Source organism: Acanthopagrus latus, chromosome 22 (assembly GCF_904848185.1).
Source record: "Acanthopagrus latus isolate v.2019 chromosome 22, fAcaLat1.1, whole genome shotgun sequence".
NCBI lineage: Eukaryota > Metazoa > Chordata > Actinopteri > Spariformes > Sparidae > Acanthopagrus > Acanthopagrus latus.
This window is the reverse complement of record NC_051060.1, coordinates 6876220-7005394: the sequence shown is the minus strand read 5'-3', so window position 1 is coordinate 7005394 and position 129175 is coordinate 6876220. Positions and strand designations below refer to the sequence as shown.

The 129175-nt window shown below is 40.2% G+C and overlaps 6 protein-coding genes across 22 annotated transcripts; 3 read left to right on the top strand and 3 right to left on the bottom strand.

Annotated features, from left to right (window-relative positions):
• Positions 1–350: 350 nt before the first annotated feature.
• Positions 351–23951, bottom strand: si:ch211-243j20.2 (uridine-cytidine kinase-like 1). 3 transcript variants are annotated; one of them, XM_037086482.1, is made up of 16 exons: positions 23797–23946; positions 21613–21712; positions 20902–21110; positions 17827–17933; positions 16846–17016; positions 14336–14407; positions 10439–10628; positions 9996–10057; positions 7698–7714; positions 5892–5990; positions 5605–5698; positions 5332–5394; positions 5083–5205; positions 4087–4194; positions 3642–3798; positions 351–3172 (listed from the first exon to the last, which is right to left on the bottom strand). In XM_037086482.1, the coding sequence occupies exons 1-16, from the start codon at positions 23837–23839 to the stop codon at positions 3096–3098; spliced, it is 1692 nt and encodes a 563-aa protein (XP_036942377.1). In that variant the 5' UTR covers positions 23840–23946; the 3' UTR covers positions 351–3095. The 3 variants fall into 3 exon arrangements, with proteins under 3 accessions (XP_036942377.1, XP_036942378.1, XP_036942379.1); XM_037086483.1 differs by lacking the exon at positions 21613–21712 and having other exon boundaries at positions 3034–3172; positions 23797–23951; XM_037086484.1 differs by lacking the exon at positions 351–3172 and having other exon boundaries at positions 3656–3798; positions 5340–5394.
• Positions 23952–25499: 1548 nt separating this feature from the next.
• On the top strand, positions 25500–46977 carry slc30a2 (solute carrier family 30 member 2). The gene is made up of 8 exons (XM_037087549.1): positions 25500–25988; positions 36094–36299; positions 37594–37740; positions 38855–39008; positions 39188–39407; positions 39862–39967; positions 41668–41802; positions 41944–46977. Exons 1-8 carry the CDS (start codon positions 25906–25908, stop codon positions 42087–42089), a joined length of 1197 nt encoding a protein of 398 aa, XP_036943444.1. The 5' UTR covers positions 25500–25905; the 3' UTR covers positions 42090–46977.
• Positions 46978–48004: 1027 nt separating this feature from the next.
• gtf3c2 (general transcription factor IIIC, polypeptide 2, beta) lies at positions 48005–75727 on the bottom strand. Of its 6 annotated transcripts, none has more exons than XM_037086989.1 (20): positions 75420–75727; positions 74543–74653; positions 73029–73620; positions 72782–72927; positions 71664–71872; positions 71437–71522; positions 70986–71063; positions 70458–70559; positions 69867–70094; positions 69470–69581; positions 69218–69335; positions 61070–61095; positions 60715–60844; positions 60307–60451; positions 54634–54795; positions 53870–53948; positions 52553–52681; positions 52055–52333; positions 51025–51132; positions 48005–50275 (listed from the first exon to the last, which is right to left on the bottom strand). In XM_037086989.1, exons 2-20 carry the CDS (start codon positions 74565–74567, stop codon positions 50075–50077), a joined length of 2955 nt encoding a protein of 984 aa, XP_036942884.1. In that variant the 5' UTR covers positions 74568–74653; positions 75420–75727; the 3' UTR covers positions 48005–50074. The 6 variants fall into 6 exon arrangements, with proteins under 6 accessions (XP_036942884.1, XP_036942889.1, XP_036942885.1 ...); XM_037086994.1 differs by having other exon boundaries at positions 75655–75676; XM_037086990.1 differs by lacking the exon at positions 75420–75727 and adding an exon at positions 75354–75373.
• A 9416-nt stretch (positions 75728–85143) lies between these two features.
• On the bottom strand, positions 85144–100560 carry znf512 (zinc finger protein 512). 2 transcript variants are annotated; one of them, XM_037086115.1, is made up of 16 exons: positions 97753–100560; positions 96315–96432; positions 96151–96206; positions 95892–95950; positions 94463–95022; positions 94032–94121; positions 93438–93542; positions 93230–93354; positions 92522–92608; positions 92290–92388; positions 92042–92209; positions 91702–91899; positions 91403–91504; positions 90731–90793; positions 90361–90459; positions 85144–90209 (listed from the first exon to the last, which is right to left on the bottom strand). In XM_037086115.1, exons 2-16 carry the CDS (start codon positions 96412–96414, stop codon positions 89388–89390), a joined length of 2733 nt encoding a protein of 910 aa, XP_036942010.1. In that variant the 5' UTR covers positions 96415–96432; positions 97753–100560; the 3' UTR covers positions 85144–89387. The 2 variants fall into 2 exon arrangements, with proteins under 2 accessions (XP_036942010.1, XP_036942009.1); XM_037086114.1 differs by having other exon boundaries at positions 96315–96447; positions 97753–100555.
• A 194-nt stretch (positions 100561–100754) lies between these two features.
• Positions 100755–107463, top strand: LOC119012379. Of its 5 annotated transcripts, none has more exons than XR_005072459.1 (5): positions 100755–103536; positions 103798–103817; positions 105084–105275; positions 105777–107000; positions 107133–107463. XR_005072459.1 is itself a non-coding variant. In XM_037086119.1 (5 exons), exons 1-5 carry the CDS (start codon positions 103508–103510, stop codon positions 106180–106182), a joined length of 495 nt encoding a protein of 164 aa, XP_036942014.1. In that variant the 5' UTR covers positions 100758–103507; the 3' UTR covers positions 106183–107463. The 5 variants fall into 5 exon arrangements, 4 of the variants coding, with proteins under 4 accessions (XP_036942012.1, XP_036942014.1, XP_036942013.1 ...); XM_037086119.1 differs by having other exon boundaries at positions 100758–103536; positions 105777–105991; positions 106144–107463; XM_037086118.1 differs by having other exon boundaries at positions 100784–103536; positions 105777–105991; positions 106633–107463.
• A 563-nt stretch (positions 107464–108026) lies between these two features.
• On the top strand, positions 108027–111501 carry LOC119012380. Of its 5 annotated transcripts, none has more exons than XR_005072460.1 (5): positions 108027–108312; positions 108564–108583; positions 109267–109458; positions 109860–110221; positions 110570–111501. XR_005072460.1 is itself a non-coding variant. In XM_037086121.1 (5 exons), exons 1-5 carry the CDS (start codon positions 108170–108172, stop codon positions 110665–110667), a joined length of 651 nt encoding a protein of 216 aa, XP_036942016.1. In that variant the 5' UTR covers positions 108027–108169; the 3' UTR covers positions 110668–111501. The 5 variants fall into 5 exon arrangements, 1 of the variants encoding a protein (XP_036942016.1); XM_037086121.1 differs by having other exon boundaries at positions 109860–110074; positions 110587–111501; XR_005072462.1 differs by having other exon boundaries at positions 108564–108597; positions 109860–111501.
• Positions 111502–129175: the final 17674 nt, after the last annotated feature.

The window sequence follows — 129175 nt, the reverse complement described above, 5'->3', positions numbered from 1 at the left end:
AATTACAAGTTGGTATTTATCACTAAAATGCAATTTGTCCCTGAATTCAAATTCTCGTCCCATATTCATTAAGCCCTTTCAGTTAAGCTACATGCATGATGTACACTGTATGCAATCCTTTTATTAATCAAAAGTGACAACTCGCACTTGTCCTGACGTCTTTCCTGACTTGAAAATTACGTTACACAAGTAGAAGTGAGAAGTTCCTACAGCCCCGGAAGGCAGCATTACAACTTGAGTGTCCGTCACTTCCGCTGTAAACAAGAAGTTGTGAAGTCTGGCGCCCCCCGCGGGTAATCCGGATGCAGAACAAAATGACAATGAAAAAAAAAACAACACACACACAGGAGTTATTTTAAGTTACAATGTTTATTCTGTACAAGTGAAGCGGAATTTACATAAACAAAATGGAGGGAAAACAACATACGCTGACTGGCCAATGCAAGAGTAACTACTTACATTGAGTGAAGTACAGATAAATGGTGACAGCAGCTGACTTTGTTTCAAGTTCGTGTTCGTGTTCTGAGATACATATGTGACTTGTGTTGGCTGGACAGCTGGATGACAGTAAAATCAATGCAGTTGTGTGGACATTTGACCAGAGCACAGGTGTAATTGATAACTTCATCTGATGAGCACCTGAAAGGAACACAGCCATTATTTGCACAAATTCTACACATTAAAGTGTGTTTACAGGTCTTGGGGAGTACAACTGCATACATGGAAATAGTAGTATACAGCCTTTTGTGGCTTTTGTTTTGGTTGTGAAAAGAAAGAACGTGTGAACTGAAAAGGAAATCTCTAGCTCTGCTGTATTGAGTCCAACAGTGTTACAGGAGTGCAATGATGAACCAGAGGACAGCTTTTCAAAACCTGCTGCTTACATTACCCACAATTCATCTTCGCCACTCCACAACAACACCCGAGGCAATTTATAAGATTACATGCAGCTTCCTCTGGAGCCACAAAAGGCTTTATACTACTTTTTCCACATATGTAGTAATATACTTTAAAAACACTTGAATATGTATAATTGGTGGAGTTGCCCAATAGTGGTAGTTTAACTGTCCAGTGAATAAGACCTAGGCTGCTGTCGAGTAGTCCTTGACAGAAAAAGTTATGAGGTCAAGAAAAGATATGAAGCAGAATTCATAAGGACTTGTGAAAAGACAGCCAGCTCAAATACACAAGGTATAGTGGGATGGCATTATCATATTTCCTTCTGTAAACAAAAGGTCCAATGTATCCTATTCTTAAGGAGATGAGAAAGAAATATCAAAGCACCTTTCGTTAGCATTTAAAGAGCAAAAAAAGACTATTTAATCACAGCCAGTGTTAAAATGACCTTGTGTTTGACTGCAGTCTGCCGACCTTCAGAGTAAAAACACTAAAACAACAATATGTTCGTTATGCAACTTGGATAAACAGCTTTAATGTAATGCAAAACTGGTATTGTGACGATGTGGAATTGCTGCTCATGATAAAATAAATAAATAACATTAAAAAAGGCAACAAGCAGCAGAGAACGTTACCACGACAAGCAAGCATCGCATTTCAATCAGTTTCTCCATTATATCCCCCAAAAATATATGGTCAAAATATGACCAGTTCAAGCATGTAATGTTTCCAACTATAAGCCTCACAAAGTATATCTGAACATCTGATGCTAGCACAAGTGCTGTAGTTTTGTTTTAAATCAGGACATTTGACCACAACAAGAACACCTGGTGTTGTTTGGCCTCCTGGTTTTTACGATTATCATCAGCGAGTGACAAAGCTCACATGTGGATAGTGCTACTAACAAGTGATTAAAAGCCACACAGAGCGTTACACCAGCAGCTTCTGACAGACAACGCAATACAAAACATTCGCTAGCTGTACATGGACTTAATTACCAGCAAAAGCTAAATGAAATACTGGTCTGTAATGTAGTGATGATGTTCAATAACAAGTTTAAAGAACATGGCTCTTTGTTATTGCTGTTGTAACATACTGGTGTTAAATCAAATTAATGAGATAAAAAAATTACATAAAACAAATATGACCAACAATATCTGACCGTTTCCCTTAATCATCAGTCAGCCCTCTTTTGTTCAAGTATGAATCCTTGTTTTTTCAGTCAAAGTTGCCCGAGTTATAATTATTTTACAGTACAGCAGTACAGATAGCTAGAGCTTCATTAGCAGAGTAAAGCTGTGATATGTGAATAATTCTTTTGGGGGGGGGTACTTGCTAGACAACTCATGTTTTTTATTATTATTACTATGACTTTTATGATGTGACTAGAACCTTATTTGATTCAATTTATCTCACTAATTTCACTTAATGATTCTATTATTACATTTTATTTGTCATGTTTGCATCCTGCTCTGTGCTGCAAAATGATCAAACAAGTAAATAATTGCTCATAAAATAAAATACAAAAATGGGCATAGTGGCACATATCTCATATCAGACTTTTTGTCCCCAAAAGTCAAGTGTTGGTTGGGCTCTACTTTTTTTTTCTTTTAACTGCTAAGGATTAAACCGAGCATAGCTCTAGCCAAATCTTCCCTGCAACTCCCCAATGATTTATTTACAACATCTGGTATATGAAGGCAAAAGGACTTACTGTGCAAAATCCTGTAAGAAACTCAACGATTTCAAGGCTCTCCCAGTAAATTCACAGCACGTGAATATTAACATTTTCAAAGCATCACAGCCTGCCGCAAAATAAACACTTTACTGGCAACATTATTTACATCATAATCAAGCGTTTTGTCTCAAAGCTGGCAGTAAATGCAGCTCAGTCTGTTGAGATTTGCAGTGGCACCGAGTTAAAACAGGCAACACTTGGACCCCTTTAAAAAGTCGCTGGAAACTTGAATGGAGAATGGTCGGAATCCTGCCCGGCACAAATCTATTACTCAGCAACTGCACTGACCCGACAGTGAACTCTGTGTACTCATCTGAACAGGGAATGGTTTATACAGTGTCCCCTCCCTGTCAGGACGATGAGCAGGTGAGAGCAGTGAGGGATGATGGACGCTCTTTTCTCTGTTTCATGGTTTAAGTGCTTCTGTAACAACCCTCCACAACCCTGGTCGATTCTCTCCTCAGTAGTCCATCCCTTCATCACTTTCACACCAGTCTGATGGAGCGTCAGTGCCAAAGTAACGGTCTCCAAAATTACCTTTGGGAAGAAAAAAGCAAAGTAACACAAGGCTATGCATGTCTAAGTAATTAGCAGGTTGCTTCTGGACATCCTCAGTTCAATTCTGAATTTCGATTTTAAGGTAACGATTGAAGTTACAGTTACATTTATTATATCAGATGCTATATGTGTGGCTATATTTTCAACACTAAAGTCAGAGCAGGGTTTTTGTGAGGCTGTCAGAGTATTGACTATGACATCTTCAGATTCTGGTCAGAAGTACAGCAGTAGTTTTCCATCATTCTTTCCTGTCAGATTCAGTGTGGATTTACCATTTGATACCTCCAGCTCACAAATTCTTGTTTATCACCACCTGCCAATAAAGATCTATGATTTTTTTTCTCCTGCAGCTTATATTCAAAGCAGTACTTCAACAATTCTCCCACTTGATAAATCAGGGAAAAACTGACTTCCATGTATCTTGTTCACTACAAATCCCAGTCCTCACCAATGCCTGGTATGATGTGGAACTGGTCGTTGACCTCCTTGTCCACAGCGGTGGTGATGATGCGGACTTTGGGGAAGGCATAGGCCACTGAGTGGACACCCATCTCTGCCATTAGCAGGGACAACAGGAAGATCTTATCTTCAGCTACATCATGGTCCTTCAGAGGAGAATGGGGAGAGAGACAGAGCATGTTCACTAAAGACCTCATGGACTGGTTTCCATCAAGGCTGACTGAAAATATTTACAATTTTACAGCAATACCAGCTTCCCTCCAATTATCTTAATATGGATTAGATAGCTTATTCTATTTTATATCATATTTCTCAATAGCAATGTGAGTTTTTTCAGCAAACCACTGAGGAAACATTGTGACTAATGAAATCAACATTTATAAGCTGATGTTCATCAGTTGGTCAGTATTTTTTGATGACAGCTATAGACTCACTAGCAGGACTCTGACGGCCATGAGAGCAGCAGCTCCGGTGGACACGGTGCTATCCATCAGGATGACATAGTCTTCTGTGATGTCTTTGGGCAGACGAAGGTAGTGGAGCTAAAGGAAAGACATGAGACAGTACATCACATTAGAAATGTGCAGATATTCTTATATTCAGTATCTGTTACCAGCTTTATTTTACAGCTCTACAAAATATTTTGAATCTGATCCGTTATATTGACAATCAAATAAAATGAAAAAAAAAACATCATCCAAAGCTTTAGTGCAACTCTACTGAAATCATTAAATCACTGCAAGAAAAGTCAAAATATGTCAGATACAAATGATTATCATCAATTATTTCAACATAAAGCTGTTGACAAGCTGGTACAATAGTCTATTAATTATCATGCTGGGATTTAAGTGATAGGATAAGGCTCACAGCAGCTGTAGCGATAAATCCCTTTTTTACTTTGTTTTTTACTTTATCTAAATGTAAAATATAATTGAACATCAGGGTGTCTCTTCTAATAACATTTTGAAATTTTTAACATGCTATTTTTGCTTTGTGCCCTAACCCTGACCCACAATCCAAATAAAACATGCCAAAGATCATGAAGACAGAAGACAAACAGAATGCTGAGGTTGTACAAGCAATAACAAAGAAGAAGCAATCAGTAAGAACAGAAAACCCTCCTGACAGAAAATCCAGGATTATACTGTTTTGGATGAGCAACTCCTTTCTGATGAGTTCTGATGTTTAACTGGTGCTGTGAAATTTCATTTCATTTTTGATAAGGCTCTCCAAACAAAATGAAACATGCCAACAACTGCCAACATGTGACTAATCTCCAAATCCAGGACGGAATTGTCAGTGATGTAAGCTTGTGGAACTTTTAAAGCCATTGGCACACTTATTACACTCCTGTTAAAACATATTTATTCCTGATACTTTTGTACATGATGCTGTATTTGTACAGGTTGTAATGTTTCAGACTCACATACCTCTGGTTCCCCTGTGTCGTGGTTGGTCTGGATGAGGATCTTTCCCAGTCTGATGTCTTTGCACACAGCCATCAGAGCCTGCTCCATCGTCTCTCCTGCTCTCAGGATGGAAACACCTGTGATCTGCAGAAAAACACGATACATTCAGGAAATATTTACTGGAATCTTGATGTTAACTGGATCTGAGGGCAATAAAAGGTGATAAAAGTGATGATCCAGGTTAACAGAAGCATAAAAAAAAAGACTTACTCTTTTACCATTCAGTCTTTTCCCTTCATAGACGCCACCTTGAGGTGTCTCAACAGACACCGGCTGAAGAGGAAGAAAAAGACAAAGTGGAAAAATGTTTTGACAACTTGCTGCTTTAACAATTATAGCAGCCAACTGGATGTTTAGAGCAGAACACTAAATCATGGAGAATACATAAAATGCTTGTTATTCTAACAAGATTCAACCTTCAAAAAAGGACGCAGCAGGTCAGTTAGTGATCTCCACTTTAATAACAGAAACACCAGAACTCACCTTGAGAGGCAGGAAGGAGAGGGCGTGTTCTATCAGGAGCCTCATTAATCTCTTGGAGTAGAAGATAAACTCATCCCTGTTCGTCTCCTTGTTCCTACACAAACACACAGAGGTCAGGAGCAGAGAGGAGGGAAAACATTAAGGCTCTGGTAAGAAAACTGTTGGAGCTTGACATACACCAGGGAATAAAAGTCAGAATCCCGCTTTGTTTTTCAGTGTCAAACAACAAGTTATTCTTTGTCAACAAGATGTGCTGGTGAAATGTGTGTCTGAGTGTGCATTCTGACCTGATGATTGTGTGCATGCCGCGGACCTGCGGTGTGCTCTCCATCACACTGAGGGTTTTGGGTAAAGGCTGCCCCTGGTGAGCTGAGGCCAGAGCCGATCTGTGAAAATCAAACGTGTACAAACACACAGAGTGACTCACATGTAGAAGAGATCAAGAATCACTGAGTAACATACTGTAGAAGCAGACTAGGGTTTCTCTCCAACTTGTTTTTGAGTTATAAAAAGATACAAATAATTGTTTCCTAGTAATATGTAAAGTGATGCCATTTTAATCGTTTTAAGTGTATTTTGATGATTATGCTAGTCAACATAATTGCAATTCAAAATTATATCATGATACTCGTGACTCAAAATGTTCATATTGTCCCTTTTTTGGTCACCTGAACTGTTAGGAATCAGGTCAGCTATGACAAGTAAATAGATTCTACTGTGAAAAATGATCAGATAAAATTGCAGACCGAGAAAGAAGGCAGCTCGTCTCCCAAAAATCCACCTGGTTAATTTTCCAAATCAATTGCAAATGTTCAAATTATTAGTACCCACTACATACAGTATGTTGCTTCCAGCACACATGCTAGCTACTTGTGATATGAGGCAGATGTTTACAACATGCTGTTTGACTGAACAGGGGCTGGTTTCAGACTCTTGACCATCTTAAATCAGAACTAACTGCTGTGATTTAAAAGCAAAATGAATAAAAAAGAAAATGGGATTGTTTTCAGATAAGAAAAACGTCCAAAACAGGCAATCCATGGTGAGTTCTGTGTTGTTCTCGACACAAAGACTGACACAGTGTGTGCCATCACCTGAAGCCAACAAGATGCAAAACAAGAAATGAAGTCCTGAAAATTAGCACATGTTGCAGCAAACACACTTTCAAACACATGCTTACATTGTTAGAGAGCAAAGAAATGATGTGTTTGCTGCATGCCCGGCTCTAAAGGAACTAAAGCATGCTTTGGCTGCAAATGAGTTTAATGCTTTTATTGCCAAAACAACTTCAGTGTTTCATCATCAGATGTTGATCATCATAGACAACAATCAAGCATGTTGGCTGTAGTCATTCACTTAAATATACACAGCCTGTTTGAACAATAATAAAGAAAAATTACAAAACTGCTTTTTAAAGTACGACACTAAAAGAGGATGCACGAGGGGAGCCTCACATATCCCAGCGGAGCTTCCTCTGAAGAAGTGGACAGATATTCATTTGTTGAGATTAAGTGATAAAAAAGTGAGAAGAAAGAGAAAGAGGAAAAGAGAAGAAAGAAGAGTATTAGAGCAGTGAAACGGCTCCACTACATCACTGCTGTGCAACACTGAACATACATTTCAAGTTCAGGGCCGCAGTGAAGCTAGATCAATTCAATTTGTCTTGAAGTGTGTTTGTTTTAGGGTGACTCATAGGTCTTTCCTGCACAGGTAGGTACACTACAGGAGGCTTAATAACAGGTGAGTGCAGTCGCATTCAACCATATTTAACAAACTGACAAGAGCATCAACCTTTATGTAAACTTAAATTTAAACCCTAACTGTTTATGCGTCTGCTGGCCTGTTTCCTGTGGGCTGCAGAGGGATAATTTTCTGTCTGTTTGTTGGTTGGTTTGTCAGCAGTGTTGCACAAAAACTACCAAATAGACCCCATTAAGGTTGGGCACAGAGCTATTTAAAGGGACAAATACAAAGACAAATATTCATTTTGTCTTTGTTTTGAAATGAGGTCTGGTTGACAACAAGAGGGGAATAAAAAAAAAGGTGGAGGGCAAAGACGTAGTAAGCTAATAAAAAAAAAGCAACAATCATACCTCACAGTGATCTCACGCTGGAATGGTTACACAGCATTCAGCCAGGCAAGGGGAGGGGGGGTCGTGCACGCACAAGGAGACACACACACACGCGCGCATGTGGGTTTGTGTGTGAACAGTGAAACACATGAGGAAAGGGGAAAAAAAAAAAAAAAACATGAGATAAGCCAACATCAAACCTCTGAAACAAGCCAAACATTTAAAGTTTAATAAATGTTTGTTAAAATGTAGTATCAATGACATCACAACATTGTAATATGAATGTAGGCTCAAACAATGTTGACATATAGATTTGATGGTATCGACGGTACTTTAAGTTAAATGTTAACATCAGCATGATCACATTTATAACATTAGTATACTTGTGTTTCATGGCTATAAGGTTTACAATGTTCTTAGGCTACAACTACTGATTAATTTCAGTACTGATAAATCTGCCATTTTTTTCCTTTAATTGATTAATAGCTTGTGAAATGTCCAAAGTATAAAAAGACTTCAAGTGCACAAAATGGTATCGTAAAAATAGCTTTCTTTGTCCAAACAACTGTCCAAAAAACCCCAAAGATTCTTCATTTTCTGCCATAAATGACAATGAAAAGTAACAAACCCTCACATTTTGGCAGCTGGAACCAGCAAACGTTTGGCATGTTTGCTCAAGAAAGTTTCTTGAATCAACTGTTTAACTGTAGAGATGAAAAAAATTACATAAGAAAATCAACTGCTAACTTTTTTAAATTATCATCTCAGTTTTCTGTTTATGGCCGTTTTGCTGGAATTTGGTTAAGTACTGAAATGAACAAAACATTTGACCTGATGATGGCGCTAGATGAAGTTAAGGAGTCATCAGGGTAACAACAGTTCATCCTGAAGGTAACACGAATGTTTGTATGAAATTTAATGTGAATCCAACAGGGAAATGCTGGCATGCTTCACTAGATTAGCGGACACTTTGACCCATTGGTGATGCTGAGGTAGGAGTCAGGAGATCACTGCTTCAACGGTGCAAAAATTGGACTATATTATGCTAACCATGCCCCATAGTGCAGGTGTAGAGAATGGGAAAGATATTCTGTGAGCTCTACTTGAAGACATGCATGAATACGTTGGAGGCATGTCATAGATCATAGTTTGGTGCAGGTCATTAAGTGGCTGAGGGTACAGTGAGGTGAGGAGAGATGGAGGACACCTGTCCTGACTTTAAGTGGTCATTAACAGCTAAACCTCTGTCTCCTGTTTGGAAGACTATAAAGGGGAAATGAGTGGGATACAGAGAACAGGAATATCTCCTGAATTATGAGTCTACTGTAACACAAAACTAAACAGGTTTCATCCTGTTTTTCACCTGCAGAAAAACAGCAAGAGAGGCTGAGCATCATTTAGCTGTTCAACCAGCAGAGGGAGGAAGAGGCAACATATGGTTTAAAGTGTACCATGGTCACCTTACCCAAGAGCCCATTCATCTCAGGCATTACTAATTCTATCATTTCCAAAGTAATTTCATTAGCCAGAGTTTTAAATAACGCTTACAGAGGTGGGTGATGGCAACATATGTTTTTTTTAATGGAATTTCTGAGGAGGGCTGAAAAAAAAATCAAATGAGATCAAATCCTCCCTTTCTAATTGACCACATTCTTGGAACCTAAACCAGAGATGTGTATGAAAACACAACCCCCTCAAGAGATGAAAGTTGTTTGACACATGTCCCTTTCCCCGATAGCCAATTATATGACAGCTAAATCGGGAAAAATATGAATATATATGAATAATTTATATAACTGCGCACAGTTTCAACCAAGTTAGTGAGGCTGCAGGCGGACTTCTTATAAGCATGGAAGATTACTAAACAGTGATCGCCACTTTTTTGCTTTAAGTTTGGCCAAAAATTCAATTTCAGATTTTAGAAAGCACATTTTTCTGTCGATGGAACGCTGATCATTTAAATCCAAAGAGGCAAGTTAGGATGAAAACAGCTAATTTAAAAACAGTCAAATGTGTTGCAAAAGTTATTATTTTGCTTGTTTTTTAGCCCACTATCATGGAGGTTATGGTTGTTTAAAATAATATTCCAACAGCAGCAACAGCAGATTAAAGAAAATAAATAGTGTCATACTTATCAGTACAACATGCAGTTGAGGTAGCACTTTTATTTTATTTTTTATTTTTTGCAAGAAAGCCCTTACAGAGTGGCCAAAGATTTACAATCAATAAGGAATAAGATAAACAAATGTACAGCTTAGTCAGTAAAATTCTGTTCACCGTCCCACTCTCAGTAACAGAAACAGACTGAGGAGTCCTTACCTTCTCCAGCTGGCTATGAACATGCTGAACAATCAAATCAAGGGCGACAAAGTTTTCTCCACCTGAAAATAAAATGATTTTAAAAACACAAAAGGACAAGTTAGCAATACTGTTCAAATTGAACCTGCCCCACCCAAACAGCACACCATTTATCAAAGCCAGACACTGTAGAAACAGAAATGATAATTAGATTTTCACACTTTAAAAAAGCATCATTTTTTCATTCTTACATTTTTCCACTGGTCGCCTTGGCCTGAAGAGCAGCACTTAAGATGAGCTGCTATTGATGACTGCAAAGAAGCTTCAACAAAGGCACACTGGTGTATATACTTTGGACCAGTAGGAGCCCAGTAGCACCAGTATCAAGTAATACGTAAAGTGTACACATGCTAAAAAGTAGTATTGGTATATATTTCTACACAGTAATCTATATGTCCACTGACCTCTAGGCACCACGATGTCAGCTGCCTGCACCGTAGGCTCGATGTACTGCTCGAACGCCGGCTTTACGAACTTATTGTACTGTTTGATGATGCCACTGATGTCTCGTCCACGCTGTGAAATGTCCCTCTTCAGCCTCCGTATCAAGCGGATGTCAGAATCTGTGTCCACAAACACTTTCATGTCTAGAAGCTGGCAGAAGGAAATGAAAGGAAAGAAGTCAGTCTAGTGTAGGAATAAAAATAAATACCAGTTTAAACGTTGTAGTGCACACTTTTTTCTGACATGTTGATTGAAGCATGTTTTACTGATTACTTTAGACTAGGGATCAGGGTCTGAGTAACTTGATGTGAATCATAAAGAAGCAGAAAACATTCGGTTTGGAGAAGCTCCACTGGAGAATGTGTTAGATTGTGATAATTGTTGGCAACCAATTTTCTATTAATTGACTGTTCCGGCTCTGAGCTTATTTAATATGTGGTGTGCAGAAACAGCATAATTTTACTTATATTAAGGAGAGAGGAACAAATAGCAGACAGAATCAAAGAAAAACCGAAGGATCATCTCTTTCAGCCAAAGACAATGTTGCTTTGCTGCAAACTGAAAGTCAGTAAAAAAAGCACTTTCCTTCTGCTTTTATGATTTGACATTTTTATAGCTTATATGTGGCATTGGGGTCAGGACACGTTAAACAGTCAAACATATAAACTGAGAAGACATCAGTTATTCCTGTCACTTTAAAAAGGGATAGTCAGCCGTTGATCTGTCCAGTAAGCTCCATTAAACTGAACCTCAACTCAGCAAAACCAAGAAAATCAATGAGCTGCTATCACAACAGAGGTGGAACAACAAAGAGGCAACAGCCTCGCTCACCAACACAACTATTGATGACTATTGAAATAAAAAAGAAGTTTGTGAGTGATTTAGATGAGGAGGGGTTCAGGTTCAGGTATAACTCAGTTGCACAACAAGCTGTCCAGTTGTGACTGCTGTAAATCTGACGAGCTGACCAACTGAAGGACAGCATGTTGCTTGATAAGAACTGCTGTCAGGCTATAGCACGAGGTGAGTGAGAAATAGATTGTTCAGAAACGTTAAAAGAGCAAGGCTGAGGTAACAGATACATTTTCTAAACCACGCCAACAGGAAAACACCTGGGTGTCACTAGAATAGTGAAACATGAAACCGAAAACGTACCCAGTAGTTAAGCTTTTTTTAACAACCCATTATCATCATCTGTCATCAGGTGAATCTGAAGTAATCTACTGGCAACAGAGAAACAGAACACAGTATTTATTTTAACAAAATATCAGGAGGTGTCTGCTAAATGACCTTTAAGGATTCCGAGACTATGGAGAAACCACAAAATGTCTTTTGGTTTTATGGTGACACTTTATTTTAATGTTAATTTATTGGGAAGATCCATAGAGAAAAAAAGATTTGGTGCCAATTATAAGGAAAATGAAGTTAGATGTACCCACAATGTTAAGTTTGTCAACAGACAAATGAGCAATGCAGCAAATTAATCTTAACTTGGTTTTAAAATGGACTCTTTTAAAAGAAGGAGATTCCATTTTAGTTTGGCATCGAACAAAGTTTCTTTACAGAAAACTATTATTGAGAAATTACAGACCAGCCCCCATAAATAAATACATCATGATGATACGCTGACTTGGATTCCGATAGATGGCAGATGAAGAAAAAACTGAATCTCAGGATGCTATACTGAACTCTAGTAATGCATGTAGCTACAAAATGCAGCTTTCCCCTAATATTCCACCTCAATTGCAAAATCAATCTTGGATTCACTTAAACATGTAAATTCACTTCAAATCATGTTAATCATTTATTACCAACATGGACAGTGAGAGAAGAAATTAAAAAACAAATTTACTAATTTCTCATTGTCCAGATCCCTCATATTTTCTCCTTGTGTGAGGAAGATGTAAAATCAGTCACAGACGGTGGCAAAAAGTTTAAACATTTTAACTTTGGATGGAATACCATCTGCTCTTCTCTGCCGGAATCACCTTATTTTACAATCCAGCTCTCATCCACTAAAATTATGTTCAGTTTGCCATCTAGCATCTCTATGAAGTCGTGTATTGTATGATAAAATGCAAAATATTGTGCCTACCTAAAAATATATACAAATCTGTGTACATGTCTTGGTGGTATGCTATTAAACTAAACAAGTAAATACCAAGCCAATGTCACTTATGTATGCGTCATAGACAGACCAGATGCCCTCTTTTTGGCAATTCCAGTGAATTAAAGTGGAATTCTGCAGACTTCAAAAATATAGGTCAGTTAACCAGTCACATGGAGTTATACAGCCTGCGAAAACAGTTGCACAATGTCGTCTGTGGCTCTAGAGTGAGCTCTCCAAAGTTTGAGATAACAACCTTGAGGTCATCAGGGTTCATATCGACTTGGAGATAGATTTGTGTGTTGTGTGTGTGTGTTGTCTGCTCAAAGGAAATGTAGGATCTAGTGGAGCTTGACAAATATGAGGGTCTAAAAGTCAGGATCTCTCTGCATCTGCTGCTTTGAGTTTATGTCTTGAGAGTGTCCCACAGGAGTGGAGTTGCAATACTAAACCCTGGAGTCAGACTTTAAATGCTGAAATAAATCAAGCTGAAATCCAGTAAATCCAATTATTCCATGATGAAGTACTACTTACATGCCACTTTGATATTACCCATGTTAATAAAATAAGTAAAGGATGAACACTATCCAATCTTATATAATTTCTTCCACAGTATATACACCGTCATATCACCCAATCCTAGCATAAAGTTTGTCTTTATTACATTCTCAAACCTGACCTCTCCATTAGCATATCAGATTTGAAGCGATAATTGACTTCAATTACAAGAATGGACACAGAACACAATTAATCACTGTGGACAAAGCCTGTTATTAAGAGAATCAGAGGGTAATCAACTACACAGCCAAGTCCCTGGGGAGGCTGTGTGCCTTATCGCCACGGTCCAGCTCTCTCTCTCGCTCTCACTCTCTCACACACACACTCACACACACACTAAAAGGACAGAGAGTCACGGCAGCTGTAGGACCACTCTGCTATAAAGGACGCCCTTTTAATTCATATGGATTTCCTCAGTGTGCGGGATCACATTTCTCCCCATGAAATAGGTCATTTATACACAAGCACACAAAGATCCTTTTTTCAATATCTTATTTATTTATGCATACATTTTTTTTCAAATCTTTTTTTATGTACAGAAAATGTAAAAATATAGGTGCTTCTTTAGAACTGTTTTGACTGCTGACAGTACTTCCTATAATATGTAGTTACTTATCTAATACTAAGGGGAGCTCCTAGTAATAGATGGGAAATTTGTTTTAATAAAAATAAAATAAATAATTGTTCAATTAAAAAAGAAATACGGATAAAGATGATCAAAACATTGGTCGTCATCATGATCCATGAGGAAAACTCACTGACTGACATTTATAAAAGGCATTAATCAGCACCAGTTCCTTCTGTCCCCCATGTGAAACAATTCATCACACAGATAAATTAGCAGTTAGCAGATTTAATATCCCTGCTCAGAATCAGGGAATTTAGTTCATTATCAATCAGTCTGTTGGTTGTCTCTGGGCTGACTGGGCTATTAATCAGGTCTGGCTCAGAAAAGAGAGCATTATGAAAACTTTGCTGATGCAATAAATGTCTGAAGTTATTTAAAGAAATGTAAACCAGTTGCCAATCAGAGCTGCATTCACTGTCTTCATTCCTGTATGAAGTTATTCATTACGCACTTGATGTGTGAAACTGTTCAGGCATGTATGGGTTAAAAAAAACAACAAAACAATGTGAAAGGTCAAACAAAATAGTGAAAACTTAGTAGAGTGGAGAAATAGAGTTTTCTTACCTTCAGCAGTTCCTTGTTGGCGAACGCCAAGATGCCCTCAAAGATGACAACATTGGCCCCGTACACCGTTTTCTGTTGAGATGAACAAATTATGGAGGACAGATTTAATATTTTTAAGTCTAGCTTAATGCTCACAGGCCCATAGATATGTGTTGAAGGTGTTTACAGATGCCAATTTCCACATGTTCACACTGGCCATGAGGAGGTTTCCTCCATGTCACAGTTATCAGTTCAAAGATGGTTGAATACAGCCCTAGTTCCAATTGAAAGTGCGTCCTCAAGTTAAACCAAAGCTAATGAGACTTCTGATGTCTCATATGTTGACATATGAAAAGTCTTCCAAAGTTGCAGACAAAGTGAGTCATAAGATGTTATAAAGCTATCCTGGAAAATCAGACGAATCTCTGAGCTCAGGTTTTATTTGTTCTGGCAGAAATGTCAGGTATGTCTCCCGTTCAGACAGATTTCCACGTCAGGCCAATTATGTCTAATATGTGACTGGTCTTACAAGAAACAACCAAGATGACATCAGAGAGACCACAGAGAAATATGCCGTGGGTAGGCCAGAATTTTTACACATCTGACTCTGTAATTAAAGGGTTTATTTCAACCAAACCTGAGTTGGTGATTGTTGGAACATTGAGAAGACAAACCATGACTGGAGCCCAACCAATATATTAATATGTTGATTGATATTATTGGCAGAATTTAGCCTATTACAGATATATCTGTATCTGCCTAATCGTTGCACAATAAGTGCCACTACATATAGAGGGTTATACGTTATAATACAGAATATAATACATGGGTTAGTTTAAACTTTTATGGGGATTTAATTAATTATAGACTTCCAGTGCATCCATCTTAATATCAATGTCAGACCCAAAAATCAAGTATTGCTAAAGGCCCCAGCCAAGATGGTTTAGTTGAGAGTTATCACATTTCTGTTGAGGAGTTTGTTTTATGATGATCTTCAAGGTAAAATTAGCATTTTTGTTAATGGAGTCTAGCGGCTTTGAAAAGAGCAACATAGCTGCTGTTTCTGGTTAAACAAAACGTTTTTTCTATGTTATACTTCTAGCAAAAAGATCTGTCTCTGTAGGGATCATTTTCATAATCCTGTCAGACACTCAAAGTAACAATCTCAGTGGGTCAGTGGCAAACACAAAAGCTTTTCGTGGACTTATGATAGTCGGAGGTTGTTACATTGCAGCCTGTTTTCATACATGCCGATTGAGGCAATCAGCTGAACTAATTCTGAAACTTCTTACATTTAGATGTATGCATTTATTCACATATTATAGATGATTAAATGATTAATGAAAAATGGCAGAATAATTGTTAGTTGCAGCACTATTGATCAGTTGAACATGACTGCAGGATTTCATAGCCCCACAAACACAACCTCAGCACACAACCATGTTCTTCACTGTTATCTGATGAACCTCATTGTGAACCTGCTTTACTACCGTGGAGAGAAAGCGTGTCTGAGAGATTAGAGATTAATCACCATCTCAATCAAAGAGAAAATGGTGCCAAGTAAGTCACAATCCTATTACCTTCCTCTGGCCAGCTTCATGCTAAGGTCAATGGACTGGACACTTGAGTATTGATTGGAGAAAGAGAGAGAACCAGCTGATATACACAAAGCGAGGGGGACAGAGATTGTCCATGCGAGGCTGTGTGTGAAAAGCAGAAAGTGAAGTCTAAAGAAATGGATGAGTGTTTATCGATTTGTTCATTTCCCTGGTATTTGCTGGGAGATGATTTAGTGGCTCTTTAACATGTTTAAGAGAGAAAGACAGAGAGAACGTGACTGTTTTACCAGAGAAGAAGAAGCAACTCTTTTCATCCAGCGAGTACACAGTATATCCAGTCTGAAGCTAGTTGGCCCTTTTCAGTGCTAAACTCCCCTGGGGGCCTGGGGCTTAATTACACTCACCCCAGTACAAAAGGCCCATAAAATGATTTCAGAGTCGTGATAGGCGATTTCCCGTGTGGTGTTGTGCCTTTCAGCCATGAAATTACATTGCAAGGAAATAGAGAGGGGTTGTCAGAGTGCTACACAGCTAGATTGATTCTTCACAATGCTTCTGGGAGCAAATTTGTGCTCTTTGCTTGGGTTAATGTCTTGTACATTAAATCCTTAATAATTAGCAAATTAGCAAGCATCTCAGTTGGCACCAGCCCAGACAACTAATACATCCCTGGAGAGAGTTCAGGGATTTGTCACCACAATGGTAATTTTGTCCTCTAAATTACGAGAAATGAAAGAGAATACAGTTGACTGCTTTTATTTTGGTGAAACGGATTATCTTCTAAAATTTAAGTGAAGTAGTCGATCCCATTGAAGCTTAGGTCCTAATTCTTTAACTACGAAGACAGCTTTAGAGATATTTAAGCCACGCAGATCTGATTATCAATTCTGCTCCAACCAATGATGATTCTTGTCATGCATGTCCAGGTAAGTTTTTTCCCCAGAGTCGATTAAGTTAGTGAGAATGTCTTACCCATTCTTTGCGCCTGCTGTGAGATGTAAAGTCGTAAACTGGGACTTTGATGCTTTTTCCTTTCTTCAGCTTCCTCAGGACGTTGACCAGCAGCTCAAAGTCAAAGGCATCAGGGTGGTCAAAGTTATACTCATTCTTAGCTGCAAGCTCCTGCTCCTCTTTACTCAACACCTAACACACAAACACAGCACAGACGAAAAACAAGATATCAATCTTTTCATTCAGTCTATGTCCTTTGAATCATATGTCAACTGTAATTATTATAATTATTATAATTTAAAAGTTCCCATGGAGGGAACAGTCATCAGCTGGAATTTGGATAAAAGACAATGCTGATGTTTTAATACTGAAACTGGTGTGAAATCGTGAGAAGGTTATGCTTGATGTAGCAAGAGACATTTCATACAGGAATTGTTGAAAGAGAGAGAAAGAAAGAAAAACATCTTAAGTTCCTCATCTGTTAAATTAAATATAAAGCATTAGAGGTCAGTTTTCTATCTCCACTTATTTTACTCATTAGTGTTCAATTGACTACAGGAATACAACAACTAGGTCTCAATCTATAGAGACATGCAGACCTAATGGGCTCAATTCTGTGAGTAAAGCAAACTGAATACACAATCGACCTCTCAGAGGAGAGAATGGAATAAATGGTATGAGCTATTGTCCTCAATCGGTTATCAATAAGCAGCTTTTACTTATTGTGCTGAAATCAGCAATAATGACAAACAAGCATGGAAGGAGCAGCTGTTTGATTTGACATCAGCTTAATATTCAATTTACACTGACTGGGTGTTGTCAATCAAAAGCTAATTAATCATTATGGACCACTGAGTTTAAAATGCTGAGCAAGTAATCTGAACTATGATTGGACTGATTAAACTAATTAGTTTTTACATCTATGCACTGCTAAATGGCATCAATCAAATTATTTACATTTTAAATGACAGTTTATAGAGTGATGTTAACCGGATTGCGTACCTTGTAGAAAGAGTCCATGGAGAGCAGAACCACCCAGGGAACGTCCAGTGCTTCAATGATCTTATTGGCAACTGTGGTTTTACCAGAGGCACTTCCTCCACACAGACCTCCAGGAAGGAAACAGACAGAAACACCAAACTGTTACTGATAAAGAAAAATCGGAAAACATCAAGAAACCAAGCCACATATTTGTCAGACTGAAACAGCAATGACAGATCATGAGAATGATAATAATTACCATCAATTTCCTATGTATCTGGCTGACCTATAGAGCAGTGATTCAAAACATTTTTGAAGCAAAAAAAAAAACAAAACAAACTTCTTCTGCCATATGTGATAGTTACCTGATTCAATTGCAAAAATAAAGTTAGGGTTAGAGTCAATGTATACATCTTTGATTGTATATTTATATTCATCAATATGTAATTCCTGCTGATTTGACGGGGTTGTTTCATTTCAAAAATCAAAAGATGTTGTGTTGATGTGAGTGATTGTGTTAATCAAACACCAGATTGTATTGATAAATCCATCATTTTTCTAAGAATTATATTCGATTTAAAGAATAGTCATACTCTTGAAAAGATTATGGGCAGAATTAAGCATTTTTCAAAAATCTGAGACTTTGTACAAACTCTTAAATTGAAAATATTTGTGATTTGTACTGTGCCAGTCAGCACTTTTTATCTGAAAATCTTTAGTCAACTATGATGGGCATCTGTTTCTAAACTAAGGGGTTAGCTGATTAATTGAGATTAATCAAAGCTGAAAAATAACCGTTGCCTGCAGTCCTATTTATATAGTGTTTATAACAGTGTTTTGCCACCTGTTATCATGCACATCTCTTAAACTTTTGAACCCTTTTCCATTTCAAATACATAGTCTCAAGGTCAATATTACCTTGTCGACATAATTTCAGTCTTCCTTTTAATGTCAGGGAAATTAGTCATTCGGAACATCTGTAGCGTTGACTTAATAGCAAGTGTCATGTTTAGAATAAAATGGCAGTGTGAAAATCTGCTTTGTTGGTGTTTGGTTGTCACCATGTTTTGTGCTGTAAGCAGATGTAAGAAACGGCGGTCTGTAGTTGACCTCCTGGGTTAAAGACCACAACAGTAATCCTTCAGGACAGCAATGCTGGGTAATGGGGCAGAACAACATACTGGCCGACTGGAGAGAAGGTGGAAAAAACAGGATGCTTTTGCTGTGAACGTTTGTGTGTTTGTTGTGCGCACAGTAACAGAAATAGCTTACGGAGCTACTTCAGTGGTATAAACAACTCTGAGTGAAGTGTTGGAGGGGATTTCTTTACTCAGATGAGAACCATCAAGGTCAAAAGTGCTGATTGAGGAAAAAACACTGCAGTGCTGCTCATTTCTCTGTATGATTACAGCTCCAGAGGGGTTGTAGAAATACTGGCTCTGACTTACAATTGATGTATTAAAAAGAATTAAAATGCTATTTACTGTGTTCATATGGATTTAGCATAGGTGACACATTTTTAGTGAAGCCTGGCAACTGAAGCGGCTTGTTAAAGCAGATAAAACTGCCTTTTCTATTAGCAATAAAACCAGACTGAGGAGGTAGAAAACAACCTCTGCTATCTGTGACGCTTCACATCCTGTCCTTACGTCCCCTCTTCATCCCTACTCTTTTTGCTCATCTGTCCATCCATCTTTTTTTCCATCCCCATCTCCCCTTAAGCTTTTCTCTCTCTCAGTTTCTCTATCTATCGCTGACTGTTAATACGTTTTGGTTTATCCTCTCCAGCCATGATGTTCTGTCCAGTTCCCTGCAGTTACACAGTCTGGTCCTTTTTAACCGGAGCCACATCAACCACAGCACAGCAGAGTGTGAAATTGTAACCAGTCACTGCGGCTCATTGACAATAATAGATTGCCTACTAAAGATAATGTCCACCTCTCCCTGCATGTATTCCCAGCCATGCCAATCTGATGTGTTTGAAACCATGTAATATCAGCTCAGTGGAATTCAAACACACACACCACACATACACTTACAGATGTGTACACACAAACACACAGTCTCTCCGTCATGATTCATTTTACTGCTGCACTGTCTGGGGCAGATATTTTACTTTGCTGATCAGCAAGATACTGGCCCGAGCATCATGAACACTTAAGACTGCTGACGTATGCACAACTGTTACCCAAACTGACAGTGTTTTTATATTTGTGATTTGTACTGTGCCAGACAGCACTTTTTATCTGAAAATCTTTAGTGAACTATGATGGGCATCTGTTTCTAAACTAAGGGGTTAGCTGATTAATTGAGATTAATCAAAGCTGAAAAATAACCATTGCTTGCAGTCCTATTTATATAGTGTTTATAACAGTGTTTATAACTGTCTGGGGCAGATATTTTACTTTGCTGTTCAGCAAGATAGTGGCCCGAGCATCATGAACACTTAAGACTGCTGACGTATGCACAACTGTTACCCAAACTGACAGTGTTTTTTGACATATATAACAAATATATATAATACATACAAATATATATGACAAATAGGCCCCCCCCCCCGGCTGACGATAACGAGCATCCGTCTGTCCGTCCGTCCCTGCAATACAATCATGCATTTCATTCTAACGTAAAATCATTTATCCAACTGTTCTATTAGATTTTGTATTATTTGTGCACTTGTGTCTCCAAACATGATGCAACCTAATGGTTTGTTACACAAAACTGTATGGAGAGGCACTGCTAGAAACTGTTTGCAAAATGTCAGGCACAAAGGTGGACAACATGACAGCTCCCCAAAAGTTATGGCCAGTACAAATGATTGACATTATGATTGACAGCTAGGCCTTGCTCACAATTAAGTGGATGGGTTTACCAGCAGGACCTTGACCTCATGGCATCACTGCCTGATCACTCCTGCGCAGCGACTTTCTCCATCACCATCGGCTCAAATGGCAATGCTCGTATTTGGAATATTTTGGCCTAATTTTTGTTCAGTGGGAGGTAGGTGAAGACGCATCATCCATATTTATGATGTGTGTCAAGTAGACATACAGTACAGAAGAACAACAGAAGAGACTGCTTTTTTAAATTTCTTACCAATGACAAATGCCTCTTTGAAAGTGGTCCCAGTGACATTGTACCAGGGAGGTCTGCCGGCGGTGTAGATGGTCCGTTTGTTTGTCCTCAGCAGCGGAGGCTCTGTCTTCGACTGGCTTGTGGTCCGTTTTTGTGGTGATAAAGATGGGGTCAAAGGGCATCGAGGGACATGTTCTGAGAGGCTATCCAAGGAGTCATCCCCACTCCCACTGGCGTTAAAGACAAGAGGACAACCAATGCAAAGATCAGAGAGCAGCACATTGACTATGTTCCACAGGTTCAGCTAACAAGTTTTCTTTTTACTGTTAGAAATAATCATAAAATACATAATTACAAGTGAATGGTATTTGGCTAAATAACAGGAGTAACATGAGTCTTCACAGCTAAATGGATCTGATTTGGCTCTGATATAGTGACTAGTTGCATGCTTGATAACTACTTTAATTTGTGCTGGTTGCCATCAGAGATGCCCTGTTAGCTCATAGTCGGCCCCATGCTGCTGCTCCAATTCAGGCATTTAATTCGGTAGCATCTGCAGTTTCCACAAAACTAATTTTAAGACCGGTTTCACAGTCAAAAGGCTACTTTTGATTGTAAGACCTGCAAAACGACCACAATTGATCCGCTTTCCTTTTTGGCTTTTGTGGACCTGCATATACTCTGCTGTCCTGTAGAGAGATGAGAGGGAGTTTGTGTACTCTTGTATCTCACTCTAAGCTTTTCTCTCCACAGTGAGGTCTCTGCTGTCGGTGTGGTCGAGGGGGAGGAAGGGTGAACTTTCCAACACTCTCCAGGAAATCACATCGCTGCCCTGGAGCAAAGCAAGAGGTGGGGCCAGTATTCACATGAGTAAGGCTGTCATCACTTGGCAGGGACATTTTTTGACTACAATCAAACTATCGTACTTTCATAAAACACTGTCTGAATAAAAAATAGTAATCTAAAGGTGCTTTGTTTATCCAAAAATATGAATATCTTGTATTTACAAATTATAAGGTCTGCTAGTAATCCTTCACTTAATTTAGCCTGTTAAGCTCTGCTCTTTGAATAGGCAGTTTTCCCCACACAAGTACTTTTGGACAACTTTATATAAACAAAGTTAGTATAAATAGAGAAATAAAGAACTACAATAAGTTTTTGCCACTGTTACTGTCAGGCAGGGGTATTTATTTGAGGTCACAAAATGACGTTTTCCCCCAAAGGCCTGGATATTTATTCAGAAAAACAAGTGTTTAGTGTCCATTTTTAGTGATGTTGTTATCTAATTAAAACTTAATCTAAACTTGGACCAAAGCTAACAGGGACAGCGCAAAGTCATTTGTAGGCTTATTTTTGCATTAAGAATTTCAGGCAAGAAAAGTAAAGAAATATTTCAGTATGTTCAAACTACTATAGATCAATGACAGAAGCATTTACAGAGCTTCTGAAAACAAAAATCATTTTGGCCAGACTGTGATAGTCATTTAAGAATAGTTTTACATACTTTTCAAGGTATAACAACTGGTGAGATAAGATCTTTTATGGACAATTTTAAGTACTTCCTTAGCCCTTTCAGTTACTAGTTTTGTAGTGTCTAGCTGTGGGTGTGACTGTGCTGCTGTAGTAACTCAGTTGGCAGTTCAGAGAGGCCAGTATTTATACAGTCTGTAATTGGATCCCAGTCCTCCTGCTTAATTGTCAAAATATATCCTTCAACAACACACTATATTCTATCAAATTGGCTTCTCTGTGTAAGTGGCCATACAGAAGTGCAAAGTAAATGTAAATATATGCTTGTCTACTGCAGACCTGTTCTTGAGGTAATGATAGGATGAGGCTTCTGCGGTCTTAACACAAATGATATCTCTAATGATTAACAGACCCTGTAATAGTAAAATGCTGACTGTAAACCTGTTATTGTAAAAAGTATCTTGAAAAGACAGTGGAGAATGCCTCTGGTAACTTTGTCACGAGTAATCATAATTGGGCAAGCCAAATTAGCTGAAGATCAAGCATTAACAGTCATTTTTAGCCAGTCAAGCACATATTTACCTGACCCATTTGAAATGGGTTCGTGCATGACATAATACAACAGAGCTCAAATAACCACCTGGGTTCCACTTAGTTTGCCCCCATTTCAGAATAATCCTTAAGGGAGATGTCTGACCGTAATAGTCACACACCTACCCCTAACAAAGCTAACAGGACAGGTGTTCAAACACAACAAGGTCCGCATGGCGGCCAGGCAGACACCTGACCCCCCCAGCACATCATCAGCGTTACGTGTTATCAATGAGCGAGTGTTAGCCACGAAGTAGCATTAGCTTGCGTTAAGAAGACAAGACCAAGAGTACACTCCAGTTTCTATCGAAACCATTTACATGTTTCACTTGTTCTTACCTGCCCATACATTCACACAAAGCAGAATAAAGGGAAGTTTCGTCTATGGTTAGTGGTTGATATGCCGAATTTATCAGGCCAGGTTGAAACGCTGTCAAGTAAAGCTACGTCCACTGCAAACGTTTGCGGACACAATAACTCGTATAATTGGTCAAATTCTCACAGAGGTTTGGCATGACGTCCTCAATGAAACAGAATAAACCGTTATGAGCGCCAAGTGGAACCAAGGGAAGAAAGCTAGTGTTAACATAACTGTCGCTGGGTATAACACTGCAGACGAACCTGTTACAAATATTTTATGAATTAGCCACAGCCACCTTATTGTTGTTCAAGTATTATTGGCAATTGTCCGTCTCTTTGTCCTTCGCTTTTGTGTACACGCGCACACAATGCGTAGGTCTGACAGTGGAAGCTAGCCTGCTAGCCACGTTAGCTAGCTAACGAGAGCCAGTTTCACCCCGTTACTCCTTCACAGTGTTCTGACACAGACACAGATATGAATACTTCATGTTTTACCTGTCGGACCTCGACATGGATCTGTCTGTGTCCATTCCTTCATCTGTCTGCTGTTCGTCTGGTTTACTTTCGCTGCTTGTTGTTGCCATGTCTGCTCGGCGGTGCGGCGCGGAAACCAAACACTGGTCACGTCACGACGCTAGGAGACGTATACTGATGCTGGATTTATGGTAATCGGACATTGCGATATTGTAGCATAGAAAATATGTTGATGGTCTCTTATGATTTAAGTAATAAAATGAAATACAGTTTAAATAACTCCAGTGAGTTGAGGGTTAGGTATAGTGTTAATTTGCCCACTTCTGAGTGGTCACAGAACATTTCCTGTCAGGAAATGTGAAACGCTTCTCGGTAGCTCATTCCGCGAGATGATAGTGACCAAATAATCAGTGGACACATTCATCACAAAATAAAGCAGGCAAACATGATTGACATCAATAAGAAGTCCGTATAATAACAGGAGTTTCTTAATGTTATTAAATAGGCTGTCATCCTAAACTTTAAGGTGAGCTATGTCGCAACAACACAATAAATGTACTAGAGTTCTCAACTGTTAGATTGAAATAATATTGTAATTTCGAATTAGAATTGATAAGAAAACGTACTATGTGTTTATATGCTTGTTGTTATAAAAACATTGCTGACAAATGACGAGCAGAAAAACTTAACTTCAGAGCAGCTGATTTAAACCTAACGGATTTACGTTTGTCCCAGCAGTGCTTGAAAGCAGCATTGGCGCGGCGGTCATCAGCGACGAGCAGTGCCGCAAATCCACGTTAAACCCGCATTACATTTAATTCTTGGACGCTATTTCACATGGACTTTACACTATCAGTTAATAATTTACACACTTACATCTTTGTCTTTGGCTGTTAAAAGCCATAATTTTGTATGTTTTATTACGCTGAACGGATTTCTCAGTTATCATTCAAATAGGCCTAAAGCTAAATTCTTAAGCCATGTTTACAAGATTGACACCAATAGATATACATATGTAACAGACATGCACATGCAGTAGTATCTTTATTATACATAATGACTATGCATCTTAAATTGGGATCTTTTAAAACATAAATTTTCTTTTTTTAATTTTCTTTTTGAATGTTGGTTTCAGATGTTGAATCATTTTAGGCCTATTCTTTAACCTGACACATTTGTAGTTATATACATAAACGATAAAACTGCACTAGCACTGATTTATTTCCTTATTCTTGTTTGGGAATATGGTTTTAAACTCTCACCTGTTTGTACATTTTTAGACACAGACACATGCGTTATTTGTTTTCATTTCAAAAATCGTATAATTTATTTTTTTATGACTGGATCTGTGATAAGCGTGGAGCTTTTGATCTGATAAAGCCTGTAAATCAGTCAACATGGCATCTGGATCAAGGATCTGAGTAACCGCAATACATCCTCATATTTCGCGTAAATGTAACTAATTTTTGGGGAAACACGTGAGCCGAACATTGCACAATAATCTAAATTTTAACACGTCATTGTTCTTGCGAGCGAAAAAGCCTAAGCACGCAGCCTAATGCGTGTCTGTGAATGAATTGATTTTCGTTCACACTGATGCCTGTCCCATTATGACTTCGCCCCACCGGAGGTCCTGCTTGCACCATGGGCTGCGCTGAGGCTCCTGTCCTGTCCTGTGCTGTCCACAGACAGCAGCTGCAGTGCTCAGAGCTCTGAGCCTCGTTATCACTGTCGCCGCAGCTCCGTGTTCGAGGCTACAACTCCAGCCCTAATTAAAAACCTCCCCTCAGACGCGGCTCCCTCCACCTCCCGCCTCTCCGCTCCCGCTCCTGCTCCCGCGCCGCAATGAAGGAATTTATCCGTTCGGTCCTGAAGCCTCGCTGCTCACAGGGATGAGGTCTCGGCTGACTTTTCCCCGCGTCGAGTGAAAACATCGAGGGAGAGCGGACCTGTCGATTCTCGGCCACCCGGCAACTCCTTGCAGCATCCTCCGGAGAAAGAACGAAGAAGAAAAAGAAATCACCTGTACTTCTTCTTCTTCTTTTTTGTTTCCTCTCAGACGGGACGCAGACTGACTGCAGGCTGAGTGATAATAATCTCAATAATAATAAGAATAATTGCAGTATTAACATGGATAATAACGCTGCGAATTCGGAGAAATCTCAACTGATACACGAGAAGAACGCCAAAATGTATTCTTTGAAACTGCAAAGGTGAGGACGTGTCATGTGTTGCGTGACTGCGGCTGCATGGAGGTTAAGTTACCTGTGAAATGTGACATTGTGCATGCAGTTTTTAAAAATATTTTTCTTTGACAGGAAATACTCAAGTTTAAAGAAAGTATGACATTTATTTATTTATTTTAATATCACAAAGTGTATTTTCTGCTGATCGGTGCAGATTACATCTCACGCCGTGAGCCGCTCGCGTGTCCCGAGCGCTGGTGTGTGTAACGCGCGGTGCGTTGTTACCGTGGTGCATGTTAAGCAGGGCTGCCGGCTCTCGCGGGCTGTTTTATGTGAATGAGCAAATTCATTTCCATGCTTGGCTTGTTTCTGGACAGCCTGTGACAAATGGCCCCGGGGCCAGCGCCACCGAGCGACGCTAAAAACTCATCATCTGTCATTAGGAAGAGGCACGAGGCAGGTTGTCCCCGCTGCACGTCCGGTCCGCGTGAGGAGGGGGACGGAGAGAGAGGGAGACCGCCGAGACTTGATAACACAGTACAGACATGCAGGTGTTTTTTTTTTTGTTTTTTTTGCCCCCTTATTTATTTATTTATGTATTTATTTAAGGTGCTACAAATACATCCGGAGACATTTATTATCCTTAATGCGTTTATGTGATTATGTTGTTTGGCGTTCAGGAAGGAGTTTAGTTTTAAAAAAATAGAAAATACAAAAAATACAAAAAAAAAAAAAAAAGAAAAAAACTCACTGACCTGTAAAAAGCATAACATTTATTTATAGCAGAGAAACTACCATTTTTATTCTCCTGTAAAAACGACAAAAATCAGCCTTAGTAAATAAAATGTAATATAAGCGGAAAAACAAACGGGCCTATGTGTAGATTTTGTAAATAAATTCGTAAAAAAAATTAAAAAAATAAATAAAAGTTATTAAATAAAATAATGAAAATAAGAAAAATGCCCTGTTTTTTTGTCACTAAAATACCCCCCAAACAAACCAAATAACGCAAACACATGAGATGGACTTTCTGCAACAGATTCCCTTCAGCTGCTGCACAAACACACCTGGCGGGCCTCAGCATCCTGCCTGCAGCCTCCTGTTCATGTTAGAAATATCAGCTCACAAGCGGGAAAATAAAACCAATCGGGGGCGAAAAAAAACATTTCTTTGTCGTCACATCTTTTAAAACGAGGCCTCCTGACGCACCTTCTAATCAATAAGTGTGACAGGCTGGGCTGCGGACTCTGAGGCGGCTGGAGGCGGTCTGGGATCTCACGTCAGCTGCTTCGCACTTTTCAGAGTCGGTCAGTGCCCCGCGTTTTTAACGGATCTGACGGGAATCTGATGTTTGAACGTTTTCTTGGAACTGCCGGGCTGCAGATGTTTTGGCCTCTGAGAGCTCCAAGAATAATTTCTTGCAATAATTCTATCAAGAATGATAGAAATTATGATCAGGGTTCAGAGAGAGAGAGAGAGAGAGAGAGAGAGAGAGAGAGAGAGAGAGAGAGAGAGAGAGAGAGAGAGAGAGAGGTGCATATGGCACCACATTTAGGATTTCATGCACCATTTGCACCGCGCGCGTGTGTGTGTGTGTGTGTGTGTGTGTGTGTGTGTGTGTGTGTGTGTGTGTGTGTGTGTGTTTACTGTGTCATCTTCGGCATTTTTCCAGCTGGCAGTAAAGTGGTTTATGTGGTCACTGCTGGAGGAGGAAGTAATCACATTTTTTACTTAACAACCAGTAGCTACATTAGAATACACTTATTCCATTACAAAGTAAAGTGCATGCACATTTTTACCACAACGTACTTATATTACCAACAGAGATATGTATATTTTATATCACTGGATTACAATTACTGATGCATTCATGTGTAAGCAGTCATGGAAAGGAACTAAGCCTGTTTATTTAAGTTCTGTCCAATTTTGAGGTACTTGTACTTTACTGGAATATGTTTTTTTTTCCCAGCTACTTTATAATTCTGTACTTTTGCTCCAATACGTTTATTTAACAACTTTAGTAACTAGTTAATGAAGATTACAGGCTGTATCAGAGTCAAAGAGCATTCTTCAGTAATCTTTTGATCAGGTGTCATATAAAAAAAACACACCTATTCTAATGATTCTGATCAGAAAAATACTGAATATTGGATATGACAATCTACAAAGACAATAATCGGTCAACTCAAAGTATATGTATATGATATAGATATAAATATATCTATAATTTACTACATTTAATATCAGAAACGTTAAGACTTTTACTCAAGTACTATTAGTGTGTGAGCATCACTGATGTTGCAGCTTGTAAAGATGGATCCGATAGTTGACTTTTATTTTGTGTTGTTCTGATGGGTCTCAAATTGTAGCAGAGTAGAAGTATAAAGTAGTGTTAACTAGAAATACACAAGTTTGCCAAATCTGTACTTAATTACAGTACTTGTGCTTATTTCCATTCCATCGTCGTGTCATCATTCTTGGCCCAAAATGTACATGGAATAATCTATAATATACTATAATATTCATGTTTGAGAAGCTGAGAAGAGTGCGCTCATTGCAGTTTTAAGCATGATTAGTTGATTGATCAATAAACACCATCAATAACCTAGGAACCCCAAGTGGTTCTTATTAATGACTTACACCTGAACTAAAAAACATTATAAATGGTTGACCAACATCAATCAATCCATTTGTACTCATGAAACAATGGTGCCGTTTCGTCAGCGGTGAAAGTATCTCATTTACAGCTGCTCTTTGGAGTACTCATACGTCTATGAGTATTTTTTCAAGTCAATTATTTAACGTGCTTACTGTACAGATTTTCAGTACTCTTTCCACATCTGTTTTTCAAAAGTATATTTAAAAAAAAACAAAAAACAAAACAGCGGAAATACCTCTCTGTCACACACTGACAGCCAGCAGGTGTTTTCATGACGTCCGTATGTAAAGTAACCTTACTGACAACAAACAAGACTTCTGGTGTACAGATGTGGGTCAGTGCCAGCTCTGCCAGATCCCATGGGAAATTCACAAGTACACAAAAACAAATGTTTCGATGCCCCAAAAAAGAGCCGGATCACGTGGACTCAACCAGGACATCAACAAAAACCACGACCAGAGACCTCAACCATTTCTAACCCAGGCACCGACCAGCCAACCAAGCAGCCAGGCTAAACCCTCCAATTAAAGCTGTTTTCTAACAGTTACAAAAAAATATAAATCTGGGGTAATGTTGAAGACAAAATAAAGCTGCTATCAACAGATTCCCTTTCACATCACTCCTTGTAGCTTACCATCGGTCTCAGTGATGTCACCCAGCTGTATTTACCAAAGCCTGTTAGTTGGATCGTTTTTCTCAGTGATAATTGTGATATTTCTAGCAGCATAATTGGCCGAGGGTTAATGCGTGTCTGGCAGGAGATGCTGGATCCCTCACTGCTGCTGCAGCTTCCACAGAATCCCCCAGATAACAAACAACCAGTGGAGCCAGACCTCTCATGGACTGTGGTTACCAGCCCGGTCCAGCTTGTACTCTAGCCAAGATGAGTTCAACTTAATGTCCCTTAAGAGAGTTAAGGGACTCTAATTGCTTTAACTAGATCGTTTTAAAGCAGCTAAGCACATATAATAATTGGCAGTCGCTCACCATCTATAGCCCCTTTCATACTTCATACTTTAAATTTTCCATTTCATGCTGTGACAGTCACAGTTGGAAAAGATGGTGTTTTGGCCTAAAAAACCTGGCTGTGTCGGCACAAAATATGTAAAAATATCCAGCAGTTTCACGCTTACAAATGTTGAAATGTGGTCTCGAACGGTGGTCTCTCACTCAGCAGTTGTCTGGCACAGCTGCTATGTATTGTACATATGTTGAAAATGAAAATTTGAATGTAGTCATGGTTTGCGGAGGTGTAAAATTCCAAATTCTATTTTGGCAACTGGGCTGAAGAAACACAGAGACAGTATGTAAAGACACATACTGACCAAAAAGGACTGAGATCGACTTGGGGAAATAACTCTTAAATCAGCATATTTTTAAGACTAACATCCAAAACCGAACATTGAAACGCTACAAAGTAATGATTATTAGGCCACAAAGACATTTCATAGCAAGTGCTAAAATGACTGTAATGATTACCATCGAGTACCAGCACTTATCTCCCAGCATCCCTCCTCACTGCAGGCATTGTTAAATATACTATGTTGCCGCAGCTGTAATTAAATGCTCGATGGTTAGTTCTGTTTTCAGTGGACAGGTCTTCTGAGGTCTCTTCATATCACATAATTTCACAGATCACTGAATATTCTCTCCGGTCCTGGCACTGCTCCTTACGCCAAGTGTCAGAGAAAAGAGCCAACAGACTCCACACACCTGCCCTGTGGGATATTGACTGACAGATGAACCCGAACATTTAGGAGACACAACATAACCTCAGCCAGAGAAGAAAGTCAGTGCATCAGCTGAAACAAACCTGACTGGATACATTATGTTACTGTAGGCGGGATGATGACCGCAGAAATCATTAAACCGCTAACTGAATGTAACTGTAAAGATCTTTATTACCTCTGGACTGCTTATCAGAAGTGGTTTATTTGGAAGTTAGCACTTAAACAAGAGATAATCAGTGATGACAGACATCAAAGAAGCAGAATCTCCGAAGGGTGTAAAAATCATTAACTGCACAAGTCCGAGTGCATTATCTTACCTACTTAGTGTATATTCAGATAACAGCATTTGCTTATTTTGTTGAACCTTCTGAACATTATAAAGAAAGTGTACATGTGTCCAAACCCCAATCTTAGATGTAACATTCATCAGGCAGACACTATTCTAAAGATTGAAGATACATATATGGTGTATTTATTTCAGATTACACTTATAAGACATATGAGATGTACTTTGTAGCAAATTAAATTATACAAAAACTAGAAACTATATGTTCTTTGATAGACAGTAAACAATCAAAGTAACATCCCAAATACACTAATAAGACGTGAAAAATCAAAAATGTTCTTTATTAGACATAATAGTGTGGAATCAAAGTTCGTTTTTTGTAATTTTAATGATCTAAGAACATATTTAGTGATACCAGTTTTGTGTAATTTGTTTTTACAGCTTATGTTTTATTAGTACGTGCTAAAATTAAGTTAGTCAACATTTATCTGATCATTTTACAAGATGGTTGCATGGCAAGATGAAGCTTCTATTCCCTCAACTCACAAAATAGAGATGAGATGGATTAATAAATGAGTGCAGTATAAGTGGAGTGTGGAGGGTGAGTTATTAAGGAGGCTCACAGCCTGAGAAAAGAAGCTGCTCTGTAGTATGGCGGTACAGCAATGTATACTTTAGTCTTGCTTGGCTTCAAAGTGACCACAATGACCTGGTGGCAAAAATGAGTCCGTTTCTATGGAAGCTTATGAGAAAATGACCCTACTTCTCACTTGATTTATTATCTCAGTAAACCGTTTCCTAATGAGTTCATGGTCTCAGTCTCTAGTTTTCAAGTCTTCTTCACTACAGCATGATATTCATTTTAAATAAAAGATCAAAATAAAAAATAAAGCAGGGTATGATTTCGGGTGTGACTACCTTGGGATTGAAAAGTTGCTACCTTAGCATGTTTTGGGGTTTTCAGTCAGAGCCGATCAATATGCTCCCAAACTGCATCCTCTCATCCAAATGTGGTCACTACTGGCACCAAAAAAACAAGATGACTATGGCCATAATGCCAAACTTCAGGCTTTAAATTGAAGTCCACAAAAAAGGCAACACACCACACCTGGTCAAAACCAGGATCACCTCATATCTTGATCCTCTCATCAGAGACAATATACAGTATCATACCTGCTTTGTTTTGCAATAGAGCAAACTGAGCATTTGTAACGGAGAAAACATCAGTGTGATGCTCTGTTCAATGAAAACTGACTGATTTGAATAGCCATTTAAAAGTGTCCTAACCCTCTTCATTTAAGGTTTAGCAGCCTAACATGACTTTATTTTTCTCCTGACTGGTAATTAGTGAAGATTTAACAGTGCTGCTAGGGTAGCAACTCCAGCAGGTAGACAGCTTTGGCAGGAAAAGTGTGTCCAGTTTGAGTAAGAACTAATTACCTCATCAATCGAAACTCTCACTGCGATACTTGTTACCCCTTCAAACTAATTAGGCTGCAATTAAATAGTGTGCATTACACGTTATACCTGTTTATGATAATGGGTTGAAAAGATGCTACATCCATTTTAAGATGCTAGAGCTCACACTGACATGTTTGTATGTGGGGAATGTCTCTGCAAGCATAAAATGAAAACGGTTATTTGATATTTTTACCTTTCGGATGTTTGATGATATTGAAGATATTTCTCAGGAATGCCTCGGCTTCAAACAAAGGACAGACTCACATTAATCAAACTGAGGTCCCAAATGGTTTTCTATTATTAGAACGTGTAAAAGATAATATGTGCAAACAAGATTAGGCATTGTCCAGCTTGTATGGATTTTGTGATACAAAATATGATCTCAGGACAGGCTCTGTACTCAAACTACAATCAGTTTACTAAAACTTAGATTTTCTTGGCCTCTTTAGCTTTATTGACAGAACAACTTGGAGAAATGACAGGAAACAGGTTGAGAGAGAGGGGGAGTGACACGCAGCTAAGGGCCCCAGGCCGGGACTAAACCCGGGGCCTCTGTGAGGACAAAGCCTCTGTACATGGGACGCTCGCTCTACCCACTGAGCTGAACGGCGGTCCAAACTTTAAAACATTTAAACAAATTTTTAAAAAAAGACATATAAATGAAAACAGTAAACTGAATTAGCAGTCATAGCAATGACAGATTGTTGTTCAGCTGCTAATGGAGTACCACAAAACTCCTGAGCCAAAGAAAACAGCAGCGGCGGCAACACACTCCTTTAGCTGCTACTGTTAGCATAAAGCACACACGCGTTTGGCAGCTTTTTTCATTCTGACGTCCATTTGTGACTGTTCTTTTGCTTGTGTTGACATTATATATTATACATCAATTAGAGTTGTTTGTTTATGTATTTATTAGTCTAAAAAGCTAAGACAGCGCGTAAAATGTAGCAAGCAACTAGCTGTTAATTCCCCAGCTGGCTAGCCAGAGCTACAGCAGTCAGTGTAGGCAGGCAGCACACGCTCATGTGTTTTGTAGGAGGTGGGATTTGTTTGGTTGGATAGACTCAATATTTAGCTTGCTTTTGATAGTTCTTAAGAGTTTTACCAGCCCCAGCTTTAACATCAGAGTGTTAGCATTGTCATTGTGAGTATGTTAGCAGGCCAATTTTGTTAGATTTAACACAACTCACTGCTAAGTGCTACCTTACACACCAGGTAGCATAGAATATAATTTTGCTTTTGCTGTTAGGCAGGTGGATTTTGATTGCATTGCTGTGAAATGTCAGAATAAAAATTGATGAGTTTCAGGCCAAAGATCATGTAGTCATTTGGCTGTTACATGGATAAATTAGTAGAAAAGTGGACATTGCTAAATGTCAACAAAAGGATAATTGTTTAATCTTTGAAACTGTTCATTTATTCTTTAGAAATGAACAGAACATCTCAGAAATATTTAGGCTTTATAGAAAAACTAAAGAAAGAAACACTTTAGCTATGTGAAAACACGGTTAGCTAAGTTAGCTAGTGAGATGCTAACCAGGGAGGTTCTATTTTAAACAGCAAATTCTTCTGCCTTGATAATGTTGTAAATACATTTGTTTTACCACACAATGTCTTTATATTTTGTGCATATTAGGTGTGTGTGTCTTCATTATTGTTTGTGTTGCTGTAGTTGTTCATCAGTGTTTTCATCATCTGCATTTGGTTGAGCATATTTTTGCGCAAATGTTTCAAAGACTATGAGTCTCGTCTGCTTTTTTTTTCCCCCCTCCATAAGAACAAAATACTCACCATTGAACGTAACATTGCCCTCAGGCTTCAGAGCACTCGAGTGTGTATACTATATACGCTGTGTGTATGCAGGCTATGTGTGTGTGTGTGTGTGTGTGAGTGTGTGTTGTGCTTCTGTCCCTGTGTTTGGGGGGGTGTTTGCTCTCACGTCCCAGTGGTATAATTGAACAGAATCTGTTTTCCACTCGGCTGCATCTTTTCGGGTTGGACATCCCGTAAGACTTTAAGTGTGTGTATGTGTGTGTGTGTGAGAGAGAGATAAAGGCTAACAATGAAACACTGGCAATCTCCCATGTGAAGAGAGTGACATTAAGTGTGTGTGTGTGTGTGTGTGTGTGTGTGTGTGTGTGTGTGTGTGTGTGTGTGTGTGTGTTTGTGAGTGTGTGGTTATCTGAAGTGAGCCCAAATTAGTTTTTTTCCACCTCATTACCCACATCATCGCAGCTCTCCCTCACTGCACTTGGCAAGAATAGCAACCTGGGTGTGTGTGTGTGTTTGTGTGTGCATGTGTGTGGAGAATGGAGAATTCAGCATTTTGCTCTGTTCTCATGATTAAAATCCAGCTCATTGTAATGTGTCGTCAGATGTGAAGAAGCCCATATCTGTAAGTGTAATTCCCAGGTTGAAACATTAACGTTCACTCTGAACACGTGGCAACGTCAAAATAATCTCTTTGTCGTCAGATATGCTGTTTGATATAGAACATGTAGAAGAATCGATCAATAATAATATCTGACCTAGCTCTTCAATAAGCGGTTCCGCATACACCACACAGATCGGTTAGTAACAAACCCCTACGACTGGGTGCAGCAAAATGAGATGCTAACTGTGGCACACTAATTCAGTGCAATTAAAATAAATTCAGTTCAATTTGATTCAATTCGATGGGCCTTTATTTGCATAGAAGCTCGAGAACAATATTGCGGAAGTATAAACGTGCAACAGCAATATGAGCATCAAAAAAATTGCCATGAAAGGCAACCATGTATTGTTGTTGGAAATTTGAATTTGCAAATGTAATCATAACCGTAACTGAGACAACAATATTCAGTTTACATGTATTTTAATTATTTTTTGAGCATCAAAACCCCCCAAAAATGATACATTTAATAATCAGAATTTGACACATTCGGTTCAGTAACATTCAGAAAGCACAGAAGAGCGTTAACGTCAAATTGTTATATTGTTATATTCCCCTTGAAGTTGGTGGAGGGCTAAAACAGTGAAAAAAAGTGAATCGCTCGGCCAGCAGAAGTCTTGAGAAAGATCGGGTTATTTAACACTTACAGGAATGGACATTGTTCCACCTCTGTCACTGTTTTCAGATCCATATTGGATCCATGCTCAGATTTGGCAACTACTCAGATCGGGTGATGACAAACCTCCAATTGGGAGCAGATGATGAAAACTCCCACTAACCATCAGTATGTTGTCATTTTAGCATGCTAGCATACTGATATCAGAGTTTAGCACAGAGCATCACTGGGCCTAAGTTCAGCAAGCTGCTTGCATAGCTGCAGAATATCAGCCTTGCTTTAGTTTCCTCGTCAGCCAAGGATAAAGATATCTATAATTCAACGGCAGTCTAGGTCTATATGGCATTTTGCTGTCTGGACTGAGATTGGGCTGAAATTAGTTGAAAAGTGGAAGTAAGTCTGATCTCAGAGTCATGTATAGTTAGGGTCTGCTTGATGCACTAACACATAATTTATTCAATTAAAATAATTTAGGCTAATCATACTATTATAAACAAATATAGCCCAGTATTAACCTAAATGTCTCAATATTTACTGACTTGCAAATCACCAAACCTATGCTTACTGGGTAAAAGCTAAAGGAAAGAGGAGTGTTTTCATTCACACACCCCACCTCACTGTCGGCATCAATCCATTTCACAAGCTTCTTTAGTGGCTGACCGATCTCACCGTTATTCCACTTTACCAAACATTGATTGTAATCCACTTAATCAGAGGAAGATCTGTTTCAGTGTATTGTAGCTTCAAACAACATTATGCTCTGCAGCAACATTTACTCGAAAAATCAATTCACCCAGCGCTCTAATATACTGCAGAATGGAGTCTGTTACTGAGTGACAGTGACAGAAAACTGGCATTACTTCAAACCGAGGCGGCTTTAACGACTGTTCGAATGTTAGGGACGATCCATCTGTGACCTCATGAACACGTCCCTTCTGCATCCCTGCAGCGCCTTCCCAGACTCCAAAGATCCCGACTTCCCTTTCAAAAACGGAGGCATGGCCGGCGCCATCGAGCTGAAGCGACCCGTCGGTGCCCACTGCCACGGCGCCAAAGCCCTGGTGTGTGAGGACAGCGTGGACAAGCTGTTGGCCAAGAAGAAACTCTACATCGCGTCAGCCGTCTGCCTCGTCTTCATGATCGGCGAAGTCATAGGTAAACGTTTATACGCTCAAACCTCAGGGAGGAAAGAGAACAGGGGGGTTGATTCTCAGTGACATTCATTTTCACAATGAGAGGGGGTCAACACAGCTACTCCTATCAATTCTATCACTATTGATGAGCAAATCAACCTTCACTGAAGTTTATCTACTACTGCTACTATGATTTGTGTTCTGCATTTGTCTTTCTTAACAATGTTAATGAAAAATACATTGGCTTTGATCAAGTTTATCCCCAGTTCAAAAATATGGTAAGGCTCTATATCAAGGTCCTTCTAATAAATGTAAGTTAAACTACTGAGTAAGCACTTACTTTTAAGCACTCATCAGCCTTTGAGATTCCAAAAAATCCACGTTTGAGACCAGAGAAAGGACAGAACTGTCAAAGATGTTTCACCCATGTTTGTTTGTCCTATGAAAATGTGCTTATCCAGTCCTGTCTTGGAGCACTCATAGCTGTGTCCCATCTTGTCTCAATTGTTATGTCTGGCATCACTAAATAAAGAAAATGAAAAATAAAGGAGCTCCTGCCATCTGACACACATCAATTTAATCCCACCGCGGTCGCTCGTTGACAGGCTGGCGCAAATTTGACCCTAACAACCAGGTTTTGGTGTGGTGCACTGACGTACGTTGGCCGAACACGGTTAGTGTGTCTTCCCATATTCCACGATTGTGAGGTTTTGACTTTGTGCACAAAACCTGGAGAATTGTCTATTCTCGGGCAGACTCACTGCGCAGTTAAGTTTAAGACACTGCCATTCAAAAGAGAAAACGTTCATACCACACATCCATAACAGAGATTTACCTCTTCTGTTTGAAAAAAAAAAAAAAGAAGAACTTATTCAGGCACTGATAGGACTGTGATGTAAATACTGCTCTGCTGACATGTTGATTAACTGCACGTTTCACCCTAAAACAAAGAAACTACAAAGCTTCAAACTTTTTATACCCAGGAGTGTAAAACAGCTGCCAGTCACTGGCTGATTTCCCGGATGTTTATGACGATGTAAAATAATATTGCATCTCTTTTACCCGAGGCAGTACTCTGTGTCTAAGAATTAATACATTTCCTGTTTTGTAGCTGCATTAATTTACAGATTTAACAAACCTTTAAATGGGCTGAGATGGATGTTATTAAGGGTGGAGGGTGCTTTCACGGATGGTGGCACACTACTCATCAGCAGGATTTCTTTATAACTTGATAAAAGCTGAATACAAAAAAAAAAAAAAAAAAAGAGTCAGCGCGGCTAACTCATATTTCGTGGTTTTGTTCTGGTTTCCCCCAGGAGGCTACCTGGCTCACAGCCTGGCCATCATGACTGACGCAGCCCACCTCCTGACGGACTTTGGCAGCATGATGGTGAGCCTGTTCTCCCTGTGGATCTCCTCCAGACCGCCCACCAAAACCATGAACTTTGGCTGGCACAGATCAGGTCAGGACGACGGATCAGACACCTCTGGGTGGATGTGTGGAGTGAGGCAGGAGGAGAAGAAGATGAATGGAGTGTTCAAAGTGATGGATGATACTGGATGATGAGCAATACAGTACACTTAATTATTGATATTTAAATGTGATAGTCATCGATTAACAGATGGGTGGTGGAAACACTGCGTGGTTAAAATCAGCTCCACCTTCAGACAGGAGTGTCACTGTAATTTTTCCTGAACTTTTTAAGCAGGTGCTGCACAATTTTCAAGCTTATCTGGCTGTAACGTTCTTTAACTGAAAGTGTTGTTGTCAACATGACAACATGACACAATGATACTGTTATTTTTCCTTTCCTGAAAGTGGTGCCTGTTTACAACACAATCGCCACAACAGCTGCTGACAATGTACGTTTTACTTTCTGTTCTGCAAACCACGGATATATTGAAAGTTCATATTCTCTTTATGTTGCAACTTTTATGTTTCTTTAGGTTCAGTTTTTAATTTGATGTTGCGACAACGCTGTGGTCACACTCTAGTTAGGTTTAGGCGCAGGTTAGGGTTAGGTAACGATCATGGTTTGGCTTAAAACACCTGGTTTTGTCGCCACAAACATGGCTGAAATACATCAAATCAGTTTGGGATCCTGGGGCTTCCGGAGGCTTGGATTACGGCAGACAAGCTGTATGTATGGATGTAATAACTGAATTCTATTTTTTTCTTGGGTTAACTTTCCCTTTTATGTGACCCCTGTCTGACTCATCCAGACAGAGAAAGTTGTTGTTCAGCAGGACAGTAATCTCACTGGCATCACTTTACTAAACTCTGGAGTTTCTTTTCCACCAGTTTTAAAGCCCATGGGTAGGGGAATCTATACTTGTAAGATTTGTCAAACCCTTTAAAAAAATAAGCTGCTTTTAAACTACATTCAAAGCTGCGATTGGTAACACACCTTTGCTCCATGTGTCTAACACTTAACTCTAGTTTGATGATCTGCCTCAGAGCGATGCTGTCTGTTATTTAACTTCACGTCCCACTCTGGGTTTTAAGATGGTGTTTTGCGATGAACTGTGCTACTATGTGATTAAGAATCCTCTCCCTCCCTCCTCGTCTCTCCACAGAGATCCTCGGGGCGTTCATCTCAGTCATCTCCATCTGGATCGTCACGGGGGCCCTGGTGTACTTAGCCATCGAGAGGATCGTACGCAACGACTACGAGATCGATGGCCACGTAATGCTGGTCACCTCCGGGTGTGCCGTCATCGTCAACATAGTGTGAGTGGCTCTCGGCATAACGGGTGTTCATATGGTGAATCACGTAGCTACAATAAAGGCAGAAAATCTGCCCACAGGTCCATGAGATATTTTGACTAGAAATTACACAAATATATATACGGGGTAAAATTTTGAGTTTTTGCAGTGACAGGCAAACAATCGTGTCCTCCTCTCTGCAGCATGGCCTACATCCTCCACCACTCCACCACCTTCCACGCCCACGGCAGCGGCTACCACCAGATCGACGAGGACGGCCACAGCCCCGTCTCTCACGGACACTCCCACGCGCTCCTCGGCGGCCACGGCAACACGAGCGTCCGCGCCGCCTTCATCCACGTGGTGGGCGACCTGCTGCAGAGCATCGGCGTGTTGGTGGCGGCGATCATCATCTACTTTCGGGTCAGAATCAGCACGCATTTGTGAATTACCAGTGTGAATTCCTTGTTATTTTTGCCATAATGTTGGATTTTGGCTGAATTTTGACTCGTTTATTGTCTAAAAACAGGTGCAGGAGCTTTTCTATAAAATTCACAGGCAGATTGTGAATAATTTTCAAAATTTCCAGCATTAAAATACTCAAATTGGAACATTTTAACCTGAAAATTCCTATTGTAATATGTCTTGAATTCATCTAATGATACCTAGAAAAGCATCATGGTGTCCTGTAAACATATATTTTATGCATTTAAGCATTATTGTGGATGAAAGGGTGACAGACTTCCATCATCTTACAAGATGTTCCCTTGTTTTCGCCCTGGGCACTTTAATGGCTTGTGACAGTAGGAAAAAAACACCATCTGATGCCTCTTTGCTCTCTGTAAAGTCTCCATAACAGCTTTTATCCCTCTTTCAGCCCGAGTATAAAGTCGCAGATCCCATCTGTACGTTCCTGTTCTCGGTCTTCGTCCTCTGCACCACCATCACCATCCTCAGAGACGTCTTTAGGATACTCTTGGAAGGTACCTGGAGATAAATGAACAGGTTTTTCTTTAAGGATGGGAGAGGGTAATTTGTGAGAAAGTTATCCTCTAGTGTGATTCTAGTGAATAGTGAAAAAATGCATGGTTGCGGCATTCTCCTAAACAACTGAAGGAGCTGGAGATTTATCTTAAAATGTAAAAAAACAACTCCCTAAAAAACATGGTGAAAAATGTTTCCCAAAGATGACATCCTCAAATGTCTTGTTTTGTCCACAACCCAAAGATTTTCATATTGCCGTCATAGAGGAGGAAGGACACCTTAACTTGAAATTAAAAAAAAATAATACTTAAACCGCTCAATGGATTACTTTGAAAGTTAGCCATTGATTGAACAGCTGACAAAAAAAAATGATTAATAGATTACTTGCAGCCCTACATGTAGTTTCTTGTTATTTCTTGTTTTTTCAAGTGCTGTATCATAGTCAACTGGACTTGTTTCAGTTTCTTGAAGACGTTTCATCTCTCATCCAAGAGGTGTCTTCAGTTATAACTAACTGGAGGGGAGTTGCAGGCTTTTAAACTCTGTGTGGGAGTGTCCTGACAGAGTCCTAAAGGACATGTGTGAGCTCTGAGTTTTAGATACATTAGAGCCATTCCTGGGTCGTTGGTCAAAGCAGCCTTCATGTGGCTTTCTAATGCTAGCTGAGCCCAGGTGTGAATGGTTGTTAAGCTGTCTGGGGAGAGAATTCAGTACAGCATTGTAGGTGGGTGATAAGTAATGTCTTAGACCACCTCTTCTGTTCAAAGGTGCTGTTCCGGTTTGACATAGATGGATTCCTTTACTCCTCTTCTCTGACAGGTTTCTTATTTCTTGCCTTGTCTTCCTTACCTACATTTCTTTATTTTTTCACATTTTCAAAATAAAAATCTCGATCTAATCTAACGGCACATGGGTTGCAGTGGATACGACCATCACACATAGCTGGGGTCTGTTTCGCCCCCGCGGCTGCGATCAAGCTGTCGAGTTTTGACCTGACTGACAAGGTCACATGACGCTTCAGGCTCTCACGTTTTGTGAGTCCGCAAGTAGATCTGCAACATATTTTTAATGTACCGAAGGCCGTCACGTGGAGGGTAAATCTCCGCACACATCCGTAGACGGGCAGGGCTCGTGTTAAATTACATAAGCTCTGCGTTGTACATAAACACACAGACTGCGGTCGGCTGTTTCGACTTCAAAGTTTATGCAGAACAAAGAACGAGAGCGCAGATGGTCACGTCCCGGGGATGTCACGTCAAGATTTTTGGGGACGTTTGAAAATTCTCTATGCACATCAATGAACTTCCTTTCAGACGCCCCTCTCAAAAGCAACGCCGGGGGCAAATTATTTAGAACAGTCAGTAACAACGGAAACAGGCCGGTGATGAAGGAATGACGAAGAATCATGTGTTTTATATGACCTCCATGTGTGTTTAGTGAATACATACTTCAGTCACGGCTTTGTCTTTTGGCAGCAGTGGAATCTGTCCTCAGAAATTTTGCCAATTATGAAATGTCAAATTAGACTTGCAGATCAGTAAAATTAAAAAAAGGGTTACTGGGAAGATGAACAGGCTTTTTATCATCCTCAGAAAAAGCCACTGTATGCTCTGTAGCCATACATAGCAGACTGTGTTTAGCATAAAATGACAGATTTCGGGGGCTGCTGTGGATTAATGTGCGTTGTGTTGTCTTTCAGGGTCTCCTAAAGGAATCGAGTTTAACTCTGTGAAGGAGGTGCTGCTGTCTGTGAAGGCTGTGAAGTCCATGCACTGTCTGCACCTCTGGGCTCTGACTCTAGGCCAGGCTCTGGTCTCTGTGCACCTGGCCATAGGTTAGTGAACAGAACAATACATGCCTTACACTAACTAAAAATACAGACAGCCATTCTCAGCAATTCATTTGTATCTCGCTGTCATGTTACAGCCTTGTTAAATTAATCTTCTAAGAGACTCACCATGTTGTTTTTCCGCAGAGGAAGGCGCTGACGCTCAGTCCGTGCTGCAGGAGGCCACCGACCTGCTCCACACCAAGTTTGGTTTCTACAGCATCACCATCCAGGTGGAGCTCTACTCTGAAGACATGAGCCACTGCTCCCACTGCCAGGACCCCAGCGACTGATACCCACGCTGGACGCCACCAGGCCGGACCCAACAGGACACGGAACGGGACTCAGGCACAACATTGTCATTCCCTCTGGGTGAGCTGGACCAGTGAGGGCTGTCTTCACGCCGCAGCCCACTCTTGAAGGACGGGAAGAGTTTTTTTTTGGTTGCGTTCGCCGTCAAGTCACAAGAAATTAGACAACAAAATCATCCATGTGTTGGTGGTCAGAGTGCTGACACTGGAGCTCCATGCTAACACGGAACAGGCCAGCCAAACCTAGCAGCTCCCCTCAGAGTCCCTCTTCAAACAAGGCGCGTGTAGTGTTCAGCTTCTCAAGGTTATATGGAGCTTTTAAGAAATAATGGGACAATTCAACAAAAGAACTGCGGTGAAACGTTACACCAAGGTGTTGGCTCATAAAGAAATCTATCAAAACTAATAGACCCGTGAAGCCTGAAGGAGACCTTTTCCTAAAAAATGCGTTTGTGTCCTCAGAAAATATGCAAAAAAGGCACAAAACTTCGTCCGTCTTACCTCCATCTTGTCATTTGAAATTCTGAATCCTATCACAAAAACTACTAAACGCAAGGTAACATTAGTCCTACATGTGAAATGAGTAGTTATTCAGAGATGACAATATTCTCAGTAAAATGTAAATCTATCTATCTAGAAACTCATCTCACAGATAGCTCACTGCAGCTTGTTTTGTGTTGACAACATAAGTCTTTGGAAACTTAATGACAAAAAACATCGTTAGGGTTAAGAAAATATCTGGTATTCTTGTTTCTGTTGTCCTGATATCTCTACGAATGTACTTGCTTTTGTTGCCACTATCAAAGCTGGAAATTATCCAGAAGTCTCATGAAAAACATCACATTTTGCTGCCAGTAATTTGGCTGAAAAAATGTCATCTTATAAAAAATCTCCAGTTTTGTGGCCCCCTTGTGTGACTGGAAATTGCCCTGACATCCACAAAATACTTCTTTTTGTTGGCACTAATGTGGCTGGAAAACGTCTCGACATTTCAACAAAAATATCTTGTTGAAGCTATAAATGAATACATGAACCAAACTTTTACTTTCAGCCACAAAGCTTCTGCGCATATGATGTCAACAGTCGGTGAGTCACGTACCAACACCGACGCCGACTTGCAGAGTCTCTTATCTGACTTGCGTGGTTGTTCACATGGACTTTCCCAGTTGGTGACTAATTTTTCGGATTATTCCGACATCACATGATGAGAGTAGCTGCTGGTTAAAAACACTGCCTAACTTTTTGTATTTCGTGTAAATTAGGGAAAAACTGCCAAGTATGGAATTGTTCACAACTACTTTACAGCTTTGGGTCTACTACTTATTTTCTACAATAACTATCCTACTAATATGTTAGCATGGAGCATACAATCAGTTGACACTGAATGTGCTGAGCTGTTAGCATGGAGCACCTGATGGGACACACATGGATGACTTTGATGTCTGATGTTCATTCACTGTCATTAAACTGCTGACCGCTAATTATATTTTCGAAGCTTTTTTTTTTTTTTTTTGCTGAAAATGTCTTTGTTGAGATAAAATCATTGCAAACACTGAGGTAAGGTAACATCTACCATACCGATAAAAGTTGTCTTTTAGGGAAGGAAAGCGTGACTGATGCCTCTCTAAAAATCTACATTTTGTACATAGTTGGTTGTTGCCATGGGAAGATCGCAGGCTGAGGGCACGAGGACTTTTAAACCTGCTAATTCATCAGTGTCATGTTAAACAAATGAGAAAGTACGGTGGTGATTAAATGTTTGAAGACACCTTTTAATCCATAAAATCTGCACTATTTGTTGCCAAGTTGACCCCAAAGACAGCAGCTATAAAACTGAACACAAGACTGACAGATACATCAACTGAACAGTCATGATGTCGGTGCAGCTTTTCAGCCAGTTGTTACAGATATAGTCGAGATAGTTCCAATCTTACCCCTTTTCAACCAAAGTGAAGTAAGTGCTGGTTCTGGGCCGGTGCTAGTTTCGGTTCAAAAGTTGCTTCAACCCGTGAACCTTTTAAGAACCAGTTTGTCTTTCCATGGGCATGAGAACCACCGAAGAGTCACATCATTTGGTCACTGTACACATTTTCAAATTTCCCAGCATCTTTAGGAACAGAGATGGCGGGCTAGGCTCGGTGTCACTCTGGAACCAGTTTTCCTGGCCAGGAACCAATTCTTTGGCTCTGAACTAGCACCTCCTTGGTCTAAAAGGGTTGACACTGGTCTTAAAACCTGAGGTACCCTGGCGTAACCTGTCGCAGTACTACCTTTACACATCGCACTGTACTGTGCTCTTCATCATGCTCATCCTCAAGTGTCTGTTCTGTATGTAATAATTCAGTTAAATCTGGACTTGACCAATCTCTCTACTGTACTGTGCTGTTTTATTTGATCACATCATGCCAAAGATAGTCTGTCTTCATGGCGGAGGGGTTTGGATGATCATGAGAGTCAGATGTCGAAGACTTCAGTGGAACAGTGAGGATTGACTTGACTTGAAGTTGATGTGTAAGATACCAGCAGCGTTAAATCCGAACTCATTAAGGGCTATTCTGCTGATAGTAGATCTCCTGACAGTTTTGTTGTGGTACAGGCATTCTTCGGTTTGTCAGGTCACAGAGAACTGCCTTCAGAAGTGTTTCCATAATAGTGGGCAGGGTATCGATTGAGCGGGAGGAAAATGAGTAAGTGTCAGACTGAGAAAGCATGCGGCTGCTCCCACTGTCAACTCCGAGCGGACGCTCAGGTCTGGGGGCAGAAATGATTTAGTCCTGCAGTCGGACGATTAGTTTCAGCTTCTCGCTGTCATCCATCCCGTCTATCTCTCCTTCCTCCTTTAGCTCCGATGTTACTCATCCATCGACTATATGTGTCTGTGTTCCCTGACCTGTCATCCATCCATCCATCCATCCATCCATTGAAAGTCTTTGTAAGTCCTTTGGGATTGGTTGCGTCAACAGAGCTTAAGCCTGAGTGTAAATCTGATGCCTTCTCCATTGCAGGCGTCAAAATCCACGTTGTTCATTGGACTCATTTCTGCAGCTCCTCTGCTGTTGACAATGCAAATAACTCATTGATTTACTCATCTCAATGTCGCCGTGATGTTGCTGTAAATGAGAAATGATATCAATCAGCAAGACAGTGCCGCTTGGGGATAACCAAAGTCGCTATGGCCTTCTAATGGACGTACATCGCTAAACCTGGTGTAGTTAAAACTTGGCTTAAGTTTAGATGGTTCAACCAACGTAAAGTCCATTCTCAAAACTGGTCTTGACAAGCTGTCCTGGCTTAATGAAGACCAGTGGATCTTCCATCCCTTCCCCGTACCTTAACCAGGACTGCAGGAATCATGTGTTGTTGCATTAGGACCGGTGTTTGATCCCAAATAGCCCCAAAACTCCTGAGCAAAAAAAAAAAAAAAAAAGAAAAAAAAAAGATTCCATAAAACGGTGGATAAATTCTGTTGAGCATCACAAACCTGCGACAAAATGAATCGTTTCACTGTCAGAATTTGATCCGTTCAGTTCAATAAAATTTAAATACTAGAAGACCCACACAATTTAACCATTTTATCTCTATTCAAGTTAGCCAGCTCGGTCGGCAGAAGTCTCTAGTGTGTAAACTTTATGGGCCTCACAACAAGGAAGATCCACTTTTTTGGCTTTAAATCGCCGCTGAGCAGCTTTCATAGGAATAAGCAACACCCTTTTAATGTAACGTCCTTGATTCAGCCCCAGCTATACGTGAAACCGTACAGTTCAGCTTCCAGCTCTTCAAACAGTGCAGTTCAGCTCCCGCTTGCCCACCCAGCAATGCAGTTCAGCTCCCAGCTTTTCAACAGCCAGAGATCCCACCGCAGTCCCTTCAGAAATTGCGTTCCCTAGTGGAAAGGTTGCTTGATAAGCAGCAAACCCTTTGGAATTCAATTCAGTTTTGGGTTGATGGTGGTGCTAGAAGGAAAAAGGAGAATTTCTGGGTGCCACAGTTATTCCCAGCATGTTTCAAGGAACCAGCTTTGGCGGTTAAAACTCTGTACTTGGGTAAAGAGAATATTTTTGAGGTCATTTTGCACCCATAAGAAAAGCCAACAAGCCCGTTGACATGCCTGTAATGTTTCACAGCTACTATAAAGTGTTGATGTTGTTAGTTTTTCTCTCCAAGAAGGGACAATTGTACAATGTAAACGCCTAGTTGACATCCATTCTGATCCAAATACTTGCATGGTTGTTCGCTGTTATTCAATATCATGTACAGTAAGACGTTTCTTGTTCAACTGCCAATCAGAATACGTTGATATACCATGCGGAGGATTAATCAAAGGAAAAACGTTGTCTTTAAAATTCTATATTTTCACCAATTTTTAAGGAGATCCTGTATATTTAAGTACGTTTTTCCAAAAATATATGGACCCAACAGCTGGGTCCATATGGAGTTAAAACAAAGTGAATGTAATAAAGACCAATGCATTTTACTGTACTAGTTTTGATATACATGCACACTGAAGTTCTCCTCTCCAGGCTGTGGTGACAAACTTGAGCCAAAGTCTTTCTTTACAGTCGGATCGAGCTCATTTCATTCCAGAATAACAATGTTCCTGTTTGTTCACTACGGAAGTCTAACGTTTGAGAATGCTCTGTATCGTGCTGTCGATGTCGTTGTGTGACTGTCGTTGTAAATATGTCAAATATTGTGTATTTTCCGTGTATGATTTTGGGTACACATGTGTAAATACGTTTATCTCCCTTGTACAATCGGTCTGTGTTCTGGTGATGTTGCATAAGTCCGCGTCACATCTGTGAGGTTTGATATTTCATTTCTATGTGTGGCAAGAGTTTTTTTGTAAAGTGAAATAAAAGACTGCAGATGACGGATGGCGATTCTTCTTCTCTCTATATCCTGATGCTCTGCTGCTTGGAGCAGCTCTCATCTTTCTTTAGCCTGATAGACAGTGTGCAACTGTGGGGGTGTTATCCAAGTCTAAGTTGCAAAGGATAAGTCGATTAGTTGGTCCAAAAACATTTGGTCAGCTATTTTGTAAAAAAGGTGAATTGTTTCAGTCATTTTTAAGGAAAAATGTAAAAAACTTGCTGGTTTCAGTCTTTTAAATGTGAGGATTTTCTGCTTTTCTTTGTCATTCGTCACAGCAAATGAGTCTGTGTGTTTTGAACTGTTAGTTGGACAAGAGAAAAAAAAATTAAAATGTCTTTTTATGGAAAGGATTACTTGATAAATGTGTAAACAACAGTCAGATTCACAGGTAATGAAAATAATAATAAGTCTCAGCTTAAACTAGGTCACTTAGAGGCAGAATTTTAGTCATTTTTGACCAGAACTCTATTTTGTGGGGTTCGACTGATGTCTTTTCACTGCCAATACCGATACTCCTTTGCAGAAAAAAATCAACATTAGCGTCAATACGCTAATTGACCTATAATTACTTACTGTTTTGTATTTGGGTTTTAGATGATACTAATTATTCTGAAGCTAAGTAGCTACCACTAAACAAGTTCAATCAGGCAGACACCGACTCTTGGCAAATCAATGTCACCACAAGATCCAACAGAAGCTGTTCTAGGGCTTTCAATTACTTGCTCTTCCCCAGCAGACTGAGTTTGGCCAGTTGTCAATAACATGTTCAAATTTCAGCAATCAAGTGGCGAAGACTGATTTTTAAGACATTCGCGGGTCGAAACATCGTCAGAATGAAAGACAAATGCAGATGTAGGCAGCGGGCGGCTGTATTTTCTGACCTGGTTGTGAAAAGTGGTGAAAGTGGTAAAACTGCATCTGCTGATGAAGATCATGTAAAAGAGTGTAACTGACTTTTAGAAAAGTTTTTTTTCCTCCAACTGCCATTTCTGAGGCCAGGAATGGACTTTCAATCTCAAATTGAATAATTATTATTTTTTTTTTATTACAAAACATTTATTATAACTAACATTTCCAAAAATAACCACAGAGCAGAAAAACAAAGGAGCGGGTGCTGTACATTCTGATACTTCTATATGATTTACAGGTTAACAATAATATTGTCAGAACTGACAACATCATCCTGTTGTCTACTAAACATCATTCTGAAACTGTCAATGACATTTGTGAATAATTTAAAAAACCAAACGGATCAAACCCCTAATTTAACTTAGAGGAACGCATGTTCAGACCAGCTCCAAAAAAAAGAGACAGCTGTCTGCGAAGTATAACATTATCCAACTTGTTTTGTGTACTGAAAAATAAAGCGGTTATACATCCAAAAACAACAACAGCAGGAGGTTCAACAGGTAAAGAAAGGGACAATGAAAATGTGTCATTTATAAACATTACATCCAGCAGAGTTAGAGTAAAAAAAATTCAAGTATTTCCTCTCAGTTACATCCTGAGTTGATAAAAGACAAAAAAAAAATAAAAATAAAAATAAAAATCACATTACTTCAGCAGCAAAAATTAGCTTTAACGTAAGCTCCAATATGTTTCCCAGCTCGCTGCTGAGGTTTTGAAACATCAACAGTGATGTGAGAGGAGATTTGAGGGAAACTATAACTGCAGTGGAATGTGTTGCTGCTCATCAAAACTAAAAGCTTCATCAAAATCGTGTGCAAAGGAAGTCTTAAGGCTCAAGGTTTTCCAGCTTCTCATGTTTTGCAACTTTCTACCCTCCGTTTAGTGACCAGAAACAGTTTTTGTCTGATTTCCACACAAATTAGCGACACACTGGAGAATAATGAGGGATGTCTGACTTGTGGACTTGAAAAAAAAGGACCTATGAATGACTTCTCTTTAAAGCAGATGATTTTATAACAGCAAACGCAGCTGATAATTCACATTTCTGTTATCTGCTCTCAACAACAGATGTGCACATGCAATTTATTTGCCAAATAAGAGAAACTGGAACAACCCGAAACCTTACTGGACTAACTTAAAGGTAAAAACGGTGGTATGTTTCAAGCAAGGCACTTAACCAGATGATCACACTTCCTGAACACAGAAAAAAACATGACGATCGACAAAAAGGTTCAAACATTGGAAACAGAGATTTAGACTGTGGACGTGGTGAGGCTGTAGGAGGAGGGTTTTACCGATGGCTCTCCAATAAAGGAACACTTCACCCGAAACTGAAAAATTCATTCATTATCTATTTCCTCCCCCGTGCTGACAGAAAGTCAGGTGAAGTCCGCAAAACATTTCTGAAGCCTCACAGCAAAACAGCGATGCAGCATTCTCCTAAATGACTGAAGATGTTTTAAAATGTAAAAAAAAACAAAACCCAAAACATAACTAAAAACATAAAATGGCTCCGTCTGGTGCAATCCATGTCATCAGAAGCCCAGAGATCCCACATGTATTTGAAAAGATGTTCACCCTACTGATGGCCAAAATCTTCACTGTAGCTGCTTAGCTAAAAGTGTTAGCGTGCACCCTGCCTGAAGCGGGGCTTTGCACGTCGAGGGTGTAAATAACATCTTTTCGAATCAATTTGGGAGCCGGGGCTTCCAGAGAATAGTATCATGCCAGGAGACCTGTATGGAGTCATTTTATCTTACTATTTGTTTTGCTTGGTTTCTATTTCTTGAGTCTCCAGCTACTACAGCTGTTAAGGAGAGTGCTGCAATGCTGTAAACTTTCTTTTATAGGGCAAACTGTTCCTTTAACTTGCAACAGGAGTTCAGTCAGCGTGGCACTGAGCTGCTGTTGACAAAGAGCCACAACACCTGCAAATAATTTCACTTCTCCTTCTTCACTTTAAAAAGTTGAATTGTTCGACCATTATGATCATTAAGTTGATGTTGGCTTGGGACTTGAAACAAGATTAAACCCAGTTGCTAAAAAGTAAATGTGTACGATAGTTTACTGTATGTGCCGATAAAAACACTGATATTGTTTCAATGATTCTTAAAAACAGGTTTTTGCAGCTCTGCGGATCGTGAACCACGTGTGACTGCGGGATCCACCTTGAAGTTGAGCTCTTGCTATAGATGGTCGGTCACAGTTTGGTCCTCCTCGCCCGGGTCTTCTGGCGTGTACAGTGCGTCGAACTGGGCCTGGTTCTTTGTTATTATTTCCTGCAGCTGGGGGCTGATCATGCTCCTCAAACAGTTCAGTCTGACCAGCCCCGTCTGGCCTGCCGACGCCACCCAGGTGTGGCAGCACATGTTGGGGTTGAAACGCACCTGAGGAGAGGAGGAGGTGGATGAAAAGTCGCTCGCAATATCAAGCAACGGTCTTTATTTGTAGCTGCGGGACGCTTTCATTTGAAGTTCGCACACGGAGGTCAGTGGAGAAAGAAAAGACACAGTGAGGAATTATAACACGCAGGTATTCTCAGTGTGACTCAGCTGTTGCTCTTCCTGAGTCAACGCCACATCCTGCTCCTTCCTGTCTTTACTGACGCTCATCCATCCCCCCCTTCATCACTACAAATCCTCCTGTTGAGCCTCCTCTTTTATTTTTTCCCTCCCTCTCATCCAGTCAGTCTCTTCCTCTTTCTAATCCATCTACCCCCTTCAGGCCTAAAGCCGGTCAAACACCCACTGGCGTTTTTGTTTTCCAGAGTGTCCCACGAAAGTGGCCGTCCATCATCTCATCCCAGAGGGCACGGCGGCACCCTCCGCTCTGCCTCTCTTAAAATTAAACACATCAAATCCTCAAATGGCCGCTTTCCATCTCCCCCCCCTCCCTCCTTCCACCGAGGGGTGACATTTTTCTCATTTTACACATCATTACATTCAGCCCGTCTTTATAGCTGCCCATCAGAGGAGGAAGAAGGAGGAGGAGGAGGCTTTTCTTACATCCCCTCACCTGTTTCTATTCTTCATTGTCCTAGTGTTTATCTTTCTCTCCCCTCGTTTTTCACGTCGAGCTAAAGAGGAGTCTGATGATGCCTGTGTGTGTGTGTGTGTGTGTGTGTGTGTGTGGATACCTTGTGAAGTGCAGCCAGTGGCATATCATCCATGTTCAGCTTTGCCTTCACCTCCGTGTCTCTCATGCGTTTCCACACAGCTCGCTTCTCGCTCCCAGTAAAGGTATCCTGAGAGTGGGAGAAGATGATTAGCATATTGGTTCATGTACCGAAGGGATGAGTCTTAATGAAAAACAAAATGTAAATCATTACTAACCAGTGACAGATTAGTGAGTTAAACATTTAAATCCTTTTAAAAGACTTAAAGGTTTTTCTTCATTTTTATGGAAATGCAGTGAATCACATCAATTAAATAATTTCATGGGTAATTTCTGTAATTTGATAGCGACTTCAAAATGTGGGTGTAGGTTTAGAAAGTTCAATAAAAACCCTGAAAAAGAAAATAATTTCAGACACTGTACAAGTCAGCTGATCGTTCATACACATGCACTAAGTGTCTGTAAGTGCAGCTGCAGGGTGCCAGTAAGCCAGCTGTGTCATATTCAAAGTACTATTTTTGTTTTTCTTGGGGCGCTTTTGACAGTGATGATTGAAACTGAGAGCTCATTTTGACTGATCTGCAATTCCCCTCCAAAACTGTGACACCACTGATCCATAAAAAAACATTTTTTTTCCCAATTGGATAAAAATAAAGTTCACAAGGAAACATGAATATCATGAATAAATGCAGCTATTACCAAATACAGGAGTAGTGGTGGCCGATAAATCACATATTATGGATTCCCATTGTAACTTTCTAATTGTTTCCTACACCTACAGCTGGGTATCTGGTGAAATGTTGATGATGCCTACATTTTTGCGCAGATAACAAAACATTTTTTTTAATTTCAGAAACACTGTCGCTTTGTGTGGTCCGAGGTGAGACAGACTTGAAACTGACCAGTCACTGATGCTTCTGCGTACTTGAATTTTCAATTCCTGGCTTTGTCAAAACCAACAACTACCAAGTATCTCTTTCATTTCTTTGATTCTAACGTTAACTGCCATCTGGTGTGAAGCACTTTTTGTCTTTGTTTTTGAATCGACCCACCAAATCATTGTCCATTAGGAGGAGGCTGTATTTCCTCACAGCCTCTTTGTACGTCTGGAAGCGCAGAGGAGGAGCTCTGTCATTTCTACCTCGTCCTCCGTCTCTTCCGTTCTCATTACTGTTCTCATTTCCTCCTTCAGATCCAGCCTCCGCTCCCTCCGTCTCTCCTCCGTCCTGCTCTTCATCAGCATCCCGCTCCTGCTCCTCCTCCGCTCCTCCCACTTCTTGATTTTCTTCTTTAATTGTATCATAAGGCACCAGAGATGTGAGGTAGACGGGCTGAAGGGAAACACAAATTTGCTTCTGGTTGAAAAACTGAAAAACTTAACTAAACTTAAATAACTGAAAAATTCATCATTAAATCCAACATTTAATTGTGAAATGTATGTTTTGACAGTCACAACATCAAATCATTATCTGGAAGGTGATTACACAAAAGTAGAGGAAAGAAAAAGAGAAGTACATCAGAGAGAATAAAATAAAGAATAGTCAACTTACAAAACGCCTTTCCAGCGTGCGTTTGATGTACTGAGGAGTGTAGGCTATATGAGGTAACACGGAGAAGATCACCTCACCAAGGCTGTCTGATGTCAACACACAGTTCAACCAATCACTGTAAGATATAGACTGCAACAAAAGAGAAAGAGACAAATCAACATTAGGATATTTGTCACTCCCCACGTGAATTACTGTCTTGTTTAAGATTTTGCAGAGAGATGATGCGCTTTGACACGTAACTTCACTAAAAAAAACTGGTTCTAAATTGCTTGAAGTGAATGTAAAATATTTAAAGGTAGTTTGAGTTATTAGACTAATCTAGCTCTGTAGTTTAATAACATAATGCCAAGGATGTATCGGTTGAACCTCCTGTAGTTCTGTCAGCACTCAACTAACAACACTGAAAACACTATGAAAAGACCAAAACCAACACTGAGGCCAAAATGTGTCCAAAAATGATATTCCCCTGTGAAAAAGAGCCACACTGTTGTTCAAAAACACATAAGCGAAACCACACTGTCGCACTGACGGACATGTTCTTTCATAACCTAAACAAAATGAATGTATACTCACTAGAGGGAATGTGTATTAATCCACCACTGAAAATAGTCCCAAATAAAACTCTATTTCCTAACAATTGTCAAAACCTGACGTGCCCAGCTGTTTCCTGTTTATGTGCCTCGTCTCAGACAAGGCAGGCAAGTCAAGAAGTGCTGAGGGGAACTAATGCACTGCTGGTTTGGTCTTTTCATTGGATTATTTGACAATAAGAAACATTCAGAATAACGGCAGCCTTACGCTTCATTTCAATAAGCGTTGGTGTTGTGCACCACAATTCTCTCTGTTTCATATGCACATGGAACATCACCAAGACAAACAGAGGACCAATAACACACGGCAGCAAAGAAGTAAAGAGGCTGCCTGACAGACATTAACATTATGCATTCACTCTATTTGTTAGTGTGCTAGCATGCTTTTATCTTAACACACTGGATCTCGCAGATAAAATACTTTCAGGTTTACTGCATTTACACAGAGCTGTTTAGATATGAGGCGCGATCGTTTCATAGTCTGGATCAAACAGATCAACTGGATGTTGTTTAAAAGTGTTTAGTCCAAAAACTCCAAAAGCTCAGTTTCGGTTTACATCAGACATCCCTCCCCCATGTGTTTGTCCATCCCTGCCAACATTAGCGTCATGGACACATTTCAAGGACTTCATAAGAGCGAAGCTAATCTATCTTGTGCCCCGCGGCTGATTTAGGGGACGTCAATGACTGACTGACGGTTAAAAGATTACAGCACAATCACACTCACCCACAGAGTGCCTGTCCGTGGAACAGAGAAGATGGAGCGCATTACATGATCGAAGTAATGGACGCCATGTGAGCCAATCCTACATAACATAAAACAGACATGACAGGTAGGAAGACAGGAACAGAGAGAAAGAAATAATGATGCATCCTGAAATCCAAAAAATTGCCCTTGTGTGCAATCTCTAAATAAACTTCAAGGAGAAACCAAACAATTTTCAATGTCAAAGTCAACTGTACCTGAAAGGACTGGTATGTAACTAGACATTTATAAAACTTTAGTTTGGTGTAAATTTTACTTTTGGAGTTTTATTTTAGAGTTGATTATTCAGCTGATCAATTGGTCAAACTATTTTGACAACTGATGAATTGTTACAGTATTTTTTTGAAGCAAAATAAAAAGCAGAAATGCCCTTTTCAGCCACACTTGTTTTGATCTGTTTTATATCAAATTAAATTCAATAGCTTCTGGTTGTAAACCGACAAAACAAGATATTTAAAGACATCGGCTTTGATTTTGAAACTGGAATAATTTTAGGACCAAACAAATAACTGATAATGAAAATAATGGATACTTTAAGCTTAAATTACTTTATATAATTAAAATGCATTTCTCATTTTGTCTATCAGTTTTTGAGGTGGACAAAATCCCTTTTCTCATCCATCCAATGTAAACTGCAAATTCACATTACAGCTGTCATGTGATGACAGTTACATTATACACATTTGTAGTTGTACGACAAGCACAAAACAGTAAAACTCTCTTACGCTGCATAGGCGTTCTCCTGAGCGATCACGACACCAGGTGCGTTCATTGGCCAATGAATTTCATTGGTGAGATTGCGTTTGAGAACAGTGACGGGCCTGTAGAGCCTCCTCAGATCCCACGTCTTCACGAAGCGGTCCTCACCTGCTGTCGCCAACAGGAATCTGACAGGAAAAGAGAAGGAACTTTAAAAACTGAACAGGTAACTAGAATGGTACTCTGTAGACTGAATCCCTCTGCCAAGACCCCACAGTCCTCTGTGATTCACTCAAGCCTAATCCAGTATAAAACCTGAGTAATTTAATTAAAATATTATTTATTTTAACATAATAGAAGATTTTTATCATAATCGATTTATAAAATCCAAATTCTACTCATGGATAACAGCCACCTAAATCTGCCTGAGGTTTTCCATCAGGATCCGTGCTTCATTCCCCGAGAAATTAATGAAAATGTCACCTTCTCTTGCAATGGTAAAGAAACCGACAAAAATAACAGTCCCTTTATTTGGATCCACACAAAAAAGTTAATGGGGTCTGTTATGGGCTGAGACCCATCGTCCATCGAAACTTCCTGGAAATCTGTGCAGTAGTTTTTCTGTTATCAAACCAACCAACAAACATCTTTGGCAGACGTACAGTAGTGATACTGATTACTGTGATGAGTTAATGTCATTTGGTCTCTACTGAGTACATACATTTACTTGTAAAGCAAAGCTTCAGCACAGAAATGGAATGCATCGCTCCCCCCACATTGATCAGATCTGACAGCTGTGTCTGCCATAAAACAAATGAAGATGGAGCAATCAATACAACCAGATTTCACTGTGACAAAAACTGTGGGGTGTGAATGTGGGGAGCAGAGAGGAGAGATGACAAACTGTTCAGGTGTGAAAAAAGAAAGGAAACGCAGACGTGGAACAGGGAGAGGGAGAGTTTTTATCTCTTTCAACACGGCCATGTAATTAAAAAGCAGTGATCCAGACAAGATATGTGTCCTCTCTGCTGCCAGGAGGGTGACTCTCTCCGCAGGATTAATCTTGTAATTCACGTACGCACCTCAGTTCAACTTTAGGTTCATACCATCTACGTCAGACTTTAGAGAAAAACAACTTTCCTAGAGTGAAGCACAAACACAGCAAGTGATAAATTAAGGAAAGAATAACATGTTCATCAGTTTGGTCTCAGATCTGCCCAGAGATGAACAATCCTGCAGTAATGTTAATGGCGACATTAATTACCTAGAGAAATGACTGAACGGTATACAAGCTCCCGGATCACTGCTCCATCAAGGCAGTACAATGAACAATAGTGCAAAAGCAGTACACAAGATGAAGTTGAAAGAACAGAAACGATATTGAAAACATAACATTTTTTGAATAAAATGGAATTTTACAATATTCTAAAATCAGCTCGATGAAAAACAGGTTGAGAATGTTTCATCAGGACTTTAAAGTTACAATCGTTTTATAAGAATCTTCCTCTGAGTTGGAAAAGTTTATCTCTACCTAGCAAATCAGACTACATTTATTGTAGTTAACATTTAAGTATAGTGTGTTTAGTGGGGAAACTACAACAGGTCACAATCCCATGTATTACCACTGCTGGGAAGTTCTGAAGGAGAAGCTGGAAAATGTGACATGTTACATTTCTGGGGAGGTGGAACGATGAAGATACAATGCAGAAGCATAAATCAGGCTTAAGTGATAATATCGTTACTGGGATAGGATTATCTTGTACTGGTGATAATAACAATGTGCCAATAAATTAAAGATGAACACATCATGAATGATTCTGACTGAGCATGCTGGCAGCTCTCAGTGTCCACTCTGGATGCCAAACTAATTTTAGCTAACATTGACAGAGAACACTGCTCAGCACTGAATGTGAACTCGGAGATGATCAAAACATAAGTGAGGTGTAATTGTTAGTGTTAGTGGTTGGTAGGTACTCGGTGCTATATGGCTACAGCGTACAGTGCTGGAAAATGATGCTAAGGCTAGTTTACTGACAGACAGGCTCATCCCTCTGTTGGTCTTTGTGAACAGAAAAAACAAAAAACAAAACACATGCAACCTTTACTTTCTAATGTACAAGATAACAGCCAACATACGTTTTGTGTTGTATGGCTCCCTCACAACATAAATGGTGATGGAGATATTTAAATCTGAGAAAGAGGAGCTTGTTAACAGCACCGACCCTGCCGTTGATTTTTGGGAGATGACTGGACTCTGGACAATTTGTAGTTTAAAAAAGGGATGCTCTGCCTTGAACCCTGTTAGGCCAATACTCATGATTAAAGTTAAAGGGATTGTACAGAACACCAGCAGAGTTTTCAAGCTGATGCTGACATCTCATAGTTTGACCTGATGGTCAATAAGCATTTAAAAAATGTTCTGCAAAAGTGTTTTTCAGCATTTCTCCTGGAAATGTAATCGCAGCGTTTTTTTCAATAAATTGTCGAGACGGGAAAGCATTTGCGGAGACATTTACATCATGTAACACCACAAGCCAGATTAATCATTTTTTAGGTGGGTTGTCAGCTCCTTACAAAATGATAGTGCAGATTTTTTCTTGCTGATTTAACAGACTTCAACTACTGAGGCGGTTTAGCTGGGAAAAAAGAAGAAACTCTTTAACATCAGAGGTCGATGATATTCTGACTGGCCAATATCAGGTTTTTAATAGGAAGCCAATTTCGACTGAGGACATTGCTTTAGCCCTTGTCATGTCAGTGAATCCTTGTAGCAGACATTAGTGATGTAAATGACCCCTCTATCTTTTTTCTCAGCTACACATACATCAACTGAGTAATGGAGCAGAGAGAGGTTTCAGAAGGATGACAGCGTCTCTATGAGGGTTAAGGTGAAATGATGAGCTATGTTCTTATATCACATATCAGATACTGGCCAGTCAGTGTTCTCCTCTGTGCACAGTCATAGTCACATACAGTGTAATGAAGAAGTTATGAGCAATGAAGGTAAGGCTAATAAGGACAGTGTCATTTTGGATCACGAAATTACTGAATGGAGAGACCTAAAGAGGCAACTGTTTAATCCTTTAATGAGAGAAATGGTGTTATTAAAACTCACTGCTCCATTTCACTTAACTGAACACAGTACATAGCTAAAGTCCATTTCTGACTTTCTAGCACAGTTAATTAAAAAAAACCCAACAAAAACAGAAAATGTTCTAGTCATTTCTTGACAAGTCTGAGTGGAAAAAAAATAACACATGGAGTTCCACAGGGGTCTATCATAGGCCCCTTTCTGTTGAATCTATACATGCTTCCAGCAGCTTAAATCATACAAAATATCAAACGCTCTTGCAGCTTATCATATCTAGGTACCAAAGACCTTCTACTGTTTTAAATGGTATCTGTACTCAGCCAAAGGTTGTTTATCAGGCAGAGGAAGCATAACTCTGTCGCATTACTTTGCAATCATGGGTAAACTGAGTGTTTTTGTTGTTCAGTAACTCAAACAGAGTAATATGTCTTCCATATAGCAGATGACGTCTCATTAATTTCAAGAACTAGGTAAGATTCCTTAATATCATATAAGCAATTCAAGCTGGTCAATTGTATCGCTTGGAACAGTAACTTGCCTGGAAATGTGTCTTTGCAGATCTCTCTCACAAAAGCAATCAGCTATCTGCACCTTATTTGTTATATTAAGTAAGTAAGAGTAATTTATTTGTGTCAAATAAAAGACAATAAACGCCAAAAAATGTAATAAATAGCAACACAAAGAGATTGAAGGCTATTGTATGAATGAATTGCTTTTTTGTGAAAAACTGGTTTTATTTTCCTCCTTCAGTGCTATATATAGGCTGTACTGTCTGAAAGCCATGGAGTAATTTGGGGAATATCTTACACAAGGTTGTAGCCTGAAGGTCAGTGGATGCTGACTAGCAGAGAGATAAGTTAGGATACCTCTTCTGAATAGTGATGGCTTTGAGAGGACATGGCTTCATGCCCGGCCTTGTACCCCACATTTTGAATTAGTGCCTGAATACACTGGAGCAAGGGCTTTTCTGCCAAACTTCAGCACAACTTTCTGCTCCCAAGATTTATTGCGCTGCCTTTGGCCGCGCGCACCAGAGCTGCCTTTTACCCACATTTTAAGTGGCTGTGAATAAAACTGCCAAACTAAAGTAGACGGAGAAAAAAAACCTTTAAAAGATAAACGAGCAATCAGACAACGCTGCAGTCCATGAAATTCTTTCTCTCTTCTGTGACAGCTCTCAAAAATGCCTATGATTGTTCTCATGAAAGAGTTTTTCTTTGCCTGCATGAGGCTGTTTCATTGCCGAAACTGTTTTTTTGTGATTTTGGAGTTATACAAATGAACTCAATATATCCTGATTTATAGCATGTGAGACCAACTGCCATATACACTTGTGCTTGTGCCTTCAAATCAATTTAAGCTGTTGCAACGACATCTATTCTGCTTTTTCAAAATGCTGATTTAACAAATTATCCCTACTTACTCACAATCGTATCACACTTACACTTTTCATTATTCTATTCATCAAGCGACAAACTGAGTAGTTGCAAGGCAGATGTTTATAATTTTTGCATTCTGGTGTCACAGTATTTTATCAAGTGACCAATATTTTTCACAATATTCAATAACACAGAGCTGTCATGGTGCCGACATTTGGCGAGATGGGGAACCACTGACAGACTAGCGAAATTCAAATGTAATATTTGTTATGGAACCCTCTCGATCCCAGAGCGGCAATTCCATATTTCCATAGAAATCCATAATTTTGAAATTATTCCCAGTGGATCAAACACAAGGAAAAATAAAATCCTGCACTCGGAATGAATGATAATATTGTCTATCGTAATGTTTGGGCAGGATAATATCGTGATACTAAATTCTGGATATCCCCAAAGCCTACTATCAATCGAATTGATAATCTGAAAAGTTTTCCTTCATTACACATTTGTTTATGACCAATGAAGGTAAAGGTGACATAATGTCAATGCAGCATCAGCATACAGGTGAGATCAGAGTAGAGCTGCAACGATTAGTCTATCAATCCTTCAGTAGTTTTACAAGCAACATGTGAAACATTTGCTGAGTCCAGCTTCTTCAACATGAAGATCCGCTGCTTTCCTTTGTCATTTCTAACAGTTAATGAAGACTCGTGGTTTTGACTGTTGGTTGGACAAAACGAAGCAAACTGAGGACGTCACTGTGGGCTCTGGGAAACTGACGAAATTGGATATTTTATGAACAGTTAATCAACGATGTTAGAAAATATTTGGTAGATTAATCAACAAGAAAAATAATGATTAGTTGCACTTCTGCACAACTTACAGTGTGCAAGAGCAAATTCTTCAGAATTTTAATTTCGGAATCAAAGTGGTTGATGAATTAAATCCTGTGTCTAAATACTAAACTTTCATGAAAACCTATCAACAAAGTCCAATGTGGGTAAAATAACCAGACATCAATGTCTAATATTGAAAATCAAATACAAAAGTGCTGAATATTGATACAGCGACAGCTTCGACACTTACACCTCAGAAAGGGTGGATGTGAATGTTAGATGACGATAGACACATAAATGTCATCATCAATTTATCTACTAGCGATGATTAATCTATTAATTGCGAGTGCCCTGATACAATTTGTAGCCCTAGATCAGAGTGAAAGTGTCTACCTGGAGGCGGGACAGAAGGTCATAGCTCGGACGGCGTGGTCGTGAGCCAGGAAGCATCGATAGGGCAGCAGGCTGAGCGACTTGTCGGGCTCTCGCACTCGCAACAGCGCAGACTTCGAGCACAGATCCCACAGACCTACTGAACCTGGAGGACACAGAGAGAGCATGGATGTAACACACAACACTGTGTAAAAATAGAAAACACCAGCTCAAGTTGCAGAAGCTACCGGTACACAAATCAAGATGAGAAGAAAATCATAAAAAGAGGATCATAAAAGAAGACAGGATGTGCTATTTTGACAACAGCAGCATACAGATAAACCTGAGGGGATTTACACCGTGCATTTGTTTTTTCTTTCAAACACTGATCCAATTCATCAAAAGCATCTCCGAGGAATCAATTCACACCGTCATAAAATCCAATAGCCATTATATCGTGCGGTTTTGCAGGCAGCCAATCCATAGACAGGACTTGTCCACTCCTTTCATGGCGAGGAGCTTTGAAGGAGCCGAGCTTCAGCGTTAACACTCCTGCTGCCTGCAGACAACGAGAGGGAGGAACAAACTCATGTTACCGCAACATCAATGTTAACAGCAGGGTGGGACAGTATGTTCTCCTGTAGCATTCTGATGTATTTTGTACATATTTCCTGAACTAAAGTGTGGGCAGAGAGAGTGTATCAACATAAACGGAGGATTGTGACAGCAGGAGAGAGATGAAATGAGGAAAGAGAAAGACAAATGTTTCTTAATTAAAACCTACCTGGTAAATTGGCAGCTGTTGACCGGCTGTGGAGAGAAACACAAATTACAGTTAGAAATTGTTGACTGGTAACAACTAAAAATAAGCATGGGCATTTTGAGATAACAAAAAGCTAGACTCTCATATTGACCGTAAATATGGAAAACATTCAGTCGTCGGCTGTGTAGGGTCGAACATGTTTAATGTTCAGTGTTTTTCTTTTGCGACTCCGGATGACAAGTGTTAACATATTAAATACAATTATTCAGTTAGTGGAAATTGTTCTATTTTAAGCTCAATCAAGACTCACTCTACGTTTTGGTTATGTATTTGTATATATACACTGTATGTATGTTGCAAAGCCAATTAATTTTGGAAAAGGCTGCTGCAATTTGAAATGGGAGAAAAAATGCTGTGTGAAGAGTATGGCTAAATCAGAATTTAAATATGAGCTACACCTGTCACATGGATGTTATCTTATTTGATCTTCGTCTTTTTTGCGTCCGTTGTGTTTCGCCGCAGGAGAGTTCATCATGGAGTGAAATGACCCTGGAAGTATCGAAGTGGCAGCCATGATTAGAGCTAGTCCTATTATCTAAATGCTAAGGAAATGGGCTTCAGTGCTTCCTGTTTTATTTCCTTTAAAATAGGGTACACTGGACCATTGTTCACGAAAGGAAAGGAGAAAATGTTGTGCCACAAATACTTTCAGGGAAAAACATTTACAGCAATGCACCAACCATCCGCCATCACACAATCTGTAGCCTGGTAGAGATACAGTTGTATTCTCTTAGCACAGCAGATGTCGTTTCCAATGTTGTTTTCCATTAAAGTCAAATGTCCATTATAAACTACTTGTGACCACACCCAGCTGTAAAATATCATTTTACAATAGCACAGTATGTAAAGTCGATGCCTAGACCTAAACAACCCAACCAACGAAGCAGAGCAGAGGCGGAGCAGGGTGCGTCTCAACGAGAAAAGCAGTGGAGTCAATATGGCGCCCAAACTTTGCTGACTTAAAGAATGTTAACATTAAGCTAAGAGTAAAGCTGAGGCTGAAGGGAGCTCCATCACCACTTTTAGAGATATCCTGACATGAAATGAAGTGTGGAAAAGGGATCAATAAGCTAAAAGGTACAATACATACAATGTCTGCTGAGCTGAGACACTCTGGACTAGACTGTCGGAGAGACAGACCAACGGACCAACTGATATTGCCATCTGTAGAGCCCCTCCCCCGGTGTGGTTAAAAATGACTGGATGTTAAGCACCACTTTAAAAGTAATTCTGAAGTGCCTGCCTTGACGATCACTGTTGTGTTTAATAGATGTAAAATCCGATAACGAAAAAAAAAAAAAGAAGGTGTTGGACTGTTCCCCATCATTAGTTTCCTCACCTCCTTCGGTTTAGATTACTGAGAGTTCAGATCAATACAGAGTCCTCCTCAATCCTCCTCCACACTTTCCATCGACTCTCCTCGGCCTCAGAAAAACACACGCTCATACTTTTAAAAGCCTCTTATGTCCTAAATCAAGCGCGGACCACTGTTCAGACTGGGGGAAGGTTAACCGTTAACGAGAGTATGTCGACTCGCGTCTTCATTAACAGGACTGAAAAAGTATTCAATATTTAAATGATCATTCAACATGCCTATCTATCATGATACTTTGGTGCCGATGTGTTTGATATGTAATGCGATTCAAAGTATCACAGTTCAATATTCATGTTTTATTGGACATTTTCATTAGCTTTCCAGTAAATAAGTGGAATCATACACAACCAGAAACTATTTCAGGCCTACTCAACATATTTTTTTTGAAGGGCACACACATATACACAGATGTTCAGGGAAAAAGCAGCTGCTGCCAGTTAAACAGGTCTGCTGTATGTCATGAGTAAATAAATATACATCACATGTGAGTCAGTCTGAGTCTTGTTTCAACTGCATCTTAGCTTTAATCCATGCAAAAAAAAAAGGTGCATTATGTAAGAATTGGGCGCCTGTTGAATTCGTACTCCTCATCATCCTAACAAATTAGCTTGCTAGCTAGCAGTCCTAACTGCATATTAGGTGACAGGACAGGCTGGTTAACATGCTAACCTCAGTAGATATCTCTGCAACACAATACAAAGGTGCCTTCGACATAATGTCATAACTTTTATCCACTTTTTGTGATAATATCACGTCATATTTAAATGTTTTCAACAAAAACAATCCACCATCCTTTAGAAGTTAATGCTACATTTAGCTGTTCCTGTTAGATGAACAGACATAAACCCTCTTCTACTCAGTTACAATGATGTGTGCATTATTTTTTCATTAAAAAATTCTGCCAAAGTAAATCATTCTGACAACGTGGCTTCTTATAATTCTCCATTTTGAACATACTGCAGGCAAATTTTATGACCTGACGCTTGACAAACCAATTAGATTTCAATGTACTTAAATGACTAGTATAATTTTGTGTTTTTTGCAAAAGTGTGTGCATTCACTGCTGCAGAACTGGGCCTAGTATGAACTGTAATGATAGTATGGTATAACTGATGATGGTAATTAGCCAGCATCGTATACAGACGGTTTTGTGGGAAAAGTACAACACACAAAGAGGCGCTCCAGCGTGGCCTTCCTGTGACCTCCTTCCCCGCCCAATCCCGAGTAAGTCTCGGATGATTGACAGAGTAGGGATACAAGAGGTGTCAGATACTAGACCTGAAATTCATAGCTTCCAACACTAACAACTGGCTCGGTGATGCATCTTCTTTGTCATTTCAATTATAGATCCTTGTCTGATGGAGAACGGCGCTGTAAATTATGTGCGTTCACTTCCCTCCCTTTTGTCTTTTTTTTTCCTCTCCACGCGATGCCTCTCCACCTCCAACACCCCCGCCCTCCACTTCTGCAGCTTTGCTCATCCACTTGCTCGTTCATTTTGGCGACCGGACAGACAAAAGCCATTTATAATTATCTGTCGCAAACAGCACAGGGCTGGCGGAGAGAGACTGGGATAGGCATACAAACACACACACACACACACACACACACACGCGCACACACACACACGCGCACACACACACACACACACACACACACACACACACACACACACACACACACACACACACACACACACACACACACACACACACACACTTTTTAGCCAATTTCACCTTTAACCCTTTTAACTGATACTGACCCTCATGGAAATCCTTTCCACCCATGGTCATGTTAGATAGCTAATCAACATTCACTTAGCACTCATCACGTCAGGCTAAAATAAGTGCGGAGCTATGAAGCAACTCGATGGTTATTTTTCACTTGGTTGAATGTACGTTCACTCTCTCCATCACTCCCCTGCCTCTCTACTGTCAGTTCAAGACACATTTACCCGTCTGCCCATCAACATGATGAAAGGTATTTTCCAATCAAATAAACTAAATGTCAGCAGCTCAAAATCACACCTGACAGCAGAGTCAGATTGCAAATTATTTGTTGAAAGCCTACAGAAATGTCCACATCATGCCTGCATTTGAAAAGTGCTTTGTTTCTGTGAATGTTTTGCTTCAGGCTGGTAGACAGAATTTGATGTGATGGTTGACTGATCACATTTTTGATGTGCTTCACATGTGCACACAAAGGTTTCACATGGGCATGTATGTGGGTTTAAATGTAATCCCAATGGGTTTCTAATGTCATCTCAATGGTTTCAAATGTGGTCTCATAGGTTTAACATGGGCATTTGTGTGGGTTTTTACATGTAATCCCTTAGGTTTAACATAGGAATTAAGATGAATATAGGTAATTAAATGAGTTTCACATGTAATCCCATACATTTCACTTGGGAATTGACATGAGATTCACATATTATTATTGCTTTATTCCCTTTATATCATGTCGGACTTTAAAGGTGTGGCAGCAGCTGTAATTGAGGAAATCGAGGTCCTTGAATGTTTCTTCATTCTTTCCTACAATATTGATAATAAAATAATGCTGTATATATCACAGGCTGAAATCAATAGACTCAACATATGACATATGACAACATTGAACTGAAGTACATTTTGGCCAGCATAAAATTAGGTATTCAGTATTTCCCAATGAGAAATATAATTCCTAGAAGTGTGGAGGAAGATCTGAAGCAGTGCTTACACCACCCAGTTGGGAAAAAGGAAAAAAACAAACAAACCGAGACCCTGTTCAAAAGTTTACTATTTGGCCAAGTGTGTGTGTGTGTGTGTGTGTGTGTGTGTGTGTGTGTGTGTGTTTAGGGCGACCGTATCTTCAAATGTGAGCGCTCTGCAACCTTTCTATCCAATAACTATAACCTATGGTCAGAAGCAGGGGGCTGATGGAGTAGCTCTCTGGATACGGGACCCAATGACCCTTAGCTACAAAATAAAATGGAAACCAGGAGCCATGAAGCAGCAGGGAGAAGGGGAGAAAAAGAATGGAAATGTCAGGTTTTATATGGCCTTTTATGTCCAAACTGTGCAGGAATCTTTTCTTAATTGTGAAACCAAGCCAAGTGTACTACAGTGGAGCCTATTGTAATCCAGTATACTGTGTTTCAATTACATATTAAACACATGAATGACTATGCTTGATCACTTTCATAATGGTGTCCTTAATAATTGTAAAGGGAGTTTTGTGTTCCCTTAGATCCCTTCTATAGATTCATAGGCGATAAATGGGGTTGATGTGATTGTTTGATCAAAAATTTAATACCAATTTGGGCAAGTTAAAGAAGAATTTAAATGACTACAAGGAGTTTTTAAGTGGAAAAATCATGAATCAGATTAATACTGATGCCTCTATATGACCATCTGTTAGCTGTAGGCTAAATGTAAGCTAACTGGGGCGTATGAACGGCTATTGTGTGAAGTTTATTTAGTTCCACCCTCATCATATTGCTGTGTTTAAAAAGTAGTGTTAAAAATATGTTGCGTCTTTTCTTGGGTTGATTTGTTCTCCGACAACTAATGCACGTGCTAGCCAGATCGGTATCTTTGCGACGGGAGGCGCTGGTACGCCAAAGGTGCCGCCAGAATCACCAAAAACCTAAAGCCATTTGTAGCTTCTTTAAGTTTATACTCTGGGTCTTGAACAAGATGCCCGTGGTACAAGGGGAGTTATTGTCTGTTTGAAAGTTTTTGTTGTTTCAAAAGTTTAAATGTGTCTGAAAATACAAATTAACATGAACCCAACCCAAAGCAACAATATACAGTATACAGATACAGTATTCTCGTAAGATACAAAGGACTGCTAACTTTTTCAGCAAGAAACTCTTACAAACCCGGACATATCCATCTCAGAATGGAGAAGGTGCAGAAGGTGAGGCTATCACTCTTAACATAACCCTATTACAGCTTCTGTTAACTTGTTTATACACGCTGCCATGGGCTTCCCTACACTTTTTGTAGGATGGCCAATAAAAAGATGCAGATCCAAAGAATTGGCAAATTTGCCCTCAATGGATATCTATTCAGCATCACACACAGATGGAAATATGTAGCGGTTTAATACTCGGGAAGAATAAAATTCAGCAAGACATCCTCAACATTTTCAGATTCTCCTGAAACTACAAATTTGAGGTACTACGTATCCACACAAAAGGTTGAATATGAGTATTCTCTACTGAAGAAGCGGCACTCTCACTTCACAACAACAAATATCATCCAACCCTCAGGTTACATTGTGCTACAGATATGCTCCAGAACACAAGGCTTAATGGGATGTGTGAAGATTGTGTCAGCTGTGATGTGATGTAAGGTGTGTGAGAGTTCATTTTCGAAGTGTGCGCGGTTCTGAAATGCTGTGATCTCAGAATGGTATAATGTTCCATCAGATTAGCTTATACGACTGTGCAACACAGACAGATAAACACACACACGCGCACACACACACACACACACACACACACACACACACACACACACACACACACACACACACACACACACACACACACACACACACACACACACACACACACACACAACCAGGTTTCTGTGTATGATGGATGTGGCAGATAAACTCCCCATTAATCTCATTCATACAGTCTTCTATCAGCAGAGCCCCAGAGGCAGCTGACGCAGTGATCTGAATAGACCAGACCACAGGCTCCAGCATCTATTTTGTCAGCATATACTCACACTCCTGGGGAGCGTTCTGTGTATGCATATGTGTGTGTGTGTGCGCGTGTCTCCGAGAGGAGCAGTTAACTACTGCTATTCATAAAGCTGCATTAAACAGTTTGAAAGACCCTCAAGCTCTAAATATTCACAGGCAGGCGCACGAGGAGGCCGTGGGGTCCTCACGGATGCTGTCCTGAGATCCTGTCCAGTTAACGATGTCCGAGTCTGATATGATGGATGCGGTGCTGTGTGATTGATTGCATACTCACTGAGGAGCTAATCAGGTTGTGTATTAACGCCTGTAACCTGAAATCATTCTAAGGAGACTACAGCTAGAACAATTTAGCGATTAAATCGATCAACAGAAAATTAATCAGCCAGTATTTTGGTGATCAATACATTGTTTAAGTCATTTTGTCTGTCAGTAATTCCGAAAATTCATTTGCTCAAGCTTCTCCTGTGTGAGGATTGGACATCAGTATACAGGTTTTGACTAAAATAAGAACCAATTTCACCTAGTAATCAAATTAGTTAATATGGAGGTATTTAGAGTGACACTCAGTAGAGTGCATACCTCTGCCAAGGCCCAACGGTCCCCTTTTATTCAATCAAGCCTTAATCAATATCAAATTGGCCAAGTGCTTTCTCATGGCAGAAACGTTGCGCCTGTATCTGTGTCTACATCCCTTCATTTACCTCTTGAGCTTAATCAAATCTGACACGCTCACATAGATACGATTCTTGTCATCAACATACCCTGAGGCATGATCATCTCACAGTGTTAAAGAAGGTGAGAAAGAATTCCTGGATATATCCCTTTATTCGGACCTGCACCAAAAGTTAATGGGGTCCACTCTGGGTCGGGACCTGCCCTCCATCTAAGTTTCATGGAAATCCATTCACTAGTTTTTGTGGAAACCTTCTGACAAACCAACCAAAAACCAACAAACTTACTTGGTGGAGGTAATGAGATTTTTGATAAATGATCTTCAGAAATGTGGATAAAATTACTAAGTTGGCCAAAAAACAACATTAGAGAAAAGTCGGATGAGTTCAGAAAATTACATCATTTTACTGTAATGCAGACTGTAAAACTATAAGATAAAACTTATATCTTATCGTAATACAAGGGATATCCAAAACGTAAGAAGATATATGGTGCTAGATTATGATTAAGATACTCTCTAATATAAAATGATTTCCTCCACCTCTATAATTCCACCAGACCTAGCCACCAATTCTTTAAATCTGTGTAAAATCAAATGATGTGAACAGTATCACTGATTATATTGGATTTTACAGTCGACCCAACACATTCAAAGTCACGAGTTCCTGCAGGTTATTAGTGTGTGTCCTCTGCCGCTCCCAAGAGAAATTTAAGGTAACCGGCCAGTGGATATCAGATGTGTTTCATGGCAACTCCAAATGTCTGAGTCACCAAATGGATCCAACTACCACCAAATCACTCTCAGGGTGCTTCAAAGTGACTGTGACGCCCGTAAAAGCACCTTATCTCAATCTCTATTCTCGCCTTACAGTGGTCACAACATGGATGCGAGCTATGTGTCAGACTCTTCAAAGACACAATAGATGGGTGCATCTGTGAGCTGATACAGAAACTCATTAAGGTGTTTCCTTTTTACTGGTGTGTGAGGAAACAGTGAGGAATCTGTGTAACATGCCGCAGCAAACCTCATTTTAATCAGCAGTTGGGTGGAGTTTTAGCGGCATGTGAAAAAATCCATAGTCCAGCTGTTAATTTTTACAATGCTGCCATGATCGGCTGCTTTACTGCAGTCCAGTGTCATCTCAAGCTTCAGCAGGAATCATTATCACGCAGACTTCAGGCTTCATAAGGACAACACTGCCCTCTGCTGAGCACTGGAGACAGTTCATTTTCTTGGGTGTCTGAATCTACTCAAGTCAGAGTTGTGTGCTAGTCAGAAAGGTTTTGTATATTTTCATTTTTACAGCTAAAGAAAATTGTAGCACCAGCGTATGACTGGTGCGATACTTGTTATTGATGGTTCTTACCAGTGTCATCTTTCTTGTTTTTGGAAAGCAGAGCCTCAGGGTGGGGCAGGCTGTAAATGGTGACCACGCCGGTGGAGGTGGCAACCGCTAGAAGACCCAGTCTGGGCAGGAAAGGTTCCTGGGGATGTAGAGGATTTCAGTTAATTTAATATTGTCACAAAGTATCAGCTATAAGGCAAAACTAGACCACATATGTTAGTAATGTCAATCAAAAAATCGGTGGAAACCCATTTTGAAAACAAAGCACTTTACCTTTCTGCCACAGCTGGGAGGCTCCCAGCCTCCTGCAGGACACCACTTTAGATGCCAGATGAAGCCTTTGTCCTGGGCCAAACCATAGGCCAGGGCTGGCTGGGAGTCTGGTCTGCAGAGACAGAGAGGGATAAACACGACAACAGGAGATGTAACTTCTATAACAAAGATCGGGGAAACAAAACGTTGCAAAGGCATGTATACATGTATATTTTTTATTTGGTAAGAAAGACAAATGATGGGTTGATTAATAAAGAAAAGTGCTGGAAAACTAAAAATGAACTCTTGCAGTGACACAGCCATTCAACACAGATGCATGAGTCTCTAGTGCAGCAAAATAATCTAATATATCACGATCAATCCTCAAATAACCCCTGTGCGCCCACTCCAGCTGTACCTGCTGTTGTACTCCAGCCTGCTGACGTTCCACAGCTGAACGAGTCCAGGCCCGCCGTATGTCTTGTTGACGTAGTGCTGGTCATCCATCCCTCGATGACAGGCCAGAGCTATGTACTGAGACGCAGGAGCACCATCAGGTGTGGGACACCACTCCAAGGCCCAGACTGGCCCGCCTGCATACAGCACCGTGTCCCATCGATCGGGGTGAGCAGGTACTGCTGTGAACCTGATCAGTTCCACACACAGAAGGGACTTTACTTCAACATGCCAAGTCAGACTTGATCACTGAACTGAGATCAAAACATCTTTCCACTTTTGTTTTTACATTCTCCACATAAAACGAAAGAAGAATCACCTGGGTCATATTTTGGATCAATGCTTTCTAGCACAGCACACAACACAGCAATTACTTAGCTAAGAGAAACCTTTAGCAGAAGTGAAACATGTAGGACCAAGATTTATTCCCACAATCAATCAAAATTGCTGGAAGAAATGTAAAAATAAAATACAGAAATAAATGAATAAAAAAAAAAAAAAAAAAAGGAAAAAATAGATACTAATTTAAAGTTTGGCTGTTGCTCAGTCTCACCTGTGGAGTCTTTGCAGAGGCGTTTCCTCCTTACTGAGACCATGTCTGGACACTTTGAACGCAACTGACTGAAGCTCCTGAGGCAGGTACTTCTCCACATCGCTGAATAACAAATTAGACACACAAATCTTTAATAGTTAACTTAAATATGTTATATCTGAGTGCCCAGCACACCTGACACATATAGCATACTTCATAACCCCTAAAGGTGCTGTTACACACCTGAGAATATTATTCTACCATTTAATTACCAGGTGTGTATAATAGATGACTTCATGACACACTGGCCAGATATGTTAGAGAGAGTAAGATATTCATATCTCAGTTTAAACACTGTGACAAAAACCTGGCTACAAATGTAATTTAATGTAATGTGGTTTATTCTTATAGCACTGAATTGCAGAAAGTGTTCTACAATGAAAAATGAAACATTAAAATATGGTAAAACATTTTGTTCATCACCTTATAAGCCTCCTCTCTTGCGGAATGCCTGATTATATCTATGTATGTGAGTAACTGAGTGAGTACCTTTGTGGTACAGGATGCCAGTCACTGCTGGAGGGGACCCATGCTGGGAACACCCAGCTGCTCAAGTGCTCCTCCCGGCTGGAAAACACACACGTGAACACGTCACAATATGTCACAAACACACACCAGGGCTAAAAATAGTTAAGTCACCAACTGCTGGGTGTTCCAGTGGTATGTTTTTTCTAGCGATGCATTGTACAACAGCATCAGTGAATTTGTGAAACAACGTCATCGCTGAGCTAACACGATAAATGCAATGCCACTCACGATTGCTCAGCACTGATGATTACTCAGCAGAATGAAAGAAAACAACACTTATCTGCTCTGGCAATAACTAACAAAGATCTGCCCTTTTAATCTTGAAAAAAAAAACAAAAAAACTTTTCATTCATATTTTCAAAAAACAAGGTGACAGAAACAACCGGACTTAGTGTCGAGTAAAGCTACTTACAATTTCTTGTTTGTCTCAGCGGCTTCCCAAACGATTCTCATGAGGCTGGTGTTCAGCCCGTTGGGGGTTTTGGGATTTGGGCCAGACTGAAGGAGGAAAGGAGAGTTTGGATGAGTTTTGTTGGTCACTTCTTAATAAAAGGTTCTGATAAGGGGATAGTCATGTTTCCTTCAATATCAGGTTAACACATAATAAAGAGACACAACAGAGATATAAAAAAAACTAACCCAGTTCCTGTTGACGTGATACGCCGCTGGATTTCTTCTTGTCTTATACTCCGAGTCCAAGTCTTCTACTTCTGTTTCTCCTTCTTCTTCATCATCATCATCGTCAGCTTCGATCTCCTCAGCCTCGTCTTCAGCACCTGGGACAAAGTCTCCATCGTCCGTATTATCGCCGTCAGAGCAAGCGCGTTTCCTCTTCTTTCCTTTACGCCCTGCAGGAATGTAAAGAAGAATGATGCGTGCACTGTTTGAAGTATGGGAGGATTACATTCTTTTACTAAAAGCACATTATGTCATTTCAGCTGCAAAGCAAATCAAGGATGTAGCTTGATGACATCTTGAAGAAGCAAGGGATCGTGGGAGTTGTTATCTTCTACCGCCGTTGCAGACGAAAATCTACCAAAAGTTAAGTCGCGTTCGCCAGCTTTCTTCCTCGCTCTCTGATGTATCATCTGATTTTTCCCCAAAAAGGTCCAGCAACAGGAGTAGTTTCACATCGAGATATTGATAAATATCACGATGCAGCAAGTTACCTGCAAAATAAATTGTCAGACCTGTTTATAACTACACGTATTCTGGAAATGGTCAATGGTAATCGTAACTCAATGGCTGAAACCAGTAGAAAGCCACACTGGCTACATACATGATCTCTGCCTCTGGCCTGACCTCTGACCTCTGACTGAAGCTGCCCAAATTAAAGAATAAATAAGTAAATGGCTCAATAAGAAAGAAATCTGTCATCAAATGCAACAAAAATGAAACTAAAAATAAATGTAGGCATTAATAATTGTTGACAGTGTGTGAAAAAAATTGATATTTCTGCTTAAATTTGCTTTCATATTTTTACCTTTTATTCATTCATGCTTTTATATTCTTTTGCAAAATGGAAAGGGAACGGAACACAGAAGTCAACATTTAATAGAATATTAATCAATTTATAGATCCGCTTTATTTCTTCATGAGTTTCAGCCCTCCTCAGTTTTGGAAACTGAATAAAAACAACACCACTGCCTTGATCATGATGTCAGTCTAACTTACACATCCACCGAGCCCATCACTGACCATCTTCTGCATGACATATCTATACAGATGTTTGTGCTGAGCTGTGAAATCCACCGTACCTTTGTTTCCTCTGAGGCTTCTGCGCCCCGTTGTTGAGACTGCTTCTGTTTGGGTGACATCACTGTTGGCCCCCGCCCGGGAGCCTGATTCATCACCGGGGTGACTGAATACCTCTTTTGCCAGAATTTGGAGGTACTTCAAAGCCCTGGAGAAGATTTAACAACATCTCTTATATAACGACGACTTTGCTTCATGTTGTGGAGGAAAACATACAGTAAACTTAAAGACAGACTACATGTGACTCACGCTTTAGCAGCACCTCTCCTGCGGCGACCACCCGGTTGGATCTCCTCCTCAGGTTCTTCTTCAGCCTCCTTACATGGTGGTTCTCTAACTGGTTCCACTTCCTGCACAGGACGCTTCCTGACATACTTTCTTTTTGGTTTCCCGTTTTCCTGCTGCAAAGTATTTGAAACTCCATCCTCCTCGGCTGGGAGGTCTCCATCAGCGGCGGTAGTTTTCTTGGCGGGAGTTTTTCTGGCTGGAGTTTTTCTGGCAGGAGTTCTTTTTGTTGGGGTCTTCTTGGCCCTAACTGGCTTTTTAGGAGTTTCCTCTGAGATTTTATCATCAGACTCTTTAGGTGTTTTGTCGCTTGCTTCTAATTCCCCATCTGCAGCATGTTCTGCGGCTCTCGTAGCTTTTCCACTCTTGGCCGGAGTCCTTTTCAAAGCTGCTCTTCCTCGTCCTCCTGAGCTTTTTCTCTGCGGTCTTCGCTTGGCACTTTGCTCATTAGTCGCCTCCTCAGTTTCGTAATCTAAATATTTGGGATTTCTCTTCCGCTGTCGTCCTCTGGAGGTCGGTGTTAGATCACAACACTGCTCTGACAGCTTCTCTTGCCCTGTGAGGAGAGTGAGATACTACTCAACAGATGTACAGTACACAGCATTGTATAAACTGTAATCAGTTCAATAAATACAAATGCAAAATGCGCCGAAAAGGAGAATTAAAACATATAGCTTCACAAAAGGACCCATCGTCTCTCTATTCATCCTTGTCAAATGTTGCTCTCAGCTTAAACAATTGCGTGCAAAAAATTTAACTACATGCACTGAACACCCAAAACAACAGTTCATGGTGTCAAACAATGTGATGAGGGATTTCAAAGATAACACATTGTTGTTTAACGGGTGAAATCCAAAATATGGTTGCAAATATCTCTACACAAATTTTACAAAACAATGTATTAAATCCAGGCAGCTTTCTAGACTGCCATCATCCGTGGCCTCACAGCTTTTGCCTTTTTTTAGAATTCTGTACTGCGTTCAGCAACACAGCGGTGCGAGTTCACTGAACAGCCAAATCTTGCCAGAATTACTGAAACAACATCCAGTGTAGCATTAAGGTGCACAAAGTCACAGGAACAAGTAATGAATGTGAGAACAACAATATCAATTTAAAGGGGTCAATGGACCATTTGCAGGCGCCTCCATAACAGCACACAGCTGACAGACAGCCTGCCACTCAGCGTGCTCTTTGAATAACTGAGAGCTGTCACAACCTGTGACCTCAGCTCCAATTGCTACAGTTTATTTCCAATTTTCATTTGTTTTCAGTATTTTGTGGGGGGGCTTTTTGTTCCTTTACTTGTTGTGATAACTGGAGAGTGACACCCGGGCTCCTGGGGTGTCCCCCTTTGCTACAGTATCTTCACATGAATTCCACCCACAAATAAGTTCCTAAATGTTCCCCACATGCATGACACCCCTATATTATACAGTAACCTAATTCAGTAACATAGTGAAGCAGTTCACACTGGCTACCTTGTTCAGAGTCAACGGGATCCATAGGCCCTGGGTTTCTGGTGTTGTGGTTGTCTCGACTGATGCCTCCTCATGTGTGGAGTAGTTCCTTCTCACTCTCGCCTTGGTGCTCTTCAGCCAAGAAACAGAAATTAACAAATACAGAAGACATTATGAACCTAATCACAATATCTATAAAACAGTACCCCTGGAAACATGGAACAGACAATCATTCATTTCTCAAGGTATGTACAGTGACTGTACACACACACACACAGTAGTATTTCATCATTACTATTTCATCACCCCAGTGTCTCCTCCTTTAGGCTACAAATGGTCACGACTGGGCAGCCAGTAATAACATTTAACATAACCAGAAACGTCTCTGTTACTGTATGTGTTACAAAGGTTGACACCGTGCGTTAGATAGTTTCGAATAACTAACGTTACCGTGGAAACGTGGTGTGTCACAGAGCCAGGCATACTGTCGATATCGCGGTGTCTGACACTGACAAACCAAACCTCATTCGATAGTGTGACAGTTTAATGCTCTCTGCCGTGCTGGCAGCTGTACGCGTGTGAGAGATACACAAACGATTAAAATCACTGATATTCTTTAACCCGCTGATAAATTCGGCATATGTTTCGAATACCAGAAATAACGAGAAACAAGTTATCCGAGTAACACACTTTAGTTACTCGTTTGTTTTCCCAGTGACTCACATCTCCCTCTAGCCACGCTAATGAGCTAACGCTACACAGCTAAAGCTAACATGCTAAAGTAACTGTAGAGTGTAGCGCTTCTTAATCTCACGGTCGGAAGCTGTAGTACCTTATTAATCAGCCTGTTGACAAGCACACTTTGTCAGGAATACTATCACCACCGTTAAAAACTCACCCTGCGCTTCGCAGAGGCTTTCTCTACGGTGGCGAAGGGTGAAGCGCCTCGGACCAAACCCGGGAAGCTAGATCTTCGCCACTCGGGATCGAATCCCAATCTTTGCTACCGGGGATAACACTGTCAGAAACCGCCGATTGTCCCGACATATAAATCTTGTCGTTTTTGTTTCACGGATGGCGAAATATCACCATCTCCCGCGGTGTTCCCACTGACCCAGGCTGCTGAAACTCACATTCCGCTGACATCAGACCGCCATGTTGTTACTGTACAGACATGGAGATCACACCGCCCCCTATCAGCGGAACGTGGGATTACACCGAATAACAACTGACCGAATATCAGGTGGTCCAGAAATACACTGAACAAAAGGTCAACAGGTCAATGTCAATAACACTAATGATTTTTACCTTTACTTTTTCTCCAGTATGACTTTGGGGTACATCTTACAACACTGTATGAACTTTGCTGTTGTTTGGTAAAAGCCAAAGATAAAATTCCACTGAGGTGGATGTTGTGGAAATGTCTGACTATTGCACCTTAAATAAAAAAAATTTAAATAAAATGGAGTTTCAAAAATCTAGTAGAGTTCTACAAATGATCTTTTATCATCTCCAAACATTTTCAGTGACATTTTATCAGTCCAAATTACATTTAGCAGGCTTTTGTTGTGACTTACAGTACTTCATACATACCTCTATACTCTGATGGCTGCCATAGAAGGTGCTGACCAGCACATCAGGAGCAGTTTGGGGTTCAGTATGTTGCCCGAGAACACTTCAGCATGTCAACTGGGGAATCAAACCAACAACCTTCTGATAACAAGATGCTGGCTCTACCCATCAGCCACAGCCGCCACTTTACAAATTTCAGCTATAGTCGTGTGAATTCAACATGTTGGATGCTTTTTATTTTGTGTAAATTAACTACGGTAAATCTTATACATTCACAAATAAATCCTCAGTTGCTTTTTGGTGAGAGTTTCACTTTAAGGCCATGAGTATAATCATGTATGTCTACCGCTACGTGGAGCCCTTTTCAACTATGTCAGACATGGTATTTATTACTTAATAGCAACACTATACTGAATAATATTTACCATGTCTGACGTATTTGAAAATCATGGAAAAACATCCATATTTTATGGACATAATCATGTAATCCTTGTCATTGTGGCCAAAATCTAATTACACATTTTTAAATGACGTCATTTTTGTGATGTGATCGCATAACATTATTAATTTTAAACCGTCGCTATTAAACCCTGAATACTGATGCTTGCATGAAAGAAGGGAGTCCAGTCATGAGATCCAGGGACATGAGGAGTAACAGAAGGTGTAGCTGCAGCTCTTTGTATTGAGCAGGCAGGACAGGTGAGGACCACTAAAGGAGGAAGGCTGAGGAGCACAGGCCAAACAGGTAAATCAAGGAAAGGAACTTTTAAGTTTTTTCAGACTGCTGTTCATTGTCTGTAACTCTGACGGTGCAGCACTGAGCTGTACAGGGAGTCCTCTTCTTCCTAAAGGAGGGTAACACAGTGTAGCAGCGTGCGTTTACCAGGTAGCAGTGATAAGGACATATGGTTTAAGTTAATTAAGACACGGGTCAACGAAACATCTTCAACTTTATTTTAAATCAACATGATCAGGTTGTTGAGCAAGTCAGTCCCTGTGCTTGATAGACTCCAGTCACTTAAGTTGAATTAAAAGCTTTTTCCACAGATCACCACAGGGGGCGCAAAACCACACTGACACCTGCACAATGCACGTGCTCCTTTTTACCCCTGAGTCGAGGGCGGCTGTAGTTAAGTCCCAGCAGGCAAAGTCAAGGTTACCTGTGAGCCTCATTCTAAAAGAAAGTTGTACTACAAATCTGATTATAAACTTTTCACGTTCTTTGACTCCTGCAGCTGAAAATGTCACCCTGCTTCACTCGACTCAACTTCTACCACAGGACCAAAAAAAAGAAAAGAAAAAAAGAAAAAAAAACCACTTCCAAGGTGTGAATGACAACACTGTCTAATTCTTGCTATCACAGCATCACGTCATTATGTGTGAAACTGAAGTGGAAATATATTTCAGTCATGCTGATAAGATCTGGCTGTGCGTGTTCCTTCTCATGCTCAGACACGCTACAGTTTAATTTAGTATTTTGTTCATTTGATTAGATTTTCCTTCATGATCATCCCATTTAATATCTGGCTTCATTGTAGTAACATGAGGCAAAAACAAAAGCATCTCAGTTTACAGATATCTTTACTCCATCTTATCAGGCTGCAGCTCACAGGACAGGTTACATGTGTGGATGCACCAACTGCCAGCATTTACTGCATAACATGCACAAATGTACCTGCAACAGAATGTTAGTATATAGTGACATGATTAATATGTGCAATAATTACTGTTAATGCCACTTTTTCATTTCACATTTTTTAGGGACCGGGAACAAACCTTTGCATGTCGCCACCACAAGGTGGTTTTGTTGAAGCTTCACCCACAGGAAGTGACAGAACTCAGAGGAAAACAGTTCTCATGAACAGAAGTGAGCATGAAGAGAGCAGAAAGTCTCTCACAGCTCCCCTCTGCTCCATTTGTCTCTCATCAGTCACTACTGTACATTGTCTTTGTGAAATAAGGTCCCATGAGGTCCACCAGGGCCCGACTTCACCTCTCTGTAATAAACGGTCTAAATACTCAACATGATACTTCAGTAAGTTCTTTGTAATTCATTTGCAAAAACATTCACAATCCTTTCTCTGTTTTGACATCACGAGTTACTGAGCGGAGATTGATGAGGGAAAACAGAACTGAATTGATTTTAGCAGCAACATAACAAAATGTGATAAGGGTGGAGGTACCTGAACACTTTCTGACTGCACTGTGTCTACACACAACACACACCCTCACTGAAGTACAGGCACTGTGGATGCAAGAACTGATGGACGGCATAACATGTACACATTAGCTAACAATAAAATGTTATTGTGGTGTAATATGATTAAATCCAATGATCTAATGTTTCTTGGATGTGAAGTAAGGATGAAGAACGAACCTTTGTGAGGGAGATGAGCTGATAATTTATTCACAGTGGACAGGAAATGTAAACATGTCAAAGTAACCTGTGGTCAGCGTCACTGCAGTGGTTTGAAAGGGAAGTAAGAACAGAGTCAGAACTATTTATACATATGGAGTAGGAAGTTTGATCAGAAACAGAGTGGCAGAGTGACAGGTCACACTCTGCTCGGTGTTCTCAGGTTGTTCTGTGAGTACATCTGTGACTTTCTATGTGATTTTCAGTATCTATATCAATGATATATGATCTGAGCAGTGTTGGGGAAGCTACTTTGCAAGTGTAGCTTGTAAAACTACATGTAGTTCAGCCTGGCAGTAGTTTGAGCAAACTACATTTCTACCCCTGGAGAAATGTAGTTTGTAAAACTACTGCTAAAAAAAAAAAAAAGTAGCTTTAGCAACTACTTATACTCATTATACTCATTTAACTCAGCGATCAACATATGATGCATATGAAACAAAATATAATAGCCTTCAAAAAATTAACATGCCAGCAGAAATATGCCTCTCGACTCAGATTTTATTTTTTAAAGAACAAGAGCTGACACTTTTGGTCAACATCACAGGAACTTCAGAGGTACTAACACTTAGGCACAAACACGTGAACACGTAGGTTGTGTCTGTAGATGCATCTATATCCAACATGTACATGCTCTAATATGGCCATGGTTGGACTGGAGCTTTTGGGGGCACATCGGGGGTAGTGGGAGGGTTGTCCATGACGTGCTTGTGCCGTATGAGTGCCGCCTTCCTTGGTACAATGACGCATCTGAGTGCTGCCAGGGCAAGCCAATCAGAGGCAGCGTTGGCTTAGCATGACATGACATGACAAGCAAAATAACATTTATATTATACAGGTCTTTATTTAAAAAAAAAGAACAAAAATAAATTTCATATTATTGGCCAAAATTGTAGTTTGTAAATTGAGTAGTTACAATTGAACTACTAATTGAACTACTTGACGCAGCACAAAATATGAATGTAGTTTAACTTCCAGCAAATGACAGCAGATTGTAGTTAAGCTATGTTGTTCAACTACATGTAGTTTAGGTCTCCCCAACACTGGCTCTAAGGTATTATGTTTATAGCTGAGGAATTATATTTATTGCTTATTTTACTCGACCTCTAGATATTAAGTGAGTTTTTAAACCTCTGTAGCAGAATATCATCACAGAAATGTGTGATGCTGTTGACTGATCAACAGTAGTTGCCACTGATGAAACTCCAGCTGGATTTTGTATTTGATTCTGGTCTAATGAAGTTTTCATCTTTATTTTAGTGCTGAGTACACTCCTGTACGGACATGCTGAAGGTGACTACTTATCTTTTCTGTGTTTACTGATTACTAGTGCATTGCCCATAGGAGGTATGTATTCCTATAGAAAAGTGGGAGGTTAAGTAGCGCTTTCATGGATGGCCAAATGAGAAATTGAAATTTTTGACTACTTTTGATTTTACCATTATATTTCACCTTAAAAACTATTTACCTTGCCTTGTTTGGTGTCATTATTTTCAGCACAATGTCACCAGTGTGACTGTACAGTTATTTTTTTCATTTTGACATACTGTATTAACACTATGGACCTAAAATCACAAAATAACATAAAATCAGAGTAGGAAAAAGTTAGATTTTTTCCTGTGAAAACCACAAATATCTTTAACAAAACAACTGCATTAGTTATAATGCAAATATAAATTGTTGTTTGGTAAATTTGTGCATACATTTTTGAAATGTACAAAGTAATATGTAACTATTCACATTTAAATGCAGGCAGTGCCTCAGGCTCAGGGCTCCTCAGCTCATTCCTGCCTATTCCACAGTCAGCCATCTCCTCCTTGTTTTAACTCACAACACAAAAAAAAACGACTACACTACACACTAAACACACTACACTAAGCACTATATAACATACAAACTATACACTCCAAACACGCTATATGTCACAAAGCTCTCAACTCTCAAAGGTATGGTAAGGTATGTCATGGAAGTGAGCTCTGCAGTGATTGGCTCTGGTGCACACGTGGTTATAGTGGCTATGGTTAACAATGCTAGCAGAATTTGTAAAGCATTTCTGAAATAATTTATTAACAGTATCTTTGTAGTCCAAACAAATGCAACATTGCACACCCTTTGGCCCACGCAGCAGCCATGTTGAAACTCTCAGATCAGTCTAATCCTGATCTGCAGAGATATTATTTGAGGCACACACACACACACACACACACACACACACACACACACACACACACACACACACACACACACACACACACACACACACACACACACACACTCCAGATGAGTAATTTCCAAAAAAAAAAAAAAAAATACTCAACAACTTCTCTGAACATTTGCTTAAGACAGCAAAAATCAAAATTTAGGACTAATTGACGATGCTGGAAGAGTAAAAGAGGAAATGTGATTTGCTTCAAATGACAAACTATCACGAAAACAATCAGAGAAGAAAAAGTGAGAAAAGAAGGGCAGAGTTTAGCTTTTCACATCAAGAAATTCATATAAATAAATAAACGTTGGTTTTCGCAACGAACCATCAGACATCACTGTGGACCCTGCAAGGGAAAACTCTTGTAAATGTTACATTTAGCTAAATAGGTAAATAAACTTTTACTGCTCATCAAATCCCCACTGTTAAACAGCTCGTATGTTGTCTGATAAATCATATGTGCTTCTTTTAATTGAGCTTTTTAAATAAAACATCGCTCTACCTCTGTCACAAGAATTGTACGTCAGGGATGCGATGACAGCTTCCTTTTACAAAGATGGATCACCTGTTAAAAATGACAGAACCCATCAGTCGTACACACCAGGAGAAATGAGAATCTACAAAGTGTCAGATATGGGCAGGTACAAGTGTAAGTTTGACGATAAGACAGAATCTGAAGAAAAAGAGCTGAGAGTGAAAGGTAGGGAGCATGTCTATTAAAGTTATTTCCTTGTGTTTTTGTTTTTCTAAACAGCAGGTAGACGTACGGTCACACTGACAGCAGACAGGACGATCATACCACTGGGAGGCAGAGTGACACTGACATGTTCAGTGAAGGATCCTGCTGGCTTCAGATATGACTGGTACAGAGAAACATCACACTTTCCTGGAAAAACTCGTCTTCCTAATGACAATGTTCATGAATCAAACAGAGTTATCTCACAAGGAGGCAAATACACCTGCAGAGGACGGCGAAGTGAACCAGATGTTGTCACACCTGAAAGTAATGCAGTCTTCATTGAGGAAACTGGTGAGTTTAGTATTTTCTAATGGAATAAACAACCTACAGTCTTTATGTTCTTGTTGTTATTGCCAAAATCACTACATGTTTTTATTTTAACCAGAATTTTAAACAGAACAAACGTTAAATCCTAATGTTTTAAAGGCGCTTATATGTTCATAAAGGCATTTTACCAAACTGTTTAAGTTGTTTTCTAACCTCCATCTCAGATCTCAGACACATACAACTTGTTTTCTGTGACAGAAACATGCAGCTTTTTCTTCGTCACTGTTCACTGCAGAGAACCATTGATGAGAAGGCTGATAATACACAGTATTCCACCAGTGACACTAACAGCAGATTAGTGCCAAGTATCACATAATCCTCTAGAAAAGAATCATGACAGTCATGTTACATAATCTGTTAACATAAACTGTAACAGATGCATCTTGTGCTCAGAGTGCAGACAGACATTAAAACTCTCCTGGAGGAACATGGATGCTTTTCATCTCACTCAGGACATGAGTAGTGGTGCACTGCAGCCTCTTGTGGTCCAAATGAGTATTACAGAAAAGAAAATTGAGCTGTAAGTTCTTCTTGAAAAAATGATTTTCACTTTGTTCGATACAAACAGAAAAAAAATCTGTCCTGAAAACATGTAATGATAACAATGTACAACATAGAAAATGGAGCAGTAGGAGGGAAATGTCTCACGTTCCCCTCAGGTCTCCTGTACATTGTTGTTTCCTTACTCTGAATTCTTGAACATGAACAGATCCAAACAAAGCTGTTGTGACTCTGCAACCAAACTGGTCTGAAATATACAGAGGAGAGACCATCACTCTCAGATGTGAGATCAAAAATGGAGGAGACACTGAGTGGGAGTATGAATGGAGAACAACCAGCTCAGAAAAACCTCCAAATCAGAATGAACACAGAATCAGATTTGCTTCTGCATCCCACAGTGGAGACTACAGGTGTAAGGGCAGAAACAAACATACGCAGCATTCTTCAACAGACTGGAGTGATCCCATCAAACTGACAGTATCACACAGTAAGTCACATCACTTTTCTTTCAAAGTGAAGATTAAACGGTTCATTAATCAACATGTTTTCATTCTGAAAAATCATTTTCCAACAGAACCCCTCCTCACTGTGTCTCCATCATGGCTGAGTGCTGCAGCCTCAGTAACTCTGACCTGCAGTGTTACAGATCAGTCTGCAGGATGGAGGTTCTACTGGTACCAGACTGTTCCTGCTCCATCAAACACCTACTACAGCTCTGAGCTGCTACCTGGCAACAGCAGTGGGACTGAACAGGATTCCTACATTGTTCATGGACAGACACACACAGCAGGATATGTGTGCAGAGCTGCTTTCAATCTGAATATTATGTTGGTAGGAAGTGTGCTCATTCATTTATAGGCTAAATATAATTGGCTATTTTATCATATTTGTCTTAAATCCAACACCATTTAAGCAGGTAAAGCACATCCTGAAAGGTTAGAATAATACTGAATATTACTCTGTATGAATTTGAAAGATGTGTGAGCCTCCTTCCATTTTGAACAGAGGGGGAACAGTATCTGACAGTAATATTTGAAGCTGTCAGGATGCATTCCCCCTGTTTTAAATGTGATTTTAGATTTTAACTTTAGATTTTGTTAGTATATAATTTTAAAGTCCTGATGTCGGTACCCTGGTGCTCTGCTGTTTGTGGTTATGTGGTTCTTTAGCCACTAAGGAGAGGTGCAAGTGAATGAGATAGGGTAATGAATCACTCAATAGACCTCTGAACAATTTGTCCCCGTCACTTCTGAAATGATGGCTACACCCCTGGTCATACCTTTTTATTTAACGTGGTGCTGTTAGAAATACTAGAATAAAACAATTAACTGTGAATGATCTATTGACAATCCCATAATGATGATGATCCCATAATCTCACATATTCTTTAATTGATCGTAAAAACACTGCTAAGAGTCAGTTCTTTAGTGGTGGGAGGATTGGGAGTGGGAGGGAGGACAGAAGGGAGAGAAAGAGGTGGGGGGGGCAAGAAGAGAGAGAGAGAGAGAGAGAGAGAGAGAGAGAGAGAGAGAGAGAGAATCCTTAATACCTGACATCAACCTCCATCTCTTTTTTGTTTGCTTTTTTTTTTCAGGTCAAGAAAGAAATCTGTACCAATGGAACGGACGACAACCTGACAAACTACATCTGAATACATTCACAGCTTCTATGTGATCACTTGTGCAGCTCTGCTGTCCAAATAACAAACAGTATTTTGTTAATCGTAAAGTTAATCTGATTAAACTCATTTAAAATAAATGTATCACATGGTTTTAATCTTTTGCTGTAGAGTTTAGGTTATCGCATGTAATGATTGAAATGTTTTGTTGTTTACATCCGGGATATTCTCACACCTTTGTTATTGTTTGTTGTTGCAAAGAGCAAATATCATGTGCCTCCACACGCTGTACGAGGTGACAGTGCATCTGTAAAGTCAGCGTCTTTTGTCGTTTCTGATCTGAGAAATAAAAAATATGTGAGAAATAAAATCCTGTTACGCATACAAGCATTTTTCCGCAATTTTTAAAAATGGCTTGATTTTCTCTGTATTTCATGTAGTCACATTTACACATGAGGAAAGCTTCAGATAAAACTTCTTTCAATCAGTAGAAAAGTTGAGTGTTTCCCATCATGCACTGCGTTCTGTGGAGGGAAGAGAAACACCTGCAGCTGCCTTCATGAATGGAAAAAAGTGGTCAAGTTTTCCTCACGTTTAAATACTACATGACTACATGGTTTTATTTGACTTTATTAATTTTTACCACCATAACGTTAGCCGAACTGACAAGAAGGGCCAAATAGCCAAGAGTATGCTGTAGACAGCGTTTCACACAAGTTTATGATGTTTCAAATGAGCATTTTCCTAATGGAATCTGGTGACTTTTTCCACAGACCACAAGAAGCAGTTTACTTTAGTTGCTGTTCACTGTATTTTGTTGAATTAGACACTTTTACATTGAAAATGTCATATTCTTACATAAACTTGGTGTTAATGATGAAATTCGGCATTAAATACAAAACATTAGTGACATCAGTTTGTTGCCTTGTTGCTGCTAAAGCCTGTCTGCTTTTGTGTCTGAATCGTTTCTTACCTCCAGCAGCTGCACCTCAACACATGTATTAAAGAATAAAAACATGTCACGTTTTACAAATACAGTAAACAGCATGTGATATAAGCTGTTGCTCGTGGTCCGTGAGGAAAGTCACCAGACTCCATTGAAAAAAAAAAAACACAAAATTTTGAGCCTTGTAGTGTCAAGAGAAATTTTACAGATTTTGTGAAACGCCGTCTACAACACATCAGAACACAATTAACATAATCCATTGAACATCATTGTTACTTAAGACACAGAGACCAAAAGGACCACGAATTAAACTTTTAATCATCTGTGGTTATAACACTGCTGGTACTAGGAAATAGTAGCACGTAACTCCTAAAAAACAAGTAATAACATATTAAATGTACAGATTTTTAATGAAGGGTTGGTTGAGACCATTGACTTTCACTTGAAAAGTCCCACAAAATGAAAAAGTTCTTTCTTTACAAATGGTACCAGACAACTAACTAAACCTTCACTCAGATCTGGCCTAGATCATATATATATATATATTTCATGTTTATCTTCTGTAAAGATGGTGATGGCACAAGTCAGGAGAACAGTTTTTCATTAGCTCCTTTACTGTATGGTTAATGATATTACTTCTATACGGTCACTGGATTAGGACATGCCCAAAAGAAATCCCTTTACACCCGGAGGTGTTCAGAACAGATCCTGATATCCACAATCTGCAGGGGGATAACTTACATTTCTGGCAATAAAACTTTAAGAAACACATCTGATGCCTCTTTGTGATGAAAACTGGACTTCCTGCTGATCACCGTTGATAACATTTAATAAAACAACATTGCTGTTTTGGTTCTCTTGGCCACAGTAGGTGACAACTCCTCCGTTGGCGCTAAAATATAAAAGAATACGGCACTGTATAGGCTTTCTATTTTGTCTAAATCTGGATTAAACAACTGTGCTCCAGCATTAAGAAGAAGAAGAGTTGCTACTGTAGGTAAAATAAAAGCAGGTAATGAACAGCAAGTCAACAGTTTATTCTATGAAATATGTCAGTTCTTCAATTACTGAAGCCGCGCTCAAAATTCAACACTTTTTAAGCTTTTATGAAGTTTTGTGGGCTGATCAAATGTTGATTCATGGACCACGACTGCTTTATAAAACACAGGTGAAGTGTCTCAAAGCTGAGCAGTGCTTTCATTTGTGCCATCAACGAAATCAAAGTGCATGCATGGTGATAAAGGTTTGGTCAGAAGCATAAGTGGACATGGGAAGTGTTTCAACGGCAAGAAAGAGGCCAGTGATGACAGCTTTTACATTATGAACCCAAGGCATTGTGGGACAATAATCAACAGGAAAACAATTGAAGAACAGATTGTAGTGATGTTTTTTTTTAGACATTCCTCAAATCCTTGTTTTGCTTCTTGTGAATTACAGTGATAGTCAGTCTTTAAGCCTCTGATCATAATTATAAGATTAGCGACTGAATTGTCACTTTTGTGTGAGCTGTTCCTTTAAAGTGAAATTAAAAGAAATCACAAGCAAGTGCACAGGGGTCCAAGCCCACAATGCAATCCAGAATCTGAGGCTCAACGATTTTGGGGCGATCACGATGCCAAGAGAGTGTCTGAGTACTTAAAATGGTGGTTTAAGTCTACTTAGCCACCATCAAAGTTGGACTTTCCCGCCATTGATGGTCCAGGTTGTAGAAACACCTTCGTCTGAGAATGACCACAATCAAAGCCGGAACAAAGATAACAGAGCTCGTACAACATTGGTGCTTGGAACCCTAACAACACATTGTCTCGAGCTTTTAACTAACCATTGCTGATGCCTTTATGAAACACTTCCCACTTAGGAGGAGGATTTCTATTCCAAACTTAAAAAAAAAACAAAAAAAAAACATGGACTGCTCCTCCAAAAAGGCATCTGATGGAGGGCACAACAGAATCGGATACAGTATGTCTTTTTCAGACAGAATATTTTCACATTGTTTTGTAAAGACAGATTAACATCCTCTTGGAAATTTTCTAATTGAAAACAATATTTTGAGGATTAACAGAAGTGCACAACAGAAGGAGGAGGGGGACAAACAAACAAGTAAATTCATGAAAGCAAAAAAAGGTGTAAAAAACACACAATGGTGTCAAAAGTCACAAAGAAATGACTGACAACCGACCAAAACCATACAGCACTATAGATACAAAATGCAAGTGTACATAAACATTAGGCTACATGCTATTGGTTAAATATTCAGACACAGACAAGAAAGAACAGAAAACACCAACCCTCCATGTTAAATGCTTGGTATGTTAGCTTTCCTTCATTAGAGTTAACAGTCAACTTGTGTCAACACTATAGAACCGTCTGCCCACCTGTCTGCATTCTAACACGACTGCTGAGCACGTCCATGAAGTTCCTGTCATATCTATTGGCTGACGTTTTGTGGTCAGCCAGTGAGAACCTGGAATAGCATCTCTGTGCTTACTACGTTTGGTGAACAGAACTCATGGCACGGAATGAACTGATTATTAAGAATAAAGGGTAAATGTTTGATCTCGAGATGGAAAAAGCAATTTAACAAAAAAACACCTTCACTTACAGGTCCACTTGCTAGCTTTTCCAGAGCTTTCAAATGTATCTGTCATCCCTCCATCGTGTGATGACTGTGTGACCCCCATCCGGTGAGGAAGACTGAACGATGGCATTAGGAGTTTCAGAAAAAGCAAGTAAGTGACCATTAAGTTGAGAGTTTTTGCTTTACTAAATTAAAATAGAGACTAAAATTCAGAGATTCCCAAATCCTGACTGCAGAAACACACATTTCAAACTACAGATGTTGTCTTTGCACACAGCTGGAGTCAATTTCAATCTGTAAGTCCTTTTATCAACGTTTATTTTGTTGTTTCCTTGGAAAAATGTTGTGAGGTAGGCCAACTTTTTGGGAAACAAACTGGTGTGCTTTTTCCGAAGATTTAGACAAAAATATCGACACCACTTTCACGTCTGCTCCAAGTTAGGAGCTGTAGCCTGGAGGTTGTTAGCCGAGCTTAGCATGAAGACTTGAAGCCGGGGGGTAACAGCTAGCCTGGCCCAGAACTACAACTACCTACAGCTCTAAGGTTCAGGTTATATCAGGTTTCTTCATTCCTAGACAGATAACAAAAAATCATGGTATATATGCTCTAACAATTCTTTGAATAAAACAGTGACTTCTCAGTCTTGTTATCACAGTGAGGCAGTTGTGCTACAGCCAGAGACACTCTGCAGCAGAGTTTCAGCCAAAGACTATTCTCATTACCGATTAACCTGCCACTTACTTTAAGCATTTAGTCTATTAAATGTAGAAAAATGGTGAAAAGAATAATGCTCACAGTTTCCAAGAGCCCAAAGTGACGTCTTCAAAGTGCTTCTTTTGTCCAACCGAGAGTCCAAAGTCTTTTTATTTATTATCATAAATGACAACGGAAAGCAGCAAATCAAGAAGCAGGTACCAGCAAGTGTTCGACGTTTCTGTCTGAAATACAACTTAAACCATCGACTAACTGTTGCAGCTCTACTCAGCGCAGTGCTGGGTCAACGGATGGATTCTTACAAAAGTTGATATTTGATCTTCTCATTTCACGTTTAAGTGTTTCCCAGTCAGTTCCTAGAATTAACTATCACTTTAACATGTTTTTCCAATGGATCTGCTTCTGCAAATGGGACTTGCCGGTTTAAACGCTTGTAACTGCACTGAAGCACTACACTGACGCAGACAGATCCTCTCATGTTAGCAGCAGACTTGGCTCAAAGATGGCAGCTTGATGCCAGGTTGCGTTCACTATCAACGTAGGTCCAAAACATACATTTTGTCAAAACCGATGCGAATATGGGACTGGAAGGACCAGGGTGAGGGACATCTGAGCCAGAAGTAACTGAATCTCTTTTCTAACCAAAAAAGTGACACTTCCAGAATTGCTTAGCCCAGAAAAGGGAAGTAAAAGATGAGAGTAAAGTATGAAGTTATACAGATCATACTTAAGAGGCACAAAATCTTTTCAGAGAGACAGACTACACAAGTCTAACAAAATACTACACTGTAGCATCCTCTCTCTGTAGGTTAAAGTAACTTTTTTTTTCCCTTTAAGGTAAACATGAAAGACGAGAAGGTTTATCAAACGTTTTAAAGGAATAAGACACATTTAAAGTTGGTGAAAAGAATCTGTCACAGATAAACACACAGATAAACGGTATACTACATTTTCTCAAGGCTATACACTGACGACCATTTCAAGACGGAGAAACAGTCTCTAAAGCGGAAGTGTCTCATTAGATCCACGCCGACACAGTGAGCATCTTTTTAAAAACGTATCGATCGCCTGATGGATTTCGCAACTTTCTCAGCTGCCGTCTCCCCAAAGCCTTGGCTCGTTTTCTTCGCATTGTCACGATAATAAAGTAGGGACGGACGCCTGATGTCGTCTTCCTCCACCTCTGTTAGAATCTGCTCTGATGCACGACGAGTGTTAGTTTAAAGTGGGAATCTTAGCTGCAGACTTTTAAGTGTTCCTCTGTCGTTTCCCGGCCTCAGGGTGGGGCTCCATGACGCCGGGCCGCTTCAGGTTCCACTGGTCGATCTGTCCCTGCCTGTCCTGCTGCTCCACCTCGGATTCGCTGGACGAGCTGCCGGTATTGCTGCTGCTACTGCTGCTGCTGCTGCTGCTGCTGCTGCCGCCGCCGCCTCCGCTGCCACCGCCGCTGCTGCTGCCGCTACTGCTACCGCCTCCGCTACCCCTGCCGCTGCTGACGAAAGCAAAGCAATCCTTCCGCTTCCCCTCGGCCTTCCCCCTCTCCCCTCCTCCTCTCTCCCCCTTCTGTCTCCTCTTCTCCTCCTCCTCCTCCTCAACCATCCCGTCATTTTCCGCCTCTGGTTTCTCAGCCAGATCCATCTCGACTGGCGCCTGCTCCGGCTCTGGCTCTGGCTCCGGCTCTGCAGCTCTCCGGTCCATATCCACCCACATTGGTCCAGGCGGAGGCTCTAGAGGGGTGTAGTGGAGCATCGGCTGCTGGAGCTGGACGTCCGTCTGCGGAGGGAGGTTTTGCTGCTCTTGGTGGAGGAACTGGGTGTGGTGCTGGAGGTGATGCAGTGGCTGTAGAGGGTGCTGCAGAGGTTGGAGCTGGAGCGGATGCTGCTGTTGCTGCTGCTGCTGATGGTGGTGGTGGTGGTGGTGGTGATGGTGATGCTGCTGATGATGCTGGAGGTGATTGTGGTGGCACTGATCCACCATCTGCTTGTCCACGCTTTGGACAAACTCCTTCGACTGATTTTTGAGGAACTTCTCAAACTTCTTGGAGGCCTTTTTGTTTGTGACAAACCATTCCTGTCGACAGAGGAGGAGAGGACAAAAAGTTAGGACGGAAGCTCTCCGAAGAGATCTCTTGGTTTGATTAAATGTCCTCTGCATACAGTGACCCAAACAGATAGAGACGCAAGGTAAGTAATCAGGAAACAAGGCTAGAGATACGCAGTACCTGTGAATGGACAGAGTTGATGTGGTATTTCACTCCACTTTCAGAGTTGAACTCTTTACTGCAGATCAGACATCTGTATTTTCCAGCCTCGAAGTCGCCCTGAAATCAGATCCAAGGACACAAAAGATCCATGAAATGATTACAAGACCGGATATATTGTACTTCAATAAATATTCACTGCAGCTGTGGAGAATGTGGACTAGACTTTATTTAGGAAATCCACAAATTCTCAACATGTATACCTGATTCAAAAACATATCAACATTTACTTTACTAGGATAACCTGTACTCTTCTGCGAATCCCAATAAGCACATATTTGCACATCTAACAGATATATTATTTCAGAGATAAAGAGGGAAGCTGATGTACCCTTGTGCAGAGGCCTAGATGAGCCTTTAGTCCAGACACACTGGTGTAGGTGCAGCAACATCCCTGAGGAGGAGGACATAAATAATGTTACACTGACATATCTCCACAGCGTCGTGCCAGCTCTGGAGAAAGTTGTGTGCCCAATGCAACTTTTTGGTCCAGGAGAAAGAATAAAAAAGCTCTTGTTTGGTGAAACATTTGCATGAAGCGAGGCAAGTCCCAGTATTGACAATCTAATTCCAGGCAAAACAGAATAAGTAAGCTTGTCTACATTGACCAGGGTCGTGTTAGGGTAAGTAGCGAGCTCGAAGCTGTTAATGTTCTTTCCTGTGGTGGCAGGAATTTTAAAAACATTAACACACAGATAGCTGAAGACTGAAACGGTTGGCTGAAGGCAGTTATACCACCAGTCTACATCCTATATGTGTTCTGTGCTCAAAACAGATTTATAAAGAGTCTTTATCAGATTCTGTGGTATATAAATGCAAAATGAAATAATACTATAAAATAAAATATGGAGGACCAACCTGAACTTTACTGAAATAAATTAACAAATTATTAAGCAATTGACAAATTATACTAAACAAATTCATGAATGAATAGAGTGCAAAAAATCAGAAATTCTTCCTTAAACCTCAGCTGAAACTATGAGTGAAGTGTTGTTGTTCCTACCTGGTTGGGACACTGGACCTTCCTCTGCAGCTTCACCTCATTCTTCCACTTCCTCAGCACCTCCTGGCTGAAGGCGGGCAGGCCTGGTCGGGCATATTTTAACTGGGAAGGACAGCATGAACAGCAGGAGGTCAGTGAACGTGTGAATAGCAGTTTATATCTTCATTATGTACTGCCAAACCAGTTCCATGTCTGTTTTGCCTTCATTCCTGCTAGTCTGGGAAGAAAAAACACAAAAACACCCTCATCTATCCTCCGACTTGATACACATATTCAGGACAAACTAAATCTCCGCTTGCCTTTTTGTCATCTGGCACCAGGTCCGACTGAAACTTCCTCTTGGGCCAGTCTTTGGGCAGCTCGTTGTTGGCGATTTCGGCCAGGTGGAAGTTCGCCACCTGGGCCGATGCTCGCTGCACTCTGCCGCTGGGTGTCCTCTCCGGGTTGGCCTCCCTCTGGGCCTTCAGTGCCTCGTCTTCCTCGCTCTTCTGGGGCGTCTGGGTAACGGGATGGGAAACAGATACTCAAATATAGAACACACTTCCTTAACTATAATGTTTTTTTGACCTAATTTGTGTGCTGAATATGCTAAACTAAGCTCTTTCTTTGTTCTGACTGTAAATTCAACACATGACTCACAGGAGCGTGCTCTGACTTCAGGTGGTACTCCAGACCAGCCTTGGACTTGTAGGTTTTCCCGCAGTGAGAGCAATTCAGCAACATCTTCTCCAGCTCAGACTCCTCCTTCCCACACTTCTTCATGTGGTACACGTAGCCCATGATGCTGGTGAAGGCAGCGGTACAGCCCTGAAGATAAAGAAACATTTAACGTCGTCTTCTCCCATCGTATTCAAATGAATCTCCTTTGCTAGATGAAAGTGATTTACCTCTTTGGAGCATTTTAGTTTGCCCAGTCTCTTCAGGATCTTACGCAGTTTGTCTTTGATGACACGATCATCTAGGTCCTTGGCTTCTTCTGAGGACGGCTGGAAACAGACAGAGAGGCAGCAACACCGTGAGCCGTCACTCAAACTCCACCGAGCGTGCGTTTCAGTTACCAGTTTCATTTCTGAGACGTGACTGCTGTATTTAACAGGGATGAGGGCTGATCAGTCTCACCAGGTGACTGTGGTCGGCCATGATGTGATACTTCATCCCCGTCGAGGACTTCAGCTGTTTCCCACAGTGTTGACAGGTAAAGGGTTGCTGCACGCAAACAATTAAAGGTCGAATACATTATATTTTTGAACATAAATGTATCAGGAAACTTATATTTACTATGTGAAGATAAAGAGGAGTGATGGTTTCCTGAGCTGAGAATGACATCACATTCCCTCTACATGTGTCGTGACACGAGTCTCTCTCTGTCTGCCCTGTGTCTTTTACAATGTGACGGCCTGTTCAGACACAGCAGTTCAGAACACTAAAATAACTTTCTGAAAACATCTGAGGTGAGAAAACGGCTGGGTGGGAACACAATCTTGACGGATTCTTGACAGTTTTGTGAGCAGCGTGTGTTCAGAGAGCGCTCTCTTCTTATTCTCCCAACTTCATAAAGTGACTGAAGCACGCATTTGTTTTGGTCCGAGATACTGGTGCTTTAGTGTGATATCTAGTGGTTTTCAACTTTGTCTATTTAATCTTTAATCATATATACACAATAAATCTACGTGTTTTAACATGTGAGTAAATCCCAGTATATTGTGAATCCATTTCACCATCACATGAATGTAATATGATGGTTACAAGCGACTCAGTGTACTGGTTACTGATATTTAAGCAGTGTACGCACAGTGTGCATACACTAGTTGAACACTAAGTGCTCACCAGTCTGCAGTTCTCCATGTGTTTCTTCAGCCCCTCCACGGTCTTCCTGCTCACACTTTTACATTTTGGACAGGTGACTCTGCCTTTGGCCACAATCTGCAGCTGCCAGCGCTCCTCTTGACTTCCTGGTGAACGGGGACAGATGACGGGAGGTCAACTGGTTTTCTTACCGACACGTGAACAGCAGGGGTCGGTCAGCCTGTCTCACCTGGAGGGTACGAGGGAGGCTCCTTCTTGGTGGAGGGGATGGGGGGTTTCTGGTCCTCGCTCGCTTGAGCCGTCGAGGCCTCGCCAACACTGGCTCCATCTGAACCTGGAATATGTACATTTATATGCTTATATTTAAGTTTCAGTTACATCCTACAGCAGGAAAACGTCTGACTTTCTAATAAATTAGTCTGTGTGCTCCCAGAAATATAATGCATATAATAAAATAATTTAATATCAATGATTCTAACATGATTGTTTGCGGGTTCATAATACCAACACATCCGTTAATATGACAAAATAATGCGGTGCGATCAAACGGAAATCATATTGTGCCCTCTAGTAACAATGATGCTGCCAGTGGACAGACAAACTGAAAGCTTACTGAAGTGTCAGCAAGTCCACTTTGATGCCTGTTTTATCATTCCATGAGGCATGCTCTGTTTCTATGAACATGGAGGTGTCAAAGGATGTGTGTTTTTTGGACTTTACATCATTATCTATTTCAAACAGATTTTCCTACATCGTTGCAGGAAATAATCTGAGTGGAGGGGAGGCAATAAGTGTCCCAATGTTAGACTAGACGGTGACTTACAGGAGTCTCTGCCCTCTGGTGGCTGTGAGAAGTTATTAACGAATGGGCTTCGCTCCACCTCCACTCTCAGGACCTTCTTCATGTTCAAGTCTTCAGAGGAACACAATTTAAATACTATTACATTCAATTTATGTACATGCATACAGTATCAAAACACTTTCTTGTATTATAAAAGTTGAGGAGCTGTTCAGTCAGCCAATCAGGGTCCAGTTTTTATTCTATTTTATTCTCACTCAGTCACAGTTTATAATTGAGAGTTTCATTTAACATGAGAAAATGAAGAGTCTGTTGGTAGGTGAGACAATTTGAAGACGTCTCTGGGAAAACAAAATTCTTGGACATTCTATCTATTTACGATTAATGATTAACCATGAATACAATCGATAATTAAAATACTTGTTGGTTGCAGCCCACTGTGATCGAGTACCCACCAGGTCTCCAGACTCTGTCTCTGCTGGTCCAGGCTTGTTCTTGGCTTCGACCCGTTCCCCAGCCCTGCTCTGGCCCTGATGAGGCCCGGTCTCTTCCAGTATCCCTGCCTGCATTCCAGGCCTGATCCTGGCCTCGGTCTCTGCCGGCTGCCCATCCCTGCTCAGGACCTCGGTCCCGCCCTGTCATCCAGGCCTGGTCTGGTCCGGTATGGGCCCTGTCCCTGCCTGGAATCCATGTCTGGTCTTGACTGGAGTGTCCTGCTTGGTCTCTGGAGTTCCAGACCTGCTCCTGCGGCCTGTCTCTACCTGGGGCCCAGGCGTCAGGGCCTCTGTCCCTGCTGGAGTTCCAGCTCTGGTCCTGAGGCTGGGGCTGCTCCCTGCTGGCCTCTGGGCCTTGAGACCACGCATCCTTTGCCACCAGTCTCGGAGGCAGCCTTGCAGTGGGCGGGGCCATGGACCCTGGGTCTGCCCCATTTGCCAGACTACCTGATGACATCACCAAGCAGCTGGTTGTTGGGTAATCCACTGTTCCTATGGAGACACTCTGGAGGTCCTCGTACCTGATAAAAAACACAATACTCCATTTATTTCAACAAGGAAAGTTAATTAACTTGGGTGGACGTGACATTGAACTGCTTTTGTAGTGCTGTGTGCCCCTGACAATATGGATCAGCCTGATACATGGTTACTGTAAGAGGCATGTTTATATCTAACATTATTCGGAGCATTTGGAAAACCACTTGACAAAAAAAGGTCTGCAGCAAAGTCCCCAATTAGGACATCTCAGGGACGAACACAGCTCTTCATCTGACAGCCAAAGACCACGAATGACAGCTTGACTGTGCTCTGGCTCAGTCAAAAGCCAGGAGATAAACAACGAGAGTCTGATTTGATCTTGCTTGAAGCAAGGTTGTGTGTTGTTTTTTTTTTTTTAATTCATTAGACAGTGATGTGTCTTGCTTCAAAATGAACTGATTCCACTCTGGTTTATTCGGGATGAGAAATAAACAACAGGATCTTAAGATGAGGCAGCAGTCTAGCTTAATACTCATATTCTTTACTTTCGTCACTTTCCTTGTATAGGTAAAGCCTTTAGGCACTGAGTGCAGAATGATTCGTTACTTTAGTGTTGCTTGATTTGATAACTGTCAGTCCATGTTGAAAAAAACCAAACAAAAAACGCTGCATGTCGGTTTGATTAATATTAGAAAGGATGCTGAAAGAATTGCATCATGAGACAAATATTGTGATCTAGACAAGCAGCTTCATCTTGACGTGATGACAAAATAGGTGTTCTGGCTGACTTGAGGAGGTTTCAGCTTCTGTCTTTAATATATCATTATAGGGCCATTATGTATGAAAGAAAATCTATTTGCTAATGACAGCGCAATCTGTCGTGCATATCCACAAATCAACAGGTGTTTCTTACCTTTTTCTACCGTAAGTTCTTTTCATCTTTAGAGGATCTTGATCTTGAGACTCGTCATTCTAAAACATTCCAAGTACAGAACTGTGAGGTTGGGATCCAACAATGTGCATAAAGTTAACAGACTCTGAGTTGCAGGAAACAGAAACCACATCCAGATGCCTAAAATAAGCAGCGCCCTCCCCGATAACGACTGGAAAGTTGATTGAAAAATGAACATCATCACAAAAAAAGAATAGAGCAGGCATGAGATCGTTCTCACCTTGGGATATCCACCTGAATTTAATTCACAGGTTCTTTCTGGCATTCGTTGAACAACTGTTGAAGAGGTGAAAATTAATCCGATTCGAAGTCAGTCATGTGAAATTACAATGACAATCACCGCCAAATAACAATAATGTCAGGCAAATTAGTTTTTTTCTTTACCTGGACATGGCACTCCACTTTTAGGTTGCGACTGGGCAGATTTTCTCTTTCTTGGCACATACAGAGGTGACATATCCCCTCCACTGTGTGCAGGGTCCATTCTAGGAGAGCCGGCACTCTGCAGAAATCACCCCTGAAAACACGGGGAGGAGCATCAGGACACGTGTGTGGCAATGGGAATCGATCGAGGGTTCATTCTTGATTGCCTGTACAATATGCCTGGGACCATAACTAATGTCCTCATAGTTTATTTACTTGCCTCACTGAGTATCTAATTAGGCCAGTAATCGCCCTATGTAAGCAGACTTAATGTGCAAAAGACTGTGGAACCATGATGGCTTCAGGCTGGACAGTTAAAATAATAATAACAATAAAAAAGTATTAAATCATTTTATTATTGGCAAGGCTGGTTTTACTTGGAACACAGAGTAACTACATTAATTCAAGTACAGTAATTAAGTATAATTTTTCTTTTTACTTGCACTCTTTTTTGGCGACAAAACGTTAACTTTTAATACTCCCTCATTATTTATTTAATAGGTTTAGATACTAATTAATTTGCTGGTTCAGATTATCAACACAGAATAAAAATCAACTTGTGCATTATTACATGTTAATACAGGATCAGCTACCCAGCACTATATACAGTAAGGGCATGGGCCATTCTGCATAATGAGAACTTTTGGCAATCCAAGTATATTTTAATGCAAATGCTTGTACTTTTACTTGAGCAACATGTTCAATGCAGGACCTTTACAGTATTTTTACACTGTGGTATTGCCTTTCTCATTTCAGTGACAGATTTGAATCCTTCTTCCACTCTGCATATTATCTTCATAATGCATATTAAGATTTCTCTGTATGATAATACACGTATTAGAATACTGAGTGTTGCTATTAAAGTGCCAAACCCCGGCTGTGTGCGCGCCCGATGAGGCGTTCACTGCCTCGGCACCGTTATGTTTACAGTGCTGTCTTTCCATCATGCTTCTTGACATTTGAATCTGCATGACACGTTCAAGGCCACTGCCTGCTGCTTTAACGCTAAAAAAAAACAAAAAACAAATGAGCAGAGCTATCAAATAACGACAGAAAATGTCCAACAGTTCAACAAATACAGTTAAAGTGTCTTCTGTTTTTTTCCTCTTCTTCTCGGTGCAGAAAACCTCCTAAAGAGAGCCGCTCCAGGACTGAAGCTAGAGACTTCAAACCACCACCATCATTGTCCGTGGGTAAGAAAACATTCAGTTCTGCTCCTGACGACGACGGAGGAGAAGAGACGTAAGAAAACTGCAGCTGCAGCACAAGTGGTGTTAGCTAGACAACAGGCGGAGACACGGCGACCTGTCCTGCCTACCTTTCATTGTTACTTGACGAGTGGGAGAAATACGGGGGAGAGAGAGAGAGAGAGAGAGAGAGAGAGAGAGAAGGAGCCTACCGTCCTACAGCTCACTCCCTCTGCAAGGACGGTTAGCCTCCATGTCTTCGAGCCTGGCCTCCTCTGTCGCCTTTCCCCCGGCAGTGATAACCGCCAGGAAGGGCTGACATCAAGGAAGGCCCGATCCGGGTGTGAAAACACAGGGAGACGCGATCCTAAGCTGTGACAGCCGCTGAGCGCGAGCCAGCGCACACTAACGCCGGCATAATTGGAGCACAGTGTGTTTGTGTCTCGTGCAGCGGAACGCCCTCCTGCCGGAGAGAACAAATAAGACCCGCATCTGCCGCCGCCTTCACGGGCTGTCGGAAACGCCGACACTCCGACCGATATGTTGCAGAGCTGACCTACTCAACTGGCGGCTCCTGGGGCAAATGCGGTGCATTAAAAAACCTAATTAAGGCCCCTTGAGCATTTTGATAGGAGGTTAAAGAGCACATTCATTAGTTATGTATGTTGCTAAACGTATAGATACTTTTGATTTCTTTAAAAAAAAGTTTTAACCCATGATGCTTTAGCAGTGGGAATTTAGGAGAATTAAACTGACAGTCAGTGTTGTAACTTGTAACTTTTTAAAAGTAATCCGTTAGGCTGCATTCACACCATATCCAATGGTGTGGCGAAACACTGAATTAACATTAACTGGACCGTGGCATGAAATTGGGTTTAAGCCCTCCCTGAATCCAGAGGGTGGTCACCCCCATTAGACAGAAAAGGGAAGAAGAATAGCTTGTAACCCCTGACATGGATCTTCTCCTCCCCAAATAATGCTACAGAGCTACAGGGTTAAAACCTGGTGATCAAGGTTTCATTCTTCCTGTGGGAATCTTCGTTGATTGCTGGAAGACACCCCTTTTACATGATCAGCCACTAGATTGTGACATCAGGTCACGTTTCTTTAAAACTTTTTCGATGCAGCTGGCTGCAATTTTGTGGACTGCTCTCATTACAATGAATGGGAAACCTTACCACCTCACCTCACCACCAGATTTGGTGTGAAACCAGCCTTAGTACATGACTTTTTTCTTGTAATGAGTAACACAACGTGTTACTTCTGCGATGTGATGAATCCCTTATTTAGGTACTTTTTCACAAAAGTAACGTGTTAGTTGAAAAATTGCTCCTTTCCTTTCCTTAGTTCCACAAAAATACGAGAAAATCCCTGAAGCATTTGTACTGTTCTTATTTTTCTCCTGCAGCCAGTTTTATAACATCAAAATGCATCTTGCATGTTACTGCATCATTAATAATGATCCAATAGTCTGATACAATAACTAGTAGTACATTAGGAATAATTTCAATTATCAAAGATGTCTACTTAGAGAGCGAACATACTTGGTGTGTACCATTTGGCAAGCAGATACTGTGAATATTCCAACAAAAGCTGCCACTTGTTTTTTTTCCTTTGAAGCCAAGAAAACTTGCTATCTGTGCTGAGTGGATAATTACCAGGGCAAACAATCTGAGAAGAATCACTTTGAAACTGACAACAAATGTTATGTTTAAAGGCATTTTATAAAAAAAATCAAATTCCTCACTGTAACATTACCAACAACAAAACTGAAATCACTTATAATCACTGAAATGAGGCAGTGGAGCAAGATCAGTTCCACGGTAGAGTTTAGGATTTTACTGCGTCGGTTATATTTCAATTAATTAAATGAACATGTATGAATTAATTTAGGTAATAAAGGATGTGTTGAGGTGCATATTATTTATCTTGTATGCTCTAACGAGCTTGATTTACTGAGTAAAATACCAAGCAGGGAAGGCTTAATCCCAGGCAAATTAGCCCTGACAATGTGGTAATGACAGCGCAGAAAGTATGAATTTTCTCAGTTGTGACTCATCAGGAATCGTGTGAGTCCACGGCATTCGGTTCCAAGCAAACACAGCAGGAGTTCACTGAGTAACTCAAACAGTTAAGTACACAGGAGGGAGAGGGGAAATGAGCTGCTGTGGTGTTTGTTGCTGGGAATAAAAAAAAAAAAAAAACAGCTATTGATCATCTGCCGACACAGCGCTCAGAGGTGACTGGGATGAAGCAGACAGCCTGCTAGCTGCGATCATGATATCAAGTGTGTGATTTGGAATATTGTTCTTTATGCTCTCTCAATATGTTTTTCATTTAATTGTTCCAACAAATTAATAAATTCCCTAAAAAAAAACAAAAACACAGTTGCATTCCTGGTGCATGCGCTCCTCCTTTACGCTGCTGATGCATATTTCAGCTGCAGAATTTGTACTGGGAAAAACTTTTTCAAAAATCATACAGTTTGTTTAGCGCGTGAAAGCATCGGCCAGATGGTCTTCACCACGCAGTCGAAGAAGCTGACGGACAGACAGTGAAGGCAGCATCAGTCAGCAAGGGCTGCCTGTGAGAGGAGGTGGACTGCATCAGGGGAGTAAGACAGCAGTGATATGATAAGGTTCTCATGAAAATGATCTAAGTTTACAATCCAATCCATGTTTGTGAGATGGCTTGGAATCGCGTGTAATTGCATTTTGAAAACATTTAAAGTTGCACAGATTGACTTTTTTTGGCCACATGGGAGCAGAGGAGCTTCGCAAAAAGCTCAGAAATATACAAATATTATTACATCATGATTCAGCAAAGGTGAAGCAATAAGTCATATACTGAGTTTAGCTTTGGTTCGGAGTCATCTAACACCTGTATTGGTTCTTCACTTGTTAAGGGTGGCACCAACATTTTGCCGGTCTAAAAACAAAGTGCTGCTTACACCACTAAAAAGCTGCTGTGATCCAGGGGTAGTTCCAGCTTCTTGTTACCGGAAGGTTGCTGGTTTGATTCCCTTGGTCTGCATGTCGAAGCGTCCTTGGGCAAGATACTGAACCCCAGACTGCTCCTGATGTGCTGCTTGGCACCTTGCATGGCGGCAACCACCGCCATCAGTATATGAATGTATGTATGAGTTACTGTAAGTCGCTTTGGACAAAAGCGTCTGCTAAATGCCCTAAATGCAAAAAGCTCGGAGTAGGACCATAATTACTGGATTTGATCACTATGAACCCTTTACAATAACATTACCTGTTGAATGTGAAACAGCAGTAATGAATGGATTGATCTGACATATATTGAAGCTTTGCCTGCTGCACTGTGTTTGCCATAAATTCATGAAAACGTGCTAAACCATAATATTAGGGGAGTTTTGGTGGAGGAAGCGAAGAGGAAACGGCGACGCTGTGTGCGTGAAAAAGAGGAAGTGTTACACTCAAGGCTCTGTTATTCTGTCTGTGATGATCATTTTTGATTAAGTGTTAACTTTGCAAAGTAGAAGGATGGGTAATGGGGAATCCGTGATTGAAAATAATGTATTGGAAGTTGGAAATGTAATGAGGGGAATGTTAAATCATTACATAAAGGTTGTGTGTGTGTGAGGAAGTATGTGTGTGGCTATAAGTATAGTTAACGGTGTTGAGCTGAGGTCATGAGGAAGTATTAAAGAACAGATCAGGTCAGCTTAAGGGGAAGAGGAAAGGCCGTACCTCGGCCTCGAGAACAGGAAGGTTATTTCGTAACGAAGCATTATGAAATGCTTGACAGTCGGTTATTATCCAGTGAAAGGAGAGATTGCTGAAAAGATGCCCTAATAAGGACCAAAAACTGAGCCACTGTCCAAAGTGAGAGAGTGGACTGAAGTGCTTTCTTCCTCTCGCTGCAGCCTCGAAACAACACCTGAGACGGAGCACACGAGCAGCTGAAACATCGCAAAAAAAGATTTCAATCTTCAGCAGCAACAAGCCAATGGAATAAGAGCACAACAGTAACTTTTTTATCAACAAACTGTGGATTATAATTCGGACACTGGGATACTATTGTTCACTCTGCTGGCAGGAAGTTTCCACTTTGAGGAAGTATACGAGACCTCGGCCGGCGTGGAGATTTACCTCAAGATCTTGATCTTTCAGCAGGAGGGGAGAGGCCAGCGCCACGTTGGGCCATAACCATAATTAGACTTTGTTGTTACGCCTTGCAGGATGGAGTACGCTGTATCAACTGTGGAGCCGATCCAAAGCAGGCCCAGTACCTCTGGAATGAAGACCTGGTGTGCCCTCGGCTCTGTGTCTTGAGTTGGACATCAAGGGTAAAGTGATTTGGAATTCTGCAGCGACCATAGCAGACGAGGACGAGGTGATCGAAAGGCGCATACCGCCCCGTACACGTAAGGATGCGGGAATACAAGGACGGGAGCCGAACTGCGACTTCGCATTTCAGTAGCAGGATGATGATAGCATTGGGTCATCGGCTACCAGCACGTCGTCCTCCTGCCCGGAGGTGCAAGGCCGACTCATCCACATAGATTGGTTTACCAAAGCCCTAAAAATCCAACCTAGCCCTTTACAACGGAGAGCTGGTCCAGTGCCTCCTGGACAGAGGCAAACTCGGCAGGATCTGACAGGATCTTTAACTTTCCTTCATTTGTTTGCTCAGACACATTGTCTGACATTAAAGGGATAGTTCGTGTTTTTTGAAGTGGGGGCCGCTCCAGCCCAGACACTCAGCTTTGTACTGCAGTGAACAGGGTCCAGAGAAAAAGTGAAATAAACCACCTAAAACAAGGCTCACCTTAAAAAAGTGTACACTGTATAGGGAAAATCGGCATTAGACCTGCATTTCTTTTGGCACTACATTTTTGTCAACCGTAGAACCTCCGTATCCCAACGCAGCTGCACTAATGCGTACACTTGAACTGTTATAGATTTTTTAAGGTGAGCCATGTTTTAGGTGGTTTATTTCCCTACACTGCATTACATTCAGAGGTGTTTCTAATAAACTGGCACGCTTATGTATTTAAATAGGAAGGCCAAAAAAACCCCCAACATCTTTAACTGTGACCTATAAATGTAGCGGAATTTTAGAATAAATAAGTATTTCAGAATAAAATAAGAAATAAAGATAGAATCTATGGCAGAGAGGTGATTGCAATGGCCGCTGAGCGTGCACAGAAACTCCAGTGAAGTCGTCTTTTTTTTCCAGGGGCTTGTATGATAAACTTTAATGCCAAGCTTATGGTTATCAGCACTTTATTCCCTTGATAACACTGTGTAGTTGATAGAAATCTATTACCTGTTTACTTTCAACTCTGAAATAAGCTGCCCGAGGAAGTGTGAGCAGATGTTGTTCTCTGGAGCTTTCTCCTAGATATGTTTTTTGTAAAAATATGCAATAATTTATGTTGAAAAATGAAAACAGGTTTATTTCAAAGCTAAACTGATTAAAGCTGCACCCACCTTCCTCTTCCTCTGATTGGCTGGTACTCACTGCCTTCACCTGACTGGCTTACCCTGATATTCTGACCCTAACCTTGACCAATCTCACTCCTCATGTCTAAACCCTAATCAACACAACCAATGAAGGCAGCCAATCAGAGGCAGATTGGGGTGGGTCTTAGCAAAATAATAAAAAAAAAAGCATTGTGATCTTTTAAGAACACAGTACTAGGACTCCCTCCTTCCTATGTGAGGCAACTCTAGCAGTAGGCTGCTGTTGTGATCTATAAACAACACATAATGACTTCCTGCGCTCATGTATCGCACCAGCAGACTTGTATAGATGAGCTGTGCAGTCGCTCCTTCCTCTCTCTGTGCTCATCTTTTACCAAACACAGTCGGCCCCCTCATCTCCTCCGTGCAGGTCCTCTTTAGTGTAATCTGAGGACACGCTGCTCGTCCACGCAAAAGAGAGAGTGGCTCCCTCCCGGGGAGGAGCCATAAGTGTTTTCCTCTAGGCTGTGGGATGGATACTCCAGAGACGCAATCTGTTTTGTAAGTAGCTGTGCATTTCTTTTCTTTTTTTTCTAATTCCAAGACTGTGAATTATTTAATTATGCATCAGGATATTATCATTATTATTATTAAATAATGCTCCAGGGAATATTTCAAGTTTTTTTTCTGGGCTGAACATGACAAAGCAGTAACTGCTGCACACAGACCTGCCCCATGTTTTGCTTATTGTCATTTTTGAAAAAAGATGTTGGCTAAAATTTTCCTCTCTGTTTAATTTGTTTTTTTTTATCTCTTCCTCAGAGTGACGGCCCTGGCAAAGGGTGAGAAAACAAATGTTCTATTTCTTTGCTCTGTGAAAACTGCAGCATTTCAAAATGAAAGAGAACATACTTCAGTTAGTAATCGCAATAGGTAACATTTGAAGCCGTTCAAAATATGGTTGTGCCTAGCTGGAGTCTAAATAAGTTGATCATCAGTTGACTAATATGTGTGAGTTAATGTTTTCATAGCCACGCCTTAGTTTGTTTTGTAGCGTTTCTCCCAGTATAGATGGACCAGTACCTTTAAAATATGCCAGTGGTCATTGTCGATATCATCCTGAATGAATGTGGCTGTGTTTTGTCATGATTTTGTCTACTTTGTCTACTTGATTGTTTAAAGGATGAACTTGTATTTTGCCGACGCCAAATGCCAGTGTCTCACAATGTTAATGAAAGTGAAAAAGCTTTTGTGTAGCTGCCCTGTGATTTGATCCCAACCCAGAATTTCAGCTTTGTCGTTTCATTCATAATCCTGCAAACAAGCAGAGCGACACAGAACCAGAACACAGACACTCTCGCTGCTCTCACTAGAGGTGTTTTCAGCCACAGCAGGCAGCTGTTTTCAGGGAAAGAGCTCTGATAAACCCACTGCATGGTACCTGCCCAGCACCAAACGGCAAAGAGACACAGTTACTGGCTGGAGAATATAGTTGAGCACTGAGCAAACAAAAGAGCCAGGATCACACCAGCGGCGACCCCCATCACCATGATGACGCTCTGACCCGTGATCACTCGGAATCACTTATTCCTACATAATTAAGACCACGCCCATCTTCAAACATGGACTTCAGAGTGGGAACTTTTCTTTAGTTTCCATTACCTGTTTATGTATGCATTAAAATATGTTTTATAGTTGGTGTGCAGTTGAACACTGACAGCACAGAAACACGAGAAGACGTTAAATCTCCAGAAGAGAAACCCAAAAACACTAGAAGTCTTACTAATTGACGATCTAGCTCGAGCCATGTCCCGGGTCTAACTGATGAAATAACCTGGCAGCAGTTCGCGTGGAGAGCAGGGCTGATCAGCAGGCGCTGATCGCCAGCCAGCCTCTCCGTGCACCTCTGCAAGCACCACAGAAAAAAGAAACAAACACCGAGCATGAGATATGACAATATGGGCAGTTTGGCATCATCATCAAAACAGCGAGACAGGGGGGACGATATGAAACACATGCAAATGCGTACAAAATCTGTGAGCACAGTCTACACATTCATGAGCACTGATAGTGATACCCTGACTCAACCATTTCTTCTTTGTCTTCAGGGCAGTGGAGAAGGTTCTATGCGCACTTGGCGGGAGACACTAATGGGACCCACGAACAGTTTGTTTCATATCTTAGACAGCTGCGTCAAGTAGAGGTGCCCTCTCCTGAACAAAGTGACTATTTTGTGGTTTTCTGTCCTATCGTGTCACAAGCGGAAACAGACTTCCGCGAGGTCCTGGAAGACATTCCAGGTAGGTCATGACTTTGACCACTGTTTGACCAATGTCGCACTGCTAAGTCACAGGTACACTGTATAGAATAAACTTACCTTTGTTTTTGTACAGGTTCTAACTGAACTTACAATTCTTTTTTAGTAGTTCCCCCAGGCTCTAAAGGAGGATGAATACTACCTCTAAAAGCAGTAAATTCAGTTCCATTCGCCTCTAGGCACCAAATGGGTGTTGCTCATAGTGTTCAATTTAAGGATAATTTGAAGCTGACTCTAGCCCGTCCAATTTTTCAGATCATTGCTTTGTTCTTATTCACTCTCACTGCACCTCAACTCCCACACCTGCTGCAGCTGGCAGGTGTTTTTTGTGAAAAACCTTTAATAAGCCGACTGTATGCTACCTGCACAGCACCATATGCAGAGATGTGCTGGTGAACATTTAGCAACAACACAGTTTGAAGTCTTGCTCTGCTGTCCCCGAGCGATTCTGACTCATTTGGTTGTGTTATCTCTGTACTCACAGTTGGCAAACCAACAATCCTGGTGGTGATGCATCACACCGTCGACCCTAACCAGGTTGTAGCTGAAAGCAGACGACTGGTGAACGACCCCAACGTGCACCTCACTGTGGACGTTCTGTTACACAAGGGCAAAATCATGAAGTGTGAGCAAAACCGAACAGTGTGGCTTGAGGTTGGAGCGTTCCTCGCAGAGTCTTACAGAGGTTATGCCAAAAAGGTAATGGCTAGTTTTACTGATATAATGCAGCCAGGCTTACACATAATGAACTTCTCCTCTGAACTGACAGTTTTGTTACAAAGTACTGTCACTCATATTGTTGTCTTATTGTCTTTCTGCTCACTACCTGGAATGACATCATCAATTGTAAGTATGTCTGTAATCATGAACAAGAACAATCAAGATTTTAACAAGCCACAACAGTGTCATCAGCTAATGTTTTTTTCCAGGCACAGATTTGACCAATGAGACAGAGACTTAGAGATTTAGTGCAGATGTAGAGCGATGGTGACACTTGTTTCCTCCTCTGCAGAAGTTTCTTTGATGAATGGGTCAAACTGAACACTGGTGGAAATCTGTTGAATCACAGATTTGTGGTGCTGCTTCCACAGTGAACACCATGGTAAAATCGTTGTGTAAATCACGCGAGAAAAATAAAAATGACTGGCCAAAACTCTGAAAATAAAAACTGATTGTAAGGAGACCTTGAATTTTTCTCAAGTTTCCTGCATGGGGAAATAACGACATTGCTATAATTATTCGAAAATGTGAACAAAAAATGTTTTGGATTGTTTGAGTCGCATATAAATCTATGTCACTTATTCCCCTCTTTGTTTATTTTAGGGTTGATGGACCATCAGATGCTGATTATTGTAATGGTAACTATGACTGCTCTTATTTTTGTGGGGGTAATTTCAGTAATGACAGTTGCACTATTGTAGAAACTGGAGCTCTAAGCAGATCTGTGAGGGCTGTCACCAGCATGTGTGACAAAACCCAAAGGTAGCAGTTTACAGTATTGTCACAATAAAAGATTCTTAAAGGGACGAAATAAATGTGCAATGTAACGCATGTGTAATCATCTGCTAAAATGTAATAATGGAAGGATTGTCGTTGTCGTTGTTGTGGGATACTTATGATTACCTGAACATAGTACAGGTGTCCATGATGGAAGGCTCTCAGTGAATGACTATGTGAAAAAGAAGAAAAGACATAGCATTTTTTTCAGGTCTGTATTAAAACAGTAATGATGTGCCCAAATGTACATTTAAAGGTGCACTATGTAGTTTTGGTGAATACATTTTAATCAGAAAGCAAAGATCTTCATGTTTTTTTGTTTTTTTTTTGATTTCCTCTCAAGAGTTTTTGGTCGATGTCGCTGTTCCTCATGTCTGTACTGACGTCAAAGGAATCAAAGAGATTTTGTGTAAGTGATGGGGGACAAATAAATAAATGATAACATCAGGCATATGACCAAAGTTACTTTGCAGCCCCAGTAAATGTGCTTTGAGGTGCAGGTTTTAGAGCATGTTCATGTTTAAATGTGTGTGTAGTAGAGTTCTGTAAGGTCCAGTCTTATCAAGTTTCAAATAAAGACAAATGTTTTGTGTAAGAATAAAGATTGCTGCTCTGTGCTCATGCAGATAAAGTTTTTCAAGTCAAAAAGAATAAAGAAAAAGGAATGAAACTGATTATATTGCATTTGTGTAGCTTGTCTGATATTAAGAGATCAAATAACACCTTCATGTTAAAGTGCTATTGACCCATAAGAAGGATTTTTGCCATCATTATCTTGATGCGTATATTTTATATTTCCTGTTTGTATCCTGTGCATTCCAATGTGTCAGTGCAGTTATATTTAGGCTTAAACTTTTATACTTCTGTCTTTCATCAATCACTTTTTCCCTCTGCTTGTGATTCTCGAGATGCTGTAACAAGTGCATTTCCTCAGCGAAATTCTTTATTTCTCTGGTTTCTAGAGTGAAAAAGCTGCCATAAAATATCTGCTCTCAATATAAACACACACTGGCCTCTTTATTACGTACAATTTTGTGCTTTTACAATGACTTTTTGACTGTCATAGAAGTACAAATTCAATATATGCACTAGCACTGATGTCATAGTTAATGAAGACCTTGGGATGGACTGCATTACATTCAGAGGTGTTTCTAATAATTTATGTTTTAAAAAAAAAAAAAAATGCACTAATTTAGGTAAGTTAGCACTTGAAAACAGGTTTATATGTTTATTCCACAGCTAAACTGATTCAAGCTGAACCCGCCTTCCTCTGATTAGCTGGCCTTCACCCTACTCTGCGTCTGACTGGCTTACCCTGATACTCTTACCCTAACCCTGACCAATCTCACTCCTCATGTCTAAACCTAATCAACCCAACCAATGGAGGCGGCCAATCAGAGGCAGAGTAGCGTGGGTCTTTTTGCTTGTCCACGCAAAAGAGAAAGTGGCTCCCTCCCGGGGAGGAGCCGTATGTGTTTTCCTCTCGGCTGTGGGATGGATACTCCAGAGACACAATCTGTTTTGTAAGTAGCTATGCAAAAAATGTTTTTAATTCCTGCAAGACTGTGAGTTGATTCTTTGTGCATCAGGATATTGCCATAATTATTATTAAATAATGCTCCTGGGAATATTTCAAGTTTATTGTAGGCTGAGCATGACAAAGCAGTAACTGTTGCACATAGTTCTGCTCCTTGTTTTGCTTTGTGTCATTTTGTTAAATAATGTTGACTAAAATGTTCTGTTTTTTTTGTTGTTTTTCAAATCTCTTCTTCAGAGTGACGGCGCTGGAAAAGAGTAAGAAAACAAATGTACTTGTTTGTTTGCTCCGTCAAAACTGCAGCATTTCAATTTTAAAGCGAATATACTTCAGTTAGTAATCATAGTAGATAACGTTTAAAGCTGCTCTTACCAATATCTTTTAGATAATTGGATCAACTGAAATGTGTAATATGAGATGGGTGGATTGTAGTGATGAGACATCCTCCAAAAGCCAGTACTCCGGACTTCTATGATATGCAAATCTGCATATATTATGTACATATGGCTGGGTATTTTTCAAAAAACTGTTGGAATCATTTCAAGATATGGTTGTACCTAGCTGAAGCCTGAATTTGTTGATGATCAGTTGCATGATATGTGTGAATTAATGTTTTCATAGCCACGCCTTACTTTGTTTTGTCGTGTTTGTCCCATTAAACCGCCGTTCCCCCACTGCTCTATAACAACTGCTTCCTCTGGATGCTGTTTAAAACATTAATCATACAGATTGAGATCATTTGCTAATCCTTTTTGACATATACTCCATTGAAAACAAGTGAACTTCGTTGAGCACTGAGCAACAAAAGAGCCAGATGATTCTCTCTGGTGTAGATGGTGGAGAACAAGAACAAAGTTAAAACTCCAGACAGTCTGACCCCAGTGTGTGAAACCATGTTTACAGCTCAATACTGACTCAACCATTTCTTCTTTGTCTTCAGGGCGGTGGAGAAGGTTCTATGTGCACTTGGCGGGAGACACTAATGGGACCCACAAAGAGTTTGTTTCGCATATAAGACAGCTTGGTCATACAAAGGTGTCCTCTCCTGAGGAAAGCGACTATGTTGTGGTTTTCTGTCCTATCGCGTCACAAGCGGAAACAGACTTCAGCGAGGCCCTGGAAGACATTCCATGTAGGTCATGACTTTGACCACTGTTTGACCAATGTCGCACTGCTAAGTCACAGGTATCACTGTATAGAATAAACTTACCTTTGTTTTTGTACAGGTTCTGACTGAGCTTACAATACTTCTTCCCCCGGCTCTTAAAAGTTAAATAATTTCAGTCCAGCATTGAGCTGTTTTAAATGCTGGAGGATGAATACTACATCTAAAAGCTGAAACAGACTGTAGCTTTGTTCTTATTTACTCTCACTGCAACTCAACTCACACACCTGCTGCAGCTGGCAGGTGTTTTTAGTGACAAACCTTTAATAAGCCTACTGTATGCTACCTGCACAGCACCTTATGAAGTCTTGCTCTGCTGTCCCCGAGCGACTCCAACTCATTTGGTTGTGTTATCTCTGTACTCACAGTTGGCAAACCAACAATTCTGATGGTGATGCATCACACCGTCGACCGTAACCAGGTTGTAGCTGAAAGCAGACGACTGGTGAACAACCCCAACGTGCACCTCACTGTGGACGTTCTGTTACACAAGGGTAAAATCACGAAGTGTGATCAAAACCGAAAAGCGTGGTTTGACTTTGTGATGTTTCTTGCAGCATCTTTCAGAAGTAACAACAAAAAGGTGAGGACTAGTTTTACTGATATGATGCAGCCAAGTTTACACATAATCAATTTCTCTTCTGAGTTGGCAGTTTAGTTACAAAGTACTGTCACTCATATTGTTGTCTTATTGTCTTTCTGCTCACTACCTGGAATGACATCATCAATTGTAAGTATGTCTGTAATCATGAACTTAAGATTTTTACAAGTCACGACAGTGTCAGCAGCTAATGTTTTCCCCTTGTTAGTCTCTGTGTGTTATCAGGGCAAAATGTGTCCTGGAGTCTCTTGTTTTTTAAGTTTATCTTGAAACTTCATTCACATGGGCATATTCACACAACTGATCACGCGAGAAAAATAAAAATGACAGGCCAAAACCCTGAATTTTTCTCAAGTTTTCCTGCATGAAGAAATATCGACATTGCTATAATTATTCGAAAATGTGAACTAAATCATTTTTGATTGCTTGAGTGGTATATAAAACTATGTTACTAATTCCCCTCTTTATTTATTTTAGGGTTGATGGACCATCAGATCATGATTTTTTTAATGGTAACTATGACTGCTCTTATTTTGGTGGGGGTTATTGTGGCTACGACAGTAACACAACCGTAGAAACTGGAGCTCTAAGCAGATCTGTGAGGCATGTGCAGCAGCATGTGTGACAAAACCCAAAGGTAGCAGTTTACAGTATTGTCACAATTCTTAAAGTGAATGAATGTTCAAAGTAATGCATGTTTAATCATCTGCAAAAATGTAATAATGGAAGGATTGTCATTGTTATAATTGTAGGATACTTGTGTTAGATGATACAGATGTTTTTTTTACAGAGCTTATGATTCCCTGAACATATTACAGGGGTCCCTGATGGAGCCGTTTCAAGGTGCACTATGCAGTTTTGTGGAATGCATTTTAATCAGAAGACAAAGATCTTCATATAATGAATGAACTTTGAGTGTTTTTTGGGATTTTTTTTAAAAAAGAATGTATTTATTAATTTATCTTTTTTAGTTTTGGCTTGATGTCACCGTTCCTCCTGAGATATTGACCTCAAAGTAATCAAAGAGTTTTTGTGTAAGAGATGGGAGACAAATAAATAAATGAATAAATGATAATATGAGGGTTATGACCAAAGTTACTTTGCAGCCCCAGTAATTGTGCTTTGAGGTGCAGGTTTTGGAGTATGTTAATGTTTAAGTGTGTGTAGTAGAGCTTTGTAAGGTCCAGTCACATCAAGTTTCAAATAAAGACAAATCTTCTGTTTAAAACTGTGACTGCTGCTTTGTGCTCATGCAGATATCAAGTTTTTCCATCATAAAGAATGAATAAAAATGAATCAAACTGACTATATCATATTTGTTAAGCTTGTCTTTGTACATTTGTCATATCTGTGATATAAAATGTAATGGATTATTATCAAAAAATAGGTAAATGTCCAATAAAAAGTAAACACCCAAGTTTTAATTCCCATTTTGACTGATTTTAATGTACATTCAAAAGTTTGACTTCAGGGTCCAGCAACCCTGGCTAATAATGCCCCCGCTGTGGTGAGCACTGTTGGCACGATGATTCTCCACAACAGAACTGGGATTTTGGTAAGGATTGAAAGGACGGTAAATGAAGTCAGTAAGGCGTAAGGGTGACTTGGGGTGAAGATTCAGCTTCAACAGGAGGCTTGGTAACATTTAGTGGCCATGCATTCTACCAGCAGCATTGTATAAATGTGCTCTGCAGTTACTCTTTCCTCCTTCTTCATACTCTCTGCGTCTCATCTCTGCTCCTCCTCTGTATTGTAATTTGAGCACGTTTCTTGTCAACTGGTGCGGGAAAGTGCTTCACTCTCAGGGTGGGGTTGTAATTGTTTTCCCTTTGACTGTGCGATGGATGTGCCAGAGATGCAACAAGAAAATAATCAATCTCTTCTGTAAGTAGTAATTAAAAAAAAATGTTTCTTTAAATTCCTATAAGGCTGCTGACTTTTGAGACACCAATCCTCTATGCATGATGATAGCATGACAAAGCAGTACATGACTGACTGATGGCCCGAGCAACTGGTGAGAAAACAAATGTACTTATTTCATAATTCGACAACATGGCTCTGTCAAGACTGCAATATATTCATATTAGAGAGAATCGGCAACATTTAGTAGTTGAAATTGGTAACATTTAAAGCTATTACCAATATCCTTATATTGTAACATGATCAACGGACAACATGTAACGTGAGATGTGTGGCTTGAAGTGGTGGGACCGCTGCCAAGGCCTGCCTGGATATAGATTTAAAAATTTGTCAAAAGTATGTCAAAGTATGTTTGCTCTTAGCCTAAATGTTTGCAGTATTTTCCTAAATTGATAAATACGCAGTAGTTTAAGTACGCTAGTTTGCGGTGAAAAAAAAATGAAGTGATGTTTTGAATTCCAATAAACATTTCTGGAGTTTCACAGCAACACAGCGTTGCAGCATTCTGCTGAACAACTGTAGCTGATGCAGACGTACTTAAGAGCACATCAACAGCAGAAAGTGAACAAAAAATGGCTCCATACGGCTCATCAAAGTCTCCAGAAACCTTTAGATCCTGAATTGATTTGAACAGACTTTAAGAAACTTCCCTGTAGCCGCTTCAGATAAAAGTGCAAAGTTGTACGAACAGGGTGCCATAAGCTCAACCATGTGCCTCAGGTGTGAATGTATTTTCAAATCAATATCTACTACAGTCGTTTAGGAGAATGCTGCAACACTGTTTGTGAATCTCCAGAGATGTTTTGCCAGCTACAAAACTTCACCCGCCTTTTCGTTTGGAAGGGTTACTTATGGGACGACCTTAACCTTTAAGCTACAGCGCCCTACTGGGGTGAAATGAGAAAAAAAACATCTGTGCCCGCCTGTTCTCCATCTGTTACCATAATAGCACAGTAGACTCATCTGAGCGAAATCTCCATACAAATGTTAGAATAGTATTGATTACTATGGCCAAAAAACTAAACAAAACTAGGTCTATGGGTTAAATAGTGATATAAAGACAAGTCAGCGTCAACAAATTAAGTGAGACAGGGAGAAAAGCAGGCTGTCAGTGGACATGACATTTAAAAATACATAGAAAACATGGAATGTTTACAAACCGAGGAGCATGGATTATTGCTTTCAGTACTTGTTATTCCCTCATCTGACACCAGGGGGCCTTCAGTATTAATCTGGGTCTGATGGTGTGGCTTCACTAACTGATCTCAACATTGCCCACTTGGCAGGAAATCCTGATGGGGCTCATATAGGCTTTCTTAAATTGCAAAAATAAATCAACCATACCGAAGTGTCCACTCCCGAAGAAAGTCACTATGTCCTGGTTTTCTGTCCAATCGTGTCGCAAGTGACGACGGACATCAGTGAGGCCCTGGGGAGCATTCCTGGTAGGTTGTGCCATCAGTCACTGTCTGGCAAGAACACAGAGTGAAAAAAAAACAAACAACTACCACGAGTGCTTTTGTGCAGTTATGATTGAACCTACAAGTTCTCTATCTTTAAGTAGTTCCCCTCAAGCCTTTATATGTTCAGTTCGTGAATATTAATTTATTTCAGTGTAAAACTGGGCTGTTGTAAATGCTACAGTAAGCAAGATGAACACTGCCTCTAAAAGCTGCACCTGTTGACTGGCTGAAACTGACTTTCTGATAAAGAGATATTTCCCCTGATGTCTAAATCCAATATTATTCAGACACTGTTTCTGGGAACAGATTTAAATTAAATTTGTTTCTCTGGGGTGAGCACCACGATTTCAATATCATTCATCTCCAGGCAGAAAACCGGTGTTGCTCCACAGTAATGAACTCCTGGATGGCTCTGCAGTTACCGTTAGATCGCTGCTTCGGTTTTGCAGTCCTTGGCTCTCCTGTTAACAATAACTCTCACCACACATTCTCTCCAGATGAAGCCGGCAGCAGTTTTTAACGAAATACCTTTAAATAAGCCAACTGTGTTCTACCTGCAGCCAGCACCAAATGGCAGAGGTGAATATTGTACAGTGGAACCCCGGCTTACAAAGACCCCATTTAACAAAAAATTCAAGTTACGGAGGCACTTAACGGCAATATTTCTGCCTGTGGTATGGCAAAATGCCCGCGTAATGAAATCCCACAAATACAGGAACATTCACGTTAATTTGAAATTTGCCGCCACCGAAATTAAAAAAATATTATAAACTAGAAAATTATAAAAAATTATAAGTTTAAAAAAATGTTTAAAAAAATATCATTGCACAGTGTACGTACGTACATTAATTAACTTAAATGTAAGTTTTAGTTTTAATGTTTAGAATTCAATTTCATAATGTTATGTACATGTACACGTACGTAAGTATGCATGCATACGTATGCTTTCTTCAGCCTCCGCCACCTCCTCCTCCACCAAGAATTTTGTCTTCAGCCAGCATTGCCTCACTCAAAAGGTACATACGTAATTTATTTTATTGATATTTATTAATACATTTATCATTTATTTTCTTCATTTCAGATTGTATTTTGGAATATTCTTAGTGTTTTTTTTCAAATATTAAGTCATATTTGTAGAAGAAATACATGACTGGTAGGGGGCCTGGAACGAATTAGGCTATTATTAGGGAAAAAGGTGCTTCGACTTAGGAAAATTTTGACTTACAAAAGACCCTCTGGAATGAATTCACTTCATAAGTCGTAGAACACCGCAGTGGTGTCATACAGCACCGGGTGCCCACAGACAGCTACTATCAGCTTCTCCTCCATGTTGCTCTGGGCGACCGTAAACAACCGTACGTGAGGGAAGTGACGATGTCGGCTTTAACTCGTCACTGATTGGATGTCATGGTGCGATGCCACCTGAAAAGTTGGATATTTTCAACTTTATTCGCGTTGCTTCAGACGCTTCATTCGTGCTGCGCCAGACGCTCCATTCGCGCCGCCGGCACCTGAATGGCGTGTCATCGCGCCATTTACATTGATTTTCTAGACAGATACACACGCTTGAGAAGTAGCAGAGACAGAGATGAAAAGGTGGTTGTGTCACTCACTCTAGCTGACGCAATACACACGCATTCTACAGATACACACGCTGGAGAAGTAACAGACAGAGATGAAAATGTCCCCATAAGATTGAATGGGAAAATGCCTCCGAGACCCCTGCGATTTTAGAAAAAACGTTAATAGTTAGGGTCAAAATATCTATATGGTGAGTGAGAGGAGATATTGCTGAACTCGGTCATCTGGTTTTTATTTCTGGAAAGTGAGAAATGAGGGCACAAATGCGAGAGACAAATCAGGTACCGTCTTCTGTCCTCTAGAACTTTAGGCTCAAAATTAACATTGTGGCTTATGGGGCAGCTACTTCACTTCTTGTCGCTCCAGGGCTTCCACATCCAAAACTGTAACTCGTACATCTAAAATGAGACCATCATCTGAAAGCCAACAAGTTTTCCTATATTTCTACGTATACATTGTCTATGCTGACTAAAAGGTTTGGGATCTAAATCAAGCTGAAGAGAATTTTTTTCTTGAGCTGATCCAGCTGCTCTACACTCTAGCGATGATGTCACACACTCTAGGTGACGCAATACACACCCATTATAAAGTCAGAAGACGGGCTAAAAGTTCTTCAAACTAAAAATGTGATTAGTCCAAAACTGTACAATATCTTTAAAAAAATACAAGCCCAATAGTTCAAGGTTTTGTGAGTCTTTTAAAGTTGGAATGGTGTCTCTAGCTCAAAGCATGAGGGAGAAGAAAAGGTTGAAAGCTGAGGATTTTTGAAGAGGATTTGAAGCTTTTGCCATTTGTGGCAATGTTTTGCATAAAAAGCTGAATATTTCCAAAAGTATAAAAGGTAGAAAAAAGAAAAATACAAGCAGTAATGTCCTTAAAAAGCTGCACATTTTGATACTTGAAACTAAACTAAAAATAAATTCCAATTGCCTTCAGCATTCACACTAAATAGTGTTTGGCCAACATGGCCTTACAGCAGAGATTTTAGCGCCACCTATTGCTTTGGCGGGCACTTGACAGCCTCCGCTGAGTTGTCATACCATTGGTGTGGACAGGAATTTGTTTGAAAGTGGAGGAGGGTAAAAAAAAGCATCCTTCCATCTTTTATTTATTTATCATTGGATTTTATCAAATCTTATGTGTGTGCAATAAAAAAAAACAAAAACAAAAAAACTTAAAGCTGAGGGTCAGATAACAACCCACTGAAGTGTGTTAGAATAAAGGAATAAGCCTGCGTGTTTCATGGTTAAAAGTCAGTCTAGCCTGAAAATATATAATTGTTTATTAAAGCGTACCTGAGTGCACTCTCAATAATTATGACTTTTATATGTATTGAATCAGAATCAGAATATTGTTATTATTGACAAGTAAGTTTTCACATAAGAGGAAGTTGCTGTGATCTATACTGCAGGTGCAAAACAATAAACAATGCTAAACATGATTCAAAGATACGATACAAATATATAAATAGATGTTTTCATTTTGTTATGATGCTCCAACTCATTTCAGATGCCCTAAATGTTGAGTCACTTCATCCCTGTGGTATTGAAAATGGTATCAAATGTTTCCTGGTTCAAATCTGATCAACCCTACAGTGAATATTTTGAGTGTCATTTATTTTCCTCTAAAACAACTTGCTGTGATGACTGGGTTAAACTGCTTGTGTCTCTTTCCATAGTGGACACCATGCTAAAATGGTGCTAGTGCTGTTTCTGTGTGAACCAGGTTAGAAGAAATGAATAAAACTGGATGGATGAAAAACTATGAAACTTGCCGTTTTGGGTTGTTTTAGTCATAAATAATGCCAGATTTTTAATTTCTCTGTTTTTCTTCATTTTAGGGTTGACGGACTGTCAGAAGAAGATCCTTATTGCTCTAGTAGTCTTTTTTTCCGTGTTGTCGGTGGCGGCAGCTGTGACAGTCATCCTTATTGGAAAAATGAAGTAATAGGTAGATCAGTGAAGACTGTCACCAGCTCACATGACAAAACCCAAAGGAATCCAATAGCAGTTTACAGTGTAATCACATGATTATAAATGATTATTACTGGGACAAAATAAATGCGCCAGGTTATGCATTTGCAATCTTCCGCAAAAAATGTAACTCGCAAAACTGCTCTAAGTTAAAGAGGGCTGCTTCAAAGGATAGCGTCATCATTTTTGAGACCTTCCTAAAGAGATTGTGTGGAGGTGACAAATCCATTCACGTAAAGCCATGGTTACGACCAAAGTGACTTTGCAGCCACAGTAACTGTGCTTTTGAGATAAATGTAAAAAATGTAGAGTTGTGTGCACGTCCAGCCTCATCAAGTTTTAAATAAAGACAAAATGTCTGTGTAAAATTATGATTGCTGGAAATGAAAATATATAGATTGTATGTTTTTTTTCTCCATAAAGAATAAAGGTAAGTAGGCTGTACTTATACACCGATCAGCCACAACATTACAACCACAAACAGGTGATGTGAGTGACACGATCTACTCGGTACAAGTGCGATCCATGGAGGGGCCTGGTGCCAGACACCACAGGACAACCACCCCCAGAGGTCTTATAGCCATGCCTTGACATGTCAGAGCTGTTTTGGCTGCACAAGTTTCAGCAAATGGTTTTAAAGTTGTATAGAACTTTTCTTTTTAGTCTTGGCAACCACTAGCCAATACAAGTCTGCATTCCCCCAGTCGCACACAGGCGGCAGAAGCTATGCGAGGTATCACCGCCTCCTGGTTTGTACTCACGCTAACGTCAAAGAGCCACCGAGACTAATTTGATTCCCCGCATCGGCTTCTATGTTATAGTAAAAGAGGCGGAGAGGTTTCGCAGGCTCGCCTTTTCTCCGCTTTTCTTTTGTTCACACTGAACCAAGAGAAGCGGCGGAATGGTTCCTGCACTGAAAGGGGAGTGTGAATGGGGCCTCTGAGCCGCCTCCGGAGGTACTATCATAGGCGAGCCTTAGTGTCTGGACTGAAGGGATGGCGAATGGGATCAAACCAAGAAGTTAAAAAAACAAAAACAAAAAGGTGGGGTGACTCTAATAGTAGGTTAAAACAACACACGGTAACAGTGCTCATATATTGCATCAGCAATGTTGTGCAACTCCTCTCTGCAGTTCCACCTTCTCCCTGACAAACTTTGACACAGTTAATGTGCCTCAGCTCTGCCCCTCCTCTTTAGTGGCCAACTTGAGGAAACACTGCTTGTCAAAACAAAAGTGAAAGTGCTTCAGTCACGGGGGAGGAGCTGCAAGTTGTTTTCTGGTCGAGCAGTGCGGATATGCCAGAGGTTCCACCAACAAGTTATCAATCTACGTCGTAAGTAGGCATGCAAAAATTCTTTTAAATTATCCCTGTGAGGCTGTTGACTCTCTACCATGCACTTCAATGACATATGTTATGGACCTCTAAGGCATTTTTCACTGTTTCTTGTGGGCTGGGTAGGAGAGCAGCTGTGACACGGAGACACCTGCTACTTCCTGAGCTTCACTGTATTTAAAAAACTTGTGTTGACTAAAGGTTCCTCTCTGTTTCTTTATTTTTCTCTCAGAGACATGGACGTGGCACCCGGTAAGAAAACATTTACCTTGTTTCATAAATTGCCAACATATGTTGCACCGTACAGACTGCAATAGAAACTAAACTACATTCAGTCAATATGACAGATAACACTTAGAAACATCGAGGACATTTCGACAGCTTTCACAACAGCCTGAACAAAAGATCCGAGCAGGCGGACACAGCAGAGGTCTTTGAGTGGAGTAAAAGCACTTCCTGCAGTAAGAGGTGGCCGTGGCTGTCCTGTACACGCAGTAGCTTTCAAACAGGAAGTTACACACATATCAAATGTTGAACACCTCCGCTGACACACACAAACAAAAGACATATGTCAGGACTGTTAAGATGCTATAATCATGTGAAAGTTCAACACATAATGATAACAAGTTATGCTACACTTGTTTACTAAATGTGTAATATTTAAAATACCTTTTCTGATCTCTTTTCAATCTAGCTCAAGATCTCTCTTTTGAGGGACATTTTTATTAATATGTGTTTGATGGTGTGACTGTACAAAAGCCCTGTTACAGCTCAACTAGGACTGAAACGTGTCTCTCTGTCTCTCTTTAGTGTCTGGGAGAAGATTCTTTGTTGTAGAGGCAGGAAGACCTAATGAGGCTCATGCAGAATACATTTCGGGACTCAACAGAATTGGCCATATTGAGGTATCCTCTTCCGCAGAATGTGACTACATTGTGGTTTTCTGTCCAATCGCTTCACGAGTGGGAACGGACATTGGCGAGGCGCTGGAGAGCCTTCCAGGTAGGAAAGGCCTTTGGCCAGCTTCACATTGATTCACACAGAAATTTGACCAATCACACGCAAAGTTCGTTACTTTAGTAATACTTAGTAAGAAAAGTGTCTTAAAATTTTTAGCTGCCTGCTCCATGGCCCCTGACATTCTTTAGAATTAAATGCTGTCAGTCTAAAAATCACCCTGGTGGAGCCATTTGTGAACATTTTGGCAGAAAAAGAAAAAAAGAGATTCATCTGCCAAAACTTTTCCGGCTTAAAAAAAAAAGAAAAAAAAAAAAAAAGTGAGACTCGCAAAACTGTCACAAATAGAAAAGGATCTGCCCAGCACAGGAAGGCAGTCAGTCCATCTTTCTGCTCCATATCTGCTGGATGTGTGAATGAACTGTTGTTTGCCAACAAGTTATCCATATCAACTTTAAGACAGAGTCCTCAAGTAGATGAAAAAAAAAAGAATTCACTGATTCACTGAACACAATGATATTCAACCTTGCCAAGGCCGTGTAATGTAATACCATGAAAAAGAACTTGTTCAATCACAGTGTACCAGCCTGATCCCTCAGTTTGAGTTTCATCATGTTTGTGACTCTTGTTCACAGTCGAAAAACCAACAATTCTGGTGGTGTTGCATCACACCTTCAATCCTAACTATGTTGTCGCCGATAGCAGCAGACAGGTGACCAACCCAAACGTCCGCCTCACTGTGGACTGTCTGTTCCATGACGGCAAACTTCTGAAGTGTAACCGCAATGATATTGCATGGTATGAAATCCAGAAAGCTCTTGGAGTTCCAGCTCCCCAGGTAATGAATAGATTTACTGATCTAATACCACCACAAAAATCAATGTGGAGAGCTGATATTATAACATTAAGTGATAAGGGATGATTCAGTTGTTGACCTTTGAAATGATGCAAATGATGCAGTTTCATTATACAGTAACTATCATTACTCTTTCTTTGTTTCTCTCTCTCTCAGATCTCTAAGCAGAATTCCGTCATCACATGTGAGTGTGACTCAGAGTTTTGGAAGTCTATCTTAAAAGTTAAATCACATGGCCATATGCACAAGAAAGAAGTTATTGCTCCTTATTGGCTGTGAAGGGATACCTCCTAGTGGGACTTAAATGTAACAGATAAGTACATTAGTGTTGATTGTGCGGGGTAATGGCTTCAGAATAATGACACCATTAGCATCAACTTTGCAGTTCTGACTGTACCTTGGTATAAAACCTTCTGAGATAATGAAGGCTCAAAGCTGACAGCAACTCAACTAACAAGGGAAAAAGGTTAACAAGGAAGTTGAATCTGGAAATAAATAAATAGTCATGTTAGCATATCAGAGTGTAGTCTGAATAATTCAGACTTTTATATTAACAGGAAATATGGTCTTATTTCATAGTTGTGGGAATCATTTTTAAAGAAAAGATAACAGCTGGAATCTCCTGGCTGTCACAAACTTACAAAGGAATATATTCACAAGCAGAGATGATTGCCAAAATTTCAAGAGACTAGCTAGGGTCAGTAAACTGACCATCATCATCTCATCCCTCTTGTTCTCCCTTCTCAAAGCTGGGAAGTTGGCAGAAAGTTCAGTTAATGTGGGGTAGGTTCAGAAACATGGCAGTATCCTGCTCCCAGATCTAAATGATTAAAGACTGTAGTATTGATAAGTTCAAACATCACCAGCTCTTTCATTGGTACTTTTTAATATTTCATTTACTTTATCATCACATTTAAGCTACCTTTCTGCTGAGTTCTTATACACACACACACACACACACACACAGGAGCAAACAGCAGAGCAGAGAGGCCACAGTACAGATAGTGAAGGTGGTGAAATGAAGATAACATTTCTTGAGTTGAAGGCAACTACCATTTGTTCATGTAAGCAATATTAAACCTTTTCAAAATAAGATATAGATGCAATAATTCAGTAATAATTGGTTAAATAAAGGCTGGCAGGTCTGTATCGAGTGTCTGTTTAAACCATGTAAGAAATGAATGTGACAGGAGTGGTGGCCAGTGATTTATGAGAATAAAACCCAGATTTTAAAGAAACCTTGAATATTCATTAACAATTGGTATTACTAATAATTTTGCAGTTGTTTGAGTTGGAAATAATACTAGCTGACTAATTTATGTTTTTCTTTATTCTAGGCATCAGGAAGAATCAATGGGTGGTTGTTGGTCTAATTGTGTGTGCAGCATTGATAATTGCCGTGATAGTCATTGTTTATGAAGTGACAAAAAAATAAAATCTGTGAAGGCTGTGACGAGCACATGTCACAAAAGAAAGAAAAGACAAACATAAATGTGCTTTGTGAAACATGTAATCATCTGCAAAAACATAACCATGGAAGGATTATTATTGTTATAGCGTAGTTGTGAAGGTTGATATTAATGTTGCTTACTGAGCATATGATCATTATTATTTCATTTTCCTTTAACATAATATGAGGAAAAATGAAGGAAGGATAACAGATGCACGCCTTCAACAAGAGGCTGAAAAAAAGGAAGAACAAAAGAAAGAAAGAAAGTGTGTGTATGTTTTAAACGTGTTTTAAATGTTTAAATTCAAGACAAAAAAATCTCTGTAAATATTGATTGCTGCTGATTTGCACTCATTCACATGAAGATTATGTTTTTTTTCCCCATCAACAAGAATAAATAAAAAATGATGGATCAAAGTGATTGTATCATTTGTGTCTCTTGTCTTTAAGTTTTCTGATCAAAAAACAAAAAAAACAAAGTTTGTCCATGTGGCAGGAAAAACGAATGGAACTCAAAGACTCAGCTGAAAAGCTTATATTCATTGGCTATTTTGATGTATTCTGTCCTCCTGAACAAAGTGTATGTTGTGGTTTTCTGTCCTGTCGCTCCACAAGTTGGAACGGACATCAGCGAGGCCCTGTAGTACATTCCAGGTAGGAAATGGCTTTGGCCAATTTCACACTACTTCACATGGAAATGTGACCAATCACATGCAAAGTTCTGTTTTCAGTATGAAATACATTTTTAGTTTTATACTGGTCCTAACTACTTATATTCTTATCTTTTATTTTTCAGCAGCTCGCCCAGTGGCCCCTACATTCTTTAAACTAAATACTGTTGATCCAAAAATTCCTCTAGCTGGAGCCATTTGTGAAAGGTTTGGCAGATAATATTTAATTTCTTTTTCTTCTTTTTTTTTTTTTTTGCCAGGATCATTTTTTTTCAGGTTTTTCTTTCATCCGTGATGATGCGTGCAGATTAAACTACATTTCTAGCCATGACATGACAGAAATGTTGTATAGCTTGGAATTTACCTTGCGAAAACAAGAATGATCCTGGTCAAGAAAAAAGAAAAACCTGCCATAATTTCATTGACCTGTTTTCACACATGAACAATACAGAAGTTATTTTCTCACTTGCTTTTAAGGCCATCAAATGAGTATGATTTACAGTGTGTGTGTGTGTGTGTGTGTGTGTGTGTGTGTGTGTGTGTGTGTGTGTGTGTGTGTGTGTGTAACCAGACTGGAAAACAGTCTCAAAAGAAGGGTTCGCTTTAAATGTTAAAAGGAACAGTGAAGGAGATTAATCTCAACACCGACCATCACAACCAGCTGTCACCACAAAGCATGAGCATGAGTATACACAGAAAAGTGCTCCGTACAATATAATAGAAGTCATTGATGTCAGCAAATTGATCGATAATCATAATCACAAAAATCTACCATTCAACTACGGCAACTATGACACTAAAATAGTAAGACAAACTCGAGCAACAAACATGTGGTGTGTGTGTGAGAGAGAGTCAGAGAGACAAAGTGAGAGAGAGGCAAGATGGCGGACAGAGAGAGAGAGAGAGAGAGAGAGAGAGAGGATGGCCTCCATTATCTCTTTGTAGATGATATCTGGCAGTGTTCAACATGGCGGACCTGGCCACGTCACGCCATGTGACAGTCAATAGAGGCGATGACGTGAGGCTACAACACTGACAGAACAGTGATGAGGTTAATGGCCGCAGCACAACATCCCAAAGGTGCTCTGTTGGAAAAGCGCTGCTTTATCAGCGCAAAGCCACAGCGAATCAGTAACAGCTTGCCCAGCTGCAGAGCTGCTATCATGCCACACAGCATGACAGCTCCCGCCTGCTACACCAAGTCCTCCCACACCTGCCCTGCCTCTGTACCCCAACATGATTAAAACTCAGATTGGATCAAACTTAAGGGCTTTCAGTCCTGTAGAGAACATGGGGTCGTGCTGCACTTCATGTTCTTGTGGGACAAAATAACCACAAGAAAAACAAACACTTTTTAAAAAAAAAAAAAGATCATGGCACAACTTAAATTGAATACAAATCACCATCCAGCCCTCCTGACTGACAGTTCACTGCACACTGTCATTGAAAACAGTTTTTCTGAGAACAGATATTTCTTTTGGTATTTGCATAAAGCACAGAGAGACAGAGAGACAAAGTAACGCTGCTCCATATCTGCTGTACAGTAGGTGTGAATAAACAGCTGCTTGTTGACTAGTGATCCCTGTCTGCTTTGAAACAGGGCTGTGCTGCCATCAAGTGGATGAAAAAAACATAATTCACCTACTGATTTTTAACCCTGCTGAGCCCATGGAGACAAACGTATTGTATCACAGTGCACCAGACTGATCCCTCCTATTGAGTTGCATCACGTTGCGGGAATTGCTGCTGATTTATGCTGATTAAGATAAAGATTATGTTTTTCCTTAACAAAGAACAAAAATGGATGGATTGAAGTGATTGTATCATATTTGTGGAGCGTGTCTGTAAAATTTTCACATCGTTGAAAAAGTAATTTTATGTAATCCTTAGGAAAAAAAAAAAAAAAAAAAAAGCCAATTCTGTTTCCATTGCGGCTCACCAGCGTTTTTTCATTCAAAAGTTAAACTTGAGGGTGCAGCAGATTTCCCTGACACAGTTAATGTGCCTCAGCTCTGCTCTTCCTTCCTATTGGCCAGCGTGAGAACACGTTGCTTGTCAAAGCAAAAGTGAAAGTGCTTCACTCAGAGGGTGGAACTGTGAGTGTTTACTTGCTGAGTGTGGCACGGATACAGAGAGGTTATCAATCTATCCCGTAAGTAGGCATGCAAAGAAACGTTTACGTTTCCCCGTGAAGCTTTTAACTGCTGACTCTTTACCATGCATTGGAGTGATACAGGTTGTTGACCTTTAAGGCATTGTTCACTGTGTCTTGTGGGTTGGGTACGAGAAGCAGCAGTGAGAAAGCAGTTTGTGCTGCATATACACCTGCTACCTGTTCAGCCATGTTTCATTTTGGTGAATAATGTTGACTAAACGTTCCTCTCTGTTTCTTTATCTTTTTCTCAGAGACATGGTGCAGGAAGCTCCAAGAGGTGAGAACACTATATAAACTAAACTACACTCAGTCATTACAACAGATAACATTCAAACATTCAGCTTTCACGACAGCCTGAACAAAAGATCAGGCAGACACAGCAGAGGTCTTTGAGTCGAGTAAAAGCACTTCCTGCGAAAGAGGAAGCGATGGCCGTCAGTGGCTTTCAAACAGGAAGTCACATGCCTATCAAATGTTTGGAGGTTTGTTCAATCACATGTTGAACACCTCCACTGACACTAACAAAAAACACATGGCAGTAGTGTTATAATGCTATAATCATGTGAAAATTCAACTCACAGTGGTATCAAGTTAAATTTGTTTACAAAAGGTTTAATGTTTGGAGACATTTAAAATAACTACACTAGTCTATTCTGAACCTGTGTTTGATGGTGTGGCTACATGCTGATGAAGGTTCTCAGTCATCCAGGTCATGGTAACCATGGTAAATCTAGCTGCTGTATCATAGTCAACTGGACTTGTTTCAGTTTGTTGAAGACGTTTCAACTCTCATCCAAGAGGCTTCTTCAGTTGTAACTAACTGCAGGGGAGCTACAGGCTTTTAAACTTGTTAAGGACACCTGTGAGCTCTGAGTTTCAGAGTTGTTAGGGCCACTTGTGCGTTGTGGGTCCAACCTGCCTTCATGTGGGTTTTTAAGGCAAGGTGGGCCCAGGTGTGAATGGTTGATAAGCTGTTTAACATTATTTTCTTCAAAGGAATGATTTTTCTCCTCCAGATGTAGGTGGACATCAGAGTCCTGACCCGAGGAGTCGGCCCTCCTGTGTTGTGCCATTCGATTATGGAGAGGTTGTTTTGTCTCCCCAGTGTACAAATCTGTGCATTCCTGGCAGAATTGAACAGCATGAACTCTATTACTCTGTTCATGCCTGGGTGTTTTGTCCTTAGGATGGACAAGTTTCTGCCTCAGTGTGTTGGTAGGTTTAAAGTGAACTGGGATATGATGTTTATCAAAGATCATCCTGAGTTTCTCCGACGTTCCTGCAACATAGGGAATGACTACTCGTTCTGTTTCCTTGTCTCCTCCACTTTGTCTGCTCTGGATCTTTTAGCGATTTTGACCGTAGGTCCAGTTTGAGTAGCTACAAGTGCTCTCCTGACGTGGTTCTGTTCCTTCTCCTTCCCCTCTGACCTCTGTTTTTTTCTGTCTTTAGTGACTGGAAAAAAATTCTTTGCCCAAGCGTCAGGAAGAACTAATGAGGCTCATCAAGATTATGTTGCAAAACTCAAAGGTATTGGCCAAATTCAAGTATCCTCTCCTGAAGAATGTGACTACATTGTGGTTTTCTGTCCTATCGTGTCACGGGTGGGAACAGACATTGGCGAAGCCCTGCAGAACCTTCCAGGTAGGACATGCCTTTGGCAAATTTCACACTGATTCACAAGGAAATTTGACCAATCACATGCAAAGTTCCTTACTTTAGTATGAAATGTTTTTTTTTTTGTCATACTGTTTTTGAACGAAACATTTTGAACCTTACATTTCTTTTCATTTCAAGCAGTAAACCCCTTGGACCAAAATTGGCAGTTCTTTTAGATTAAATAATGTCAGTCCTAACATTACTCTGGTGGAGCCATTTTTCAAATGAGCTTTTTTCTTTTTCCCAGAATAATTCTTCAAGTTTTCCTTTCATTTGTGATGATTAGTACAGATTAAACTACATTTCAAGCAATGAAATAGACTGGACAGAAATGTCGTATATCTTGGTAACACACAATTTACCTTACATTAAGACCTGGAAGAAGACATGAGTAGCTGATTATTCACAGGTTATCCAGGTCAATTTAAGACAGGGTTGTGCTGCCCTCTAGTGGCAGGAAAACACATCAACTAATACTGCTTCAAATTAGATCCCTATTCTTTTTTCTGTCACAGTGTACCAGCCTGATCCCTCCTTTTGAGTTTCATCATGTTTGTGACTCTTGTTCACAGTCGAAAAACCAACAATTCTGGTGGTGTTGCATCACACCTTCAATCCTAACCACGTCATTGCTGGGAGCAGAAGACAGGTGGACAAGTTGAATGTCCGCCTCACTGTGGACTGTCTGTTCTATGAGGGCAAACTTCTGAAGTGTAACCGCAATGATATTGCATGGTATGAAATCCAGAAAGCTCTTGGAGTTCCAGCTTTTCAGGTAATGAAAAGATTTACTGATCTAATACCACCACAAAAATCAATGTGGAGAGCTGATATTATAACATGAAGTGATAAGGGATGATTCAGTTGTTTTTTTTTTAAATGATGGTCATGGTGTAATTTCATTATACAAATGTTTATTACTTTTTCTCTGTTTCTCTCTCTTAGGTCTCCCGGAATTCCTTCATAAAATGTGAGTGTGACTGTAACTTCAGATTTCAGATCAGAGGTTTGGAAGTCCATCTCAAAACTTTAATCACATGGCCATATGCACATGAAGGGGGATATTGTTAAATACTGGCTGTGCCTTCACAGCCAGTACCTCCTGATAGGACTGTAACAGATTGGGCAGAAAATCCCCATAGACAACTACTTTGCGTTCATGTATCGTTATGGTGTACATTAGTGCTAATTGCACGATGAAGAAGAGAAGTTCTAATCATAGCGCTGGATTCTCCTCGCCTTCACCCACTTACAAAAAAATATATTCACAAGCAGGGATGAAATGCTAAAATGTCATTTCAAGAGACTAGCGAGGGTCAGCACTGAGACTGAGACTTGTATAAAGGCTGGCAGGTCTGCATCGAGTGATGTTGCTGTTTAATCCAGGTTAAAAAAAAATGAATGTGACAGGAGTGATGTCCATAATTATGAAAATAAAACCTAGATTTTAAAGAAACCTTGAATGTTCTTAAATAATTGTATTATTAATTATTTTACAGTCGTTTGATTTGGCATTAACACTAGATGACTAATTTATCTTTTTTTCTTTATTCTAGACATCAAGGACCATCCGCGGATGGCAGTTTTTAGTGCACTTTTGCTTGCAGCAGTGGTAATGGCCGTGATAATCACTGTTTATGAAATGACAAATGAAATCTAATAGACGTTTAAAGTATTTTCACAATAAAGGACGAGATAAAAATAAATGTGATATGTGAAATATGTGTAATAATCTGCAAAAATGGAAGGATTAATTACTGTTATAGTGTAGGTGTGACGGCCGATATTAATGTTGTTGGTAATAAATAAACCGATACAGATAAAGATGCTGCACACGTGTGTGGCATAGAGTACTCTGAGACTTTTTCCAAGTTTGGAAGGTCTGTATCAAACCATGTCGCCATTTAAACCAGGTTAAAAAATGAATGTGACAGAAGTGACGGCCAAAACTATGTAACTCGTAAAGAAACCTTTTATTTTCGTTAAATTGGTATTATTAATAAAGTTACAGTTGTCTGAGTTTGAAATAAGATACGCTAGATGACTAATTTATCTGTTTCTCTTTATTTTAGGGCTCACTGACCATCCTCAAGCGGCGGTTGTCAGCGTACTTTGGATTGTAGCAGTGGGACTGGCTGCGATCGTTCAGGAAGTGAAGTTTAAAGTTTTTTCCCAATAAAGGATCAAAATAAATGTGCTCTGTGAATCATCTGTAATAATCGGCAAAAACATAACCATGGAAGGATTACTACTGTTACAGTGTAGTTGTGACAGCTGATATTAATGCTGTTAACTGACCATATGATCATTATTAATTGATTCTTACTTAACATAATATGAGGGAAAAGGAAGGAAGAATAACAAATACAGGCCTTCAACAAGAGGCTGCGAGAAAGAAAGAAAGAAAGAAAGAAAGAAAGAAAGAAAGAAAGAAAGAAAGAAAGAAAGAAAGTTTAATGTGAGTGGGGGACAAAATCATTTAATAACAGTGTAAGGCCATGTGCTTGTTTAAACATGTTTGCTGCTGATTTGCTGTCATTCAGATAAAGATTATGTCTTTTTTCCTTCATAAAGAATAAAAATTGATGGATTGACGTGATTGTGTCATATTTGTGGAGCTTGTCTTTACATTTTTCACATTGTTTAAAAACTAATTTTGTACTGTAATCCTTGAAAAAAAAAATAATAATAATAATAATTCTGTTTCCATTGCGGCTCACCAAAACTTTTTACATTCAAAAGTCTAACTAACTGGCATAATGACTGAGCGTTGTTGCTACGCGTGCCTGGTGTTTGCTCTGCTGCGTCTCCCTCTTCTCTCTCTCTCTATTTCTGGCAGCACCCTCCTCCCTCTCTACCTGAGCACACCTGAGGGTAATGGGTGCTCTGGTGGAGTGGGGGAGGTGATGTAAGGGCAGAGAGTGCAGGGACAAAGGAGGAGAGATCACACGGAGGCACGGCAGCACACCTGTGAGGAGGGTTCTCTCAGGGTATTTGTCATCTTCGCTGTATTCCTTTTTGGATTGGAGATCACAGGTAGCTCAGGTGTTCGTGTCTTTTGTTT

What these genes read in the sequence shown, in the direction of transcription:
- gtf3c2 (XM_037086989.1), bottom strand. Translation starts at nt 74,567, where the DNA reads ATGGATCCCGTTGACTCTGAACAAG. An exon ending in ATCACGTCAACAGGAACTGG is followed by an intron (nt 71,523 to 71,663) that starts GTTAGTTTTTTT and finishes TTCCTCCTTCAG; the next exon opens with TCTGGCCCAAATCCCAAAAC. An exon ending in GCACGCTGGAAAGGCGTTTT is followed by an intron (nt 52,334 to 52,552) that starts GTAAGTTGACTA and finishes GTTTCCCTTCAG; the next exon opens with CCCGTCTACCTCACATCTCT.
- znf512 (XM_037086115.1), bottom strand. Translation starts at nt 96,414, where the DNA reads ATGGACCCTGCACACAGTGGAGGGGATATGTCACCTCTGTATGTGCCA. An exon ending in AGACAGAGTCTGGAGACCTG is followed by an intron (nt 94,122 to 94,462) that starts GTGGGTACTCGA and finishes GTTCCTCTGAAG; the next exon opens with ACTTGAACATGAAGAAGGTC. An exon ending in ACCAGAGGGCAGAGACTCCT is followed by an intron (nt 93,543 to 94,031) that starts GTAAGTCACCGT and finishes TACATATTCCAG; the next exon opens with GTTCAGATGGAGCCAGTGTT.
- LOC119012379 (XM_037086117.1), top strand. Translation starts at nt 103,508, where the DNA reads ATGGATACTCCAGAGACGCAATCTGTTTT. An exon ending in AGTGACGGCCCTGGCAAAGG is followed by an intron (nt 103,818 to 105,083) that starts GTGAGAAAACAA and finishes CTTTGTCTTCAG; the next exon opens with GGCAGTGGAGAAGGTTCTAT. An exon ending in GGTCCTGGAAGACATTCCAG is followed by an intron (nt 105,276 to 105,776) that starts GTAGGTCATGAC and finishes CTGTACTCACAG; the next exon opens with TTGGCAAACCAACAATCCTG.
- si:ch211-243j20.2 (XM_037086482.1), bottom strand. Translation starts at nt 23,839, where the DNA reads ATGAAGGAATGGACACAGACAGATCCATGTCGAGGTCCGACAG. An exon ending in CAAAGAGGCATTTGTCATTG is followed by an intron (nt 17,934 to 20,901) that starts GTAAGAAATTTA and finishes TCCTTCCTGGAG; the next exon opens with GTCTGTGTGGAGGAAGTGCC. An exon ending in ACAGCAGGCGCAAAGAATGG is followed by an intron (nt 14,408 to 16,845) that starts GTAAGACATTCT and finishes TCATCTCAACAG; the next exon opens with AAAACGGTGTACGGGGCCAA.
- slc30a2 (XM_037087549.1), top strand. Translation starts at nt 25,906, where the DNA reads ATGGATAATAACGCTGCGAATTCGGAGAAATCTCAACTGATACACGAG. An exon ending in CATGATCGGCGAAGTCATAG is followed by an intron (nt 36,300 to 37,593) that starts GTAAACGTTTAT and finishes GGTTTCCCCCAG; the next exon opens with GAGGCTACCTGGCTCACAGC. An exon ending in GCCGTCATCGTCAACATAGT is followed by an intron (nt 39,009 to 39,187) that starts GTGAGTGGCTCT and finishes TCCTCTCTGCAG; the next exon opens with CATGGCCTACATCCTCCACC.
- LOC119012380 (XM_037086121.1), top strand. Translation starts at nt 108,170, where the DNA reads ATGGAGGCGGCCAATCAGAGGCAGAGTAGCGTGGGTCTTTTTGCTTGT. An exon ending in AGTGACGGCGCTGGAAAAGA is followed by an intron (nt 108,584 to 109,266) that starts GTAAGAAAACAA and finishes CTTTGTCTTCAG; the next exon opens with GGCGGTGGAGAAGGTTCTAT. An exon ending in GGCCCTGGAAGACATTCCAT is followed by an intron (nt 109,459 to 109,859) that starts GTAGGTCATGAC and finishes CTGTACTCACAG; the next exon opens with TTGGCAAACCAACAATTCTG.